This window comes from Pyrus communis, chromosome 13 (assembly GCF_041283825.1).
Source record: "Pyrus communis isolate YQ-2024b chromosome 13, ASM4128382v1, whole genome shotgun sequence".
Lineage (NCBI taxonomy): Eukaryota > Viridiplantae > Streptophyta > Magnoliopsida > Rosales > Rosaceae > Pyrus > Pyrus communis.
In genome coordinates this window covers 20,221,790-20,359,038 of record NC_142577.1, presented here as the reverse complement: position 1 = coordinate 20,359,038, position 137,249 = coordinate 20,221,790, and the positions used below count along the sequence as shown (strand labels likewise).

Sequence of the window (137,249 nt, the reverse complement as noted above, 5' to 3'; positions counted from 1 at the left end):
TTGACTAATTGACCATGTTAGTCGGAAAGGAGTTTGGGGAGTTCAGATTTGGGTGCATAATAGCGAACAATTACCTTGTAAGTTGGAAAGAGGATTTGTGGAATTTAGACTTGAGTGCAGAGTAGCAGACAATTAACATGTGCGACTAGCTAGCTTTGACCATCTCCAACCGATCAAACCAAAGGGCCAAAAATAACCTGAAATGACACGAAAATCGTCTCTAACAAAAGGTTAGGCCAAAGGGCTCGTGGGCCCTACCGGGCCGCAATTGCACAATTGGGCCAATCAGATGGTCCGAACCAGCCAGCCAGCCCAAGGCCGGTTCACAATTCAAGCCCAACGGCTATCTGGTGTTAGCATGACGCCAGGTAGCCGTTGGATTTGAATTTTATATATATTTTTTTACAATTTAAAAAAAAAATTAAAAATTTCTAATTTTTTTTCCTATAACTACCTAAGCCATTAAACAACATTAAAAAAAAACATTTAACAATATAAAACTTAAATGCCTACTCCATGCTTCTTTTGACCCAAAGATGTGCAACAAAATCCTATTGAACACATATCGACACGTGACACTCGAAATCCGAAACATAAAATTATTAAGATTCCATCTCGAAAAATTAGTAAGGTAGTTTAATTTAAATAACCATATTAATTCAATTAAAATAATAAATTATGTTTGACCTATAACCCTTTGGCCTCCTCGGTTGAATATGGTTTTTTGTCACATGACTATATTTGGCCTATGGCCCTTTAGCCTCTCAGTTGGAGATGGTAAGAAACATGGCATGATACTGTTCATTAAAATATTAATTTCTTAGAGGACTATAGAGCTAAAATGAGCCCTCTAAGGCCATCTCCAACCGAAAGCTAGCCAGATGACTCATTTTAGTCTTTTGGCCCTCCAAGATATTAATATTTTAATGAATAGTACAAGGTCATATTTGTCTCCATCTCTAACCGATGACTAAATGGCCATAGGGCTCGTTTTCGCCTTGTCACTAAAAACTGTCTCCAACCGTGGACTAAAGGGTCATAAGGCTAAACATAATTTATTATTTAAATTTAAAAAATACAACAACTTAAATTTAAAAACAACAACTTAAATTTAAAAATTACAACTTATATTTAAAAACTACAAATTAAATTTAAAAGCTACAAATTAAATTCATTAAAAATAAAAAATTGGCCCAAAAATAAAAAATCTCCAACCCAAGGGTCTAAATGGCTAAAGGGTCGAAAATAGCTCAAAAACTGTCTTCAACCGAGGGCTAAGCCAAATGGCTCGTGGGCCCCACTGGACAAAAAAGGGCCAAAAGGCCAACCAGCTGGCCCAAAACAGCCAACCAACCAACCCCCAGACTAGGCTAGAATTTTCATTATTCCTGTCGGTTATATCCAACAATATTGTACTTATTCCTGTCGGTTATATTCGAAAGGAATGGTAGGCCAAAATTTCAAATACAACGGCTAGTTACTGTTGGATTCTTTTTTTTTTTTTTTGGGCCATTTTTTTTTTACAAATTTAATTTGTAGTTTTTAAATTTAAGTTGTAGTTTTTAAATTTAAGTTGTTGTTGTTTTTAAATTTAAATTGTTGTAGTTTTTAAATTTCAATAATAAATTATGTTTGGCCCTATGACCCTCGGTTGGAGACGGTTTTTTGTAACAGGGCCAAAACGAGCCATATAGCCCTTTGGCTCTCGGTTGGAGATGGAAGCAAATATGACCATGTACTGTTCATTAAAATATTAATATCTTTGAGGGCCAGAGAGCTAAAATGAACCCTCTAACCAGCCTTCGTATAGAGATGGCTTAACCTTTCTTCAGTTGGAGATGGCCTTAACTAACGTATGTACATCAAATTTTACACAAGAAAACTTAATCATTGGATGAATCAAGCCCCGGTGCCCCACCTCCAAGTTGGACATTTTCTTTGCTCAAATTTGTGCCCCCACCACCCGCCTTGATTGGCGTATGACAATTCATTAGACAAGCATTCATATTAAAATCCAGCCATCACTTTTTGGATCAACAAATCTTATTGGTATTTAAGGATCAAAACAGCAGAAACAGACAGATTAGATTACCTAAAACACCAATATTATTTTTTCTTTTAATTAGGACAACATATGACTCGTTAATTGCTGTACATCTTAGGGTGTCACATGCACTCTCAAATAAATTTATTTTCAATTATCCGATTTCAATCTAGTTAAAAATTATGTGTCACTTTACTTCTTGGTGTTGTCATTTTTTCACGTGTGAAAATATTTTCGGCTATACTGAGATCACTTATGAGTGTTGTTAGTCTTTGGTGAGTGGTGAGAGTAAACCAAGACACAGAACATTTATGTTTTATATAATCGATGTCGAAGAATTGGATAATTCAATGCAACATCTCAAATACAAAAATAAATTTTCTTAATTAGTCAAGCTACAAACTCTAAATATTACTCGAAATCAATTAAAAATTCTTAACCTATACATATATATTGGACAATTTTGACTACAACCACTGACAATTGAATCATGTATCCCACAACAAATACTTACAACCTAAGAAACTGCATGAACCAATACACATGCAGCTGAAAATGCAAAAGTAGCAACCTTTAGAGTCCAAACTAAATCTGCAGATGCTCCTGAAGAAGCTGGCAATGACCCAAATGGTGAAAGTGCAGGGTAAGGCGGGTCGTCGAGATTCAGAGGGCTCGGGTTGGAGGGAATGGTGGGTTTGGAGGAATCAGTTGGAGTGGTAGGCACCTCAGGACCTGGAGATGGCAAAAGTGGAGCTATTTCTGGAGGTAGTCCTTGCAGATTAGAAGATGGAGGGGAATTGGTGAAGAATGTTGGGGAAGCTGAGATGCTTGAGGCTTTTGAATTGAAGGAAAGAAGAGGTGTGGCCATGAGAGCCATCATGAGGGCTACATTTAACCAAAAAGAGGCCATTTCTAATGATGAAGATATCAATTCTCACAAATTTAGTGGAGTGTGGTTTATATATTTGTGTAGTGAAAGTGCTTTTGGAGTTTAACCAAAGAAAAAAGTGCCTTGGGTGGAAGTTATGATTGGATTTTTTAAAGGATGACTACAAGTTGTCTTAGTACTAGCAATTTATTTATGTTCAATTATAACTAATAAGTCTTAGGTTCAAATTTCGTGGTTGATAAATTCTATACTAATTTATTCTCTCACCCTTTAGGTAAATATATCATTTGTATATAGAGAAAAAGGATAATTCTCACTTTACTCACTCAAGTATCGTGAAACTTGCACTTTGGCAACCCTTAGTTTTTTTCTTCTTAGTTTCATACCTAAACTTTTATTTTCTGACACTTTAATATTTCTGTTAGGTTTTTTGTCAATTTTCCGTTAAATGATGACGTGACATAACTTTGGCTCACCATATTTGCCAAGAAGTGGCAATAGACACATCTGAATTGGATTTACAAGAAATCTCTCAATCCCTTGACAAAAATGGTAGGCCAAAATTATCCACGTCATCACTTAATGAAAACCTAATGAAAAGAAGATTAACTGAAGTATTAAAGTATCAAAAAAATCAAAGTTTAGGTAAGAAACTAGGACGAAAAAAAACTAAGAGTAGCAAGTGCGAATTTCACGATACTTGAGTATAGTAAAGTAAGGATTATCATAGAGAAATAATGACTAGAAATATTACTTTTTATATTTATATACAAAACTATTTGTGAGAAGACTAATTGAACTTAAAACCTCTGGTGCGGGTAAATGCTTTTAACAATGGAGTAGCAAATACCTTGTAGATGATTAGAAGCTTTAGGTGGGACCAATGTGCCACATGGGTAGAGTGAAGTTTCGATGGATTTGAGCAAAACAGGTTGGCATGTGTACGGAAGAGACAAAGATCAAAGATCGGAGATCACTTGACCGGATTTTTTAATTGGAATCAGATGATTTTTTTTCCTTTTTCCCTTTTGACCTGTGACCTTGCTGTCCCCCTGTTTTTCTGAGAATCCGAAACCCTAAGTCCTAATCTACTTGATTACTTCAATGTTTACAAAACCATCACTCACCCTATATTGCATGGTCATCAAGTTGATTAACCTCTTGTTTGGGACTTTTAATGGCATTGGATTCGCCAAGAAGATATGAGTAAATTGTTGATTGTTCTGCATCTTATAAATCGGAGATATTTTGTTATGGAACAATTGATATGATATGTATTATAAGCACAAATGTTATACAACCAGTATCTGGTGAGTTTTTTTACTCCATCTGATCATATTATCATTTACTCCACCAATCATATTATCATTTACTTGACGATTATAAGGCACGAGGATCGTAGGAAAGTCCTAGGGAATGTTTGAAGATAATAATACTTCATGGAAAAGTTGATTGATGTCATAATTTGTTAATCTATATAATCCATCTTAAAACAAGAATTGCAAAAGCGAAACAATTTCCACCCTTGCATTTTATTCATTTGCACCTTTTCACTTGTTTCAAGCTACAAAATTAAATAAATCAACGGTAAATAAGAGACAAAGACAAGCATTGAAAGTTTATAAATTCAGATACAACAAAGAGCTGAACAGTCACTAGATTTCCTTGAGACAGTTTATATTTTTCTCAACATAAGAAATTTTAATGCATAAATCATGGGGCATTATTTGCTCATAATTCAGAGATCTGCAGTCATTATTTGCACCTTTTCTCAACATAAGAGGTCAAGGACACCAATCAAAGGAATTTTCCCCGATGAAATCGGAACGTTGCATGAGCAGTGGATCTAAATTTTGTATGTTGTTGATATCTAATTTGATATGTATTGTTATAAGGGTAATGTTAGGGAGACTAAATTTACAACTAAATGATATATCACTAATAAAAAATAAGTACGTTAATCACCAATAAGAAATGGTACGACTACGCGGATCAGGCACATTTGTGAGCAATTGCTAACCGGTGGTGCATTTGGGCCCAATATACGCGCAACAAAATCTTTGCGTGAAATACAAAGAGCAGTGTCTCAGTGGAATCAAGAAGGATTTAGAACAAGCCTTGTCACAAAGGCAAGGAATGCCCAACCTTCGTGTACATGATTTCACTGATCGCATAAATTTGATGGATTCACACCTAGGTAAATTTGAATGGATTAATCGAACAGCTAAACAATTTCGTACCACAACTAACCAGCATTTATCCGATTAGCATACGAGGTTTTGATCGAATTGCAGTGAAGTAAATTCCAGAAAAAAAAAAAAAAAGAGATATATTCAAAAGAAACAAAATTCCAATGGAGATACAAAGTTTACAAAGATTATATAATGGCAAGCCAACCAGAGCTGGATTGGCCCTAATATAATGCAGAACAAATAAACTCTCCTTCATAACTTGTCAATCCTTTATCAAGCACTCAGGAGAAGCCGATTGATTTGCATAGCACTGCATGCGAAAAGAAGAAATCATTAAACTCGAGAGATTATAATTATGATGATACGAAAGAGGGGAAAGAAACGAGCATGTTACCTCTAGTGCTTTACAGGCAGCGAGGCAGCCGTTGCAACTCCACAGCCACATGGAAAGCAGCGGTGGCTAAAACATGTACATCTGAACCTTTAATCTCAGAAACTATGCCTTCAATTCTTGAGATCTCGGGTATAGATATCGACAGTATCATTGCGCGTAACAAATATTGCCTACAGGAATAACCGAGGGCATGCAGCACCCGCTGCACCAATAAGTGAGATGCGCCCCTACGCCAAGACTCGAGGACTGCAGTAACTTTTGGAAGATTAGTTAGCAGACCAGCAGTGGCTTCCCTTGGAGCTGCCTTGAGCAACAAGACAACGCATTCTGAGGCCAGATCTGCCACATTTCCTCCATATGATCTACTCAACTCTAGTAAGACGCCAACATTGCTGCCGAAGTCCATGATATCTCTAATGCCTTGTTGCTGATCAGCACCACTTGCCTCAGAAGACGCATCACCCAGAAGATCAGGTTCTTTTGAGTAGATGAAGCCTTTTCTACCACTCACTGACCGTAGAAGGAAAGCCCTACATAGGCCAAGGGTTGGTTCCAGAAAATCTTCCATATCCTTTGCATATACAAACTCTAGAAGGTTTCCTATTTTCCTAACTACCTTCAGTTGAGAAAGTAACTTGGTTTCCATCTCAGGTGCCGATGTCAGAGCCAGACATAGCATGACATTGTTCACATTTGCACTTGAAAGATCGCCAAGCAAAAACTCAAAGCATTGTGAGACTATCTTAAGATTTAGTATGTCTGCAATTTTGATGTAATTAAATTCAATAAGCATCACAAGAAGCTTCTGTGCATACAAGGGAATCGGATCTTCATCTTCAATCAAGGAAGGGTAGAGAGGAAGAAAATTCTTATTGGATATGGATTCCAGTTCTTTGGACCTTTGTTGATCTTCAGATTGTTCATTCAGAAAAATTACCATCACGTCAAACAAAATTTTCAAGCACAGAAACCTGGCATCACCATCCTTATTACCCTTATAAAGAACAGCCAAACTGGGGAGAACCTCACGAATAAAAATCTCAGGGCTTTCAAGAATCACATGCGACTCCTCTGAGACAGACTCAAGAATTCGGAGAAGGGTAATCTGAAAGTCATCCCTGCCCTGTTAAATCAATAACAAATTATTTATCAGTATCAATGTTACCATATTACGTTCTCTTTTCATTAATCTGTTACTTTTTCTCGTCATAAGTTGGGACTAAACTACCTTTCACCCCACATAGTAGAAATTTAGCGTAAGTCCAGACTCCACGCTAATGGACTTTTATGCTGTAGCCTTCCACATGCTAAGTTAAAAGCTAATGACATGGTTTTACTAGTGATTTATTAAGAAGAAAAAGGGGCCTGTTAAATAGTGGAAATGATCAGGTTGTCACCTGCCCAGGCATTTACCAACCTATAACAACCTCGGATCACTTGCCGAGACACTGTACCTAAGCACTGGGAAAGTTACATAACATCCCAAGTTCCAGTAACTAACAGTTAGCTGATGTAATCAGCCAGAAGTATTTTAGTACTACTATTTTTTACATCTTAATTATAAATCAGATTAAAAGACAAGCTTAGCAATGACTTAAACACAGACTGGTTAGGCTACTACCAACCTGAAATGGCGTCTCCACGAGTTTCATTAGATTTGCCAACTGCTGCAGGACCTGTTCATTCACCACTTTGCGCTTAAAAGACAAGCTTCGAAGAAGATGGAGAACTACGGGAAACGTATAAACATTGGTCTTTGGAGCAGCTCTACTGTTAAGGGGAGATTGATACCCATGGCGCCTACCTCCCATAATTTTCTGAATATCTCCAGTAATAGTATCCAGTAAACTGGGTATAGCAGACGCCACAACACACACAGATGCCTCTAAACACTGCTGCACATAACGGTCCTTCTCTTTCACCAACCTGTCCACCGCAGAAAGCAACTTGGCATGGCAAAAAAAATGTGGCAGCCACCTCCTACTGCTCTTACAAAGAAGAGCAACAAAAACAAGTGCCTTTCCCTTCAAAACCTCACTTCCCTGATCAATAAGAGACACAAGACTTGGGACAAGATTCTTATCCTCCATCAATGGGAGGAGGTACCTGCCAACATTCGTGAACACATGACTTCCCAGCATGGCCATGTTTAAGAGGTTTAAGCTTATTTGCTGCTCACGCAGACTGCCCTTCACAAGTGCCGATGCTATGTCCTTTAAGGAGAGCTTCTCTATTACTGGTTGAATGCTAGGTGGGTTAAAACGAACCAGACGAACCAAGCATGATCCTGCTGTGAGCCTCATGCTCTCCTGCTTTCCAGCAGCCCTATATAAATAGCACAGGTTATTAATCATGTCCTGGCTAGTCAAACGAGCTGCCCACGGCCCTGCTTGACTGCAAATATTTTCTATTGTCCTCAATGCATATAACTGAGTTAAATCATCCTCTCCTTTTCGTAAAATTGATGACACCAATGAAAGCAATGCATTTGAAACCTGCCCCAAGGAGAATAACTTATCAGTGACAACATTGAGTAGAAGTGAAGGGAAAACATGGGAAAGTACTCAAGGACATCCAGTAATAACAGTTCTCTTGGTAGAACATACTTTTTAGCTCCAATTGATGAGGAAAGAAAAAATGAGGGTTTACTAGAGCATATACAACTCCAGATTTCACTCGGTTAAGAGTAAAAGTACGGGCTATTAAGGTATAACGGTAATCTTTATGTGATCAGGAGCAAAGGAACAAGTTGCAATAGTTACGACACTAACCTGCCACCCAGATGTGGACCGGCTTTCCTTTGATGGAGACTCTGCTGGATTGTTGTCTGCATGCTCACCTTGAGTGGATATATAGAATAGCAACTCTCCCAAAGCAGCCATAGAAAACCTCCTCACCTTTTCCTGCTTGTCTCTAAGGCCATCAGCAAGTGAACCCAAAATTCCTGAATCTGCCAAATCATCTTGAATAAAAGTAGAATGTCTAATCAACAAACCAACCAGTGAAGCAAGTTGGACACGCAAAGCCAAAGCCTTGGACAGCCGGAGCATTTTAACAAGCAAAAGCATGATAGGTCCATTGGTCAAGATATTTGCAGCATCAGCATTATTGCTTAACATCTCAAGGTATCTAATTACATTCTGCTTCTCGCCAATGCTACTGTTCCCATTAAAAATGGCTATAATCTTACTGTTGAGTGCATCCAACTGCTCTTTAGAGATCTTCACAAAGTCAGAGGCTTGCAGTGCCTCAAAGGGAAGAGAAGGAATTACCTCCGAATTTTTGTCAGATTTTCTGCTGGGCATCACAGGTCTGACTGAGAGATCGGATGGATGCCAAAGAACTTGTGAAAGGTTATTCGGAGATTTTGAAGAATCATAGTCAACTGCAGATCCAGAACCTTCTTTAAATCTCTGATTTTTAATTTGAGGACTGGCACTGGGTGGAATTGCAGCCATTTCAATACTCTGGGGAGATGGTTCCTGATCATGAACTCCGGATTCATCTGAGGCAGGTGTACTAACCACAGGCAGGGCATCTGATTGGTTCAAGTTGTTTTCCATCTCTTCCATTTTACCCTGGTGCTGACTTGAAAATTTGTTGTCAGGTGGACAAGCTTGGATATCAGACCCATCGGATTCATCATGTGTGTCATCTTCCGTGTTCTCATTAAAATCAAGTTCCATGTCCGTGTTCTCAATTTTGACTTCAGAATCATTCTCAGTATTAGTAGACACTGGCCTGCGGTAGTTTTCCTTCTCATTTTCCCTCTGCAGGTTCTGTTTTGCAATTCTTGAGAGCCTCAAAAGATTCACACCCCTCGTGGCACCAGAAGGATCCTTTTGTTTTTCACTAACCCCTCTGCCAGAAACCTTTGCTTGAGTTCTGCGGCTTCCAGGTGTACCCTTGACTGGAGTCTCATGACCGTTTGCTCCCAAAATAGAATTCTCATCCTGCTTAAAAGTTCCTTTAACATCCTTTTGGCAAGATTTAGGAGTTCTGATTTGGGAAGATTTATCACTATTGCGCTCTGACAGACATGGCCGAGCATATTGCTCTAGCATATTATCAAAAGCAGGCTGAGGAGGTAGAGGCACTAAAGTTAACTTCGTCCTCCAGAAAGCATGACCACAAAGTTCAGGCCACTGTATTCTTTCTGCTGGATCCTTTATGAGTAAAGAATTTATTAGATTGACAAAAGAACGGCTAGGAGTTCCAGGTAGAGGTGGAGTTGGATCTGATATAATGGATTTTACTAGCTGAGTAAATTCCCTACCCACAAAAGGAGGCCTCCCAGCATAGCACTCATACAGTACACACCCAAGGGCCCAGAAATCAGATGCATATGAATGGACACCCCCTTCTTCAAAAAGCTCAGGAGCCATATAACAAGGTGTCCCGCGTTTCGCTTGTGGCAACTGAACATATACAAGAAGGGAAAGCTACATTAATATTCTCATATTTTCTAATTACATTCAGATTACTTTATCCGAAAAAAAAATAAAATTCACATGTTGTGGCAAGATAACCTACTGAAGAAGAAGGTATTTGTGATATATCACTCAATTTTCTCGCCAATCCAAAATCACAGAGCTGCATTGTGCAAACATAATAGTTCAGATGAAGAGAAAAAAAAACATATAAAAAAATTGAGAGAAATATGCAAGGACAGCAGCCTGCCTTATACCTTTGTACGGCCATTCTCGTCTAACAAGATATTTGATGGTTTCAAGTCACAGTATATGATTCCCTTTGAGTGTAAAAACCTAACCGGAAGTGAACATTTCGAGAACATGAATTAAATGAAGTAAAGAAATAGACACTCGTAACAAGGACATAAAAATGAAGCAATTCAAGGTTCTTACAGCAAAGCTCTAACAAGGTCACACCCAAGGTCATGAATTGACTCTTCAGGTAGCTGCTTATCCTGCATTTCCATACATTATCAGTATCACATTTCTAAAAACACAGAATCATCTCGACATAAACATTAGCACCGGTATAAGACCGACCAAATTAGAAATGATTCCGTCTGTACAATATAATATATCCACAAACTCTACACATAACTTCAATGCGAGGCTCAGATTAAGTGATTAATTACCTGGTTTAATAGTGTCATCAAATTGCCCCCAACGCAATACTCCAAAACCAACCACAAGTGAGCAGAAGTTTCATACCTGCATTTTATAGCGGCACACAAAAAAGGAAATTCGCAAATAAACAATTCAATTCTTAGCTCGAATCAAAGATAAACAGGTATTGATATTTCGCAAGCGATTATCTGACGAAGAATTCTCACCACCAGTAAAACTTGAGGATATTTTGATGATCTAGAGTGTGAAGAATCTTCACCTGCATCAAATGGAAAACTCTATAACCTAAATCGTCTTCGAATTTGAATTATCCAAACTAAATTAAAGCCCATAAATTGCTAAATCCGAATTTTGGTTCATAGTTTGCTTACTAAACTTAATTACTTACTTCTTGGAGAAGCTTGTTCTTCTGTGACTTCTCGACGCTCTTAATCGCGAAGTACTCAATCGTCTTCTTCTTCCTCCCTTTGTACACAGTCTGCAAATCCAACGCCAATCGGATTAATTAAGCAACAAATTGAACTAAAAGTCGCTGAATCGGCGAGTTAGGAGAAATGCAAAAGAACTTGCGAAGCAAATCCTACCGAGCATTTTCCGTGGCCAATGGCTTCGTAGATGTGGTACTGGTTCATCTCTGAGCTTTGCTTCCTAGGGTTTGCAGATTTCAAATTTGAGAGAGAGAGAGAGAGAGAGAGAGAGAGAGAGAGAGAGAGAGAGAGAGAGAGGGATTAGGCTTTTGGATTTGGGACGAAAGGTCAAATGTTTGGCACAAGGGAATGAGCGGGAATGTGGATTCCCATTGAAATATTAAACGAGGAACTTTTAGAGAGAGAAAAACGGCTTTTCGGGTTTTGGGTTTTGAGTTGTATCCAAATACTCAAACAGTATCTTTCCACCCGTTTCAATTTTAAATTTTGAAAGATGGGATGCAGTATTGACTGCCACGTGGCACAAATAAATATTATTTTTTTGTTGGAATATGCATATAATATGTTATGTATGCATGAAATTGTCACGTGTTTCTAGATTTTTAAAGCCTGAAAAAAATTGGCGGGGATTCGAGCAAACCCGCAACCCAGATTCGGCTCAAGTTGAACCATACTCTGTCTAAACCCGGTAGCGACCCGACACCCAGACCCATTTCTGAATTCTGGTCAAAATATTCCAGGTATATTCTGTACTATTTTCGTTAACTATGACGGAGTATTTCATCCTATGACAAGATATTCCATTTCCAGAAATTATTCTGTGTGGTGACAGAATATTGCATCTTCGGTGATCAACTTAGCCACTGACGTATGCCGACCACCCCTTGGTGCATGGCGGCAGCCCATGACAGTATGTGGCGGCAGTCGGTGGTTTTCAAATACCAATTTTGGCAGCTTGATCTTTGTTTTTTTGGTAATCTTCATAGTTTTCGTTTACTTACCAAGTAAGGGTTGCTTATTTTAGCGCGCTGAGCAAGATGTGCGAGAACCTGTATTTTTAAAGTAAGCTTATAAGTTAGTTGTTTAGCTCGTGGGAATTATACTAGAAATTTATGTTTGAATTGTTTTATGAGAAAGGATCCTCTTTGTGAGGATCTCGAGGATCCTCCAATCACATATGTTCATTGTACATCGTGCGGTCAGTTTTTGTCAGATACTATTTATATTCAATTTTAAATAAAAAAATTTACAATGATTTTTTTACCACACGATGTACGATGAACGGATGTGATTGGAGGATCCCTAAGATCCTCACAAAGATGATCCTCCTGGTTGTTTTATTTGCTTGTCATCTGATTGCTTTCTACCTTTTTTTTCAAAAAAAAAAATTATTATTAAGGAGAGGGGGAGGATTCAAAATTAATATAATAATTTATGGGAAGGGCAGTTTCGAACCCGAGACACATGGGTGAAAACCTAACACCCTACCTTAGAATAAGAACAATCTATTCAACATGCCACCTTTGAATAATCTGTATGGATACCTATTTAATTTGGTGTCCAATCCATAATTATGCAAACCAATTCGTTCCATGCAAGTAACTTGAGTTGGCCACGAAGTTGTTCATTTTACACAGTGACTAAGGTTTAGCACCAAGTTGGTGGTGGCAAATGACTATGTCGCCTTTAGAGCAACTACAGCCCTCCGCAAATTAGTTAGGCAACAACCCATTTCTTCCATTCACCGCCCCCCCCCCCCCCAAAAAACCCACTCCACCCCATACACAGAGCCCAGCTTCTCAACCAGCTGAAAATCCACTGACCTAATACCCAACTAATGTGACGCCAGGCTGACGTCAGTGCGACTTTATACTGATTTTTATTTTTTTGGCACCACGCGTGAGTAGGCACGCGTTCCTGACAAGTTTCAAAGGTGGGGCCTGCGCTGGCAGGTGCACTAAGGGGACTCGGTAGACAAGCAACTTGGCACACCTATGGTTGTTGGATTTCCAATGGCTAGTTTTCTTGGACCGTTAGATTTCCAACGGTAAAAAAATTTTGAAAGTCAAACCCAATGGTTAGTGACGTGGCAAAATTTGGAATGTTCAATTTCCAGATTAATGGTTCAAGTTTTTCAACCTAAAAGAAAAAGAAAATGTCAGAATCTTACCATTGGGCATGTGTCCACTTTTAGACTATTGGATTTGAATCTTTTTGAAATCCAACGGTCTATATTAATTAACTTAATAAAAATTTATAAAAAGTGATTAAAAATACAACAAAATAAAACGCAAATTTTTTTTTTGTCACATCCTAGACCAACTCCGTCGTAGCACGATATTGTCCGTTTTGGGCCCCAACCACGCCTTCACGGTTTTGTTTCTAGGAACTCATACGAGAACTTTCCAATGGGTCACCCATCCTGGGAATGCTCTCGCCTAAACTCGCTTAACTTTGGAGTTCCGATGGAATCCGAAGCCAGTGAGTTCCCAAAAGGCCGCGTGCTATATAGAGGTGGGCATGTACATATAAGACACATCACCCCCTCTCCGTTGGTCGATGAAGGATGTTACAATCCACCCCCCTTAGGGGTCCGACATCCTCGTTGGCACACTCGCACCACACGGTAGAGTGGCTCTGGTACCATTCTGTCACATCCCATACTGGCTCTGCTATAGCACGATGTTGTCCGCTTTGGGCCCCTGCCACTCCCTCACGATTTTGTTTCTGGGAACTCACATGAGAACTTCTCAGTGGGTCACCCATCCTGGGAATGCTCTTGCCCGAACTCGCTTAACTTCAGAGTTTCGATGGAATCCGAAGCTAGTGAATTCCCAAAAGGCCTATTGCTATATGGACGTGGGCATGTACATATAAGGCACATCATCCCCTCTCCGTTGGTCGATGTGGGATGTTACATTTTTAATATATAATTACCTAACCATTTTCCACAAAAATTGTACTTTCGGATAACGACATATGGCGTGACAAGATTGGTTAAAAATCATATCCAAAATTAAAAATAAAATTATTTTTAATTATTTTATAAAAAAATTAATAACATATTAATAAGAATTGACTAGGCTATTCAGTTTAGGGGTGGAAATGCACTTGAGTAGTTACTATTCATTGCAGTCAATTAATATTCATTTTGGGTGGATTGAATTGACTCTTGACTAGAGGGTTTTTAGGAGTGGAGTTGCTCTTATGTCCCTATAAATAAGAGCTAAGCTAGCATGCAGTGCATGCTCTGGAGCTCACGTAATACATATATATAAGATAAGAGACATAGAAAGAGACTAGGGTTAGTGAGCTTGTGTGTGGAGATTTTTTGTGGGCTTGTTTTGCCGAGGTTCTAGCTATCGATTAAGGTGAGTGGTTTATGTAATGTGTTTCAAATATTTTTATTTTCTAATAAACGAAAACCACAAACTATTGTGGGGTTTCTTTATTTCCCAAAGTTCATTTATTTTTCTATACAAGCATGTTTGATTTGTTGAACTGCTTTCAGAGTTACTATATAATGTGGTGTGAATTATTTGGAATTGTTCATGGGGCATGTGAACTTTAGTGTTGGGTTATCCAAGGAATAAATGTATGGCACATGGCGACATTAAGGCAGAATGACCTATTTAGGGTTCATATGGTGAGCTATATATTATGAAGGATAACCAACATGTGAAGGGATGATGTGACATGACATGATATATGATGAAGACTTTGATATAATTATATTATGTTGCAGTGTGAGGTTTGATTGACATAGTACATATTCTACTCACTGGACGACAGTGATTGTTACTCACCCATCATCCTTTTATTTTTCAGATGAGTTATTTGACACGATAAGTGCTAGAAGAGCTAAGGTTGTGTTAGATGAGGGATTTAAGAGTCTCATTTATTTTTGAACAATTAAGGCTTTTGGAGTTATTGTATAATAGAAGTTTGTTTGTTTTTTTTTTAATTTTTAGCTCACGTGATGTATTTGGGTTTGAGTTCTTAATCGACCCCCGAATTAAGGGTGTGACAAGACAACTATGACTATTGTAAGTGAGTGGCTTTTTTTTTATTTTTTAAATCTATACTATATATTGTTGTAGCTATCTTGGAAATATTGTGGTTTTTACCGTATACTTGGAAATAATTGTTTTATTCGGTACTTGACTTTCATACTTATACTTAGTACGATTTTTTTGAAATTATACAATTTTTACAAGTAGGATTATTATGTATAGAAGAAAAAGAAGATTTTATTAAACGCTTGTTTTTGCCCACTCACATTTTCTGTTTTGCCCCTGTAAACACGAAAATTTTGTAACGAATGAAACGAGAACACGTGTACAAAGTAGATTTGTATTGATTTGAATTTGTATGTCAATCTCTGTTTACAATTTTCCTCTGATTCAATCCTCAAATTTGATGTAGATGCATAGGTTCTTGATCCAAGGGTTGCGATGACTTGATCTCGGACGAACGATTGAATGATTGCTTCAAGTATTGAGCTTGAAACGATGCTTGGATGGTCTTCACCTCAAAGTTGCGACAATGATGGTGTAGATATGAGATTTCGTTGATTCAAGGGCCTTGACGACTTGATCTTGAATCGAACGTCGTTACAAGTTTTGAGCTTGCAACAAAGTCTTGAAAGAATTGGCACAAGTGCTTGTTAATTCTTCAAGGGAGTGCTTCGCCTTTTGGTCAAAAGAAAGCTTCGACTTTGGTTATGAGTTCTTCGAAGAGAGCTTTGGCAGCGTATTAGTCTTCAAAGATTTGTGTAGAGGTTATTCTGAATGTAGGATTTTCGGCCCTTCAATGTCGAAATTGTCCACCTTTTTTATGTCTTGGGACCTTGTATTTATAGACTTCTTAAAGCTTGCCTTTGGATGGATTTGGCTTTGATTTGTGTCTTGATTCGTCCATGGGAGAATTTAGGCATGTTTTGTGTCTTAATTTCAGCCATTTTCCCTTGCTTGGCCGAAATCTATAGGGCTTGTTGCCTATTTTGTGAGTAATCTTCAATTCTTGCTTGTTTTGTGAAGATGCTTTAGCCTTCTTTCTGGTTTTGAGAGATTTTGGACTCCTTTCCGATTTTAAGAGATATTTTCTCCCTTTTGCCGAATTTTGGGAAGGTTTTGCACTTCCTTTGCTTGATTTGCGCCACATGTCATTGATGACTTGTCTATTTGTGATGAATCATATGCCACGTGAAGCTTTGTGATGCATCATTTGTATGCAATGAAATTTACATGTCTACAGCCCCCTCCAGGATTAAGAGCATCTCAATGAGAATTCTATATGGGGGCTGGAAAAGCGATGGATGTAGCCCATTTTAGAGCTCTATGAATATGTGGGGCTCTAAATGAATTTCTCACAAAGAGGGGCTACATACCTTTCAGGGCTCTATATGGGCCTATATATTTATTCATGTATGACTCGTTTGTATGTGCTTTTAAAATGATTGAAAGTGTCTTTAGAGAAAATATTTTTGGGTTCCAAAAGCACTTAAAATGCTTCCTAGAAGAAGCACCATTTTTGGGACAAATTTCATTTAACCATGGCTCTCGCATGCCACACATATTATAAAAAAGGGCAAGAACAAGAATAATGGACAAAGGGAAGCTTTTTGAACAACCAGAGATCTTCTAAAAAAGCTGTTTCTTACTCACTCCAATGGAACCCCCCGATCCCAAACAACTACAATAAATCTTAGGCAAGAGGTAGATCCACATGCGAATTTTTTATTTTATTTTTTTTAATTTCATAGGGGAATGATGCTTAGAGAAAATGGGCCTAGTAAAGAAAATAAAAAAGCCTACAAGATTGACTCATAATGTGCTTCTTAGAGAAAGCACTTTAAATCCCTTTTTCAGAATTTACTTGCATCTTTACCAAAGAATGGTTTTAAAAACATTTTCATCAAAAACGCTTTCAGTCATTTTAAATGCACATCCAAATGAGCTCATAGTAATTAGATTACGTGGTAATATATATATATATATATATATTTTTTTTTTAACAAAGGATATTATCTATAGTAAGGGGACGTGACATGCTTAGCCTTATAGTGGACTAGCAATAATGTGATTCAAATTCGCCTTTAGCGAACATTGAACCTAAGACCTCTCACTTACAAGTGAAGAGGAATACCACTAGACCGTAGTATTAAGCGGCGGTAATTTTTTATTTTTTATTTTGTTAACTTGTTTAAATTGATTTTTTGATGTGTTATCTTAAATATTATTTATTGTTATAAACTTCTTGTTTAAGTGTGATTGTGTAAATCATATATTAGATTTGATTCTAGTTATTTTTCCCTATTAGGACTTGTATTCCTTGGAGGAGAATGATTTCTTCTCTCTCTTATTACTATAAATAAAGGCACTGCGTATGGAAAAAAACAACATCCTCTACACAACCCTACAAACACATCTTTCTCTATGTCGCTGGCCTATTCCCCTGTCAATTAAACATAGGCTACAATACGTTATCATCATGCTTCTACTGATGCGCCCAGGAATCTGACGTGGAAGCTTTCTGCATCAAACTAGTTCACCAATATCATCATGCAATCAAGTTATTCCAAAACAACGATTTTTATCTCGATATTTTGGCAGCCCTGATAGCATGAACATTCATCATAATGCATGACCCAACTTTACATTTTTCAAATTTTAGATTCTACATAAATTGTGTATGCATTATATCTATAATTGTTGGATTATGTGAATTTGATATTGCCATGAATTGTATCAAATATATGTCCATGCATTAAATTATTTATATGAATATGCATTGAATTAATCTAAAATTGAAAAAAAAAATTATTAAAATATGGATTAAGGTTTCGTTCTAAACCCCTTCACCGTGTAAGTAGTGGCTGGCAAGCCGCTAAGCAGTCAAGCCATTAGCCTCAGGCATACAACCTATGTGGCTAAGTTGAGCCGCAAAACCACGAAGTCGAAGCTATATGCTCCTAGTCTGAAACCTAGAAAAAACCCGACATCTTCCATGGCATCTTCTCCTTCATAGGTGGGCCTGCAACCCCATCCTGACCTTCGGTATTCGTCCCGACGACTTGAAAATCATCTTCGATGGGTTTTTGACCGAGATTCGTTCGAATCTCACCGATTTTTCTTCGAAATTTCGAGTTAATTTTTCTAAGTTTTTTAAACACGTTAAGAGTCTCTATTCTCCGCTTACTTCTATAAGTCACCTCAGGTACATATGTCCGCGAAGCACCAGATCAAATCCCATTTGGGCCTTTGTCTTTGGGCTTGCACCTACAACCCGTTTTCTATGATGCTGAGCCTGCCTGCATGCTAGGCACGTGCCTACCCCAGCCCATTTTTGGGCCTGGACCTCACAACACCAGTTCACTCAGCCCACTCGTGGGCTTTGGTCCAAATTTTTGGACCTCGAGTGTTAATTTCCTTTTTTTTAGGTACTTTTGTGTTTTATGATTTTTCACCTACACTTTAAATTTGGCCCGAAGTCAATATAATTAATTCCATTATAATTATAGACCTGAAATTCTATTTCCATATTTTCTTGTTGCATATTTTTGTATATATATTTGTGTTTGTCTGCAGGAACATATGAACCTGAAGTTCATAATTATTTCGAAACTTGAAGTTCAGGAAACATGCCTTGTTTAAAAACCTGAAGTTTTCCTTAAAAACATCACCCATGAAAACCCAAGGCTTTTTTCATGCGAATTTAAACCAATACATATCTATTAGAACCTGAATGTTCTACTCCAGTGTGAATAGATTGATTTTTTTTTTCTTCATTACACTAATCACATCTTGTCCATTTATTTTGTGATAAGAACATGTCGAATTTGAACAAACTCGACTTTACCGCTTTAGAGGTCTTTGGAAGAAACTACCTCAAGTGGGTCCAAGATGTGAAGCTCTACCTCACTGCAAAGAAAGTCACTAGCATGATCTTCATCTGAAGACATATTCATGACACACTGCAAACCGAGTACCTTGCTGAGGATGATCCACGAGCACTCTAGGTCGCTTTGGCTGATCGCTTTGATCACCAAAATGACATCTTCTTGCCTAAAGCAAGATATGACTGGCAGCATTTGCGCTTCCAAGACTTTAAGTATGTGAATGAATATAATTCTGAAGTTTGTCAAATCCGATCACTTCTCAAGTTCTGTAACGAGACCTTGACTGAAAATGATCTCTTGGAAAATACCTATTTGGCCTTCTCTGCTACTAATATTGTCCTGCATCACAATATATGGCTCAGAAGTTCACTAAGTTTTCGGATTTGATCCCCATTTTACTTCTCGCTAAAAAACAGAATCAGCTGTTGATGAAAAATTATTAAGCTTGACTTGAGGCGAATGCTGTGCCTGAAGCACACTATAGCACAAACAAACACCCAAAATAGGTGTGGTAAGAGCGGCCAGAAGCCACCCCATCAAGGTCAATAAAACCAAGACACATCTAAAGGAGGAAACCAAGCCCAGACTCACTCTAACCTTTGCTCCCAATGCCCTAAACTTCAAGAATAAGGCCAAAGCGCCTGAAACCATGGATGCGAGCATGTGTTATCGTTGTGGTTCAAATGACCATTGGTCCCATGTTTGGCGAGCTCCCCATAAAGTTGGAGCTGAATATCATTTTCGTCGTAAGAAGTTTGAATCAAACTTTATGCAAGTGGATGAACTGGAGAGTACCAAGATGAAGGTTTCTGACTTTCAAAAGGCTATTATTCCTATGGAAGATTATAATCTTAGACATAAACTATTTTTTTAGTTGAAATTTAGACAATAGGGCTGAATTCCACCTAGTGGCCGAATGCCCCTTTTGTTTTTGGGTTAATTTTTTGAACAATTTTCCTTTATATTTGGATTATTTGTTGGTGATTTGTTTTTAGATATTAAAATTTTAATTAATTACCATCCTTGAATACTTAAATTATTTTGAATGGATATTTGTTTTTAAGAACTTTTATGCATATGACCGATTCAAATTAATTTTTATTCTAGGTATGACTAGTGGGAAAGTTAGTTGTTTGGCAGATAGTGCAACCACGCACACCGTTTTACGTGAACACATCTATTTCACTAACTTCATACCTAAGAATACACCTCTGACAACCCTCTCAGGCCTATCCAACCTGATCGAAGGATACAGTAAAACACCTATAATGTTGTCCAATGGTACAATTTTGACCATTGATGAGACACTCTATTTTCCGCGTTCCGAAAGAACGTTGTTGAGTTTCAAGGACATTAGAGATAATAATTACCACGCTGAAACCTATGTAGAAAATAGAGTTGAATTTATGTGCATAACTTTCTACAAATATGGCCAGAAGCGTATTCTAGAGAAGATGAAGCATATCCCAAGTGATCTGTATACTATGACCATACGCCCTATAAAAAGTTACTATGTGGCCAGCCCTACCTCTAGGACTGCACACGAAATTACACTTTGGCATGATCGTTTGGGACACCCTGGATGAATAGCGATGCGCCGTATCCTTAAATCATTATAAGGACATCCACTAACCTGAAGTTTAGGTTTGATTTAAGGAATCGCATGTCAAACCTGCTTCATGAGAAAACTTATTATTAAGCCTTCTTATGACAAGATTCGTTTGAATCCTTTTATTTTTCTACAAAAGGATTCATGAGGATATTTGTGGACCGATTTACCCTCTATGCAGACCATTTAGATATTTTATGGTTTTGGTTGACGTTTCCACAAGTTGGTCACACGTATGCTTGTTGTCCACAAAGAACGCTGCATTCTCCAAACTGTTGGCTCAGGTTATCAAATCTATTCAATTGGATAATGCTGGAGAATTCACATTTAAAACTTTTGATGACTATTGCATGTCGGTTGAGGTTGAAGTTGAACATCCAGTACCCTATGTTCATACCCAGAACGGCCTAGTAGAGGCATTCATTAAGTGCTTACAAATGATTGCTCGATCGTTGGTCATACGTACCAAGCTCCCGATCGCTGCTTAAGGCTATGCAATATTGCACACACCTATGTTGGTCCGCTTAAGGCCTGTTGTAACCTAAACATATAGTGCCATTCAGTTGGTTACCGGATACGAATCCAACATATCGCATCTACGTATTTTTGGTTGTGTGGTTTATGTGTCGATTTCGCCACCCTTACGTACAAAAATGGGGCATCAATGAATGATGGGAATTTATGTCGGATATGATCCTCCTTCGAACATTTGTTACTTAGAACCTTTGATCGGTGATTTATTTATCGCTCGTTTTGAGGATTGTCACTTCTATGAGATAGTCTTCCCGTCGTTAGGGGGAGATAAAAATGTCAATGTTCCTGAAAAACGACGCGAATTATCGTGGATGACTCATACTTTGTCTCATTTAGATTCCCGCACCGTTCAGTCTGAGATTGAAGTGTAGTGCATATTAGATCTTCATAGCATAGCTAAGAGCATGCCAGATTCTTTCATCGATTTAACGCGAGTGACAAGATCACATATTCTAGCTGCAAATGTGCCTGTAAAGATGGATGTACCAAATGTAAGACGAATTTCTCTTCTAGAGGCCCGGGACGCCACTTGGGCCGATCCATATACATTAGCGCCCAACCAATCCTTTGCCCCTACGCAAAAGCGTGTCAGACCTCTTAGTTCAAATGATTCATGCTCCCAGAAGAGGAAACCCACGACACAGGCACCTGAAGAGCCTACCGTGAATCTGACTGTCGCTTACTCATTGTATCAAACTCATAAGGAAATTCTAGATTATGGAAGCATCCTTGGAGAGACGAATCCATCTTCCGAGAATCGTGAGATTTCGGTCCATTATGCTAGTTTGGATGGTGTTTGGTGTAGAAATGAGATGATTGTCGATGATGCAGTAGCATATGTAATAGCTATTGAGATCATGTTAAACGATGACATTAAACCATGTTCCGTTGATGAATGTCAATGTAAAACCGATTGGTTAAACTAGAAACAAGCAATCCAAATCGAACTCGATTCGTTTGTGAAACGTAGAGTGTTTGGACTTATAACTCCTACTTCTCCACATGTGAAGCTCGTTGGCTACAAATGGGTTTTCATTCGGAAGAGTAATGAGAAGAACGAAATTGTGCGTTGCAAAGCTTGTGTTGTTGTGCAAAGCTTTTCACAACACCCCGGGATTGACTATGACGAAACTTATGCACCCATTATGGATGTGATTACTTTTTGCTACCTTATCAGTTTGGTAGTTTCCGAAAAACTGAGTATGCAGCTGATGGACATAGTAATTACATATCTTTATAGGGATCTTGATACGAAAATTTATATGAAAGTTCCCGAAGGACTTACATTGACTAGATCAAATATTTCCAAACCTCGGAACACGTTCTCAATTCGGCTGAGGCGTTCACTTTATGGTTTGAAGCAATTTGGAAGAATATGTTATAACCGTCTAAGTGAGTATTTGAATAGTCAGGGATATGTGAACAACGAACTATGCCCTTGTGTGTTCATTAAGAAGTCACATTCCGGTTTTGCGATAGTTGCAATTTATGTCGACGATATGAACCTCGTCGGAACTCCTAAAGAGCTCGCGAGAACTGCTGTGCACATGAGGTCAGAATTTAAGATGAAAGATCTAGGAAATACTTGATACTGTCTTGGTCTCAAGATAGAGCACCGTTTGGATAGAATCTTAGTAAACAAACTACACATAAAAGGTGTTGTGCCGCTTTAACGAAGATAAAGCAAAGCCTTCGAGTACTTCTATGGTCGTTCGATCACTAGATGCAAAACTAGATCTCTTCCGTCCGAATGAGGATGATGAAGAGATTTTGGAACCTGAAGTTCCTTATCTAAGTGCGATAGGCGCTTTATTGTACTTAGCTCAATGCACTAGACCCAACATCTCATTCGCTATTAATCTTTTGGCAAGATACAGTAATGCACCAACACGCAGACACTGGACTGGTGTTAAAGACATATTTCGCTACCTTAAGGGTACTACAGATCTGGGCTTGTTCTATCCATACAGATCCTCAAGTGATGTCGCACCTCCTTATCTCGAGTTGATTCTCGCTTTGTCGGTTATGCCGACGTATGATACTTATCTGATCCGCACAAGGCACACTCTCAAACGGGTGATGCCTTTACCATTGGAGGCACCACAATCTCTTGGAGGTCAACTGAACAGACCTTAGTTGCCACTTCGTCTAACCATGTTGAAATTCTCACCTTACATGAAACAACTCAAGAATGTTTTTGGTTGAGAGCAATTGTGGGCCATATTCGAAGCTCCTGTGATCTTTACCCCGTTGTTGATGTCCCCATGATGATCTATGAAGACAATGTAACATGCATTGAACAACTCAAGAAGGGTTACATCAAAGGAGACAACACCAAGCGCATTGTGCCGAAGACAACGTTTCAGAAGCTTGTTCAAGGATTTGGTATGCGTAAACTTTATGAATTGTAACATTACTAGTTCTCTTTGAAATTATGTCAAAATCAGGGGGAGTATCTTGAAGTATACTTGCTTGATCTTAATGTACTATTTTTCCCTACGATTAGGAGCATTTTTCCCACTGGGTTTTTACTACTTAACGAGGTTTTGACGAGGCACCCGCCTTAGGTTAATCATATCCCTGATGACATTCCGTAGATGTTTCATTTGACTTTGCATTACTTACACATTTTTCCTTAGACTATGAGTTTTATCCTTACTTGGGTTTTTACCATAGCCATATTGTTTTTCATGAGACTTAGTTCCTTATTCAAGTTCTTACCTTATTGAGAATAGCGTGTTTCTATAATCAGTGTCGACGAGTCGACTTCTTCAACCTCTACATGATGCCAAATCTACTTGAGTATTGACACACTCAAGAGGGAGTGTTATAAACTTCTTGTTTAAGTGTGATTGTATAAATCCTAGATCAGATTTGATTTTAGTTATTTTTCCCCATTAGGACTTGTATTCATTGGAGGAGAAAGATTTATTCTCTCTCTTATTACTATAAATAAAGGCAGTGGGGGAATAACAACATCCTTTACATAACCCTATAAACACATCTCTCTTTATTCCCTCTGTGCTGCCGGCCCCCTTCCCCTGTCAATTAAACATAGGCCACAACATTTATGAAATTTTCAACTTAAAAAATTTTAAATTTAGATAAAATTAGATTTCATACGAACCGATTAGTTCATTATTTTCCAAAATATGTTTTTAATAAAAACAATAATATTTAAAATAAGTAAAATTAAAGAAAAACAAAATAGTAAAACAAAGAAAAAGGCTAATTGCCAAAAGGCCAGTAAAAATATAGGGGACGTTTGTTTGCCCTTACTAAGTGTTACTGGACTAACTATTAGTCTAATCCCGTATTTGTTCCGTAGTGGGATTATGTTTAATGAGATTAAAGAGGACTTGCATGGACAAACTCCTTCAATAGGAGTTCTTAGCAAGACCCCCCAATACCCATGGGATTGCCAAGACCTCGTCTGCTCCGTCTCATCCTCTTTGCTCTCTTGAGCATTGACAACCACCATCACACTACAACTCGCCAACTCTAGTGGGATCACACCAACCCATCACCACTCTCTCCTTCTCTCTTCACCTTGAACCCATAATTTCGAACTGAGGAAGATCCCGCTCTTACTATCGTCCGTCCAGCTCTAGCCGTTTGCTTCGCTGCGCTTCGAACTCGACCTTGGACTTGTCGGCTTCGCATGATTGACGGGATCTTGTGAACCCATCGGTGGGTGAGCCACCCAGTGCACTTGAAGGAATATGGGAGGCCAAAAACGTTGGAGCCTACGACGACGATATAAACATTGGTTGGATTAGGATGACAGCGAAGTGTTCTTCGCCAAGGGCAACGACTTGGGATTCTTGTTTTCATTTGGTTTTGATTTAAATTGGGTTTTGATTTCGACTAGGTTTGATGTGATCTGAAATTGGAATTTGATTTGCTCAGCAATTGTTTAAATGATCTGCAAGCGTGGAATGAATTTTCGGGAGAGAAGAAGAGAACTTAGAAAAAAGAAAAAGAGATTAAATAATAAAATACTAATATATATTAGATTAAATAATTGGAATTGTTATTGACACTCCAAAATTCTCATTCTACACTCCAAACTTTCTATATTTATAAAGAAAAATACAATTGTGAAAAATGTAGAATGAGATTTTTACTGTAGCAAACGCTTCATTAAGTTAGTCCAGTTTAATCTAGTCTAAATCAGTCTAACTTAGTCTCTGAAGTTAGTCAAGTCGGTTCAACAAACGTACCCATAAAATCTTAAAGTTCGTTCCTCGGTTTATTCAAAAAATTATTTTGTAAAAGATCATCGAACGGGCCCTCACTTGTCGGATTCAGCACGGTAGTTTAAACCGTAATCAGATGGAAAGGATCACTTTGGTAACATTGGGAAAAAAGCAGACCAAATCAGCTAAATTGCAAAACGTAGGGACCATTTTGGTATTAAAAGGGCTCTCCGGTAATTTAAACGGAGTTAAATTTCTCACGCAAATCTCTCTCTCAAGCGGTCAAGCCAAATTACATTTCTTAGCGCGAGGGTTTTTACACACTGCTTCTTCTCTCTCGCTCTGACTCTTATTTATGAAGCTCTCCAGCTCGCAGCAGCATCGCCTTCGAATTCTGGGTCGGATCTCCGATTAGGTAAACCCCTTTGGCCTTTCAAGCTGCCGCTTTTCCTAGTATTTTATTTTGCCGTCTACAATTTTGACTGTTCCTGAACTCAATCGCTGAAAAGCTGATTAATCGAATTCGAGGACCCGTCAGTGTCAGTTTTTGTTTTTTGAGACCGAAAATTTACGCCATAAATTTAATTTTCTAGGGTTTTGGGACAGGATTTTCAGCTCAATTTTCATGCAAAAGGTCCAAGGTAGGGTTTTGTGATTTTTTTGGGGTTTTTTGTGTTCTAGTATGTGAAAATTGACTTGGGTTTTTGTTTAAATTGAATTTGGAAAAATGGGTTGAAATTGATAGTATTAATGCTTTCGTCAATTTTAGAAATTATTGTCACCGTTTCTCAAATAGAAAGTGTATGTCGACTCCATTTGATGTTTTAATGATTGGTTTACTTTGCCTAAACAAAATGCACTTATTTTGTCACTGCAATCAATGCTTCTCCCTTTCCCTCTCAGTAGTTGAGGGGGAGAGGTGTTATTGTCTTGTAACACACTAATCATGGGGGCGTATGAGATGTCGACAAGCGGTTGTAATCACTAGGCGGTCTTTGTGATATTTTTCCCCCATTAGGTGCTGAATATGCGGTACATCAAAACTGTAATTCTCAACAATATATATGCATTGCGATTCTGACTCCAAAATTTGAACCAGAGAATTCATTGATTGGTATGCTATGATAGTTATACTGTTCGTTGATTTCACTAATTGCAGGGCAGTTCGAATGAGATGGCATCTTCACATAATGTTGAGTTGGAGGCAGCCAAGTTTCTCCACAAACTCATTCAAGATTCTAAAGATGAGCCTGCCAAACTTGCTACGAAGCTTTATGTGGTTCGTGTAGTTTTCTCTTGACAAATGGTCTTTTTAAATCTTACCCCCACCCACTATTTGCTCCTATTTATTCTGACACGTATGTACATGTATTTATTTGCATTGTGTTTGGGAAATGCAGATACTACAACACATGAAGTCAAGTGGGAAGGAACATTCCATGCCATATCAAGTGATATCAAGGTAAAGGTTAATATTTTACACTCTATTTGATGGTATTTTGTTCATATTGGACTTATCGTAGGGCAATCAGAAATTTTAAGATCATTATCTAGACCTGTGAAAGAATTTCAAAACTGTGCTAGCATTGTTATCATTTATATAGTGAATCCTAATGATAATTTACTTAATTATCTGATAACATCGAGATTGCAGTGTCCAAGAAAATAAGTTGTCTATACCTTTTAATCTGGAGGGCGCGGCTGCATTTTCTTTTATTTGGTTATTTACGCCTCGTATTGAGGATTGTTGGATTATATCCAATAATATTGGTTAGGTAGTTAAATAGTTTACTTAGTTTTGGTAAAAAATAAGATTATTTCAATATTAAACTGCTTTAGTATGGAGATTGTTTTACATTAAGCTATGTTTCTTTCTTTTTTTGTGGTTAGCTTTTCTTATCACTACCTATTGTTTTAAAATTTTTCCAACACTACTATTTTTCGTGGGTTTTATTTTATTTTGTTAAATCAACTATTTGTGTAGAATGTCAACTCATAACCTGAAAATTTTGGTTTCTCACGGTTGATTTGTCAATTGGGTCTTCCTCCATCATCTTCATTTATTTGGGGGCTGTGAGGAGAGGGCGGGGGGGGGGGGGGGGTTCTTATACTTTCTCTTACTTATCTTCCTCGATCCACTTAGGGCCATGGAGACTGTTATTAATCAGCATGGTCTTGATATTGAAGCTTTGAAGTCCTCACGCCTTCCTATGTCTGGTGGAACTCAAACAGGTAATTTTTCAGTCACATTTTGAGGTCAGTGTCGTTTTATTTCAATCAAATTGGCTTGGTCAGTGAGAGGTAATTGAAAGCCACTTTTCTGCAGCTTCTTCTCATGCTGTTGCCGTTGCAAAAGATTCCAAAGCAGGCTTGGCTGAAAATGAGATATCTAATATGGACAAGTTTTCTTTAAGTGGACCGCCTGTTGGCCCTAGCAGTACAGGAAATGATTATTATCAAGGATCCGCAACTCATCGGAGTAGTCAATCTTTTGATCATGAAAGTCCATCTAGTTTGGACTCTAGGTCTGCCAATTCACAGTCACAAGAAAGGCGTGATACAAACAAACAGGTGAATCGAAAGGATGGTAAAAAACCCACCACTAAGAGGAAGAGGGGAGATACATCCATGCCTATGGAACCGCATCCTGAAAACCCTCAACATCTTGATACTGGAAATGCTGCAGTTAATACAAGGAAGGGAAAGACAAACAAGGTCGAACCACCTGCTGGTTTCTCAAGTAAAGGTGGTGAAACTGCTAGTTTTAATATTGGTCTGGGTGGTGGTCAAATGGAACATTTTACATCGTTCTCTGGAAGTATGAGACCACTGCTCAGAGCCAAGCAAGAAGGTCAACCTTCAGAGAAGCAGTTGGATGTGACAAATACTACCAATTCGATGTCTCGGGCTCTAAGTTCAAATCACCCTGAAGAAATGGAAGTTTCCTCTACTCATAATGCTTTAACAAAGCAGCAAGCCACTTCCATACCTCCTATACATGACACTATGGGCATATGGAATCAAAGTAAAGCTGGCTTTCCATTTGAAAAATCTCAAGTTCCCAGATTTTCTTCTAATGTTGCCATTCCAGGTAATATGTCAGCAGAGATTCCAATGCAGCAGTCAACGTCTCCATCACCTGGATCAAGTAAGAATTTGGAAAAGCGTTGATATTATTGTGGAATTAACTTGTTGGAAATCAATGCATCTGAAATTTCAGCTCTCAAAATTGAAAATTTCCAAATAACCAGCATTAAAATGGTACTAAAAAATGGACCCCTTGGACTATGTCCTTAAACAATATCCTCTCCGCGGGATTATTTGAATGTCAAGTATGGTTGAATCATGTTGAAGATGACTTATCTATATTTTGGAAAGATATCTTCTTTTTCTTTTGTACTGAATTAATATACAAACAAATAAATTATTTTTAAATGAGATTACTCATATTAAGGCAGAAACTCTTCTACTATCTCCTGGGTTTTTGAGTAATTAAGGCTCACATGATAATATTGGAACTTCAGGCTCTTTTGGCAAGATTCAAGGAGGCGTGCCAGTTGCATCTGGTTCATACCAAGCAGCAGAACCTGGATTCTCAAGTCCAATCAATTACAGCAGCACATTGGCCTCGACTGGAAAGGTCTCTGAGCATGATGGAGGAAATACTAATATATTAGCGGATGGAAATAAGACATCTCAGGTACTAAATCTGTATCCATTATTCCATTATGTTCTCCACTTTTAGGCAAAACAAGGGCATTGTGTTTAGTTGTGTCCATCTTGCTGAATTAAGTTGTTTCTAGTATTCTTACTTGATATACGAGGAAGACATACTAAAAGAAAACATAGCTAGTACAATATACTTACTATTTGTTTTCTTCTTTCAGATCTTATGGAAACATTTATTTTTTACAATGCGTATATTGCATGTGGTTAGTGTGTGTGTGTGTGTGTTTTTTTTTTTTTTTTTTTCTTTTCATTTTAGCAGTCTGCTTAGCTGGCATTGCCTTGTGTTTAGTTGATACCCGTAGATTATGTGGAAATCTGTTCTGCGCATGAAATTATTTGCTCCTATGATGTTTGAAAGTTTGTGCATATGGCAATTTGCAAGTTTGACACATTTGTTCATAGGCTGGAAGGCAAAATAGTGCAGTAGAAATGAGTATGCTGAGAAGTGCAGCTCTGAGAGATACTGGTAAATCCCCAGTTCACTTGGCTTCTGGATCTCCTGGCATGCCTTTCCAGGAACAGCAGTTGAAGCAGCTCAGAGCACAGTGCCTTGTCTTTTTAGCCTTCAGGTAGATAGTTATATTTTGGATATGATGTTGTGCTGTTTGGTCAAGATGCTATCCAGTTCAAATCTTCGTCTTTGTTGGGTTAACTGTGGTGTTTTGCATGCAGAAATGGTTTGATGCCAAAGAAACTACATCTTGAAATTGCACTCGGTAACATTTTCCCTAAAGAAGGTAACTATTTTCATTTTTTTTCTTTCTAAATCCTCAATTTTTACTGACTTGCAGCCCTAGAGCTTTGTATTTTCAGCCTTGATGTGTTAATTTAAAAAAAATTTCAGGTGGCAATACAGATGGATCTCGTAAAGAGTTCATTGACCATAAAGGAAAAGCGCAGTTTTCAAATGAGCCAAATATCATTTCTGATGCTACTACACCATATGGAAGACTTAGCAATGAGAGGGAAACAGATCAAATGCTGCCCGGTGCCTTGTCCACCGGAAGGTTCCCTGAGACTGACTCTTTGTTCATAGAAACTGAGAACCCGAAAATGGAAGAAAAAAATGGCCCACCTCCAGATCACTTTGTACTTGCAGAAGAAAGAAACCATCTTATTGGTTTACAGAAACCAGAATCTGAAATACAGACCCATGAGACCACAATCTCGCCAGCATGTTTAACCATTGCATCACAGCATCCTGAATCTTCAGGTGCAAGGAGTGGTTCAACTGTCAGTAATCCTTTGGACAATATGGAAAATGGACATTTGCAACTTGGAAGGGTCCCAAATCTTAGCAGCAGCAATGTCATGGGGAACCAGTATACAGGTAATCACCCGGCTTCTTTTTCACTCAGAGATTCTTGGAAACCGATTTCTGGAATTGGAAATGATCATCACACAGCAGGTGCATCAAAGGATGCTCATATCCTACCGAAACATTTATCTCAGGGTGAGAACAATATATTTAAATCAGTCTGTACTTTTTCTTTGTACTGATCTTGCTAGTTCTGGTAATTATGGTGTAGATGGTTTATAGGTATTAGTATTTCAAAAGAAATGCTTTTTGGGTGTATGAAATCTTTTTTGAATCTCTGAAAAAATACCTTTTTCAACTGCAGGACAAGCAAAGAACGGTAACCATACTGATTTGCCACCTTCACCAAAGTACACTATGTCAGAAAAGTGGATTATGGATAAGCAGAAAAAGAAGCTTTTGGATGAACAAACTTGGATTCTAAAACAGCAAAAAGCGAAGCGAAAAATTGCGACATGTTTCCACAAATTAAAGGTCTGTTAGAAAAACATTATGTGGCTTCAAATATTGGTTGTTCTTTCATTACCCCAAATTTTTTTTTTATTCCTGCCTGGTATTTGTTATGGGCTTAAATTGTAGTTAATGAGTATTTTTTTCGGGGAAAAGAAAAAGAGGGCCGGGGGGGGGGGGGGTGAGGGTTGGGGGGGGAGAGAGAGAGTTTGGGATTTGGGAGCGATACCCTAGTCCCCTTTCTGGACTTATGTGAAATACAAAAGGGATCATCTTCACACATTTCAGGTAGAATTATGCTGATGCAGATGTGGGTTATGCCATTTGGCTAGGTCAGTGTACCCTTGCACCCAAGTTCGAGCCCCCCTCTAGTAATAGAGTAGTTTAGAATAATCTAAAAAAGTATTATGCTTATTTGTACTTTAAAACTGATCCAACTGTGTTAGAAGTTTCAGGGAATGATTGATTGAATTCAAGAAAGTGGTTAGTATGGAAAATTGTCTCCAGAATGCTAAGTGTCATGTATGTATGCAATGAAAACAATGGAGCCATCCAGAGAAGTTAAACCATTTATAAAATTTTGTACCTTGTTTCTTTGTGAGAGTAGCATAAAGAAGGTTTTGCGGGTCAGGCTTAAAGGCAAAATTTAAAAGCAATGCTCGCACTAAAATTACTTGATTATAGGTGCATCTCTGCTGGAAGAATAGAAGAATCAAATTCTTTGGGTCAGTTTACTTATTCAGTGAGTTGGCACCTCATAGCTTGTATGATGCATGGATCACATTGTAAGAGACGCATAAAAAAGAGAACATAACCAACCATGTATTGCCGTGTTTGTTTTGTTATGAACTGCATCACAACTGTGTTTACATGACGCTGTACAGAGTTGCACAAGAAACGTTTTGGGCACGTCATAATGTTCACATCACTGAAGGGATAATGTTTTTATTTTATTTTATTTTTTGTTATTTTTCATGTACTTTCATTATTCCTATGTCTCACTCTCAAACAATACATCGGTTATGGAAGGGAATTTACTCAACTACTTATCTTGTTTATCTTGTATTTTTTAAGCTGTTAAAATGATCTCCATATCATGTTTTGACCAAATACTTATCTTATATATACTCAATTCTCATCTATGCGTATGAATATATCTTTGCAAAATGATATATTCAACTCGATGCATGGTGTGATAGATTCATTTATTCTATTCTTAATATTGTATTTGCCTCATGTACTGCATTTTACTACTCGTAGGAAAATGTGAGCTCTTCTGAAGATATATCTGCAAAAACCAAAAGCGTCATAGAACTGAAAAAACTACAACTCTTGGAGCTGCAATGCCGTCTCCGAAGGTTATTGATTATCCTATACAGGCTTCCAAGTGAAGACCAATTACTCCCTCTGTCCCTTTAAAGAATTATCTGCGTTGCCGAAACATAAATTTTAAGTACAACTTGAATGCTTTCTTACCAAATTATTTGGAACTATTTTAATGGTTTTCTATAGATATTTAAGTAACCATTTAATGCTTTCCTACTTCTCAGGTGTTTGCATTCAATTGTTTCTCTTATTTTTAAATCTAAAATTATGAAGTATTTCATATCAAATTCATTTAAATAGATGACCAAGGGTTGTGGAAAAAATGGAAAGAAGTTATTTAATCTTTTACAGTGGGTAAAGTTCTTTTCAATTCCTAAAAGAGAAGCGTGGACCATTATTTTCGGACAGAGGGAGTATAAATTTATCTTTTCAGTCTAATTAGTGCAATTCTTTTTTTCTATATAATTTGTTTTATTTCCCAGACACTTAAAACCATGTTTTGATTTGTTTGGGCAGTGAATTCTTGGGTGATTTCTTCAAACCAATCAATACTGAAATGGATAACTTGAGAAGTTGTAAGAAATATAGACATGGTAGGAGGATAAAACAACTTGAAAAGTTTGAGCAAAAGATGAAGGAAGAGCGACAAAAGAGAATTCGGGAGAGGCAAAAGGAGTTCTTTGGTGAAATTGAGGTTCACAAGTATGTATTATATCTTTGTCCAGTGCGCATCAATATTTATAGCATTCTATGTTTTTGAGGAGCTATAGCAATCATTTATCCATTTCTCAGTTGATTTGGTTTCCAAAGTGTTCTGCGCAGTTTCTGACTTGCTTTCTAATCTGGACTTCAGGGAAAGACTGGACGATGTGTTTAAACTTAAGAGAGAACGCTGGAAGGTTTTCAATAAATATGTGAAGGAGTTCCACAAAAGGAAGGAACGTATCCATCGTGAGAAGATTGATAGGATCCAACGTGAAAAGATAAATTTATTGAAGATCAATGACGTGGAGGGATATCTGCGAATGGTGCAGGTATGTTCTAAGTTTTTACTGACTTCAGCATTGCTTCTTAAGTTTACTCTTTTTACATAACCTTTTTGAAACTCATGCTAGGATGCCAAATCTGACCGTGTTAAGCAACTTCTCAAAGAGACTGAGAAATATCTTCAAAAGCTCGGTTCCAAACTACGAGATGCAAAGGCTTTGGCAAGCCGATTTGAGAATGATGTGGATGAAAGTGGAACTGCAAGTGTAGTGGAGAAGAGTGAGCCTACTTTTGAAAATGAAGATGAAAGTGACCAGGCTAAGGCAAGTTTATTCTCTCTGCACTTCACTTCTTAGTTAAGTCCATGCTCATTTTGTTATTTTATTTTTGTTTTGCAGCATTACATGGAGAGCAATGAGAAGTACTATTTGATGGCTCATAGGTGCTGATATGGCTTCTTTGTCTTGGGTTTATTGTTGATTAAACTTTGTTTGCTGCTTTGGAATCGCTATCCCTCACTACCTAAAATTTACTTAGTGGTGGTTGAACTGAGCTAAGCTCTCATTCCTTTTATTAACCCCTGTTTAAAAAATTTCCTTTATGATCATAACTCTTGGAATTTTTTTTTTTTTAAGAAATAAAGTCTGGCTTTCTTGAGGCTGTCAATTGTACTACTTTCCCCTTTACTTGCTCTGCCAAAGTATCTTACAATCAACATTAATTTTTGCAGTATAAAAGAGACTGTTGCTCAGCAGCCATCTATTCTTACTGGTGGAAAATTGAGAGAGTGAGTTGAATGTGCTTTGTTAGATTCATATATTTGGAAATATATATTTTTGATGGTTGTGGAGGGGTAAAAGTTTGGATTTTTTCCTAAACTGTAAAATGGTGTTATTCAATAACAATTTTATAATTGTTGTATCCATTTTGAAATGATTGAGGAAGTGCTTTTATCATTGCACAGGTGTGAATCTTTTCAATAACAGTATTTTTGATCTTCAGGTATCAAATGAATGGCTTAAGGTGGTTGGTATCACTATACAACAATCATTTGAATGGTATTCTGGCTGATGAAATGGGCCTAGGTAAAACTGTTCAGGTAGGGATTGATTCTCAATCTCCCTAGACTGATGGCTATTTGTTTCCTGTTTACACATCTAAACTCTATAACATGTTTGTTTGTAGGTAATTTCATTAATTTGTTACCTGATGGAAACAAAAAATGATCGAGGACCATTCCTAGTGGTTGTGCCATCTTCAGTTTTACCTGGATGGGATTCAGAAATTAACTTTTGGGCCCCTAGTATTCTTGGAATTGTCTATGCTGGCACCCCTGAGGAGAGACGTAGGCTATTCAAGTAATCACATAAGACCGAGCAGCTACCTCTTTTTATGTTTTACTTTAGGTATACAGTGGCTCAGGAGTTACTTTACATTGCAGGGAAAGGATAGTTCAACAGAAATTTAATGTCCTCCTTACGACATATGAGTATCTGATGAATAAGCATGACAGACCAAAACTAAGCAAAATACACTGGCATTATATAATAATTGATGAAGGTCACCGGATAAAGAATGCTTCCTGCAAGTTAAACGCCGAGCTTAAGCATTATCAGAGCTCTCACAGATTGCTGTTAACTGGAACTCCGTTACAGGTTTCAGGCTTTTTTATCTTGTGCTCTTCTTTTGTTGTTGTTGGCACTTGTTCTGTGATGGTGTAGTGAATGTGTATTGTCTCCTTGGTTTGTGTAATAATGTGATATCCTGATTACCTTTTATTTTTGTGTTTGATTAGAATAATCTCGAGGAGTTGTGGGCGCTACTAAACTTCTTGTTGCCTAATATTTTTAATTCGTCAGACGATTTTTCTCAGTGGTTCAACAAACCATTTGAAAGTGGTGGTGATAACTCAGCTGAACAAGTGAGCTTTGGAATATTGTATTTGAGTCATTGACATTCTCTATGACTCCTGTTGCATGAAAATCTTATAGTTATGCATTTGTTGTTGGCTTATGTTGACAAGGCCTTGCTGTCTGAGGAAGAAAATCTATTGATCATAAACCGTCTTCATCAAGTACTTCGACCATTTGTCCTCCGGAGGCTGAAGCATAAGGTACCCAAAATGTGTTTTTGGCTTATTAATAGCATTTGCCATTTGAAATGTGTTTCTTTGGTACATATTGCCATATTGGGTTCATATGTCCTTGTGTGGATTTAGTATCAATATTATGATGTGTAGACATACAGGCATCCATGTTTGGGGTTCTCCCATGTCTGTGGTTCTCCGGAGTTCTTTGTGTATCCATTTATGTTGGTGCTCTGGGCAAGGAAGCTTTTTTGCCATCATAACTTTTGTAAATGACTTTGTGTCTTTTCCATGAGAATGTCACATTTCAGTCATTTTAAGAACTAAGGGGCTCCTTAGTGCGCAGGACTAGACTGGTTTGAACTATTGTTTTGGGCTGGTCTGACTTGGATTGGACCCAGTTTAGTAATGTCTTATGTTTGTTCAGTGTTGGACTAAGAAACTAGAGAAATTTCTATATATTATGTATTTAGCATATGATTGAGCTGTACTGCTATAGTTCTTAAGATTTAAATGACCATATATGTATCAACTAATGGTAACTTTCCAAATATAATGAAACATCTGAGGTAAGTAAATTAATTAAGATAAATTAAATGTCTTAGTAAATTGAACATAGATAAATAGTGTATAGTTTGTTTCTTCAATGAACTAGTTTTTTTTTTTTTTTCGTTTTAGGGAACAATGAACTCAGTTATATAAGTTCATTTATTTGATTCCAAGCCAACTTTTATCACCTGTATCCAATTTATCCAGAAATTAATAATTCATAGGTCCAAGCCATACATATAAACTGCAGCCAGCTTTGTTCGTTGGCTTCCTTCATTTGATAATAAAGCTTAGGTAAAGTAGTCTGTGAATTTGAAAAATGCTGATTAAATGTTTCCCAACCCTACCAAAATAAGAAGACAGAATAAGTGGGTGCGATCCCTGCGTCTTCTGACTCTTCTCTGAAGTGGACCTGCCCTTTCTAGTCTAACGACCAAACATGTGATAATTTCTTAAATAAGCCAGCCAGCGTCTTTTCTGGGTTACATGTGCTTGTAAAGGATTTAGCTTGTTCTATACTAAGAACGCGGAGATGGGTGTTGAACGAAAAAATCCTTGTTAATTTCCTTATTTTTGTCTAGAAGGAACGTATACACTTAGCCGCTTAATTAGGATATGCAAATGTATGTCGATCATCAATTTAATGTTGCATGATTGATGAGGTCCAATATGGCTTGACTCCTGGATATTTTATTTGGGTGCTTAGTGCCTTTACCGGTTATATTTGATTTTTTATGGTGTTTGTTACATCGAGAAATTTTGGTATAAAATATATTGCTTCTGGGGCCTTGGTGACGTTTTATCGAAGTTTGTGTGTTATCGTTAACAAACCATTCAATTTATTAAACTTGAGTATGGAAAGTCACGATATTAATGTTCTGGAATTTTAAATACTTCAGGTTGAGAATGAACTACCTGAAAAGATTGAGAGACTTGTAAGATGTGAGGCTTCTGCTTATCAGAAGCTTCTAATGAAGAGGGTAGAAGACAATTTGGGTACAATTGGAAATTCTAAGGTATTTTAATTCTCACTTCCATTAGACAGGTGAATTCTAATCCGTATGTTATTATAATATCTGCATATTGGTTGCAGGCGCGGTCAGTGCACAACTCTGTTATGGAGCTTCGCAATATATGTAATCATCCATATCTCAGCCAGCTTCATGCAGAGGAGGTATGTTCTTTAAGTTCTTATTTGCTCTCCTAAAGATATTGAAAGGGACAAGAAGCAGTTGTCGTTGTTACCTTATGCTCTCAAGGCTTTCCCTTGTTCTTCCTGAGTTCCCAATTAAGATAAACTTCTTTATCTTATTGCTTCTTGTAGGTTGATAACTTAATACCAAAGCATTATCTTCCCCCAGTCATAAGGCTTTGTGGGAAGCTTGAGATGCTAGATCGACTACTTCCCAAGCTAAAAGCCACAGATCATAGGGTATGGAAGGCTTTTTCCCGTTTCTAGTGACATGATTTTTTTTGTTTAACTATCATCTCATTCTTTAATATGTATTCATGTCTCTTTGGAATATTCTAGTATTTTGGTTTGATATCGGACTACAACTTAATGAAACTTGTCATTGTGCAGGTTCTTTTCTTTTCGACAATGACTAGGCTACTTGATGTTATGGAGGAATATCTTAACATTAAGCAATATCAGTACCTTAGGTTGGATGGACACACATCTGGGGGTGATCGCGGTGCCCTAATTGATACGTTCAACAAACCGGATTCTCCCTATTTTATATTTCTTCTTAGGTGATTCTTTATGTTTTGTGCAAATTATTATTTTTTGTATGCTTTTACCAGGTGGTTCAATAGTTAATGGAACCTTGGGTTCTAGGAGGTTTTAAGATAACCATCCCCCTCCCCCCATTTCCCACTTTTATTGTTTTACCTGAGAAGTCATAAAGGGAGAGATTTAGGTTACACCTTACATGTGAAGGGGAAGCAAAAAAGGGCATGTTTGGTGGCGTCAAAAGCACTTTCAGATAAGGGTGCCTTTTATTTTGTTTGTCTGAAATGGGCATAGGTTTTTGGGGTTGAGAGGAGCCCTTTAGTACTTTCTCAGGAAGCACTGCTAGGTATATATGGAGGATCCGTTTTTTTTTTTTTTTTTTAATGAAAGTTCGTGCGTGCCTCTAACAGATGCACTTTATACAGAAGCACTCCCAAATAGACTCTAAAAATCCTGCATTAATTTTTTAATGTCACTGAGTTACGCTATTGCTATATTTTTGCTTGAGTCCACTTTTAGGGGTTTGCTAACAAGTAGAAAATAGCAAATGGAAACTTTAAAAGGTTTGATGTGCTGTTCACATGTCTTGATGTTTATCTGCATGTGCTGTTGTCTGTTATAATGGTACTGACATTCGTATGATTTTGATAGCATTCGGGCTGGTGGCGTTGGAGTAAATCTTCAAGCTGCAGATACAGTAATCATATTTGACACTGATTGGAATCCACAGGCAAATCATTGTTCATTAATTTAAATTACGAGTTTTAAACATACAATTCCAAGTCTCAAGTTTTTAGTTTTTTGGTTGGTAAATCTTCAGGTTGATTTGCAAGCACAGGCAAGGGCTCACAGAATCGGCCAGAAGAGGGAAGTCCTTGTTCTTCGGTTTGAAACGGTAGACACTTTCCCCCTTGGTTATGTTTGAAGACAAAGTACATCTATAACTCTTCTGTTTATATCTTGAAATTAAATTGTTGCTACTTTAGAGTTTTATATCTAACAAATTGAATTTTTTCTTTTGCACAAGGTTCAAACCGTTGAAGAACAAGTCAGAGCTGCAGCTGAGCACAAGCTGGGAGTTGCGAATCAGAGCATTACTGCTGGTTTCTTTGACAACAATACAAGGTTAGTTGCCTATATACGTGCTCTGTTGAATACTTCTAAAGCTGTTTCTAAGTATTCCCAAAATTCTTTTACGACAGTGCTGAAGACCGAAGAGAATATTTGGAGTCCCTTTTGCGTGAGTGTAAGAAAGAAGAAGCTGCACCTGTATTAGATGATGATGCCTTGAATGATCTTTTAGCTCGCAGGTAGATAGTTTGATGATTTTGTTGTTTATCTTTCTGCCCCTTCTTTCATGCAACTGTTCATCTAAATAAGGTGGACGAGTTAGATCCATCATTCCTGTTCCAGCTAAAGCATGTCCATCATTTTGGAGAAAAAAATTCCGTGCATGGGTTTCTTGAAAAGATTGAGCCACTGTAGACTATGGTATCTAATTGTTTTCTTTTGACTTTGTTGGCATTTAATGTTTGTCATAAAGCAATCATGAGTGTGCCCCCCTATTTTTTATTTTTCCCCTCCTGGTAGTATTATCTACAAACTGAGAAGCGGTGGAAATTTCGCAATCAAAAGTCATTGTTGGAATTTATTACTGATTAAATTGCAAAACCATTGTTCTCCTGTCTGATTTTGTTTGTCACTGGTTTAACTGTCATTATTACATTCATATGTTTGAAAAGCTACTCCCATTTCAAATGAGGCAAATTTATTTACTTATTTGTTGTTTTTCTTCTGCTTGATTTTTCGTTTGAAGTAGATATCAATGATTTTCCCTCTTCTTGTAGTGAGCCAGAAATTGATGTTTTTGAATCAGTTGACAGAAGAAGGCAAGAAGAAGAGATGGTATCCACTTAATCATTTGCTGTCAATGCTGTCTATCTCTTTGCTTTTACATTGTACAAGTATCCTTGTATATTATCGAAAGCTATCTGCTTCTCTTAAGTGGCAGCTTTATAAAAATTTTAATTTTGCAGGCAACATGGAGAAAGTTGGTATGTGTAAAAAGCATGGATAGTTCGGAGACTCTACCTCCCTTGCCTTCTCGCCTTGTTACAGATGATGACTTGAAGGAGTTCTGTGAAGCAATGAAGGTATATGAGGTTCCAAAAACTGGTGAAAAGTCTAATGATGGGTTAAAGCGGAAGGGTGGATCTCTCGGGGGCCTTGATACTCAACGTTATGGCCGGGGAAAACGGGCAAGAGAGGTTTGTTTGTCATTTAGCATAAATTTTTCCTTTTTATCCTTGTTTTTCTTATACCACAAAACTTGATAGTTCAGTATGAACCCGTTTCTTTGAATGCTATTTAGGTGCGTTCATATGAAGAGCAATGGACAGAAGAGGAATTTGAAAAGTTATGTCAAGCCGAATCACCGGATTCCCCTACAAAACCAAAAGAAGAAGTTACTGAGACAAACATGCCAAAAGATGACAGTGGGTCTGTGGTGCCTGTTTGTGAAACAGAACTTCCTGCTCCACTCCCACCACACATATTGTCACCCTCAGTGGAGCTTTCCCAGATGCAGCAAAGTAAAGAGGTTACCCCACCAGTTAAACGAGGCCGTGGAAGGCCAAAAAGAGCAACATTAAATCAATCACCAGCTGCAATGGTTCTTACAGCACCTTCTGGAACTATTAAAGTGGATATGGGGTTGCAAAGAGGGATGACATCTAGCCCTGCCACAAACTCGGGCCCTGATTCAACACCTACTTCTGCTAATGCACAGAATATTGGTGGAATTGTACAACATACTAGTATTGTGGCCTCACCTAATTCTCAGGCAATTGCTCCTAAACCTTCTGTTACTCCTGATTCTCAGACGGCCACTATTAGCCCTTCTCCATCAACACAATCAAGAGGAAGAGGTCGGAAGGCTCAAAGTGGACCAGAAGTACCCAGGCGTAGGGGAAGGAAACAGGCGCCAATATCACCTGGTGTTGGTGGAGTATCTGGTCTTGATCCAAAACAAAATGAAGCATCACAGAACATATCTGTGAATCCACTAGAAAATCAAGCCCTTGGCATGAGTGGAACTGTTTCTAGTACTTCCGCAGTCCAACAACCTGAGTCTTTTTCTGGTTCTGCTCCTTTACAAGGTCTGAATGGGGCTGATCATCAACTTGGTGATGTTGTAGCTTTGAGTTCTCAGCCAGCCCTTTCTTCTCCATCTGTTGCTTCTTTGTCTCAGTCTTCTCCTTCCCCTTCTGTTCCTGAGCAAATGAAAGGGCACGATCGGAAGGTTCAAGGTGGCGTAGGGGCACCGCGACGTAGGGGAAAGAAACAGGCGCCAATATCACCTGCTGTTACTGATGTGTTAGGTGGTCAAGATTTGAAACCCAATCTGCAACCACAGGATAAACCTGGGGATTCATCTGGAAGCAAAGACATTGCCATGCAAAGTAAGCAAGAGGCTGATGGTTTAGCTGGTCAGGATCTGAACTTAACCGAAGAGTCAGTAAATTTGGCCCAATCCAAGCAGATAACAAGCTCAACAATGATGCATGATACATCTGTCAGATCCCTTGGTAAATACTTTCATTTATGCACACCTGAAAAAAAAATTTCAACTGAAATCATGATTATATTTTCCTCACATGAATTAATTTAACATTTGACAGGTCCTGCTTTGGGAGAAAGTCAAAATGTTGTCGCATGCAATTCTGCTGTTACAGTGAATGAAGGTGCTGCAGCACCAGCTATTCCAACTCCCTTAACTGCACCTCCATGTACTCCTTTAATTGAATCCTTTCCCAATTCAACTGCCGTGGAAAACACCGGTGAGGCGAAATATGATGTTGCTAAGACTGCTCCTAGCTCTCAGTCAATGCCTTCCAATCCTTCTGCTCCTCTAGCTTCTCAATCTCTCACTCCTTGCTCTTCTGAAACAGTACAAGTCAAAAGACAAGGTCGAAAGACTTCAAACAGAGCCGAAGCACCTCGTCGTAGGGGAAGGAAGCAGGCTCCGGTGTTACCATCTGTTTCTGATGGTCCAGCCAGTCAGAATCCAAACTTAAGTTTACAATCACAGAATGCATCTGCTGATACGTACGGGAGTAAGTCTGCTGCACTGAGAGGTAAGCAAGGTACTGATGGACAGGAGTTGACAAATGTTACTCAAGACCAGGCAAGTCAAGCACATTTAGTGGGTCATGATCCAAAGAGAAAAGAGCAGCCAGTCTTTTCAACCCACAATAAGCAGCCTGCAAATTCATCGTCAACGCCTGACGTTCCTCCAGGATTCCCTGATAAGAGTTCTGCTTTGGGCCGTATCCAGACTGCTGATGTAAGTGATGTTGCTCGCGTGATGAAGGAGGTCTTTTCTGGAACACGTTTGTCAAAACCTAAAATTCCCGAGTCATCTGTGAGAGAGGGTAGGGTTGTCCCTTGTGTACCTGTATCAAGCAAGGCTCCTGTGGAATTAGCCAAAAACCAATGTTTGGAGGATAAGGCATCTCCCACTGTGTCAACTTTGGAAACCGCAGCCCATCGACTTGACCTCCCAGCGAATTACGAAAAGCAATCTAGGACTGGTGTTAGTGCAGAAGGGGAGAGGGACAAACCACCTGCTTTGAATGAAACCCATGTTCCCATCACAAATATGGACCAAGACTCAACAGCTGTAGGTTCCACTAAAGAAATGGAAGACTCAAAACAACTCTGTGTTGATGGTTCAACTATGGTGAGTAAAACAGAGACTGTTGTTCAGACATTGTATCGAGATGTTGATGTGCCTGCTTCTAGTATTGGGTCCTCTGGGGGTGAGATGAATTCATCTTTGGTATTTGAAAGTAATATTGAGCATCCTCAGGTGATTGGGAGTGATTCTGGAAAGAAAATTGAATCTTTTTCAGGAGATTCTCATAAATCCTCGTCTGTTGAGCACCCTTCAATCTCCAAGGACACTGATAATGCTAGTCTTCATCTTGTTGTTACACCTCCTGTTCCTGGGGTCCCAGTTGAGTCAAGTGAGGTAGGCCTTCCTGCTGTGGTTGATTCTGAAAACAAAATAGGGAGTTATGCTAATGAGAATCCAACATCTCCTTGTATTACCAAGGATGCTGGCCATCATTCTGAAGACCCTTCACCTATTACTTCAAGTCCAGATCATTTAGTTGTTGCTCCTGGTATTACTGAAATGACTGACATAAATTCAGCAGACAAATCGGAGCATTCTTCAAAAGAGTCCCAAGAATCTTCCCCTCATGATAGAAAAACCATTCTATTCATGTCATCTGAAAATGTTTGTCCTGGAGAAAGTGCACCCTTGTCTGTGGGTTTAGAGGATGTAGTGCCTCCTGTTAGGGCTGAAGATGACCCTGGAAGAAAGAATAAGCCTGCTTCAGAAGGTTGCGCACAAAACTCTCCTCTGAGCCATGGTAATTCCACAATTATTCCGGCAATGCTAAATCTTGATTCTAGTGGGGGTTCTCTTGACAAAGTTGACATGCCTTTTACAGAATCTGAAGTTGTTAATCGTTCTGGTGAAGGTGTTTGTTTAAATTCAGAAATTTCATCCAAGATTGATGTTTCTGAAGCTTCTCATGAATCAAGTGGTGGCGATTTAGGGCGTTATACCACTTTGCATGTAATTCCTTCTGAAAAGGGCATCTTGGAACTTGGAACCGAAATGATTGGGGATGGTAGTATTGATGTTTGCAATATGGAAGTGGACCCTGCTGAGGGTGATCAAATGGATATTTCTCATGCTGGTAGTTGTCCACCTGAAAAAGTATTGGACACGGTTTTACCCTCATCTTCATTGGTAGTGGTGGGAGAAATTCATGAATCATCTGATAGAGCTCAAGTTGGTAGCTATAAGGCACAAGAGAACCCAAAAGTTTCTAGTCCTGCCTTGGTTGTTTCTCAGGATGTTATATTTGTATCAGAAGATAAATCAAAAGTCTTGCCGTCATCTTCTGTAGGGGAAGTGGAAACAGTGGAGGGCTCATCTGTGAGACGCCAAAGTAGCAGCTCACAATCTCTAGTGGAACAGAATCACACTGTCACTGAAATGGATGTTAAATCGCCACAACATATCTCTGAAAAAATTGATCTTTCTTCATCTTTAAACACAGGGGAAGAAAAGATTGAGGGTTCATCTGAGAAGAGGCCAAGTTGCAGCTCAGTACTACTGGAAGACGCAAAAGGTTCTGAAGCTTTAACAGTTGTTCAGATGGATTTCTCTCAGGTTCATGGAACTGTGCAAGAGAATATTGTATCAGAAGGTATGACTGAGGAGGGGACGACTAAGGACATATGTAAGACTGATCAAGTTTGCAGCTCATTACCTATGGAGGAACCAGAAGTTTCTAGAGCCAAAAGAGATGCTCTAAATGATTCATCTCAGATTGATGGGAATCTACCGGAAATGAGTGTGACTGGAAACTTAGATTCTCCTCTATCTTTAGTGACAGAGGAAGGAAATACTGGTATATCTGGAAAGTTTCCAGTCGGCGATCCAGTACCAGTGGAAGAAGAAAAGATTGATGGAACATCTGTGAAACTTTTCGGTGGGAGTTCAGACTTATTAGGAGAACCGAAAGGATCTGATACTGAAATGGATGTTTCTCTGGTTAGTGAGCTCCAGCCCGAAAATTTATCAGAAAGTGATATTCTGTCTTCATCTTCTGTTGTAGTTAAGGAAGGAAAGGTTGAGTGCTTATCTGAGAGTGGTCCAGCCAGATCAATAGTGCTGGGGGATGCATCTGAAGCTTTAGTTTCTGATAAAATGGTTGTCTCTGAGGTTGACACATTTGTGCCCGAAAGGATTCTAGAAGATATACCTTCATCTTCCTTGACAAAAGAGCATGGAGGTACTGAGGGCTCTACCGAGAAGGGTCAAGATGGCAGCAACTCAGTACAACTTGAGGAATCAACCGGAAAGGAAGATGAAATGGATCATCCAAAGGAAACACCCAGATATTCTGGGGATTTGCTTCTAAAAGAAAGTGTTGATTCAGAAGAGGAGGTTCAACGGTTATCCAAGAAGGAAGGTGTAAGAAGCTCAGCGCAGCTGTTGGAATCAATGGTTTCTGAACCTGAAACGGGTGATCATTCCGATGCATCCAAGGTTCGTAGCACTCATTCGGAACTAAGATGAACAATTTTTATCAATTTTTTTTTTTCAAATAAATAGGTCTGTACCTTAATGTTGGAACCTACAAGGGTGAACCTCCTCCCCGTCGCCCAGCGCAAACCTCTCTTATCTCAGAACTTCCTACTAAACAGAATTATAAACTGTAATATCTCGAAGTATATAACAATTACTTATGAAATTCAAATGCACATGAATGTCCAGAGACAATCACAAAGCTGGTTTATTGCTATTAATTTCATTACTAATGTGTAATGTTATGTGTATGACTCAGGTTGGCATGGTACCACTAGAAGATACAATGGCGGAGGATGTTGACCTGCCTGCATCCTCGATAGAGACTGAAGGAAAGGGAATAGATCGTCCATCTGAGGTTCTAGATGGCAGCTCAGTGATGGAGGGTCCAAAAACACCTGTAGCTGACAAGGATAATCAGGTGAATGCTCCTGATGCTTGTGAGAGGGAGCCAGAAGTTGTGTCTGAATCTGTGGACATGCCTCTGGTTACCTCGACTGTGGTGGATGATGGTGTCAAAGGTTCATCAGAAGCAGTTCCCATAGGCAGCTCCAAAGCACCAGAGATGTTGGAATCTGAAGCTAAAATATTTGATAGTGTTGAATGCTTATCTGAGGCAAGGCCCGTAGGCAGCTCTGAATCACCAGAGTCAAAATCTGAAGCTAAAGTTGCTGATACTTCTCAGGTTTCTGAGACAATGCCAGAACTTGCATCTGAAAATGCGGATCAGCCTCCAGTTAACATGGCCGTGGAGGGTGACAATATTGAAGGCTTATCGGAGGCAGGGCCAGTGGGCATCTCGGAACCACCAGAGGAATCAAAATCCGAAGCTAAAGTTGCTGATGCTTCTCAGGTTTCGGAGACAATGCCAGAAGTTGCATCTGAAAACGTGGATCAGCCTCCAGTTAACATGGCCGTGGAGGGTGACAGTATTGAAGGCTTATCGGAGGCAGGGCTAGTGGGCATCTCGGAACCACCAGAGGAATCAAAATCCGAAGCTAAAGTTGCTGATGCTTCTCAGGTTTCGGAGACAATGCCAGAAGTTGCATCTGAAAACGTGGATCAGCCTCCAGTTAACATGGCCGTGGAGGGTGACAGTATTGAAGGCTTATCGGAGGCAGGGCCAGTGGGCATCTCGGAACCACCAGAGGAGTCAAAATCTGAAGCTAAAGTTGGCGATGCTTCTCCCGTTTGTGGGACAATGCCAGAAAATGCATCCGAAGACATGGATATTCAGCCATCGATAGCGGCAGAGGAGGGTGAAAATGTGGAGCTACCAGCTGAGGGACCTGTTGGCGGTAACTCAATGGAACAGCCTTGAAGTTAACTAACTGCCTGACTAGAGAGTTTTAGTACAGCTTGTTGGAGCATAAAAACACCTAAACTAACCATTCAGTAAATTATAGTTTGCTGCCCCTTCTAAAAGGGAATTAGGTTCCTAATTAATATTTATGTAGATAAAGTATTCATATGACTTATTTTGTGGAAAACCCTCTTTCTGGGTTTGCTGCTTTGTCATTGGGTTTCGAACGCGCGCTCTGCTTCTTGGTCATTATGATTCTGTCTGGTAATGTTTTACAAACCGATTTTTGAAGAATTGTATTACAAAAATCTCATTCTACACTCCTCATAAGTGTATTTTTCTTTCATAATATAGAAAGTTTGGAGTGTAGAACGAGATTTTTAGAGTAATAATTCTCAATGTATATAATCTTATTAATTTGTGTAAATATATTATTGGCTGCTTTCATTTTAAATTTCAATTGCCTCATGCATGTGAGGAGGATGAGGGTCGAGTTGTGATGGAGTTATTTGCTGATAAAAAAAACCAGAAAATGCTTAAAATTTATGTGGTCTTTGTACTAAAGACTTTAAGGGCTCCATATTTCATCGCATTATTCCTAATTTCATGTATCAAGGTGGAGATTTTTCAAGAGGCAATGGGACTGGAGGAGAGTCGATTTATGGGAAGCATACCGACCCTGGAATATTGTCCATAGCAAATTCTAGACCTAATACTAATGGTTCGCAGTTCTTATTTGCACTGCAATGACCCCGTGGCTTGACGGAAAGCACGTTGTGTTCGGAAAAATTGTTGATGGATACAGTGTTGTTGAGAAAATGGAGGTGAGTTCGGGGAGTGGGATTACTTCTGAGCTATGATCGAAGATTGCGGCCAGATAAAAATGAGTGTTGATGTTTGAATAGTTGGGTGAAATTTCAAGTAACATGTAGTAAGTTTCAGATAAAACATGGGCGGACAATAGAAGAAAATTAAGTAATTGGTGTAGAAAGTTAAGAAATTGAAGAGATACAGAAATAATTTGATGAGTATCGAAGAAAATTAGAAGAAGAAAATGTGTTTGGAAGGTGAGAATGTGCCAAGAAAATTCAACAAGAGGAGAGAGAAGAATGTAGTACTATTAAGTTTCATAAACACTGTAGTAAGTTTCATAAACAATGTGATAAGTTTCATAAGTAGTGTCCTAAGTTTTCATAAACAGTGTAGTAAGTTTCATAAACAGATTGTGTGAGGATGCGTGGGTCCGTGCATAAGTTTTTTTTTTTTAATATTAAAATTAGGGTAAATTATATTTTCATACCTCAGGTTTGGGGTCTATTTCAATTCCGTACAACATCTTCAAAACATTTCACTTTCATACCTTAAGTACTATTTTATTTCAAAATAATACCTCTGTTACATTTTCCATCCATTGATCCGTTAAATGCTGACGTGGCTGCCAAATGTCTGCCACGTGGCAAATAAAAATAATTTTTAAAAAATTTTCTCAAAAAAAATTTTTTTTGAAACCCATTTCTGCAAGACGAAGAAGAAGAAGAAGAAGAGGGAGGAAGAAAGGAAAAAAAAAATTGTCCATCCCCACCTGGGAACCTTCCCCCCACCCACCCCGACCTGTCTCCCTTCCTCCCTCTTCTTCTTCTTCTTCTTCTTCTTCTTCTTCTTCTTCTTCTTCTTCTTCTTCTTCTTCTTCGTCTTGCATAAATAAAGTTATAGTATGATTTTTTATTAAAATAAACTTAGCCCAAGCCATTTTCACGAAAGTTCTCATTTAAATAAGCAACTTAATAAAATGAATCAGATTAGGGATGGCAATGGAATGGATCGGATTCAGATGTACCATCCTCATATTGGAATCTGTTTATTTTATTTCTTTTAACGTAGAATTCCCAAAAAGTTTTCTTCGTAACCAAGCTTGTCGAATAACAGATTTTCCATTGAATAAAAATTTTCTCCATTATAATATTTATATTTATTTACATTATTAATTAAATAGTGAATTTTAAATTAAAAAAAAAAAGACTAATAGGCTACTGATATAAAGCATGCAATGCATATAATGAATAATATATACATATACATATATATATATATATATATATAATTTTTTTTTAGTGGGGGTTGGGTTAAGCCTCATAATGAGTTAGCAATAATGTGGCCTTTGGCGAGAATCGAACATAAAACCTCTCGTTTACAAATAAAATATAATACTATTTGATCATAATACTAAATAATAATATTATTAGATATTACATAATGTATTATTAATACAACTGATACTATGCATATAATAAATAATATTAAAAAAGAAATTACTAATATTTAAACAACACATCACTAATACAACTGATACAGTGCATATAATAAATAATATTAAATATTTGTGCCAATGATAATGCATATAATTACTAGAACGGACTTCCATATTTAATGACTTGTTTCTCCATATAATAAAATGAAAACGGTTTGGATTCTGGGATGCCCTAAATAACCATAGCCAAATTCGAAATTGAGAAATTTACCTGACGGCTACCCATAACTGTAAAATATTCGATATTTAATCTCCAAAATCAAATTGTTCAGACCGGTTACCTGCAGAGATCAAGTTTGACAGGTTAAATTATCATCCTTGATCCAGATCTACAGTGTTGATTGTGGCTTCATGAAGATATTTCAAGGAATATAATTGAACTCTTCAATGTTTGCTTTTTTTTATTTTATCAAACGATAGATTTGTTAGATTAGATGTTAGACTAGGGAACCGACGGGGTTTGAATCCAGATCAGGTGCAAGAAACCATTATTTCAAACTCATTATCAAAACGCATCTATAAATGATATGTATGAATGCACAACAACCATTATTTCAAACTCATTATCCCAAACCCAATATACCATCTCCCTTTTGCTAGCACTCTTGCATAATTCCTTATTGCCAGTCCCAAATATTACCCTGATTTAATAGGCACTTTGGGGCTGAAATGAGACCTAATACCTGCCAAGAATTAGACTCAACTACACAACAGTCTTCCTCATTACCCATTTTCCTTTCTCCTTCACAAGATTCTCAACTCAAGATAATCAGTTCAGTGTTTGACAAATGAATGAAAAACATGTGTATCAATCCATCCAAGTGGTCTTATACGCAATGCGTTTGTGAATCCAAGTGGTCTTTTATATAATAGCTAGTAGTAGATAAAGAGTTGGAACACCAACTCAAAAATCAGTTCTTTCAATTTGTCTCAACAAAGACCTACCTCATGTATCAAAGGGATGAGGTTGATCATTAACTCAAAGATAAACATCTATTTAACTTGATCCTTACTCCAACCAAATGGGATCATTCAATTACCAATTTTGCAGCATGACAATGGTAACCAATTTTAACATGCGAAATGTTTGGTATGATAATCGGTATGCTATTTTTGGTTTAGTAACCGTACCAAACACAATCTTACTATTATACATCTTTAGTTAGTAGTTTACAAGGAACTTGTAGCTTATACGGTTAAATGCATTCAGGCTCACTTTGATCCAAATCTGCGAGTTTTGGTTAAGGCTTTAAAATCGAAATCGTTCTTGACCTAAAATAATCTATAAGTCCAAAACGATCCAACCCAAGCCGGGCCAGAGCCCAACTTCAAGAGGTGGGCCGGGCCCGGGCATTGATATTCCCTATGCCCTAATTGATGAGTGTCCTTTTTAGTAATTTCGAAAGATGCTAGAATTGTAATTCCATGGTGGATCATTGAAGTTCAATCCCAACGTTTCCCCTTCTTGGAGCGAAATGCAGTTCTTCACGAACACCACAATGGGAAGACCAAGGGGCAAATCGAAAATCTAATGAATAGAAATCCCCCTCACTTTGAAATAAATTACAACTCTAATTACCAATAAACCCAAGAGACTGAACGAGTGGCATTAGAGAAATAAGCCGAAGTATCAGAGGTCTTCTTCTTCCCCACTTCTGAAAGCCCCAGGTCCCTCCGGACTCCTGTCTCCCAAATCCAGCCCTGTGATTTCTCAGCCAAAACAAACGAGTAAGCGCTTCATTTTCAAAACCCCCTTTTTTTTTCGAATTCGTTTTACCATTTAATCACTTTCTGGGGTTTTCCCAAAGTTGTTCAAGCTTCCATCTTTAGCTTGAAGAGCGATGTTTGACTTCTGTTTGTTCGCTGTATTATAGTACGCATACTTTTTGGGGTTTATTTTTACGATTCAAATATGCCAACAAATTACAGTAATTTTTCAAATTTTTCATACTTTTTTTTTATTAGTTTTTGGGTGAAATTAGGGTTATGCCTCCCCATTTTACCAAATTTTACAAGGGTTTTGGTTATTGGACTGTGATGTTATGGGTTTTTTTGGGGTTGGATTGCATGTGGATTAAGGCTTCTATGTTGGACCGGTTGGTATAATGTGTTTGGTTTATAAAGTGAATTGTGCTCTGGGACCAAATGAAAATAAGTTTTTTTTTTTTTTAAAATTTGCAAATGAATTCATTTGTGAATGGAATTTAGTGTTTAGGACAGAGTTCAATGTTTATTATTGTCTAATTTAAACTTACAAGTCGTAATTGCTGCAGGTTAGTTTGGTAGTTTAGTATAAGACCAATCCCTTCCAGTTGGACCAAGTTTTCTCCATTGTGCCGGCTGTAGACAATCGCCCGCTGTACAGATTTGTATTTGTTCGGGTTGAGGTAATACACAATTGTCTCAGTTTGAAAGGATTTTTTGAAAATTCTTACAAATCATGAATTTGAGAATGAACTCTACACAGTTTTAGCTTTCGAAATATGGGGGAAAATGTTTGGAATTGAAATTCTATAAACTCAAGGATTTCATTTGCGTTCCAAAGGTACCGTTGGGGAGAGGACTGTGTGAGATAAGTTGCTATGTCTAGCTCTGGGAAATGGGATATTTTATTGTGTACTTCTTGTTCTTATTTCTTCCTTTGGTTTTAATTCGTATTGTGTTATTATTTTATGGTTTTCCTGAGAAAGCAATTCATTGTATTGTGGTTTTCTATATTTATTTTTTTTATTTTTAACTTTGGTTTCCTGTTTTTCATTAATTATTTTGAATGTGGTTCTGGGCGGTTTATGGAGTTAGTTGAGTTGTTTTCTGATATGTGATGATAATATTTGCGCTGGTTATTTGCTTATTACTCAAATTTTGTTTTGTTTTTCACATCTCATCTTTTTAAGTTCCACCACATAAGTGCTTAGTGATTTACTATTATACTGAAAAATGCATTTTCCATTACCTTCCTTTAGTTTGAATATCAACTTAATAAGTAACACTGGAGGTAAAATGTTGCACACTTGTAGTCGCTTACACCTTGTTTGTTTTTCTCTATGTTGATTAAAGGCTTTTAATTGGTCCTAACTCTTAAGTTGATACAGAATTGGCAGGGTTCAAGTGGATGTGACTTGTGATATTGAAAAGTTCGGAATTCAAACTTGTCTTTATTTCATCAAAGAAGCATGCTTTTGGGGTTATAATGTTTCCTGTTGCTTTATGCACTATTAAATCAGCTTAAGTCAACTCAGGTTCTCCAGATTAGTGATGGATTGCAATAAGGAAGAGGCCATTAGGGCCAAGGTGATTGCTGAGAAGAAGATGCAGAGCAAGGATTTCGTGGGGGCTCGTAAGATTGCTATAAAAGCGCAACAACTCTATCCTGATCTGGAGAATGTGTCTCAGATGCTTATGGTTTGTGATGTGCATTGCTCTGCTGAGAAATTGTTTGGGACTGAGATGGACTGGTATGGTATCCTTCAGATTGATCAAACAGCGGATGAGATAACAATTAAGAAGCAGTACAGGAAGTTTGCTCTCCAACTTCATCCTGATAAAAACAAGTTTTCTGGTGCAGAAGCTGCTTTTAAGCTGATTGGTGAAGCTCAAAGAGTGCTTTTGGACCGTGACAAACGGAGCATGCATGACCTAAAACGCAAGACTTCTGTGAGTAAAACAGGTGTGCCACATCGACCCCCACATAGGGCGAGTTGGAACTCAAATCCTGGAGTTCAAAACTACTCCAGAGGCAACTTTTCAGGTGTTAATCTCCAGAGCCAGCAGCAGCAACAGCCTTTTCCACCGGGGTATTCAGATGCCCGATCGACTTTTTGGACTGCCTGCCCATTTTGTTCAGTTAAGTACCAGTATTATAGAGAAGTTCTTCTTAGATCTCTTCGTTGTCAAGGCTGCGGTAAGCCCTTCGTTGCATATGACACAAATGTGCCAGGTGGCGCACCACCACCACCACCACCACCAACTAACTTAAGTCAGCAGGCATTTCCCCCCAAAAAAGTCAATGTTAACATGTCTGAAGTGAGACTTCAGAGGAATGTTGGAGCTGAAAACTCCAAAGCTAAACCTTTCCAAAAGACAGACCAAAAGTCAAGTAGCTCTTCAGGTGTTCGCTCAGAAAAGGTAAAGCGTAAGAGAGAAAGGAAACGTGTAGTAGAATCCAGTGAAAGCAGTGACTCTGAAGGCAACAGTGATTCTGAAGAAGATATGGTCATTGATGATGCAAGCAGCAGTGATTCTGAAGAAGATATGGTCATTGACGATGCTGTTCTTCAGGCTGGACTGAAATCTGGAATTTATGGAGACCAGCAACCACGGAGATCTTCACGGCATAAGCAGCACATTTCTTATAAGGAAAATCTGAGCGATGGTGAAGACACTCCTCTATCAAAAAGGGAGAAGAGGAATGTCTCATCCTGTGCCACTGAAGAGGAAAATGAAGACGCATCTCAAGTGGAGGAATCTATAATGAATAATAAATCTGATTGTGCCGCTGACACTAAAGTAGATGAAAAGGTGAAACAGAAAGAAGAGTGTTTGACAAATAGAGTTGGGGAAAAGAAGTCTGGGGCTAAAGAAAGGGTGAAAGTATTTGACTCTAAGAAAATTTCTGAGGCACTTGAGAATTCTGCATCACATAAAAGCTCCAATGAAAAACAAGAACCAGACCCCTTGTATTCTTTTCCTGATAATGATTTCAACGACTTTGAGAGGTACCGGAAAGAAGAACTCTTTGAATCTGGGCAGGTGTGGGCTATTTATGATACTCGAAATGGGATGCCAAGATTCTATGCTAGAATCAAGAAAATTCACTCACCTGAGTTCAAGTTGCAGATAACCTGGCTAGAGCCTGACCCCGATGATGATAATGAAATGAAATGGGCCAAAGCTGACTTGCCGTTTTCTTGTGGTAAATTCAGACAAGGTGACTCTGAAATCACAAAAGATCTTCCCATTTTCTCTCATTTGATGACTTGTGGGAAGATTAGAAGTTCTTACATGATATATCCAAGAAAGGGAGAGACTTGGGCCATTTTCAAGAACTGGGACATAAACTTGTACACTGATCCAGAATCTTATCAGAAGCTGAACTTTGAATACGAATTTGTTGATATTTTATCAGACTATTCTGAGGATGTTGGAATATCTGTTGCACTCTTGGACAAGGTGAAAGGTTTTGTGAGTGTTTTGTGTCGAAGGGTTAAGGATGGGAAAGGCACATTTCAAGTTCCACCAGGAGAATTATTGAGGTTTTCCCACAGAGTTCCATCTTATACATTGACTGGTGACGAAGGAGTAGGAATTCCATCAGGATCTGTTGAGCTTGATCCTGCCTCTTTGCCTTTTAATATTGAAGAAGTTCCTATTTCTAGAGATCGGAAACCAGAGGCTAGTACTCATAGTAATGGTTTTTCTAAATCTCCAGATACAAGGGATGAAGACAGTAATGTTCCTGAAGGGTCATCCCCAGAAGGCATCGCTATTCCAGAAGCTGAGTTCTACAACTTTGATGCTGATAAATCTCTGGAAAAGTTTGAGATTGGTCAGATCTGGGCATTGTATAGTGATGAGGATGGCTTGCCAAAATACTATGGCCAGATAAAGAACCTTGATTGTCACCGGTCCAAATTGTATATTGCATGGCTTGCTTCCAACTTACTACCAGACAGGGTGATTCGATGGCATGATGAGGAGATGCCCGTTTGCTGCGGGAGATTTAGGGTTAGAAGGAGTACGCTCCAGGACTATGATTCTACTCTGTCCTTCTCACACCGGGTAACTGCAATTTCTATTGGTAAGAATGATTTTGAAATATATCCTCAGAGAGGTGAGGTTTGGGCGTTGTATAAGAACTGGACAGCTGATCTCTCGTGTTCTGACTTGGATACCTGCGAGTATGACATAGTGGCAGTGTGGTCAGAAAATGATATGCAAAGAGAGGTCTTGATTTTAGAGCGTGTGGATGGTTTCAACTCAGTTTTCAAGACTCGGTTGAAAGGAGGATCAGCTGAAACCATGACCATCCGTGGGGTAGAGCTACTAAGGTTTTCTCACATGATTCCTTCTTTCAAGCTAACAAACCAAAAAGGTGGCAGCCTCAGGGGGTGCTGGGAACTTGATCCTGCTGCATTGCCGCTTTGGTTCTTTAGCCAGACTTGAGTTGGCAATCAGACTAGCCTTTTGCTTCATAGGGCCTCTTCCCAGGATGCTGGTGTGGGAAATGGAACCGTCTGGGAGAAGATTCTGATGTATTCTAGCGTGACCGAGCCTGCCCAGTTCTGATTAACGAACCAACCAGCCGTCTTTTGATTGGTATTACGAGGCAGGAAAATTTTGCAGGCTACTTTGGTCTTTGGTGAGGAAGGAGGAGGTGTCTCTGCCGGTTTTTTGTATTGCGTATTCTGAATATCTTGTTTATAGATCCTTTAGTTTTCATTGAAACTTGAGCTACCAATACTGGAATGTTGGCCAAACAGTTAAGAAAAGAAAAACTGAAATTTTTTCCTGTATCTGGAACCTAGTATTTGAATTTTCTGATGAACAACCACATCTTCCTATATATACGCTTCTGTTAGCTTTTTACTTTGATGTCAAAATATTAAGCTTTGTTTTGTAGTTGTTCATCCAACAGGTTGGCTTCCTAGTTCAAGTAAGTGCTTTGGTCCGACCATGTCCGACAGCTGCCGGGAAGTTAAAAGGCATTGTACAGCATATGTTTGTTGTACTTGGGATTATAGTCCTACAGTAGTAGGTGCTGCATCCAATCACATCCCATATACTTTTGTATGTTACTTCCTTATTATTGAGGAGAAGAAACACTTGCATTCTTGTTTAGGATACGGTCATATCAGCTTCCCGGTTGTATACTGCTGCATGTAAGTTTATCTCTTCACTAAAATTTATTAAACGATGTATTTTGTTATTACATTGGAGGACCAGAACTTAAACAACATATTTTAATTTTAACTCATTACCCTACTAATAAACAGAGAGAAGAAGAAACAAAAATAAAAAGGGGCCGTTCCGAGAATCGAACTCGGGACCTCTTGCACCCAAAGCAAGAATCATACCACTAGACCAAACGGCCGGTCATGTTATTATATCATTATTTATAGTATTAGACCAGAGATTATCAAGTAAGTACATCAACATGCTCTATATTAGGCTGATGATTTTCAGCCGTTCGATCTTTATTTTATCGTTTCCTGTAACTGGTGAAGTGAAGGTTGTTTGCCAACAGGATTCTACAGATCCTTTTGGTAAGGATTTTGGGGATCCGTAAATTATGTCTGTTTATTATACATTGTACGGTCAGTTTTTGTCAGGTACTGTTTGTATTTGATTTTAAATAAAAGTATTTAAAATAATTTTTAACAACATAATTTACGATGTATATGTACAGATATGATTTCCGAATTTTCAAAATCCTCGTAAAAGAGATGCGGGAAGGATCCGGATTCGGTTTTTTGTAGTACTTTTGTTTTCACAGTTTTACTGTACAGGTGTCCGACAAGTAAAAACAAAAGAGAGAAAGTGAAGAAGAAGTTACCAACTTCGGTTCCGGTTAAATCAGACAGTCACAAAGTGTTGTCCTACATTCCTTAATTTTCCCTCCAAAATTTCATTACTCCCCCCCCCACTATTTTCCCTCCACCTCCAAAAACCCTAACCCTAATCTCTCTCTCGCTCCTCTCTTTCCCAATTGGTCGTCTTTCTTTTCTCACTTCCGCATTTCCCACTCCGCCTTCGATCCTCTCCATCAATTTTTCTTCTTGTTTATCGTATTTTTTCCTTCTGAAATTTCAATGCTTTTTTTTTTTTTCTGGGGTTCCCGTGGATTCTGATCTAGTTTCCGATATGAGTTGAAATGGGTTCTCTCTGGAATGGCGACGAAATCATGCCGATGGAGACAAACTCAGTCGCCGATTGCGCAGACACCGAGCCCATTGACACTCAGATTTCAAGCCCTCCATCGTCCGGTAATTTTTTTGTTTGTTAAAGTTTTGTTTTTTATGGTGATTTTAATGTGAATTTATATACAAGGAGTTAAATTTGTTGAATTCATGCTCGCATGGTAAAACTTTCGATTCAAAGATTTCTGTTGTGTTTTTTCTCTCTGAATTTTTTCATGGAAAAGTGTGATTTTGTTACATGTTTGAGCTGAAGTGTGACTTGAAATTGTGCATGCCATTGTGAGCATTTTGATGTGGCTGTGCTTTAGTATGTCTTTCACGCATGTCAGGATGTGAATGCTGTTGTCTTTTCGTTTAGGATTATAATTGTGCTTGAGATTTCTTTTCTTCTTTTTTGTTTTATTGAAAATTAGATGAAAAGGGCAAATCGAGGGATGCGGATGAGTTAGTGCGAGACACCGTGCCTTGTAATGACACTGTTCCAGTTGAAGATGCATTTGAAACCCAAATGGTAGATTTTGGTGGTGAAACCCAATTAATAGATTTCGGTGGCGAAACCCAATTAATGGATTTTGGTTGGGAAACCCAAGTAATGGATTTTGGTGGCGAAACCCAAGTAATGGATTTTGGTGGGGATGCACAGGTGATGGATTTCGGTAGTGATACACAAGCAATGGGTTTTGGTGGTGAAACACAAGTATTGGATGATATCAACTGCTATGCGAACATGGAGGAGACCCAGTTATTAGAGTTTGATGATGTAGTTGTCAGTGACACTGACAGTGAGGAGTCGGATACAACTGAAGTTTTCGATGATAGTAAGGATCTAAGTGATGATGAATCAGTACAGAGAGGTTCTGGTCAATTAGTGAATGAGGAGAATATTCGCCGCACTCCTTGTGAAAATAGTGTAAATGGGTTAATGGAGCAAGCCAATTATTCGGTCGACAATCAACACAATGCAGGTTTGACCTCTTTAATCTAGGCAAGAATACAAATCCTTTCATAACTACTATATTTTAAAAAGTGTCATTCACGGTCTAAATCCTAACTATGCATGATTAAATAATTGATGCCTCATTCTTTTTCTTTATCTGGTATTTCATGAATTACATAATGGTCTCATGGATTGCAAATTAGTACATTTTCCTTATCATTGATTCTTCTTTTGAATGAAATTTTAATTCCTTGGTTTTCAAATGTTTGTTCTATTTCTTCATTTTTAGGAATTCGTGAATTCAAATGAAGCTCTCTTTTTCATATAAATTCTGCATGCACTCATTATGTGCTAATCTTAAAAGTAAGTTGGGGTTTTATCTTTTAGGGCTCCATGTTTCTGCTGCAACACCTGTGGTTGAAGGCTCCCCGGAACTGAGACCAGGTATGATCTATCCCACTTTTTCATGGTTAGACTGCATTTTTGTTAATCAGAAATTGGGTAAAGTTTTATGCATGCAAGATCATGGTTGTGTATTAAGTAACTCCTTCATTGCTTTGTTTGGGATGAACTTGCAAAGACTCGACCCTCGTAGAGTTGCATCTTTTATAAGACTCAAGTTGCATGGAAGGTGTATCATATATATTTTGCTATACTGGTTTTGGTTTAGGGCAATGTCATTTTGTTTGAGCATACTATTGGTTTTTTATTTCAAGGCCAGATGTCTGGGTCTATTGTCTATTGATATGTTTAATTGATTTTCTACTAAAATAAAATAAATTATAAAGGAAACATCATCTGAATTATTGTCTAGCTACTTACATTGGAATTTCTGGTGGATTGTCTTTTTGGTCCTAATTGTAGGAGTATTGGGAAAGTCAGAATTCATGACTGCTCAATCTAATAATATAATGCACTCCTGATATGATCTAATATGTCAATCTGCCATTTTAATCAGGTTCTGTGCATAAGCATTTTACCTCGGTATGTGCAGCATCCTTACAGGCCTCTGATCTAGCAGCTTGCAGTACAATTATGAAGGGCACCAACAATAAGTCTCGTTCTGTTCGAAGTAATAATCAGTCTTTGGATCAACTTTCTGGTAAAGATAATGCAGTATCTCTTCTAGGGGGTTCAACTATAAATGGAGAAGAAGTCAGGCAGGAACATGATTCAAGGAATGAGAAAAAATGCAGGACTGGTGGTTCAACAGCAAGAAAACTTTTTCCTGAGGATTCAGATGCTGAAAACACGGAAATTTCTCATCACAGAGGTAGTGGTGAAGAAGGGGAAGATTTGCTTCAGTTTCCTTGTAATTTGGCAGGGTTAAGCTATGTTGACTCTCAAGAACCAGGAGAATTATCACAAGCTAATGCACTTGATTTTGTGGATAAGTTCCTCCAAAATAATCTTGACGAGTCTAATAAAGAAGTTGGCCATGGAAAGAGCGCTAGGGACACTTCAAAATTTGTCTCAAGTGCAAAGGGGCCACAAATATTGGCCAAGAAAGCCAATGACAAAAGCATAGATAAAGGGATTTTTGATTGGGATGATAACCGTGAGGATGAAGAAGGAGGTGAATTTTTCCGCCGAAGAAAAGCAGACTTCTTTGATGGTGGAAGCCATGGGTGGAGATCTCTTCCCCAACCCCAGAAGTCTAAAGGGAAAAGACAGGAGGAGAAGAAGGACCTCAAAACACAATTACAAGGAAAGAACAAGATAATAGGTGTAGTTCATTCTGATTCAAAACTATTGTTACATAAATCAAAAGTTGACAAGAAGACAGTACATGAAGATGAAATGAAGCATATAAAGAATCTTGTCAGTGAGCTCGACGAACAGTTCAACAATGACTCCCCAAGAGAGCAGCTGGATACTAATGTTAATAAGAACGATGCGCCTGAAATGATGAATGTAGGCTTTGATACTCAAATGGCAGCTGAAGCTATAGAAGCCTTGTGTTATGGTGTAGGGATTTCCAATTGTGATGCTAGTGATGAAAATCAAGGTGCTGGAAAGAGCCCTCCTGAAGGTTCGATGGGAGAAAAATCAAAGAATAGAATTTGTTCAATGAAACCTTCTTCTCGAAAAAGAGGGCGTTTTACTGATGCAGGGGTTGCTTCTCGAGAAACTCGACAAGCCAAGAAAACAAGGGTTGGTGCCAGATTAAGCAAACATTATTCAATTTCACCTCTGGAAATTTCTAAGAATACTAGAAAACAGTGTGAAACAGAGGTGGTGATAACAAAATCAAAGAAGGGGAAGTCCATTGCTAAAAATCATCTTAACATCGACGGGAGCAAAAACATGGAGAAAATACCTCCTGTTGCTATTGACCTAAGAACAGAAGGATCTATAAAAAAGAATTTACAACAGGATATTGGTACTTTTACACCCATTGCACGTCGAACAAGACGGTCTATGGTGGTAAATCAGTTAAAGAAAGCTGACAAAGCATCCAGTGATTGTGGAAAAGAGTCGAGCGCTCAAACAGAGTATATTGCAACTAGAGAGAAAATAATTAGTTTCACAGGTGGTAAGGTGTCTACTGTGTTGAATGCAAAGTTTTCAAAATCGGGTCCCAGTCGATCCGGAGAAGTTGGAAATAATAAACCAAGCCAACATGATGGTTCAGATCTCAAATTTGAAACTATTTGCTATGGCATCAAATTGGATGCTTTAAGCTTCTCCAAAGGAAAAAGATCTAGGAGAAAGTTATCTGGTCAGGTTTGTGGGCCTGATAACTTAAATGTTCCGTCTACCCCATTTGTTCAGCCAGACAAAGTTGGACAGCGTGTCACTAGGCACACAAGATCTAAGGGTGCTGCTCAAAGAATTTGTGTTGATGTAAAATCAACAAGAAGAACCCGATCATGTACACGTGGAGACCAGAATTTGGCTAGAAAGTATGCACATCAAAGTGTAAAAAGTGATCCTGGGAAAGTTCCTCTTCACAAGGATGGGAGAATGATATCAGAGATTATAACTGGTGAAGAGGCAGTTGGAATTCCTGACAGGAGGAGTGATGCAAATCCATCTTCTGCTACTAAAATGAGGGATGAATCCCCACTAGGGAAATGCAAGCCATCGGATTCACGTTGTGCTACTCCAGTTAACAGTAAGGTGCCTGCCATTGCCAATGATGCATCTCCAGTTTGTATGGGTAGTGAATATTTCAAACAGACATGCAAGAAGACCCCTTCAAGGCCAGGTCTTTTGAAAGAAATCCGTGACTTAAGTGCAAATGGGAATACACCAACTTCAGCATCAAAGGATCTAAGGAAGAGAGATAGGACTGATGTTCGAGTATTGTATAGCCACCACTTGGATGACGATGTAATTAAGCATCAGAAAAAGGTATTTTGTGAGTGAGTTTAGTCTTTTTTAAAATATGTAAGTTCTAAACTAATCTTATCTGCAAATCTGTTTTTTGCAGATTTTGGGCCGACTAGGAGTTTCTGTAGCATCCTCTATGACAGATGCCACGCACTTCATAGCAGATCAATTCGTGCGTACAAGGAATATGTTAGAAGCTATTGCTGCTGGAAAACCAGTGGTAACGCATTTATGGCTTGATAGCTGTGGACAAGCTAGTTGTTTCATCGATGAGAAAAACTATATACTAAGGGATACTAAGAAGGAGAAGGAGTTCGGCTTTAGCATGCCAGCTTCGTTGGCACATGCGTGCCAGCATCCACTTCTGGAGGTAAATATTAACCTAATGTTTGTCCCCACAGATAGAGACTTATTATGCATTCCCATTAAGACAAGGTTTTGCAGGGTCGTAAAGTCTTCATCACCCCAAATACGAAGCCTGGTAAAGATATAATTTCAAGTCTGGTCAAAGCAGTCGGTGGCCAGGTATAGTTTTCTTTCTCTTCGCGCACGCATATACAGCAACATGCACATATAAAGTTCATCCTGTTTTTATCTGAACTTTTGATTGCGATTAATTCCAGAAATGATTTTGATTTTGTTCAAAATGCTCATTAGGCTATAGAAAGAATTGGTAGATCTGTTTTGGAGGCTGATAAAATTCCCGATGATCTGGTGGTTGTATCTTGTGAAGAAGATTATGAAATCTGTGTGCCTTTACTCGAAAAAGGTTAGCAGCCATCTCTTTTATTTACCAAGTATTTATAAGAAGACGAGATTATTATTTTTTGTTTTGACACTGCTTTATACTTTCAGGAGCTACAGTTTACAGCTCAGAGTTGCTATTGAATGGGATTGTTACTCAGAAGCTGAAGTTTGAAAGGTTGGTTTTACTTCCCTGGATTTTACCTTTATTATTAGAAAGTAATGTCTCTTGTTCTTGTATGCTCATCGTTGTATTCGATTGGTTTTGTCCTCTTTAAAAAATTGGAAGAAACTGAAGATTATGTGCATTGAGGATTCAAATCTTAGTTTCCTAACACGCTTGCACAAATTATGTGACAGGCATCGCCTCTTTACAGATCAAGTTAAGAAAACCCGTTCCACCATATGGCTGAGGAAAGATGGCAACAAGTTCCTCCCTGTGACGAAAGATAGATAAGGAATTATATTTGTTCCATCTTTTTTCCTCCTTCACAGCCAGGCGTTTTCGTCGTGATGATGTGCATTACTAGTTGAGTTTTCCCTGTAAAAATCTCCATGTTGTATATAACCGTACTACTTGCAAATTTGTGAAAAGGTTTCTTTGTTCTCCCTTTTTAATTGGGTGATGTGGCTGATTACTGGTTACTGCATCTAAAGATGTGCATACTGTAAAAGCATCAAGTTACGGTTTTCAGTCGTACAGATATCGTACTTTCAGGCCTCGTTTGGTGTGTATCAGATTGGATTGGATTATGTTGAAACAAGAAATGGATATCAACTTCCAAGCGTGCCCAAGTTAAGGGTAGAAGATGGATTAGAGATAAAGGAAACTTCTCATTCCAATCCAACGAAGGTGGACGGCATAAGTTTCCTTCATGTCTAATTCATCATCCACCTTTAGCTTGAACAAGGTTTCGAAGTCGACATCCATTTGTTGTATCAACATACCTAGAATGTGGTAGCTTATCCAATACAAACCACCACCGAGGCCTAAACTCAATGCCTCAGAGCCGTCATTCCGGCACTAATTGCTCTACGGTTTCAACACAATGGTTCCCAAACATTTTTGAGCTCTCATTTTATAGAGCTTTGGTTTGGAGCTCATAATGCAAACTTCTAGTGCTTGCTCGAACTTGTAAATGTTACATCCTTCAACCAAGCCTAAGTGGGTAAGAGCGTCTATCCTTGTACTCGAAGTCTTGTGCTCAATTCTCCCGCCCCAAATGGCACGACATTGTTTAGAAAACTAAGTAAAAACTTACAAATATAAACAGAAAAATACAAAAACTTGTACATTCAACTTGGCCAGAGTATATAAGATTACAATTTACTAACACAAAATGCAATTGCTTGTTAATTACAGGAATCAGTCATACAGGGTTAGAGCTTTGAGTTTGTGCAACTTGAACTCTCCAAGTGTAATATTGGATATACAATGAGTTGAGGCTCATCGCTATCCCGAAACCCAATACCGCAGCGAGCAATACCGAGTAAATGGCAGTCAGACGAAGCTGAAAGAAATAACAAAAAAGCTTTTACTTAACAAGGCAAAGAGTGAATAATCAAAGCACTCAAGTCTGGCGTTAGGCAGTTTGGTGCACCATAGAAAAAACCGCAGTAAGCAACGCAAACACACACAAAAACCATGGAGCATGTTTACGACAGGGTTTGGATCACAAATAATCGAAAGCATCACTCACTGTGCTGTAGAACAGGTGGACAATTAGAGCGACAAGCGCAAACTCAAGAGCTGCATATGTCCATATATACTCCCTGATTGCTGCACATTAAACAAGCAAGTGGTTACAGTTATAAACTTATAAAGAGAAGAGAAGCAGAAATCTCAAAGGCTCCACTATACCAAGGATGATGGCGAATATAGATGCCAAGAGGCCCAATGTAAATGCAAATGGTGCTGCAATTACAATCGCTTGATTTTTCAAGTCACGAATCTACACATTGGCAAAGAGTAGAATTAGCATCGTTATGCCAACGATCAGTCACAATTTGAACCAGCTCTGTCCTGCCTTTCAATGCGTACTTTCTGGGACCCTGTATGTGCTCAGATAGTTTGTAGACCATACAAATGAACAGGTAATATTTCACGGCACCTGAAGCCGCATAATTTAGGTGTTCTTACTTCTTACACAATGTCTTGCATAGCGCTCGGTATGGTATAAATACGTACAATTCAATTGGATTATTTTGAATTTCATTGGGGGATATCGAACTCATCAGGAGACATGAACAAGTTAGTATAGCAGAAATCAAATTCTTAGTTCCTAATTTTTTTTCAATAGAAGAATGGCATACCAGTAGCTGCTCAAGGAAGAAGAAATAGCATATGGTGCTAATTAAAACCAGTATCACAAAGTCCTGCCAGGCACTGCATAAAATATGACTTTTATTAGCTACAAAAGAGTAAAAAGGAAGCACGATATCTATCATAAGTTGGATTCTACAAATAATGTGGACGGGTGACATGATAAAAAAGAAAACTGTACGGTAGCACTGTCGCCTGCCTATTCATAAATCAATGACGTGGGTATGATGGCTGACATTTGTCTCTATGAGATAAGAAATTATGATTTCGATCCAAACGACTTAGATCCTCTTCTGACATTACATGTTGAGAAATCTATTTGGACGTTCGTGACTGTTCAATCGTGAATGAATGGAAATGGATGCATCATAAATAGGTTTCTACCTGTTTTTTCTTTACCTTTAATAGTCATGATATCATGAATCTATATATATCATCCCTCTATCAAAGTCCTCAACAGAAGGATCTCAATAATGCATTATCATACCTTATCGTTTCTGGATGCAAACCCTGTTGGTTGTTCTGCTGTCTGCTACCCCTTTGAGCAGTGCTCTGAACCCGAAGCAATGTTACAGGTAAATTCTGAACCTCTTGACCACATACATCACATTTCTTGTTTCCTTTTGTGCTAAACCACTTAATGGCGCACTCTTCATGTAGAAGTCTGAGAGCACCTTTGCAAAAGCATTCCATTTTGAGCGTATTTTGTTCATCACATACATCAAGACATATCCTGCACACTGCTTCTTCTTCAGGAATTTCTTCATCATTGGCCTCCACCGGAACTGGAGTTATTTTATCTGAGTTGCCGAAAATAAATTTAGAAGGGATTATGTATAGTGAATCATCTTTGAGAGAGAGAGAGAGAGAGACGTAAGCCAAAAAGTAGTTGAAATATAGTGAGTAAATTCATTCATTGTTACAAATATGTAAGTTGCATATGCAGCATGAACAGAAAACCAGAATTATAGATTCACCGCATACCATCACTAGGATCCGTTTGAGTCTGCCCATTTCTAGTTGCAAAAGATACGGATCTTACAATGACTTTATTTCGTCCAGGCATAGAAAGGGACCTCGAAACTGTTGTAGTTTCTTTCTGCACGAAATTAATCACAACCATCTCAATTTTTTTCAGATGGATGATTTCCGGATTTACAAGCCATTTCTATGGAAGCTTAAGCATTAGCAGCGGAAAAAAAAAAATTAAAAGAAGCACAAAGATTGGTTAATTGCGAAGTTGACCTGAATGATCATATAAAACGATTAAGAGGTATCTTGAGTGTCTGAACTCTGAACTGGAAATGTAAATCAGATTCCACTTCCGGAACAATGAATGTACGTACAGACACCATTCTTGGAAACAGCATTTAAGAGAGGAAAAGAAAAAGATATCTACAATGTCTGTAGGTAAATCGTCGATCACAATTTTTGTTTGGAAGATTATGATCTTCTATTGCACACCAGTTTTATACCTCCAAGTGTAAAGAAGTTCATGTGGAATTTCAAAATCTAGGGAAAACTCTAGAATGCATGACCACTTACATGTTGCTTGTGCGCTTCACTATACATCCTTGCGGAGATAGGTGTAGCAACCGAGGGGGACAAATTTGACGCCGGCGTAACAGGAAGAGAGGTACATCTTTTCCAAGAAAATGGCGATACGGAATTGGCCATTGTAGGACTTTCAGGAGCTCTACTGGGGCCTGAATTAAGGAGGCAGCTTTTCTCACCATCCGGTTGGTTACCTTTTTTCTTGAAGCTTAAACCCCGGAAGAGGCCGCCTGATAGCGAGCTACCCTTAGAGGAACCTTGAGACTGTAGTAAACCCTTTCCGCTACGGCTACTGCCAAAACCTGCAGGCCTTGGGGGTATCTGAAGTGATATATCCGGGCGCCTCCCGGCAGGTTCTGGTTCGGTACCTTCTTCCTTTACTGTCTTCAGATTTTGGAGACCACCCTACATCATAACATCTAACACTGCTTCTCATTTGGTCTATAAGCTTTCATAAGATTTCTTATATCAATAAATAAAATTTAAATACAAAGACACTTTTTTACACAAAAACAACCCAAATGGTTGCAAAGATGAAGGGATTTTCTGGTATAATCCGGGGTTTTTAACCGTTATTTAAATCAGTCCAGATCTGCAATAATTAGAAAAGGTAACAGAAAAGCAGTTTGCAGAACACAATCAAGATCTGCAAAATACTAATAAAGGAGGGCAAAAGAGAATGTAACAGTTAGGTATCTGAAATCCAAAAAATCACCAAAGGTCCCAACTCTAATTTAATAAAGTAGCACACCTAATAAATATTCTTAGAAAAAGTGGGAGGAAATGAACAGACAAAAAAAGACACCCACTTGATATCTTGAGCTAAAAAATGAAAATCCAAGTTCAAATCTCGCATTTTGTCCACAAAAAAGTTTAAATCTTGCAAGAAGAAAGCATAAGTTGCATCAAAAGGTACAGAAACAGTAAAAGCAAACATGGAAACATAATAAAACAGTAAAAAGGTGGGGAAGTTGAGATACAAACCTGAGGAGGAGGAGGGGGAGGAGGAGGAGGAGGAGGAGGAGAAGATTCTACAGCTCCATTGGAGACTGATTGAGCTGCTTGCATTGCTATTTTTTAGGCCCCTCCCCAAGAAAAAAAACCCAGAAACGAAAAGAGTGGCAAATCTGACAGAGTGAGGAATGAAAGATTTGTTAAGGAATTGGAGAGTGGAAAGTTTTTATTTTAGTTTATTGTATAGGTGAGAAAAAAAAACATGGAATTATTGGGAGGGAGGGAGGGAGGGACTGGGAGGACTCTGGTCTGGTCCGGTCGCGTATGATGTAGGAAGGATGACAAGTTTTGTTTGAGAGTCTTTCGTCTCGTTGCCGCATTCACTTCCCCCACTCGCGCCCTTGTTGGTTAACTTCCTTACTCGCTGCTTCATAAAAACATTAATGTGGTTCAAAAAATAATTTAAATATGTCCAAAATTAAATATAAATCAGGAAATTATTTCAACGCCTCTATGAAGCTCAATTTTCTATTAAGCACAAGTCAATCTTTAATAAGGAAGTATGCAGTGTAGAAAGATCAGGTAGGAATAGGATTCCTCTACTTATTGACATAGGCTTGGCTATTATAATCTCTGTGGACTTCTCACCGAAGATGAGGAAGTTCCATACATTTTAAGGGAAGACGCGCTGAGTCACACTGATTGTTCTTTTTTTTTTTTTTTTTTTTTTTTGAACAAATGACGATATTATCTATACTAAAAGGGAGGGGATGAGTTTAGCCTCACAATGGGTTACTAATAATGTGGTTCAAATTCGTCTTTGGCGAGAATCGAACCTAAAACCTCTCACTTACAAGTGAAGAGGAATACCACTAAATCATAGTATTAAGTAGCAGCCACACTGATTTTATCCCCTAGGTTGAATGAGAATAATAAGATTGTTTCAATTTCATAGTTGGTTGCATTATTAAGGGACTTTTTTTGTTTTTTTTAATTAGTTATGTTTGTTGTGATACTATACTTTTGTCTTGTATTTGAAATAATTTATTAGAAACTAAACAATCATTTTATTTTCAAAGTATGAAAAAAAAAAAAATATATATATATATAGGAATCATTCAACAAGAGGGATCTCCATTTTTCAAAAAAAATAATAAAAATAGGGACATCCTCTTGACCGTTAGATTTGGCTTTAATGAAATTGTGTGGTTGAGATTGTGTGGCCTGTGATTTAATCTCAACCACACAATTTCATTAAAGCCAATTCAACAGTCAAGAAGGTGTCCCCATTTTTTTTTTTTTTTTTTGAAAAATGGGGATCCCTCTTGTTAAGGGATTCCTATATATATTTGTGAATAGTACTTGCTCTTGTCTTTGCCATTGACCTTTTCAAAATAGTAGAGTTACATAAGGGCAAGCACTATTTAGAGTGAACAAGGACAGCTTATATACCCTTGCCTCTACCTTTCACCAACTGATGGAGATGTTCTTAAGAATTTCACATACATACATACACACACACACACACACACACACACACACACACACACACACACACGTATATTGTGATATCCATATAATTATACAATTCTAAAATTTTACAGATCAGTACTCAACTATGTTAGTTAAGCTCAAAGTGGCTAAAGCAATTTGGAAATGATTTTCCCTTACCCACTCATGTTTGTATTTTACCTTTAAGTTGAGTAAATCAAATGAACTCAAGACACGTGATATAAGAAAGGCATGCAACACCTCATTTTTATACCCCTTTTTGTTTCACCAAGTGAGAGGATACAATGTATTTTTTCTCGTCACCTTCCAAGTGGTGAACATTACTATTATTTCAGAGTTGTGATATATTTTTGCTCACTACATTACTTATTACTATTTGATGAGTTTAATTTAAAGATTTATATACATTCACTATATAAATCTTAAAATTCAAATACATCAAACAAACAGTAATAAATAAAATGATGACTAACAATCATTTGAGAGTTGTGAACGAAAATATTCCTGGAAAGTATAGGGGAAATCAATCTACTTGTATTCACGAGATGATGACAAACAACCTACTTGTAGTTGTGTGTGGCCCTTCCCATTGAATATTTAGCATCGTCATCATCAAAGACAAACCAGAAAGAGAAAGGTGAAGCATAAAGGAAAGCATCCTTTCGGGGAAGCTGCGAGCCTACGAACCTCTGTCGTCCGCGACTTATAATTAGTACGGTATCAGATTCTTTTTCTTTTCATAAAGGCATTTCTGTTCGTCAAAATTTCGTATCAAACTTTATATTTACGCGTACATTGAATAATAGTTTATCTTTTGTTATAGTTTCGTATTGAACTTCATATGTGTGCTACATTGAATAATGGTTTACCTTTCGAAGATGGAGAGATTTGAGAGAGATGATGTCAAATTCAAATGCTCTCTGTAGATATTGGTTTTTTTTTTATGTTAAGCATTAATAAGTGGTGATGAACAATAAGAAAATATCGCAAGTGTTGCAACAAATAATATAGATTATGTGGTTTTGAGGTCAATCCAAATAAATTATGATTTGGCTAGTGTAAGTTTTACTGTAAGCAATATCACTACTCTAATCATATCACACTTCATACTTGTACATTGACTAATAGTTGAGAAAAATTATTGCTATTTGAAAATGAAGAAATTTGAGATTTGTGAGAGACGACGTCAAATTCGAATGCTCTTTATGGATTTTGGTTTCTTATGTTATACATTAATAATGATGACCAATAAGAAAATATCAAAAATGTTGCAACAAATAATACAGGTTACGCGATTTGGTTGTGTTTAGGCGGTTTCGAGGTTAATCCGTTGAAACTTTGATTTGGTTAGTTTAAGTTTTATTGCAAGCGATAGAACTACTCTAATTTATTCCATGATTTAGGATTGGGAGGCATGTTGTAAAGTTTTCATTAAAACTTTAAAGCATTCTTTTTTAATCTACGACACTCACCGGTAAGACTCCGATTTCTTATTATTTTATTTTACTTTTACGAAAGTTGTGCAATCTTTAGGAGGTTTCAACTTTCAACACGAAATAATTCTAAGGACCAATTGAGAACTATTTTGTGTTCAGTTCTTATTATTTTGAAAACTAAAAACTGAAATCTTGTTTGATAATTATTTTTAACTTTCAGTTTTTAAGAAAATGAAAAACTCAAGGCCAAATTTTGAAAACTTGAAGAATGTAGTTTTAAGTTTTCCAGTGTTCATTTTAAAAAGGGTTTTTTTTTTATCATAAATGGTTTATGAAATTGACCAAACTCATCATTTTGATCTCTCACTTTCAAAATCAATCAATGTCGTCCTTCACATTCACTACCTTACATCAATTTGGTCATTTCGTTAATGATTCCGTTAGTTCGTATGTGAGACCCACAAATCCAATGAAATTGTGACACATGGATTACACAAAATAAAGGTTTTTATCGCAAATGGTCTCTAATATTGACCCAACTCCTCATTTTGGTCCATGAGTTTCAAAAATCAATAAATTTGGTCACTGACTTTCACTACCACACATCAATTTATTCCCTCTGTTAATGTGGTCTCACTAATCCAATTATATGGCTCAACTATAAGAAACTATTTTTTTAAGAGTGAACCAAAGGAAAAGTATTCCAAGCTGGCATTTTTCTCGCAACCCACAACCTCAATTGGAAAAAAAAAATTAATCTAAATTCGATAAAATCGAATCCAAATTTGATAGGATTTAGGATTATAACCAACTAGAGAGGATAAAGAGTGAGTTCAGGAGGCCAAGTACTCAATGGTGTCATGGTGCCTTCCTTTTCTTTTGAGCATACCCTGATGAAGACGATGATGACTTTTTTTTTTTCCTTTCAGTTTTGGTTTTTAGTTTCTTATTTTACTTCTAGTTTTAAATCTTAAAAAAATAAATAAAAAAAATAAAAAAAGTTTCTTATAGTTAATCCATGTGGCCATATGTTTGGATTAGTGGGACAACAAATATTGACAAAACTTTAATGGAATGATTAAATTGATGTGCGGTATTGGAAGTTAGTGACCAAATTTCTCAATTTTTGAAACTTAGGGACCAAATTGAGGAGTTAAATCAATGTCAGGGACTATTTGCGATAAAAATCCTTATTTTGTATAATCCACGTGTCACCATTTTATTGGATTATGGGTCCTACATACAAACTAATATAATAGTTGACGGAATCTTAACGAAATGACTAAATTGATGTGCGGTAGTGAATGTCAGGGACGACATTGATTGATTTTGAAAGTGAGAGACCAAAATGATGAGTTTGATAAATCTCAGAGACCATTTGTGATAAAAGCTCTTTTAAAAACTAAAAACTTAAAAAACTTATTGAACAAAATATGAGTTTTCAGTTTTCAAAAAATCGAAAATTAAAAATAAAAAACGAAATAGATATCCAATGTTCTCTAAACTTTTCACAAAAGAAAACAAATATCGGTGGGTTTTAGTTTGGTTCGACATAAAAACCTGCAGCCCAAAACGCAGGCCCATCTCCGAAGTTGTCCAGTCCAAACTCGAATGGACGGAGAAACTCGCCACTTTCGCGGCCGGAGAAGGTCTCAGCCTCCCAGAGCTCCGTCTACTGTTCAGACTTCAGCCATGTAATATCTAGCTCTCGTTCTTACCTTGTAATTCTTTAAGCGAAAGCATGCCCTGATTATAATATGTATTATATATACATAGTGGTTGTTGAAATTAAAGTTTTGATTTCTTGTTTATGTGTAGTGGAAAATGAAGTTGTGGATTGGTATTTGAAGATCGCATTCGGGTTGGCTCTGATTGGAGTTTTTCATGATCGAGGCCGGCTTCTGTGTGAGAACTCTCCATTTCATCTTTACCCTTGTCTTTCTTTCTTCTGATTATGTACCTGTTGTTTTTTATGACACAAACACAGTTGATGGAGAAATATTGCAAATAATTGTTCAAAAATTGTACTTTGTTGTTTTGTAAATTAGATTATAATTTGTCAGATAAGAAAAGAGAGTTGCAGTAGGAAATTGTGAAAAGGGCTCAGACAGCATTTCATGTGGACTTTCACTGTTGGATACAAACATATCATTTGTGTTGGTTGAACTCAACTTCGATGAGACTTCACATTCACTCAGATTTTATCGATTTGTGAACCATTTGGATTGGAATTTGTGTGCAAACGTAACCAATTACCGGTTGTGCTGGTTACTCCCCAAGTGGTTTCGAGGATTGAAAGATTTAGAATTTGATCATTGGGAACAATTGTCTCGACTAAATATTTCCTTTGATCTGTCTTGCTCCGCATTTGAACCGTTGTTGGGGGTGCCCTTTGAGTTTTACAATGGTTGGGCCATCTAAGTTGTTCCTTTGCTCCCACCGCCCTCTAACTTCGGGTCTCCACTACGCTAAGTTGTTCCTTTTTGTTTTCTGCAAAAAGCCTCCAATCTGTAGTGGCCCCTCTTTACAGGAGACTAGTTACTTTGATATGTTGACATTTTATCTAAAACTGCTCTTTCGCTTGTTTGGAAATCTGCAATTAGTTTGCTTAATGGAGTTTCTCATTACTGTTTCAATTTTAGGAGAGTTTATTTGCTGATTTGCTGCGTGCTTTCTGGCTTTACATATGGACATCTTGATCTTGTTGAATAGTTATGTATCACATTATCAGAAACAGCGCATGCTGCGTTTCTCTTATGACTTTATAATTTGTTCTTGCATAATCTAATTCTTAGTTACCCTCTTTTCAAACATGCAGATGACAAAGTAACTGTTCTGGAGTCAGAAAAACGGGCTTGGGAGAACTCGCCAGAGGCCCAAGCTATCAGGGATCAATCCTTGGAGAAACCGTGATGCAGAAGTAAGCAAGGAATCCTAAGTAGGATGGCTGCATGTTCACAAGGTTTGTTTCAGCACATCATAGTTGGGATCTAAAGTACTCTGTACATTGCAATCCATTTTCTTGGTGGAACTTACAACTACAAGAGCTAATATTTTTATAGCTGTTATACAATTCGACATTCAGAGTTTCTAGCAGACTCTAATTCACTGTCTTGTTTTCTTTGTTTTCCCATTCTCTCGCAACTTCTGGCTGGCTCATGATTCTAAACCATTTTTATCGGGGGTGTTATCTGCCTTGTTTTGTTTCAAATAATCCATTAGAGTTACATATCACAGATATTATTCTATGTTCTTTTCCATGATTGACTGATTTTGCTAATATATCTGTTTACAAAATTTGGATGATAGTTTGATAGTATTAGAATCTGTTTATTGACTCGGCTTGAACTATGCATGGAAAGTATCACGACAAAACATCTGATTTATGAGAATTTTAACTCTCCAAACTGCACCTACAGTTTACTTGCTAGTTACACTATCTAACTGCTGAAGATTTTCTGTAAACAAGTTCGGTTTATTAAAAACTAAACAGTTTTTTTTGTGTGGCTCTGCAGGAAGAAGATAACAGTACTAGCAGGAGATCAATCTGAGAAATACTGTAAAAGATGACATTGTTTCTTTTAGTTGAACAACGTGAGAGGTGACCTTCATCATCCTGAAAATTATTTCATTCCTTCGATTTATATGACTTGTATCGTTCTTGTCCCGGGGAACATGATCAACAGTTTTGAAAGATTATGAATGTAGCCATTTTGGTTGGTTCTCGTACGCATCTATACTTACGAATGAATACGCTTGAGAAAATTTATGTTACTCTTGCCTTGTCTCTTCGCATTCTATGTGCCATGGCTACAAAACTAAAACCTTGCTGCCAAAATATATTAATCAAGTATCCCGTTGCATAGCAAATTCAGGGTGTTCCAGTAGACCAAAACTTGTCCCTTCCGTTCCGGTTGTATCCTACCAGTCTATCTTTCTTGTAACGACCCATCCCCAAATATTACGGTTTTTATAATTTTAAAACATGATTTTACGAAAATGCCCTTTGAGGAAAAAATGTTGACTTTTGTTGACTGCCTTGTCATGTCACATAAGATTCATTTCTTTGGCTATCCTTGTAGTACTTAGTGTTATGGATGCGTGGACGTAAGAGGAATCGAATTTGGAGCTAGAATGGAGATTTTATGAAATTCGAAACGATAAGGGTATTTTGGTAATTTTACATCCCTCGAGGTATTTTCGCGTTTTGCCTTTTCTTACTTTGTTTGGTGTGCCTGTGGGGCCCACACCCCACTTTTCCTTCTTCCCCGTGTCCTCCCTCCCTGATTCTCTCTCTCTCTCTCTCTCTTTTTCTCTATCTCTCCTTGATCCTCTTCGGGAAGCTCTCTCCCCTCTCCAAGCAACACCCACACGCATGCAGACCACCAACCTTCTCTCTCCATTCTTCTTCATCCTTCTTGAACTCTCTTGCATCTCTCGTTCCTCTTCTCCCTCTATAAGTGTAGAGACTGAGACCACCACCATTACCACCGTTGTCGACAAATCTGGTGAGTTCCACCACCTCTGATTAGGTGAGCCTCGGGAATACTGTAAATCTTATACATTCTTCTTCGTGGTTCGATTTTCAGCATGTTCGTGTGCTTTGGATTGGTTTTGTGACATAAAATAGCTCGGGGAAACAAATTCCTAGATTTCGGCGAAGTCCGAAGGTTTCAGACCTTTTTTCAGTCAAGTCTGGCCATGGCGAGAGACCACGACGGTATAATCTTACTCCTTATCTCCCTAGCTTCAATTTGACTATTTATACGCTGTAAATGGTTGAGTTTTGACCTTGATAGGAGCTCGGGAAAATTTCCCCAGTTTCCGGCCTTTTTCTACGTTTGGCTTTGGCGGTGCAACCCGTGAGCCCAATTGGGTAAAACCCGACCCGCAACCCAAACCAGGCCCAATCCAAAACCGGCCCAAACCTTTGGCCCATGTAACCCAAGCCCTTGGCCCAACCCAAAGACTTAACCAAGCCCATATCCAACCCTACCCAGACCCAAGCCCTGTTTTCATAGTTGGCACATGGGTGTGCGTGGCGGGTTTTCATGGTTGGCGTGGATGAATTTTTCAATGACCCATCTCGGCGTGTGCAGTGGCGCGTGGCCTTCAGGGCCGACGCCCCGTGGTGGCGCGTGGGGGAACCCGAGGTCCCTCCTTAGGTTTTTTAACGTGCCAAATTTGAATCTGCTGTCCGTTTTCCCAAATTCTATCGTTTTAGTAGAGTTTTATTAAATGGCCTCTATTTGTGTTTAGGTGCATTGGTAGGAAGTGACACCGTCCTCTCTAGTTCGAGTGGCTCTTGAGCAACAAAATATCTATAAGTAGACCCCTTCTTAACTTGCGTGTTTTTTTTAATAAAATAATAGGCTTGCATTCACAAAAAACATGATTTCATGATTTTACGTTTTATGCATTATTTATGATTTATCGAATTTACGTTTTACGAAAGGTTATGAATCATTGGATTTTCGTATATAAAATTCTACGAATTTACGAATATGTTTTATTATGGATTTATGAGATGAGGCTTTGAGCTTTTGAGCTCCGGTGATTTGATATGAGATTTTAAGATACATTTTCAGTGCTTATCTAGTGGGTTATCATACATCACATACACACAACGAAGTATGTAGACATATATGGCCATAGGACACAGTTGATGAGATTTATGACATATTCCCAACTTCAGTTGCCCGGGGCTAGTGTCGGTGTGTTATGTGTGTGTGTGTGTGTGTGTATGTATATTTCTTATCTGGCGTAGCCCAGAGTTGTACAGCTTCACCTTTGGGTGATGGACCCCTATTTTTTTCTCTGGTGTAACCCAGAGTCGTACAACTTCACATTCGGGTGATGGACCCCTATTTCCTTCACTAGAGTAAGCCGATGTCGTACAGCTTCACCTTTGGTGATGGTTATGCCTTCGGGCCACTATGATACCCCTATTTGAGTGCATCATTGATGAGATTTACGGATTTGCCTTCGGGTGGCAATATCAACGTTATGGAGCATTGTTTTACACGTACATGTTTTATGAATGTTTTCATTGCATGCTAGAGTTTTCAAAAAACCTACTATGTAATACTATATATGTGTTTTCAAAACAGGGGGTTAGTATGTTCAGAAAGAAAATGGTTTTCTTATTATTAGTATTAGTATTATAAACACCCATTGTTTTGCGCCCCCTTCAGGGCACTTCCACATAGGTATCTTCAAGTTTTCTCAAAGTAGAACCCACTCCTTTGTTCGTATCATTTTATATTAATTCTTTCACATTATTTTTAATTAGTTGTATGCTCTGAATACGTTCCTGCAATTGCATACTTCATTATATTCAAATTTACATATTTTATTTACGCCGTTCCTTCTTTCTAACTTGCATGCATGTTGAAATAGCTTTGTTACCCTTGGGTGTCGGTCAGCACGTGCCTACCCTAATATATAGAGATATTGGGGTCGGGGCATGTCATTTCTCCTCGAGTGACTTAATTCCGAAGCATTGAAATTAGAAGAATGAGTGGCTAAAATTGTCTAATACTCTCTTATCCGTGTTCTCTTGCTAACCACAAAATTAAAATTTAAAAAGCCACACTTTTTGGGGAACAAAGGATTTGAAGCCATACATGCTCTCTTGTGGCTGCAAGCAACAACACATCCTCAACTAAGACCAATATCTCAAAAATCACAAATTTGAAACACTCCAATACTTGTCCGTAAAACCCACATTAAAGGTTGGTGAAAACGATTATGAGGGATTCAGTTCAAGATTTCAAGTGTCTTTGCTAGTGCGTTTTCAATAATTACAGTACTGCTTTTGTGCTAATGATGATTAGCATTTGAGGAAAGTAGATTCTAATCACAAAATGAACCGTCAAATTTGGGAATTTAAAACCCACTTAGAATGATAATCAAGTACACGAGTGCTTCATTCCCTTGTTCTATTAGTGCTTTGCTTGTGTTGGTTAACCATTTAAGAGATACATTATACTGTTGTTACCCTAGCTAGCAGTGGATTGCACCGACTAGACGGATCAATTCCATACTAATCAACACTGATAATTTTTCAGAACTTGCATATTGGCATTACATGTGTGAGGTTCTAGCACAAAAGGGATCAGTATAATTAGTTACTGAAAGTCATACATTATATATATATATATATATTATAATTTATCGGACTTTTGATGTGAAATTCTTTCATTTCTTGATATACTTAGTAGTGAAATCATTCATTATACTGTAAAGCGTATAAAACTGTATTAATTTCCCGAACGTGAAATTTGTACTGTGTCTAGATTCTTGTGTGAAAGATGAATAGCAAGATACTTTGAAAAGATGGAGTGGATGGATGACATAAAACCCACCACGAAATTGGAATGACAAGCAAGAATTAACCTACCACATTTTGACCCAATAGGAGTGACGAGTGTGTTTTGTCACTATCGCATCAACAAACAGGAAAAGGAGAACGTTTTAAACCACGGCCCTAGCTATAAAAAGAAAACTAATCAAGATCAAAACCCACCTAATTAAACCACCACAAAGTTAACTAATTTCAATAAAATAGTAGTGGTGAAGACTATGGCTTGCAAAGAGGGTAATTTTGTTGATGTGTCTTGTTTCTTTTTGTTTGAAGGAAGTGCAGATTCAGAGGCAGCAGATCATCAGACTACTGCTCCTCTCAGAGCTAACAACACTAACACAGCACTCGTACTACTTGAAGATGATGAGGATGCAGAGTCATGTAGCTCTCATACAATTGGTGTTTGCGTTCATAATTACTCTAAGGATCGCGTAGAAGATCAGCGTCCGCCACAGAGTTGGGGTCGTAGCATGGTGTGGCTCCAGTACTCAGATGGAGAAGCCAAAGGATATGAGGAAGAAGAAGTGGAATCGAAGCTGGTTGGTGTACTTGGCAACATAGATGAAATGGAGGATAGCCTCTTTTGGGAAACTTGCATGGCAGTAGGGTACCCATGAATTTAAGTGTTGCTTTTTTAAATAGAGAAAATGTCACGGGATACGTTTATACTACTTATTTTGATGCATGTCATATGTGTGCGCGTTAGTATTACAGTCTAATGTATTTTTTTTCATTTGTATGTGAGAGGTTTTAGGTTCGACTCCTATGGATGACGAGTTTGATACCTAATTGTAGTTAGGTCATTGTGTGACTTAGTTCAAATTTCCTCACCAATATTGTTGTATCAGAAAGGAAACAAAAAAGACAAAGATCAATGTGTACATATTTTGTGTTGTGGGTAGAGTGAGAGTCTGGATTCTTGCTCTGACCTAGAAGGTGCGAGAAAGATTAATATTGGAAATGATAAATTTTTGCAGTATTGATAATAAAAGTCACATGCATACTCTATTTTTGTTGCGAGTTCATGCATTTGTGATAATATGCTTCTTAGATCAAGGGGCTTGGTTTTTTAGACTATAGTACGGTTAGTCATTTAAACGTGTATGATTACATAATAATACTTATTAACATTCATTTAAATTTGGTGTGACTAACCATAGCAAAATCAATTGTCACAATGTAATATTTATGTGTATTCATTTTCACCTCACTGGCCTAGCTTTTTGTTTAAGTTGTTTGAGCACGACTTTAATGATGGCATATTGATATATAAACTAGAAAGTTGATTAACATTAACATTAAATTAATGTTATGAATATTATTGGACTATGGACTTCATTTATCCGAAAAAAAATTTAGTATCCGAAATAGGGGCACATACTTAATATGTCATTATATAAGTGGAGGAATAAAAAAGAAAACTTCCCTTCACTTGTATAATAACACATGACATACGTCTTGTATTTTGAACATACTAAGAAATGTCTCATTTATCTACACAAAGATCATAATTAAGGATCCACACGGCGAGATTAACAAGAGATTAATTGGAAGCCATTCTCAATCTCATGAATATCCAAAACAAATCTTTGATTTGAAGCTATCCCCAGATCGAAGAGAACATGCTGTATTATGCTTGGAATGAAAGAGATCTTCACTAGTATTTGTAATTCATATTTCCCAGATTTTAGCTGATCCTTCTTCATATGCAAGTGTGAACAAAGTCCACGAGCAGACGTACATGGCTCGAAAACGAGCTGTCCTAAAAATTTTAATGGTTATGTGTGCTTTATGGCCGTAAAGCTTCATATATATACACAGACACACACATACATATCAGAAACTAATTACAAAACGTCGAATTGTCATTTGCTTTGCTTTCTTTTTACTCTCCATGAAATGTGCACAGATCTCTTTCCAACAAAATTGAAACTCCACAATTGCCAGCCATTACATATTTCTTATTTCTCTTAAGTAAAAACAACAGCAGACAACTTTGATAATTGATCGTGGGACGTGCAAAATCATGCATTATATTAACAGAAAGTATATACCTTGAGCTACCAAGAAACATTGAATTTCTGTCTACTTTCTAGATATTTGCACGCATTTTATGTATATCCCTTAGTGGCGCCAACACTTACCATGACTGAGTTGACAGCATCTAATTTGTTTATATACTTTGACAGACTTTGTAATAATAACCCTCCGCGGATGATACCAATCTTCTCAGTCGGACCTTCTTATTGTTGAGAGTTGTTCCACATCAGTGAGGGATAAGGTTTGCTATGTGTTTATATAATCTTGGGCTATTCCCCATATTGCCAATTAGTTTTATAACCCCAATTTCATCATGGTATCAGAGCAAGGTTGTGCATGTGTGAAGCTCAACGACCACACGCGCTCCACGTCACCTAGTTGTTGTCCACGTGTAGGCTTGAAAATCCACCACACGTGTTGGGGCGTGTTAAGAGTTGTCTCATCGGTGAGGGACAAGGTTTGCTATGTGTTTATATGATCTTGGGCTACTCCCTATATTGTCAATTGGTTTTATGGTAAAATCTTAACTTTCATCACTTATTCTATATTTTCGCTCATTTTCATCTTGTAATCTTACATGATGATCAATGCAGTCTACTTTCTAGTTCACCATTTAAGATCAACCCTGCAAAAAATTAATAAATTTAAAATTTTTTTAACCGTTCGAATAATGTTGTTTAAATTTCAGTGTTTAACTGAATAACCTAGTTCATGTATTATTCTTGTATAACCGTAATATGACTAATGGATTTGAATTTGGTTGGTTTTTAACAGGAGTTGATCTTTGAATGACGACTTAAAAAGTAAACAATTCGAATCATTCATTCAGGCTGTAAAATGAAAAAGAATGATGAGAAAGTGGAACGAGAAACAAAATTAAATAAGAAGATTCCACTCTAACCCTAATATCCCAATTTATAGATGGAAAGTTACGTCTACATTCTTTCCCCTAGCTATTATTCCTCTTTTTGCTTTCCATTGGTCAATGGCGGCCATTATTCAACGCATAACAAGTGCGATGATTAGCTAGCGGCTGCATCCTGCATGTATGTTGCAATTAACAAGTAGTTGACTAAACCAATCTTATACTTCAATCATCAAAATGTATCATGAAGAACATTATAATGTTATACCATTTGAATACCGAGATCACTTAAATAAGTATTTGATTGATTAATTTATTGCTCAAGGAACCAAGAATCTACTTCGAAACTAGGTTTTCCACGGCTATATATACTCCTAGAGTCCTGGTGCTTTTCATATTGCACCTTCAAAAAACAAACTCATACTCCAAAGTTGGGTTTTTGGATACATATCTTTGATAATGAAGCCTAGCATAAATGTGGTGTTAGTTTCTCTTCTTCTGCTCATTGACGTTATTAGCGTTTGTCATGGCGGTGGTGGTGGCCGTGACGGTGGGCTGAGTCCGGTGTTCTATGACAAGAGTTGCCCTCAAATTGAAAGAATAGTGAGGAACATCACATGGAGCATGGTTGCAGAAAATTCTACCATGGCACCGAAGCTTCTAAGGATGCACTATCATGACTGTTTTGTTAGGGTACGTATGTATGAGCACAAATTCCTTTCAATTGCAGTTTATCAACCACATGTGCATGGATCAATATTTAAAAAAGCCTTAAGACACACCTTAATTACCTTAATTAGAATATATATGTACACACACATACACGTTATGCGTCTTTGAGAATATGTTATCCTAATATTATAGAATTGATTTTGGGGGTTGGATACTCTAACTCTATCATTTAGAACGTGGATCGGACTTATTGTCTTGCTATGTATTAAAACCTCATAATGTGTTAACGTTTATATAGTGGCGATGAATTGTTCTTAATTAATTTGAAATTAATTAGCTTGCTTAATTTTCTCTAGTGTACGTTGTAGGGATGTGATGCATCATTATTGCTAGATTCAATCAGCGGCAACCCGGCGGAGAAGGAAGCAATACAAAACAGTAATATTAGAGGTTATGAGGTTATTGATGAAATAAAAACCAGATTAGAAGAAAAGTGTCCCGGCATCGTCTCATGTGCTGATATTCTTGCCTTGGTAGCCAGAGATGCTGTCTCTTATCAAGTACGTGCCATGCACTCAAATCAGTTTTATTATTAAATAGTTAATATAATCATTGATATGGTATATCGTTATTGATGGTAATACTACGTGACATATATTTAATTAGTATTGATCATTGTGTAGTTTGGAAGGCCCATGTGGCAGGTTTTAACCGGGAGAAAAGATGGAAGAGTCTCCCTTTCGTCAGAGGCTTCAATAAACTTACCCTCCGCAGGTGCAAACTTCACCACACTCAACCAGCAATTTATTGGTTTGGGGCTGAACACCATAGATCTTGTGGCTTTATCAGGTATGTATCAAGTTTTCTCTTCTCCGTGGATAATCAAATAGTCGCGTCATGTGATAAGTATTCAGACAGCCAATCTAAATCACACATTCAAATGATAATCTATATAATCAACAGTTCGATTTAACTGATTAAATCTCATCTAATAAGAAAACATTTTTCAATGTGAAATTCACTATGTTAATATATTGTGACATTAATTTTAAACTTTTGCAGGAGCACATACAATTGGAGTGGCACATTGCGCGGTATTTCAAAGGAGACTGAACGTAACCGGAAAGGGTGACATAGACCCTACACTTGATCCAGAATACGCAGAGTTCTTGAGAACACAATGCACCAACCCGGGCGTCGCGGTGGCCCTGGACGCCAACAGCTCAGCTTCCTTTGACAGCCATTACTTTGCGGGGTTGAGGCAAAACAAAGGCCTCTTGAGATCAGATGCTGCGCTGCTCACTGACCGGCGTTCGTCTCACATTGTAAGACGTTTTGAGAAGTTCCCTGTTTTCATGACCTACTTTGGGAATTCAATGAAGAAAATGGGTTCCATTGGAGTCATAACGCGAGAAGAGGATGGTGGAGAGATTAGAAAGAATTGCAGGGTTGTTAATGCTAATTAACTTTTAACTAATAAGATTTTCATCATTTGGAATATATATTAAATTCCAATTTCTGTAATGTCATAGTTGCTGTAATTTTTTTATATTCTCCAATGGAATAAATAATTAAGCAGGGCTTTGTTTGCAACAGCTAAAAGCTATACTGCAAATTTTATGAAATCACTTGTTTTTTTTTTGAAAAAATTTGAAATAGGTCCAATTTTATAGGTCACCTTTTGAAATATGTTCAATTTTTAGTGACTTTTGACTTTTGAAATAGGTCCAATTTTTAATTACTTTGAACCCATATCAAAAGACCCTTTTTTTTAATAGGATAATTTACACTAACTTCTTTTAAATTATGAGTAGAGATAAGATTTGAATTCGAGATGTAGTGAGTTAAACAAGAATGATTTAGCCAATAGGACAATCCACCACTTGCAACTCTCTTTTATTTTTGTCAAGTTTGTTTATGATCTCATTAGGCCATAAATTTATTATCAACTAACCCTTAATTTAGTAGTATTATTTTTCATAATGTTAAAACTATGCCCTAAATTCGAATCTCCCTATATATTTTGGTATTTTAATGGATCAAAAGGATTTAAAAAACAAAAAGACTATAACATGGCTTGGCCCTAAAGAAACAAAGGCAGTCCCAAATTCAAATTAATTAAAACCAAAGTAAGAGTGCTTCTAAGAAAATGTAATTATCATTTCGAGCATTTAGATGAAAAATTTAGAGGATGTTTGATAGTCAGTTTTTTTTTTTTTTTTTCATTTTTTTTAAATTAAAAACTAAAAATTAAAAGCTATAAACTAAAACTGAAAGCATAAGGAAAAAAACCTTAAAACTGAAACGATTACCAAATGGGGCGAGTAAATTGAAAAGAAAAAAACAATTATATCCATCTCATTTTATACTTCCTATTGGTGGAATCCTATAGTTTAGCAACATTCAATCTCAACGTCGTTGAAAATTTTTATTGAGTTCAAATCTCATGTACGTGCATTGTCGTTGAAATAAAATGTTGGGTAAATATATAATATCTTAACTTACATTCTTAAAGTAAAATGCTTAAACTAAGTTGGTAAGATTTATGTTTTGAAGTGACAAAGAGAGATTCAGCAGTTGGAAACGTTAGAACATCATTGAGAAAATCATCGTGAAAAAAATGGGAAGTGTTATTGGTACTCTAAAAATCTCATTCTACACTCCTCGCAAGTATATTTTTCTTTCTAAATATAGAAAGTTTGGAATGTAGAATGAGATTTTTAAAATGTTAATAACAATTTCCAAAAAAAAATAAGGTACAATAAATAATAAGTTTTAATTCGTTTTCCGACCAAGGAAAGGGGCATGTAGGTAATTTGACACTCGATGTAATGGCCGCTTTTACCTAACACATGCATATATTTACTGAAATACCCTTTTCTCTCCTTATATTTACCAAACACATGCAGTTAACTTGCATGTTTTGCCTTCTCGTCGTCAACAGTGTCAATGGGAAAGAGTAAGAAGTAAAATGACCAGGAATTCGAAGTAAGATTCTACGTTTTAACCCGGACTTACCTTTTACCTTTACATCTAAGACTCCAAATTGCAAAATCAAATTTCGTCTTCATTTATTCACATGATGTATCGGTACAATTTAAAGTTTCAATATACTGTAACGCTTGCAAAAGAACCGTCGTCAAAACCCTTCGCAAACTCAAAGGTTAACTTCTTTTACAGGTTTATATCTCCTTATTAATCACAGACAATTATTCTGTTCCCATATCAATTACATATAAATTATTTTTTTTGGGTTAATTTAATTGTCAGGGGTGGAGAAATTTACAACAGAAATGAAGAAACACAAAGTTGTGGTGACTGGGAAAAAAATCGACCCACAAAAGGTGTTGAAGAAACTGAGGACAAAGGCGGGCAAACGAGTGGAGATTGTGGTTGACAAGGAAGAACAACCAAAAGATGCGTCGGCTGAGGGAAATCTTACAAAACCAAATGTTTGTCCACCATTTTTTGATTGCTTTAAAGAGAGTGAAATTCTTTTTATGCTCAGTGATGAGAACCCAAATGCTTGTTGCATTATGTGGTAGGGACGAGGAAGTAACAAAATTTGTGTTGAAAAAGATGCCAATTGCGCCCATCTTTTACGTAAATAATTATGGAATTAACAAAACAGACTTGCAGTGATCTGGGCGAGCGCATGCAATAGACAGTAGTTTGTTATTTTTTTGGGTATTTATTATTATTTATTCCATATTCATTAAAAGGTGAAAATAATGCAATATTGTTCATGTTGGTGGCATTTATTTTGGGTTCTTCTCAAATAATCACCTCAAAACTCCATTTTATAGTAAAAGTTACTTAAAACAGTTTTGAAGAAGAAAAATCTTTGAATTCAACTGTTTATTTCCTTGACTGTCATTTCATAATTGATGAGAGATTTTCTTTTTCTTTCCATGGTTTGATTAAGCAATTGGGAAACTAATTAAGTATTTGTTTTATATATTTTATTTTCATGACCAGTAGGCCGAAGTGGCCTGACTTTTCAGAATAAGGGAATGTTTTGGAGATATCACACAAATGAGATATAATTGGAGGACTGAGAGATGTGGGTGTATCACTTGGGAATGTATTTATATGCGTCAACAGATTGTTGTTATTTCGTTTTCCTTCGGCAAGAGATGACATGACATTTCATGACACATACTTTGGATAATGTGATTTCAAATCAATCACCACTAAATCATTTCCTGCCTACACGTATATGGAATGTTGGGTCTTGGCCAAACCCTCTTAGAAACACCACAACCCCAACTGCTCGCTCGCTCTCTCTCTCTCTCTCTCTCTCTCTCTCTCTCTCTCTCTCTCTCTCTCTCTCTCTCTCTCTCTCTCTCTCTCTCTCTCTCTCTAAAACGTGTCAACAATCCCTTAAAAATGCGTTATTGAATTAAAATATTATTGTGATGTTAAACTCGTTCCATATAAATTGATTTCATCACTTACGGTCTCCTTTGGCCATGATTACAATATGGAATGCATAATGCAATGTATGTGAAGCTTCCACCAGCGACCCACCTCTGGTTTTAACATATCCTATTGGGATAATTCACACTTCTGAACAATGTTTGTCCTACTTCATCAAAATTTCAGCACAAAATTAAATATGAGAATATGAATTAAAATTCCCCACTCTTATTCCACTTCTTTTATTCCCACTATCTTGAATAGTATGTATTTTTCTCGACACGAGCAATAATTTACACTAAATTAATCTAAATTAGAAAAAAAAATTATTCAAACTTGAGTGCAAAGGACGATGAGGTAACTAAAGTTAAAAATTCAAAATTGACACCATGCAAAAGACTTAGAAGAGTTTTCTTCCAGTTAGAAATCAGTTCTTGCATTTATAGGACATGTTAAAAGCTCAGGTACCTCAACTAGTTGGAGCTACTCATTGATGAACTGGATTATTTAGGTTTCCTTCCGCTACCTAATGCTACTCCTTGCTCAGATATGGACTTTTTATACAGATGGAAATAGAGAGGATTACAGTTTCGGTTTTGTATACAGCGAAAAAATGGCGCTGCTTTGTAATTTATGTCTTCATGACACTATCTCCAGGGCCTTTCTTGTTTGTCCAAGCATATTGAATACTGTTGCTGCAATGTGAGAAGGGGTGAGTCCAGCCTCGGCCAATTGATCAGCATGGGAACCGTGGTCAATGTACCGGTCAGGAAGAACAATCGGTCTCCACTATAAGTTATAGACATCAATGTGAGTTTTTCAGGAATTTGAGGAGTATAATGTTAATGCAAGTCATTGAGACATCATACTAAGTATGTCATAACAAACGACACATTCATACCTTGAGTTTTCCATCAAGAAGGCCATCGAGGGCCAGGAAATGAGCAACGTGAGAACCAAACCCTCCGATGGATCCTTCTTCAATGGTAATCAAAAACTCATGTGACTTTGCAAGGCTTCGAATGAGAGCTCGGTCCAGTGGTTTGCAAAATCGTGCATCAGCAACTGTTAGGCGCAAACCATGGGATTCCACCAAAGAAGAGGCAGCCAAACAGCTCTGTACTGCTGCTCCGTAACCCAAAAGTGCAACTCTTTCCCCTTCGATCAATATTCTTCCTTTTCCTACCTGTAGGCAAATTGCCAAACATTCAATCATTTTTAAGTATTTGAGACTTATGGTTACCATATATATATATATATAGTAGAGACTGCTGAAAGTCACCTCAAGAGGAGTGCCTTTATTCCCTAGTGGCAGCTCAACACCAACCCCATTTCCTCTTGGGTATCGGAAACAACTTGGTCGGTCATCTATGGCAGCAGCAGTGGCTACCATATGGAAAAGCTCGGCCTCATCAGAAGGAGCCATCACTACCATGTTAGGCAGGCATGCCATGAAAGTGACATCAAAAGACCCGGAATGCGTAGGACCATCAGCTCCAACCAGTCCAGCTCTGTCCATAGCGAATCTAACTGGAAGCTTTTGCAAATCTACGTCATGTACTACCTGTGGCATGAATGTGGAAATGAAATCTTTGAGTTTGTATACTTTTCAGTAGTATTCTGACTATCCAAGAATAGAACCGTACCAGTTTTTGAAGGAAGATAAAAATGATGAAGTTAAAGATGAAAGAAGCTAATAGCTTGCCTGGTCATAAGCTCTCTGCAAGAAAGATGAGTAAATTGCACAGAAAGGTTTTAGGCCTTCACAGGCCAGACCTGCAGCAAAAGTAACCGCATGCTGTTCTGCTATTCCAACATCAAAGCATCTTGTTGGAAAACGGCGAAGGAAGAGATTCAACCCTGTTCCACCTCCCATTGCAGCATGGATCGCAACAATATCTGTGTCCGCTTCAGCTTCAGCAATCAAAGCCTCTGCAAAGTATGTTGTGTAAGATTGTGTACTAGCACTGGCTTTGAATTGCTTTCCGGTTGCAGGATCAAACTTGGCCACTCCTACAATATCAAAAGAAAAACTACTTTATTCATCTTTCATTGACTTTATCCAGATTAAGCATATGCAGACGACATGAATGAGATCTTTTTAACTGCATTATAGACGTTCAGTTTTCCTTCTGTAGCATCATCAGCAAATAAATTGTTTCCATACAATAATGGATTTAATTTCAGAAAATAATTCAATGAATAATAATGCACTCGTGTGCTCAACTGCCTCTTCGGAAAGAAATGTATATTACCATGGTACTTGTCTGCCGCTTTTTCTGCATACGGATATCCCCGGCCTTTCTCAGTGATAAGGTGGATCAGGACAGGACCCGTTGTTTTGGTAATTTTAACCTCTTTGAGAATGGAAATAAGATCATCTATGTTGTGACCATCAACTGGACCTATATAATATAGTCCAAGCTCTTCAAATAGTGATGAACCAGTACCACTGATCATTCCTCGAGCATACTCATCAACTTTTGCTGCCAGATTATGCACAGAGCCACCAATTTGTTTGGTAACTCCCTGCAACAATCTCAAATCAAAGTTGAACCCTAATCAGACTTGGCGCATTTTGGAATGCAAGTGTTTTCTTTATGCTTAATTATGTTTAGACTTCAGTATTACTTACCTTGGCAACCTCTCTTAATTCTCTGAGTGGCCTGTTTGATTGCAATCTACTGAGAGCACTACTCAAAGCTCCTACTGGCGGGATGGGTCCGTCGAGACTAGCAGTAGGTAAAGAAACCTGTTTATTGTCATTAAGGATAATAATCATGTCAGAATCAAGGTACCCCGCATTGTTCATGGCTTCATATGCTTGTCCTGCTGTCATGGCACCATCACCTATTACAGCAACTACATGATTGTTTCCTCCCCTTAGATCCCTCCCTACTGCCATCCCTGCATTTTCAATAACATCCCAGATTATAAAAACCAAAAACAGGAATGGACCTTGCGACCTAAAACTGTAATCCGGACTCAAGAAATTAAATAGAAGTCAGTAAAAGGAATCTGATTTTTCCAGCGTGAGGATAATAACATTTTTCCATAGCATTAGATGCATGATGCAAGTATATCAATTCGTAAATAGTTACATGAGAGTATATCTTAAACTCAATTGCTAACCAAAAAGGAACACTATCAAGTTCAATACACTTGAGTGGTCAATGTTGAGCAGAGAAGGAAATTACCCAAGCCTGCAGAGATAGTGGTAGAACTGTGACCAGTGCCAAAGCAATCGTACTCGCTCTCAAAGCGCTTAGTGAAGCCGGCCAACCCATCTGTCTGTCTCATGGTGTGCATCTTATCTCTCCTTCCAGTCAAGATTTTGTGTGGGTAAGACTAGACAAATCAAAAAACAAAATTCACAATCAAACATGGAAAAAGTTGAAGTTATCACATCAAAGCTTTTTCGAAATCAGAAAAAGAGAGCAACCCAAGAAAGAAGGTGAGGTTGAAACCTGATGGCCAACATCCCACAAGATTCTGTCCTGAGGAGCATTGAAGACATAGTGAAGAGCCACAGTGAGCTCCACAACACCAAGGCTTGAACCCAGGTGTCCTCCAGTTTTGGAAACATTGAAGATCACATCAGACCTCAGCTCATCTGCTAGTTGCTTAAGCTCCTGAATTCAACGGTTAATTACCACAAACAAACAAGAAAAATTAAAACCAATGCAAATATATATTAAAAAAAAGGTTTTTTTAGTCAAAAGAGATTTGCATAACACATAATTATAATTCTTAAGATTTAAAATCAATGGAAGTGATCCTGAGTTTGTCCACCATTCATTACTTTGATCCTTCCATTAAAAAAACTCTATTAAGTTGAGGGTATAACATATAACTTTGATTCTTGAGATTTGCATAACACATAATTTTGGTTCCTAAGATTTGCATTACACATAACTTTGGTCCGTGAGATTGTCAATTATCCTTCATTTTGGTCATTCCGTTAAAAAGCTCAATGACCACTTATCGGAATTTTTTTAATGGAATGATCAAAATAATGGACGGTGGACAATCTTAGGAATCACTTCTATTGATTTTAAATCTCAGAAATCAAAGTTATGTGTTATAAAAATCTAAAAGATGATCTTGACTAAAAAAACCCAAAAAAAGAAAACTAAATTAGGACAAAAACGTTATGTACCTTGACAGAAAGATTTTTCATGTGAATTGGATAGTTGATGGTGTCCAAGAGAGGAGTGGGAGGTCTCTGTGAGTGATACTCCCCTCTCTCTGACAGTGATGCACAAATCCCACTTGGCCTTTTTCTCATCACCTGCTCCAAATGATAACAAAAAACAACTCATTTTTGTTATTTTCTGAATGATGAGATTGACATTTTAAACAAAACCATTTCTCCAAAACTCAAATCATCCATGAAATGAGTGCCTTTTCTGAGATTCACAGGAAAGATGCAAACTTTTTCTGACCTGATTGAGCTTCTGCTGAGATGGGCATGGCAGAGATGTTCCCACAGAGAAGAGGGATTTCTGAACATCTGCAGGTACTGCTGATTTGCTGATATCTGCAGGAAACGAGAATGTGCAGAGAGCCATTGCATGTAGAATAACAAGAAATGGAGCTCAAGAACTTCAAATTTGTAATCAGAGGGGAAAAGAAGAAGAACCCAGAAAAGGGTCTTGAGAAATGAAAATCTCTGGGGCTCCCAGAGTCTTTCCCACTGAAACGGTGATAGTGTCAGTGGGAGTTACAGAATAACATATGAAGAGAGAGAGAGAGAGAGAGAGAGAGAGAGTGGATGGTTGGAAATTAAGAGCCTTTTTTCAAAGACCAAAAATGGTGAGTTTGTAACTGTCATTACTTCCATTCCATAGCTTTGATGCTTCTGGGTGACTGTTTTGCGTCTGCATTCGTTGGACCACGTCATCAGAAATCTCATGAAGGATAGAGTGGATGATAGGTATGAATAGAGAAATTTTTAGTTTTAACGGGACACAAGTGGTACATCACGTGTTTTAATAGGAGTAGTGGGAAATTTTATTTTTTAAATTATTAACTTTTTAGCATACATATCTTACCATTTGTATAATGACACGTAATGTATTACTCCGTATACCGGTCACACTAAAAAATCTCTCGTATGAATACACCAAATTATTTTTCAAATTGTGTTGAATTACTGACGTGGCTATCCCAGGATTTGCCACAACAGCATTTTTAATTAGTTAACAAATTTTGTAGCGTGTTGAGTTGGACATCAACCATGCACCAATGCAAAAAAGCCATGTACTGAAAATGAAATGAAATGATATTGAATTGTTGAGTTGTTTAGTCATACTAAAGAGTTGAAATAAAATGCTGATAACTAAAACATTTATTATATTAGAGCATTATATACACAATTTTCCCTAGAAAAACAATATTATCTACATTAGAGGAGGGAGAGCGGGTTAAGTCTTACAAACGTATGGTAAGAATCGAACCTAAGACTTCTCATTTACAAATAAAGAGAAATATCACTAGACCGTATCAGTAGTCCCTTTTTATGTTGTTAGAACCAAATTGATCATAACAGAATTGTCATTTTCCATGTTCATGGTTAAAACCAAACAAATCATTACAAAGCTGCCTTTTTCTTTTCATCGTGGTTAAAATTAAATGGATCATGGCAAAATTGTCTTTTCCTTGATTTTTGTAGTTAAAACCAAACGGATTACGACATAGACGTCTTTGTCTTAATTTTTGCAGTTAAAACCAAACGGATTATGACATAGCCATCATTTTCTTAGTTTCTACGATCAAAACTAAACGAATCACGACATAGCCTTATTTCCTTGATTTTTGCGCTTAAAACCAAACATATCACAACAAAGTCGTCTTTTCCTTAATTTATGCAGTTAAAACCATATGAATCACGACATAACCACCTTTTCTTTGAATTTTGCAATTAAAACTTAACTGATCATTGGCAGAGCAGCATGTTTTCGTATTTTGCAATTAAAACCAAATTGATCACAACAGAACTGCCGTCATAGCCGGCACCCTGTTTTCTTATTTTACTCTTATGTTTGTTTCTTTGCATTTTGGTCTCATGGATGCTGGAAGATTTATATTTTGGTCCTACGGCATCCCCCAACAAGATTTCAAATTTGAACTCAATGCTTCCACAGTTGCTTCATACATTTTGCAATGTGTTGTTGCCTTGGTTGGTTAATAGACAAGAATCTTTGTCGGTTGCTTAATTCTCAAGCAATGTAGGGTTTGGTCTTATCATTAGGGGTGTGCTACCCACACACCCTTTGTTAATTTATGTCCGTTGATCTTCTTCAATTCATCCGATCTGATGGCTGAAAGCTAAAAATGTGTGGGAGAAGTAAAAAAAGATGTGTGGATATCACACCCCTATCATTAAACTGTGGGTTTAACATTTAGTTGGTGGTATGAAGAATTATCGTATTTTTGTTGCTTCTCGTTTTATTGTTGACTTATTCAATCATGTGACTACAAACAAGAGAGAAGATGTAAGGGAATAAAACGAGAGTGCAGAGATCATTTTTCTTTTCCAATTATTGGATTCAAAGGAATAGTTTCACATAACAAAATCTGAGGAGCGGGATACAAATACGAGATCGCAAGTACAAGAATAAATAATCTTAAGCACATGTCGTTAGAATAACAAATGAGAAATGATTGTTGTACTTTCAAAAGTTTTATGTAATTACTTTTTAAACATCAAACAACTTGCTATTCTTCCACCTACCACCAAGAAACCAGTACATTGAGACCATCAACATATCAACCAAGTCAATTGAAGTCAACACAGGAACCTGATGCATGTATAAAAGAAAATACTCAAAGCCATAACTTGTTTTTGGCTTCTGTGCTGAGGCAAGTGCGGCCCTCTTTGCCCGAGCTTGTCTTGCACCCTACTCGACCGGCTTCTTCTTGACATGGAAAAAACCGGCGCCAGCCGCTGAGATGAGTAGGTAGCCTTTCACGACAATTTGACTTGGAGCCGGCGGATCATCTCTTTTTTTAAGTGTGCTTTTGCACAACAATTTTGGTCGGCATGTTTAACGTGGTTTCGTGTTTCTTCTTGGTTTCATGATATTCATGGTTTTGGTACCCCACATTTTCCATTACCACCAAGAAATCAGTACACTGACCATCAACATCTAAGCCCACACAACCTGAAATGTACATTTGCCTCTTCAGATGGGACATAAAACCTAATCAAACTTTGGCGGATGAATCTCCAATTCCAACTCTGGTGACTAGGGTGGATTCTCAGGTACAACCAGGAATGTTAACCCCAATCGGTATCTCTCTCATCACGTGTACATGCCAGATTTTCTCGGTGACTACAACCCAGAAAACAACTCAAAAGCAAACAGCTAGGAACGTAAGACAGAAAAGCAAACATCATATGGTCGAGACACAGAACCAAAGAAGACATAACAATGCTATGATAGAATGATGGTCTTCCAAAAAAGAAACCACAACACATTAACTCTTAATAAAGCTCTTCAATATTTCAATCACCCATGTTTTCGAACAGCATGAGAATAGTAGATTAGCAATCAAAATTTGAGCTTATTATACTTCAGCTAGAGAGAGAGTGTGTGAACTTTCATCAAGATACAACAAAAAACACAAATAATTAAATCAAGTTTTTACCTTTAAACAGAGTGCCTACAAGTACTATAGGAAAAAGATGGACAACAGTGAATAAATCCACATTGCACTGGCAACTTGCTCATTTCATTTTTGCCTCGGTAAATAGAACATGACGATTTACCCGAGGGTCGAATTTCCGGAACTCAAGCTTCTCTTGGACCCTACTCGGCTTCTTCTTGACATAGAAAAAACCAGTCCCAGCTGCTGAGATAAGTCGGATGAACAAGGTAGCCTTCTTCTTCTTTTCACCCATTCCTTAATTCAAACAGCAGAAAGACAAAGCCAATCAAAAGTGAGAGAAAACACAAGTTTCACTACACAAACAAAAAAATGTTCAAACTAAAGTTGTGCATCTGCAGTCAAAAACAAAATTCCTACATGGGTTCAATATCGCCCCCCAACAAAAAGGAAAAAATAGTCAAGAGGAACAACAACTATCTGTAATCCAAATCAATTAAAGTAGTTCTCGGAACAGAAAATCCCATCAAATCGCATGGGGAGAGGTGTAAAATAGCATCCCAGAAAGGAACCGCTTGGGGAAAGTCATAAACATAGGCATAACATCAACAAAGGCCTTTGCACAAACAAGTTTACAGCTTTACATGGCTGAGAATCTGAGATTCATTCTCCCAAGCCCACAGAAAAACAAAGGTTGAATTTCTCTAAACGTAATCACTTGAGTTCATAAATCTGAATAATATCTGAGAGGGAGGTGATTTGTACACACAATTTTTAGCTCCTCTCACCCCCCCCCCCCTCCCCTCCCTTCTCTCTTTCTTCTCTTCTTCTCTCTCCACCCACTTTTCATTTCTAACCATCAGACTGAATAAATCCAACAAAAATGATGAAATGATTAAACATAGGTGTGTGAGAAGCTAAAAGGGTGTGCGTTTTTCATTTCCCTACTTGTTACCACGTCACTGCCCCTCAATTGATATGATATTTACCTCTAGACAAACACTCATAAACACAACTACCCTAGAACCATAACAATACCTTTATCCAACCGCCTTTCAAATGGCTGCAACCCAACTCAAATTACCCAAATCCAGAGAAACCCCAGTTGAATTCTGAGCAGAAACTGATTCAGATTGGGAAAAAATTAACTGGGATTTGGGAATCCAAGTGGGTTTTGAACAGGGTCAGATTGGTTTGGTTCTGGGTCTGATTCAACCTTCCATCAAATCACAGAAAACAACATAACTCCTACAACCATTCTCATTTCAAAACAAAAAACGAGTAAACAGAAAATCAAAACAAAAACCAAAATCAAAAGAAGAGGAAAAGCAGAAATGATTGAAGGAATTTCGGACTTACTGTTCAACTTTTGTAAGCTGCAATCGCCTGAGAGGTACAAAGCCGAAATGGATTCTGAAATTGGAGAGCGCGAAGCCGCGGTGAATTCAAGGGCAAGGGTTTAGGGCTGTTGAAAGACTAAAATGCCCTTTTAATCTTTTCTTCTTTTCTTTTTGGCCCTCCAATGTCACCTGGTGTTTGTGGACTTCTCCGGATTAACATTTTTTAGCTTCAAACTTTGGATCTTTTTTCATCGGAATCGATCGGAGGAGGAGCTGGAGATGGCGAGCGCGGTGGACGCAGCGGGAGATCCAATCCCAACGTCGGCGGTGCTGACGGCGGCGGCGAAGCATATTCAGTTCAGCTGCCAGGCCGAGAACGTGGCTTTCCTCAAGTGCAAGAAGAAGGACCCGAACCCCGACAAGTGTCTCGACAAAGGTCGTCAGGTCACCCGATGCGTCCTCACCCTGTAAGCCAATCTCAAATCCGCTTCCTACTTTTTTCAATTTTCTGAGTTTATTATGAATTCTTACTTGTTTGTGTGTGAACACTTTTGAATCGAAACGTTTCGGTGTTGTGATTTTTTTGTGAATTGAGGCTTGGTTTGCTCGATTGAGCTCAATGTGGTTCATGGGTTATGCAATATGCTCAAATTTTTGGGAGACAGAGAACTGATTCAACAACAACAGCAAAGCCTTTTCCCACTAAGTGAGGTCAGCTATATGAATCATAAAACATCATTACGCTCGGTTAGACAGGGAATTGATTAATCGAAAATAAAACTAAAGGACACTAAACAGATAATAAGCCGTATATAAACTGCGGTTTAATATAGAATTGGGAGAAAGTAATGCCAAAATTTGTAAGGTCTAGCTGGATATACTTTGTATTTGAACACTTTTCTGTGCTTAATTGTTCACCCTCGGTGTTAGAGTCGGTTAATCCCGATGCTTAATTGAGTTTGGACTTGTATCATATGCCATAAATTTTGAAATCATTAGCTTCATATCAGTTGTGGGGAGCAGATTTCAGGAACTTCCTTTCAAACCTTGTTGATTCGACTTGATTCACCCGATGGTTGCAATGTGACCGTTAGTCCGTGTTCCCTCAAGTTAATATAGGAAGACCGTTTGGTAACCTTTTTCGTTTCTAGTTTTGATACGTATTTCCTTGTTAGATAGAGAGGGGAAATATACGGGAGAAAGGGGGAGCGAAGAAGGGGAAAAAAAAGGGTGATGAGAAGCAGTTGGAAGAAATGTGTACAGAACGGCACATAAAATGGGAAACTAGAAACGATTTTGAGCTGCTTTTGTTTTCATACAGTATCTTTCGTTTTCCCCTTACTCCCGTCACCCTTATGTACCAGGAAATACTGTATATTTTCCTCTCTTGCAACTTGCATCTATTACAAAGTATAACCCACATAGTATGTTGAACTTGGGTTTTATGACAGTATAGTGTTCTTTTGTTCAATTGCTTTCCTGTTTTTCTTTTATATTCTGAACTCTATATCTTCATTTTTTTTTTCCCGCTTAAACGTTTCTTCGTTGTTCCGTGGTGGTGATGTTTGTATGCATCCGTCCTCATTCTCTTACAAGTTACATGACATATAAGCATTTTTCATGTCTTATCAAGTAGCCTAAAAACACTAGAGTATTTCCCCAAAGAGGAAAAAATAGAAAATCCTGCCGGTCTTTACTTGTATAGAGACACTCTCAGACCATTAGTTAGCATATGTTGTGTGGACACTCCCTAACAGCGTTTGAATTGGATCAGTTTTCAAGTATAACCACTCCCTTTACGTTCTCTTGCCGCAACTTTTTGATATCTGCATTTCCTTCGTTATATGTTCACTATTTTCATATTTGGAATTGGTTGTGATTTGATCATCCTGTTAGTTTCATGATGTCTATGCAAACTTGCGCGCCGTCACATGCATACACGAGCGGTATGCCTTGTTACGCATCTAAATACGAGACATTTCTCCCTGCAGGCTGAAAGATCTTCATCAGAGCTGCACAAAGGAGATGGATGCTTACGTCGGGTGCATGTATTACAATACAAATGAGTTTGATTTATGTCGCACAGAGCAGGAGGAATTCGAGAAAAAGTGTCCGTTGGCATGAGAATTCTACTCCTAGTTTCTGGAGCTCCACTTATTTTCTTAATTGTTATGTCCAAATTTTGCTTGGGAAATGCTTCCTTTCCTTGCAGGAAAATTTACACCCCTTTAAAGCTTGATTGATTTCTCTTGTATAGCACTTGGTACTGTAATGGAATAATTGGTTTAATCATGAAAAAACCAATCCTTGTTTGGTTTCCTTTAAATTTAGTATTACGAAAAACCAAAGAAAAATATACCCTCTTCTTTCTTCGTCGACGTGGGATTTATAAATCAAAGAAGAATCAATGGGGCGGAAACAAGGAGACTAGAGGAGTAACTAAAGTGAGAAACGCCAGCAAAATTACCAATTAGAAAACTTAGATCCACCCGACTAACATACAGATAGAATAAATCCATACGACAAAAACCGATATGGTCCAAAACTCATATTTACCAAAATATTCATCTTCCAGAATACTAAGCGTATCACTCTAGCTAACTATGCTCAGAGTACACTTTGAAGCAGCAACCAACGTACCCGACAGGCATCAGCGAGGACTGCAAAGCCAAAAAACATAATAACAATATACAGATTATCACCACAGTAGTTACGTCTAGCCAATGTAATTAAATAGATAGGATATAAATATGACTGTACAGCAATACTTGTAGAAATTATCACCACTTTTACCTATTTGGTTAGCCAATTTAAGCATAAAGGGTCATACCCGCACATAACTTTAGGGAATCTCAATCACCAACTACATTGAGACCAGACTATTAGTATCCTTCCTAGGAGGGACTTAGAACGTAAACCCTTTTTCAACTGGTCTTACAAACATATACAGAACTTTTGTTAGCACATTCAGCATTAAAAGAAAGGTAAAGCGGATAAGCTTTCATCCTTGCCTAATGACTAGAACCAAGCCCAAAGTAATTAACAGCCACACTCAAATTATACAACTAAACCCAACCAAAAAATAACGGACAATGACTTGGAAGTAGATATTGTTTTCAAAATAAAGTTGAAATTGAAGATGCAAAATGCACTAAACTCCACTTCCATAAGGGTATCTCTCACACATTATATGAAGCTATATTCCGCAAAATTAAGACCATACTAAACTCCACTTCCATAAGGGTATCTCTCACACATTATATGAAGCTATATTCCGCAAAATTAAGACCATACTAAACTCCATTTCCATAAGGGTACCTCTCGCACATAATATGAAACTATACTCCGCAAATTTAAGACCATACTCAGTGGCCTCAACCAAGCTTATTATGATTACACTAGAAATTCTTTACATGAGTACAAAGTGGAAGAGGCACCTACCTGTAGGATTGCGAACGAGACCTTGACGGACTGCGACTGCTACCCCTAGGACTCCTTGATCTGCTGGATGCATACTCTCTCACATCACGAGGACTCCGACCATTCTCCCTCGGACTTGGGGACCTCCTGTAGTCTCTTCCATCCCGTGGTGAGGGAGATCGTGAAATTGATCTAGACTGTACTGGCGAGCGATAATCATCCCTAGCCCGACGGTCCCTTCAAATGGAAAAAACACTTTATTATGTTTTGAAAAAAAAAAATTGCAGATGCAGCAAGAGAATAAAATATGAAATATTCCAAATGAATAAGAGATATCTACTAAAACCATCTTTCATTTTCCACAAGTGAAAAACTTCCCCATTAATAATCTACTACAAGTGCACAAAAAAAAGTAATGTGGGCACAGATCAACAATTCAGAACCAATTATCTGTTTCAAGATAACAGAACAACTACTTACATCCTCTTCAAAATCTAACCGATCAAGATATGACCTTTACCTGAACCTTTACAGGGTTCTGAACAAAAAATATGACACTTGGTCCAAACACTCAGAGTTAGGCTAGTACTGGTTGATCAGCATCTGAAAACTTCATAGCCCACTTTGCCCCAACTTTTCTAAAACCAGATAATATCTTTTCCTTCAACATGTCACCATACTCTACTGGTAAAAACTTTGAGTGGCTTCATTTCTTTGCAGATGATTTCTTTCTTTGGCCAACTATAAGCTTTATATTCTTTCTTTACTGGATGGTATATGCAAAACAAGATATCAAACTTAACAAATTTTCTTCAAAAACTTAATTAAACAGCTAATATAAGAAGGAAAAGTAAATATATACTAGTAAAGATTCCAATATCTCTAGCACCCTGTTTAGCTTGTCAGTTCAGTCGGTCGTAGAAAGGTCTCACAAACCGAAGTCATAACAATAGAAACCCAATGCCATTTGCAGATGAAAGTTGATGGTGGATATAGATGGTACTTATGGAGAGCATAGGTGGAAGGTAAAGAAGTTGCCCATCACTTGTATGATCTCTTTTCTCATTAAACTTTACTAATCCAGAAGTCTTTAAATATCCACCATAGTCTATGGAGAGCATTGGTGGAGGGTAAAGAAGTTGCCCATCACTTGTATGATCTCTTTTCTCATTAAACTTTACTAGTCCAGAAGTCTTTAAACTATATCTGTATAACAAGGCCACCAGAAAATATTACACAATTCACTAAACACATGATTCATGCAAAAGACACGATCTCCATACCTAAAGAAGATTTCATTCTGCAATTTCACCAGAAACACAGGTATGTGAACATAAAAGTTGGATTCAGAGATTTTCCAATGAAAATGTGATCACCCTCTATTGTACTCATCCATGAAAACACGAATTCAAAAACTATAACCATTGATCAATTTTGGAAAAAATTATATCGCCACATGAAACTGTCGCTGATGAATCTACCACACCTTTGAAAGGAGTAACCACCCAACCACGCAGACTACGGTGTAATAGAAAACAAAACAGTGTTAATGAATAAAAGATACGTCTAGAGATAATATACAGACCTTGAATCACGCCTAACAGGTGATGGTGATGGCGAGTAAGCTGTGACCAAAAAAGTTTGACGATAGTTAGAAGAAAAATAGGAGCAAAATTATTTCACAAAGGACTTGAAATAAAATCATGCATGTCGATCAAAAAATGCCAAGTAAAAGTTTAACACTGACAACGATATTGCCGTCTTGGGGACCTCGGTGGAGTTCTCCTTCTGGAGCTTCCTCCATGTCGACTACTGCAGATAAATATATAATAAAATAAAAAATGCATTATAAAATAAAATAAAAATTGTATTCATGAAGTGAATATGTAATTATATTTGGGGAGGCATAATAAACTATGGGGTAGTATTGGAGCCAAATACAATGTACCTTACGCGAGTAGTTGTGCGCATTTCTTGCGGAGTTTTTCTATTCTCCTCAGCAAACACAATTCTTATCTCACGCCCACCAATAACTGTATGATTCAGTTGTTGCTTTGCTTCTGCTGCATCCTCACCATAACGGTACTTCACAAACCCAAAACCCCGTGGCTCCCTATGGATGGAAAGTATAAATGCTGAGTAAAAATAACTTACATTTGTGTTATCCAGAAAACCCAGAATTATATCAACTTTCACAGGAGTATCTATTCCAGCGTGCAAGTTTTAGACCACTGAACCACGGCAGAAGAAGAACCACATTACGTACAATAATTCACTCCATAACAATCAAGAATGGCATACCCTGTGTAGTAATTCTTAGGAAGATACACGTCCTTTACGGGGCCAAATCGCTCAAATGGGATCCTAAGATCTTCTGGCCTGCATATAACAGGTAAACAATGAATAAGCCTGGATGTTTAGTAATGAAAAAAAAAAAAAAAAAAACATGCATCCGTAATTTTGGTTAATGAACTTGTTGTAATTAACTCAACTAGCTGAAGGATTAAGTCTATAACCATGTAAAATATAGTTATTCTTCGATAATATACTAGTATTACCATTAACAAGAGATTAACACACAATCCCATATTTAGAAAAGTAAAGCACAAAAAATTACTAAAAAAATACCAATCATTCACAATTACAACCCAATTTTAGTCACGCATTTGAAGAATAAACTACATAAACATAAAAACGCCACAACATTAAAAATCCTGATTGATATAAATACAAATATATATATACATATCTATGCATCCACAGAGATGGGAGAGAGATACATATACATATATACCTAGCGTCGAGAGGGAGATTGCGAACGAGCAAACCGGAAGGGGCAGGAGAACTACGGTCTCTGTGAGACCTACTGTCACGGTGTCGATCACGCGGCTCGTCGTCGTATCGCTTGCGTCCGCGAGGCGGAGTCCGACTGCGCCGACGAGGGCTGTAGCTTCTGCTTCGGCTTCTGTACCTGGCCATTGTTGCAGCTAGGACTTGAACCCTGAGCGCGCAAAACCCTAACCCTAGGTCCCCTGTCTGATGGTGAAGAAGAACCGAAAGGAACGAGCGCTTGCTGCTTGTGTGGGGTGTTTTGGGTTTCGGATTTGGAAGGAGGAATTTAGTGCGGTGCAGATACCGATCTAATGATGCGCGCTATTCAACTAACTCGGTTCAGTGTGTTGCCCAAATAGTATTAACCTGGCCCACCTAGCTACCAAGGCCCAACCCAATCGATTTTGTTATATTTCTTTATTTACAAAAAACTCCTAAGAGCAACGGAGTATAATTCTCTCATCTTCTAATCTTTCTTCTCTTTCATTCCCTTTAATTTAAAAGGTTTCGATTACGCCATGTTTACATTTTGTTTTGAATTTTTTATGTTAAGAAAAAGACAAAAAAAAGAGTGTAGAAGGAGATGGTAATGGTAGGGAAGAGAATCCTACTACAATTACAACTCCACTCCAAGCAATTACTGCCCATGCTATTCAGCCAAGGCAATTATTGGCTTAAGTGCATTTTCACCCCTAAACAGAATTATCCAAGTTATTGTTATTAAAATATTACTATTTTTATTATAAAATAGTAAAAGTTAATTTTATCTTTAATTTTGGATATAATTTTTAATCAATCTCATCATGCCATGTTTCATTATACGAAAGTACAATTTTTATGGATAGACTTTTTTGAGTACATTTATAGGAAAAATTATAATTCTTTTTAATATTTTTCTAAGTTGTTTCATAATTTTTATCTAACTTAATTAATATGGACCGTTAGATTACATTGTATGGTTTTTCCAAAGACCCATATTTTGACATGTAATCCCAACAATAATATTTTTTTTTTTCTGATTTTTCCTTCTTTTTTTAATTTATAAGCCCAAAAAATCTGGACCGTTGATCGAGATATCTAACTGACCAGAATTCACCACGTGTACTCACCATTAGATTTGAATTCAAATTTTATTAACCTTTGGAAATACAATGGCACAAAGTGAGCCATATAGCCCCCATTTCTGAAGCGCTTAGTGCGCCTGCAGCGCGAGCTTCAACCGTGTTTTCTTGTTTGCTCACTTGTAAATTCTTGCGCACGTAATTCATGAGCTTAGCGCAAAAAATTTAACGTGATTGATGTCAGCCTGACATCAAACGTAGTCACAAGGTTGGGCTATTCTAGCCCATGTCCTTGGTCGAGCCCGCTATAGCCCAGCTAATCGGGCAGCAGGAGTGGAGTAGTTTTGGGGAGCTTAGGGGATTGGATACCCCAAGCAATTTGCTTGGGGTGGAACTACTCTAAGAGGCTAAGACTCGAGCAAATGCAGTATGAACTCGTCATTCATACGATTCAAATTTGAGACCTCATACTTACAGGGAAAATGCCAGTAAATCAGAGTGCTAATGAATACTGGGGTACAACTTTCATCTCTTCACATAACTTGAGATCTCCTGCTTTGAAATTTTTTCCATCATCACATGTTTATTTACTATTAGTGAGACATGTCATTTTTATCCTTGACAAATTATTTGTTAACCAACCATAAGTCGGCCTCATGCTGAATTATGTGTTCCTTTCCCAATTTCTACAAATATCATGACGAATTGAGTATGTTTACCTCATACTTAGAACAATTTAATTTTCTAAAGGTGTAAATAAGCCTGTCCTAATTTAATTCAATCCATTCCAATATTAAACACAAAACGAAGCCTTAAACAATATCTTTCATTTTACGCCAATTAATACTACGATCTAGTGGTATTTCTCTTCACTTGTAAGTGAGAGGTCTTAGGTTCGATTATCGCCAAAGGCAAATTTGAACAAAATTATTTATAACCCATTGTGAGGCTAAGTCCACTCCCTTCCCTTAATGTAGATAATTTTGTTGTTCAAAAAAAAAAAAAAATCTTTCATTTTACACGCATCACATTTTCTATATTCCTATGGTTCTACCATTAACACTTGACAGTCAAAACCCAATTAATGACAAAACATAATAATGTTTTTTTCGATATTTGTATAATTATTTCACATTTTCAATACGGGTGGTTCTATCTACACTTCTCTCATAATTTTCGTTTGTCAATTCAAATGAATTGAAAAGAATAAAATGACAAAAGTTAATAGGAGTATGTGAAGATAAAAAAGAATGTGTGGATAACATCATCCTATCGATATTTCTAAGCCAATGTCCCTTTGTTTCAGTTGCACACTTTTTTTCTTCTTTTTGCACACATATTATTATCTTTTCACTCATTATTCTTTACTTTATTTGATGAAAAGCTAAACATAAGCATAAATGTACTTGAGAGAAATGGAGGTGTGGAATCATTTTCCTATCATTTTTTGTGTTTTATTTTCTATTTATGGTTGTATGAATATTCAAATAATTTTATTTTCTGTGGACAATATTCAAATTATTTAAAAGTTGAACCCGTAGCTTAATTTGAGCCCTAATTATACCAATTGAGTGTAATAAGAGAATATGCCATATACTCAAAACTCTGTTTAGTGGTTGCAAAACCACCAGCATACGTGTAATGCCATATATCAAAATCATTGATTTTACCTTCTTAGTACTACGGCGTAGTGGTATTCATCTTCACTAGTAAGTGAGAGGTTTTTAGTTCAATTCTCGCCAAAGGCGAATTTGAACAACATCATTGCTAGCTCATTGTGAGGCTAAGCCCACCTACTTCCATTTAGTATAAATAATATCGTTTGTTTCAAAAAAAAAAAATCATTGACTTTATCCCACACAATAATTCACATTGCACAAAATCTCGTTGATCTTGAAACATAAAAACTACCATGTATCCAAATTCTTCCAATAAAACATCAAGGGCCAATTAGTAACCAATTTATTTATTTATATGATGAATCATCCATCATCTTCGTATCATTAGATGATTTGAGAGGAAGTGAATCTAAATAAGGTCCCGCCACTTAGTACTAATGAGTAATGATGTTTCTTCATTTTTTTTTCCTTAATTTCGGTAACAAAAAATTCAGGAGGAGGGGAGGCTACACCATCATAAGCGTGGACATATCACAAGCCTCTCTGAGGACTTACAGAATAGGTCTTAGCTTATTTGATGTTTCTCTTTGAGGACTTACAGAGAAAATTTATAACAAAAATCAATCTACAAATTCATTAGCGGACATGTAAAAGAAGTCATGAAACAAAACAAAATGATGAATAATTTAGGAGAAACTATAAACACTAATCCAAATTGCAACAACAAATGATATTCAAGTGATCATATATTGGCTAAAATTTGGAACACTTTGGAGGTGGGGGCTATGTGCAATTGCGTAAGTTGCTCCTCCTCAAAGTTGGAACTGTGTTTAAAATGGTTTTTAATTTTCATGTTATGTACATTTTTCTTGCACGTATATTTACATCTACGACATCATCCTTCTCCACTCTTAATTTTTTTTATACACGTATATCATATTTATATCTAACAAACTAAAACTAAAAGTGGAATTATTATCCAACAAATCCTAAATTGAAATATTTAAAGTGCCTCTCATGACCCAAAATTTGATTGGAATTTGGAAAGTGTGTGTACATGTATTTTCCGTTAAATTAAATTTGATAAATGCAAGGTCATTGATTGTAGTGACATAAAGTCTTTAACCAAGGACTAGGATTCTCTCCGAATCCTTTATGTGCATACTCTTGAAATCAATTCATCATGGTCGTTCACCATATATCAAAGGGTTACGATCAGGTCGATCTCTCATTTTCTTCTTCCTCTTTTTATCCACCTTCACAGACCTTGAACTCCCCCAACAACCCACCACTGCATACTCCAACCCTTCCCCTCTCAATTTCTCTCTCTCACAACACCTACCGCCTCTCGCTCCTGTATTCCCATCGTCGTGACATAATCACCCCATCCTTTATGACCTCTTCTGCCTTGTCTAGCAAAGAGAAGCTGTTGGCGTGAAGGTGACGAGATGACGCCGCACAAGCGAGGACGACGGAGTTGGGGGGGGGGGGGGTGGTGGTGGAAGAGTAATTGTAGGTGTTAAATAGTTTTGAGCTTTTTAACCAAAATAATCATTGAGATTGACATAATGTCATAATTCCTCATTTTGGTCCATGATAATGAAAATCGATAGAAGTGGTTATTGAGTCTGTCTACCGTAACTCATTTTGGTCATTCCGTTAAATACTTGTCAATATTCTAGTTAAATTGTCATGTGAACACCTTTTTAAGGGTCTTTTTTGTCAAACCAATCCCTCCACTTAACAAGGATATTAACAATTTTTTTGCGGAATGATCAACATGATTTACAGTGGACAAACTCAATGATCACTTCTACCAATTTTCATTTAGAAACAAAAGTATGTCAATCTCAGAGACCATTTTGGATAAAAAAACCAATAATTTTGGTAATGGATTGGTGAGAGAAGGGAGAAGAGGGAGAAGAGAGAGAAGGCAAAGAACAAGAGTTTGGACGGGATCGTAACCGTTCGATCTGTGGTGAATGACCAAGATCAATTGATCATGAAGATCCGCACTTAAAGGATCTAGAGATGATCCTGGTCCTTTAATAGGCATCACGCTCATGTATTTACTCCTCAAAACTCATTTTTTTTACAAAGTATTTTATCTTAAAAAATTTCTCTCATTTTATTATTTATTTTTTTCTATATAATTCCTGGTGATAAGGGGCAGAAGGAGAGCATCATTTTGCAACCTTTTGTTGTTTTATGCTTAAGAGCAATCTATTATTGTATAGACAATTCAAGTAGGTAAAATTGTATTATACAAGACTGATATGGTATGTTGTTTATTCTTATAAAACGAGATGTGAGGTTTAATTTGCCTATTTATGTTGAAACAGGCAACATTCTACTTATTTTAAAAAAGTAGATAAAATGTACTTCCTCAATTACCAACCGCGTTTAAGCAAATTTTTTAACTGCATAACTCGTCAAAACAAGATTGCCTACTCATCATAAAACAATTAGTAGTTGCTCTTCATAGTTTGTCCTGATGATTTTGCAACACAGAATATGCTCTCTGATTTTTATGATTATATTCGTGGGGCCGCGTTAGCTGTCAAGCTCCTCTTATCTACTATTGCTTTTGAATTTGTTGTTCGACAGATGCACATGTCCTCACCATTTCACTGCCAGATTTGGCAGCCAGTCAACCTCAAACCATCCGACTTCACCAACCCACTCTCTTTGAAGATTACGCGCCACGCACATCGCCAATCTCACCGTGCACTTCGCGCGTAAATGGCAAGCGCGCCTAAATCAACGTCCCTTGCCGGACGGAATAAACCCAAAGTGTCGTCATAATTTGCCACGCTCGTCCAAAACGAGCACGCCACGGCCACGCTACCCTTTCTATTATCTTCAACCCGGAAAAAGGGGAAAGTAAAAAATGGTTTGCGCAATCCGGGCGGAACACGACAGGCTCTCCACTCTTAAACAACGCCACATGCTTTATCTTGTTTTTTTATTGTCTCATGATATTTTTAATGTCATTAAAAATTGCATCGGTTCCTATTAAGCGGGAGGTCCATTCTATTGGATGAGCGTCCTCTTCATATTTTCTTTGTGAGATCCTAGAAATCCTCACATCATAACTGTTCATCGTATATTATACGATCAATTTTTATCAAGTGTTATTTGTGTTTAATTTTAAATAAAAAAATTCAAATAATTTATAACCTCACAATGTACAATAAATAACTAAGATGTGATGATTCCTAAGATTCCCACTATTTGGATCCGAATGGGATCCAAATCCCATTTTATTCCCCCCTGTTATGTAGTTATAATGTTCATCAAAACTAACCAAAAGGGCTTCAAAATTTTGTATTTTAACAAAAAACCATATACAAACTTTATTTAATGATAAGGACAAAAAATAAAAAATAATCCAACCCAACCGCGCGTAAGCACGCACCAACCAATTCAAATATCAAATCAAGCCTTTGCTGTAACTGTGAGCAGATAGAACTGATAAGAAGACTAACGTGCATTGCAAAATAAGTAGTGGGAGTAGTACAATGAATGATGAAATGGAATGGATGGATGAAATAAATTATTTTTAAAACATTTCATTGGAAAGGAAAAGTGAGAGTGAAGCTTCAATGACTCTTTTTTCTTTTAGAGATGGAGAGAGAGAAATCTGTTTATGTACATAAAGAAAGAAAAGAAAAGTAGTAATTTTAAACAGAAAATCAATGGTGCAAAAGCAGCACCCAAATTACTTTTTAAATATTTCAACGGGAAGGAAGAGAGAGAGTGTGTAAGGAAGAGAGATTGTGAGGGTAGAGCCAACCAAATCCTTTCAAACTGACATCAACAAACTCCAAAAAATTTTAAAAAGAGAGAAATTTGAGATAAAAAAATATATTGCTGACATCAATACATGACAGTAATTTGTAAGGAAATAGTTTTAAAAATAGTGATAATGCTAGTGTTCGATTTTAAGAAATAGTCAATGTTTAGTTTACGAAATAGTTAGCTTTTTGTTTAAGAAATAGTCAATGTTTAGTTTACGAAATAGTGACAGTACTAGTTTATGAAACAGTGATAATGTAACATCCCACATCGCCTAGGGGAGTGATCCTTAAATGTATATTCCCATCCCTACCTAGCACGAGGCCTTTTGGGAGCTCACTGGTTTCGAGTTCCGTAGGAACTCCGAAGTTAAGCGAGAAGGGGGCTAGAGCAATCCCATGATGGGTGACCCACTGGGAAGTTGCTTGTGAGTTCCCAAAAACAAAACTGTGAGGGAATGGTAAGCCCAAAGCGGACAATATCGTGCTACGGTGGTGGAGCGGGTCCGGGAAGTGATCCGTCCTGGGGCGAGATGTGACAAATTGGTATCAGAGCCAATCCCTAGCCGGAAATGTGCCGACGAGGACGTCGGGCCCCCAAGGGGGGTGGATTGTGACATCCCACATCGCCCAGGGGAGTGATCCTTAAATGTATATTCCCATCCCTACCTAGCACGAGGCATTTTGGAAGCTCACTGGCTTCGGATTCCGTAGGAACTCAGAAGTTAAGCGAGAAGGGGGCTAGAGCAATCCCATGATGGGTGACCCACTGGGAAGTTGCTCGTGAGTTCCCAAAAACAAAACCGTGAGGGAATGGTAAGCCCAAAGCAGACAATATCGTGCTGCGGTGGTGGAGCGGGCCCGAAAAGTGATCCGCCCCAGGCGAGGATGTGACATATCAACACCAGTTTTTGAACACAAATATTCGTATTAAGTTGTTAAAAGTATATTTTTTTTTATCCAAAGTGGTTAGAGGTGGTTGAGATGTGATATTTGTTGATCTTGAGCATGAGAAAGCTTTTGGGCATTTACATTTACAAGTTTACCTCCTTGAAGGTCGAACCATTTCAATTTTTATTCGTAAAGGTAATCTAAGTTTTAGAAAATATCTTTATTTGAAAATTAAAAGTCGATTCAATATATAAATTATTTACTGTCACAACATTTTATGCATAGCATACACATTAAACTCGCGAACAATTTTATATAACTCTAGCATTTAGTTTATTTCTAAACAAGTATCAACAACAACAGTCTAGTAAAAGTACTATATTCTTGATTCATCGTATAATGTTTTATGCTTGAATATTACTAATAGAATACGCGTCATAATTTAAATCAATAGATATTAGCATTGCTAGTGAATTTGAGTTTTTTTTTTTTTTTTGATAAAATTTTTTTATTTCCAACTTTCAAAAGGTGCTTAGAAGAAAATGTACAATTTTTATTTAACGGTCAAAGGCTCAATGAGCGGTGAAAATTAATTTATAAAAAATTGAACCGTAAAAATTATTTAAAAAGTTGAACTACTTAAATATTTTGACTATCGCGGAAATATGATAACAATCATTTGTAATAAAAACCCAAAAAGTTGCCACTTTACTTAGAGCGCCGTTGGGAGGAGGAGAATCTTGACGTCTAAGGTAGGAGACGTTAGGTCAGCTGCCGCTGCCAGGTTTAGGTAATTTTGACCCATAAACGATGGAAAGGCCACCCTCTTTCTCTCCAACGCAACCGCGACGGCACCGTTTAGACCAACCACCTAGGGTTTCACACATGGAAATTCAACCGCCGCTGCCCTCCGACGACACCTCCACAGTCTGGGATTGGGGAGATCTCTTGGATTTCACCGTTGACGACGACTTGTCCATCTCGTGGGGCTCCGCCGAGAATCCGGACCCCGAGGTCGGCCCGGCCCCGGAAAGACCGCCGGAGGATCCGAATCTCAATTCGAGTCGGATAAGGAAGCGGGACCCGAGACTGGCTTGCTCCAACTTCTTGGCGGGTCATATCCCCTGTGCGTGCCCCGAGGTCGACGCGAGGATGATGGAGCTGGAAGAGGAGGAAGCCGGGCACGGGAAGAAGCGGGTTAAGACTGGTCGGGCCCCGACCGGGACGGCGCGGTGTCAGGTCCCGTCTTGCGGGGTCGATATCAAGGAGCTGAAGGGGTATCATCGGAGGCACAGAGTGTGCCTTGCGTGTGCAAATGCGATCACTGTTGTTATCGACGGTGAGACCAAGCGTTATTGTCAGCAGTGTGGCAAGTAAGCTTAGTTTTTTACTTCATTTTTAGGGTTCTCGATTCTGTTGTTATGGAAGTTTCGGTTTTGTAGCTTCGAACTGTTTCACTGAGTAATATTTCGGATAAATTGGTTTTTCTAGCTCAATTTGGGGGTAGTGATTGTAATCAAACTTAATCGCTAAGTGCTAATGACGAGAACAATATCCACAAATCGTTTTGGCTTCAAATTGACTGTTAATTTGAAGGCTTTACCTAAGTTGGGGCAGAAGGGTTTCGCTGGACTTGTTTAACTCCGAAAAATGTGGAGTAGGGAATGTTTAGAAGCAATGCTGACAGTATCAACCCTGCTACTGTTAGACTACCCTGAAGTCTCTCTGTGTTCGTGAGCGAACACAGAAGAGATAAATAGTTACTCAAGGCTTAGATTGATATAAATTAGTGCCGCTAAGCAAATTTGGTAACGATAAAGCACATGATTTATCTTACCGGGAAATCATTTGAATTTGTTGGATAGAATTTGTCTGTGGAAGTGTTTAGGTGTAGGGAATCGGAGAAATTTTCTTAGGAACGAGACAAGTATCACTCTATCAAAAAGGATATGCCTTCTAAGCTTTCTTCTGCAATGCTGGAAATATTGGGGAACTTTCAGTGAAATTAAAAGCTTGACAAAATAAATAAGAAAAGCAGTTACGAGGATGGTACAATATAATGTTGGGGGAACAAATTTAACGCAACAGACACAGGTGGTTTACTTTGCACGGATGACACCATATTCATTTGTTGGTTCAGAGGTACTGAACTAAGATAATAATATCAAGGTGTTAGCTTCTTTTGGCTAAGGCTTTTTTATGTATAAAGATGGATGCTGAGAAAAGTGAGGTAACCCCTATTAGCAAATTAGCACATTCTTTTATGCATACTGCTTGGTGTTTTTGAGAAGTGTGGCAGGTTAAGTGAAGAAATACTTTATACCATATAGAAGATCAGCTGGTCTGAGATGAGAGAGTTGTATTGAGGAACTGCATGCATTATTCTTGTTATAATGTGCTGGGATTATTTTGATATTGGTTTGCCCATTCTTTGGCAGGTTCCATGTCTTACCAGACTTTGATGAAGGTAAGCGGAGTTGTCGAAGAAAATTAGAGCGTCATAATAACAGACGGCGAAGGAAACCTAGTGATTATAAAGGAGCAAGTGGAAAGGAATCACAAAAGGAAAATCAAACTGAAGAGACCAATTTTGACGGTGGAGCAACAGAAGGTATTTAATGTTTGTTTTTTATGCAAACAGCTTGTAAAAGAGTAGTAAAGCTGCAACGCTGCTTTGGAAGAATTTACTAGTCTAATTGTATGTATAATGTACAGACAGTCTACAGTTAAGTAGTCAGCTGAATGAGAAGGAAGAATTGCTGGAGTCTGAAGGTGGGCGAACTCTTATCCTCTGTTCAGTGCCTGAATCCCAGAATGTCCATAGTGACAGTGTTGTATCAGTTATGGCTTCTGGTGAAACCCAAAAGGATGCAAGAAAACATGATTCTAACAACTCTCTTTCTCCGCCTAATTGCGACAACAAAAGCTACTCATCTATGGTAGGTTTTGCTGAATGTCGTAGCTTTTGCATGGCTGACATTGATTTTAATATGAGGAGCTCTGTTTGAGGCATACTGATTTGATACATTCTTGTAGTGTCCGACAGGTCGTATATCATTCAAGCTCTATGATTGGAATCCAGCAGAATTTCCTAGAAGACTCCGGCACCAAGTACTATTAAAAGATTGTCATTATAGTTTAGTATATACAGGGAGATTTTTTTTCAATGGAAAAAACAACAGGAATCGATTAACAAGTGGGCATATGTTTTTGCAGATCTTCCAATGGTTGGCCAATATGCCGGTTGAGTTGGAGGGATATATCCGCCCCGGATGTACTATCTTGACTGTTTTTATTGCAATGCCCAAGTTTATGTGGATGAAGGTAATGATGTTGACAATCTTATTTGTAAGATTGAGTTTGGCATAGCCTTTCTCTTACCTTCACTCTACAAATTTTGTTCAACCACTTTGGTTTTGACGATTTTTTTTTCAGTTGCTTGAAGATCCTATATCATACATACATGAGTTTGTTGCTGTACCTGGGAAAATGCTATCCGGGAGAGGCAATATACTTATTTATCTAAACGACATGATTTTCCGTATTGTAAAAGGTAATCTGATGCTTCATATGGTGTTATGTTTCTATTAGTTTATTTCGTTTTAGGGAAAGTAATTGGTCTTTACTAGTATTTTGAATTACTAACGTGCTTCTTTTTATTTTGATATGCACAGATGGGACTTCTGTAATAAAGAAAAAAGTGGAGGTGCGAGCCCCAAGGCTTCATTACGTTCATCCTACATTTTTTGAGGCTGGCAAACCCATGGAGTTTGTTGCCTGTGGAAGTAATTTATTACAACCCAAATTTCGGTAGGGCTTCCAATCAAGGTTTTCCATCCATTTTAGTAGTTTATTGTGTTGTACTTTTGATTCACTCCTTTCAGCTCTGTTGTGTATCTTGTCTCAAATTCTCAATCATGTATTATTACGATCAGCTTGCTTTTTATTCACACACCGTTTCCTATAAACGGTAATTTATTTGAATAGTTAATACACTTGATGGGCACTCTCAACACTCTACATAGACTTGTCACCATTTGATAGCACATAATTGCTACTCTTCTCTGTTTCTCCTAAACTTTAAAACTCATGGTGATCTTGAGATGTCTATCAAGTATGGAAAATATTTATAGTTGTCTGATGGCATAATCTTCAAATCGTGAAGCTTAATACCAAAAAAAAAAATTATGGTTTATTGAAAGCTTTGCATTTTGGTGTATCTTTTATACTATTCTGTTAACTGTTCCATGCATGTAGAGAGCAAATTGTTGTCACATAAGCTTCTTAATAAAGATCTTTACGGTTACAGGTTTCTGGTATCCTTCTCCGGAAAGTATCTGGCCTATAATTATTCTCCTCCATCTTCTCATAGTCAGATTGAAGGGGACACTGCTAGTAATTTGGACCATCAATTGTGCAAGATACAGGTCCCTCAAACTGACGCAGATTGTTTTGGTCCTGCATTTATTGAGGTAAATATTCTGGTTTCTTTTCTCTTTCTTACTTTCTTTTACACCACGTTCAACTATCAGTTGGGACGTTCAATCTATCTATATGGTTGTTGGTCATATGTAAATATTTCTGATATATATTTAAGCCTCATTGTGGTTATATCTTATCTAATTATATTTCCACTCCAGTGATCATAATGGCATTATGACCAGGGATTTATAAAATTGTTATGTGGATGGTTTCTTTAGCTGGTCATGCATTCGAGAGCGCTTGTGCTTCGAACTGGCATCTCGTATGGTATATGGCAGAATTACGTAGGTTGCTGATAACATTAGCCATAAGCTCTAACTCTGGACCAGAATCTGCTATATCTGTACTGTACCAGATTCATGTAGACAAAAACAAAACTTTAACATTCATATAGAATAGAGATATAACCATGGTTGACCATAGCATTTTAAAGCATGATACTTGGTTTTGAAATTAGCACGAATTTTTCTTGTTTCCTAATTTATTACTGATGGAATCTATGTTGCAGATTGAGAATGAATCTGGCTTATCCAACTTTATCCCGGTACTCATTGGGGACAAAGAGATTTGTGCAGAAATGAAGACTATTCAGAATAGATATGAAGAATCTTTCTCTTCGCAAGGATTACACTGTTCTTTCAGTGGTTCTCTTTCAAACTCCTGTGAAGCATCTTCACTGAGGCACACAGCATTTTCTGAAGTTATTTTAGATATAGCATGGTTATTAAAACAGCCCTCGTCAGAAAACTTTCAACAGATCATGACTGCTTCACAGATTCAAAGATTCAACTATCTATTTAACTTTCTGATATCCATCAAATCAACAACCATATTGGATAAAGTTCTACAAAATCTGGAGATTCTGATGGCTAAAATGGAGTTGAACAGTGCAACAAATGGCAGCACTGACGCAGATATGAGGCTATTACAGAATTACATGAATTATACCCGTGATCTTCTTTGTAAAAAATTCGAAAGCTCTGGAAGGTTGGTGAAAAAAGAGGATCTCGTCTCACAAAGTCAAACCTGCTTTCAGAATGATGGAAAATTGGTTGCTCCATTCCACTGCCAGGTGAGGGCTTCAGTTTTCAGATTTATATTTTCTGATATCAGTTAATCCCTTATTTAAGTTAGCTTTTTGCTTTACATTTTCCTCATTTTAAATTTCGCATTTATTCTCACCTGGGGCTACATATCTCTTGTACTCGTGAAGGAATTATTTGATTGTACAGCTTGCCTAGGTTCTGGTTGAGCTTACAATCCTTGTTTTTCTTTTTTCCTCCATTTTTACAATTGAGATAACAGTTTTACATTTTCCATCTATGATCTTATGACTATTTTGAATAATTCACATTTGAATTTGTATCTGTAAAATGTTTTCGAACTTATAGCTGGTAAGAGATCTTCATTGGGAGTATGGTTGTTTTGTTGAGGATGATTGATGGCTGTATATGTTTAAAATTTCTTTACTTTGTCCTGTTGTAGTTTAGCATTATTTATTTCATAAACTGATACGGGTTTGGTTACATGAATTGTTATGTAAAGCAGGATACGGAGATAACTGTAGATGGTAGGATGGGTGTGATTGTGGGTTCAACTTCTGACGAGAGAAGTGAAACTGTTCCGCTTTTAAGTAAAAAGGCAGTTGGTAAAGCTAACCTCACCAAGGAATTGCCTAGTGTGGCTAAGAGTTACACTTCTGGGGAGGTCTTAAGGTCTCGCTCTGGTGGGATGTTCTTGAGATTTCGCCCTACGCTTCTCGTAATATCTGCTACAGCTATCTGTGTTGGATTTTGTGCAGTCCTCATCCATCCTCACGAGGTTGGCGAGTTTGCAGTAACGATTCGCAGATGTTTATTTGACAAATTTTAGATGTTTAGGCATTTTTTTCTTCGCCCTTTGATGTATTTCGCAGCCCCTAAATCTTGTGTACATATTATCTCCACTGTACACAACTTTCTAACACTAGATTAAGACAAGCCGCTAAAAAGTTATATTGTCACCGTTGTACTTCTTGCTGGAATCGGAAATTCCGGATGCGCTTTTGGGCGATGTTTGCCCACGGCGTTTGAGATGGTTATAATTCTGTTCGAAAATGAAGCTTTTGCTCGTAATTTTGCTGTAATGTCTAAAGACAGGTTGCATGTTGGGCGTTAATGACAAAACCTGGTTTCCAATCGGTTTGCTTCCAAATTGTAAATTTGTGAATATCTGAAATCAAGGGTCTTCTGCCTTTTGAATTCTAGTTTTAGCAGTCTTTGTAAGAGGAAGTTGTAGCAATAGTCTTTCAAGTTTAACTCAATTGGAGTAACGGTCCTTTAACTAAAAATCTGTGACCATTGGTTTCTTAATTCATCAAAACGAGCAACTATGTTCTGTTTTGTCAATTCCATTAGAAAATTCGTCAAAATGAGTCATGTGCGACGCACGTGAGGTTGAATCAATGGGCAAAAATGAAAAACCAAATAAGAAAAATTGTAGTAGTGGTCTCTCAACTTTAATCAAATTGGAGAAATGGTTCCTCAACTTTAACCAAATTGGAGTAATGGTTCCTAAACTTAACCAAATTGTAGCAGCGGTCCTTCCAACGTGACTCATTTGGATGGAATACTAATGGAGTTAACGAAAATGACCATAGCTGCACATTTTGATGAGTTAAGGGACCAATGATCATGTATTTTTAGTTGAGGGACCATTGCTTTTCATTTGGGTTAAAGTTGAGTAGCTATCTAGTATCTCTACAATTTTCTTGTCTTTGTAAAGAAAAGTGTACTCATTCCAAAGAAAAGAGTGACACCATATTATATGGGGTGCATTTTTGCTTGTACTTTAATTCATCTGACGACGATAAATAAGATAATGAGCGTTACTTTCATTTGAGGTTGTTGAGCAAAAATATCTCCTATTATATGAAGACCCTCAACTAAATTGAAACTTCTCATTGGTTGACTACAATATTTACATGCATTTAATACAATCATAATTTGATGGTCAGGTATAATGCAAGTTAATATATGTGTTTATTACAATCATCATTTGACGGTCAAATGATATTTATATTAAATTCATGTAAGTATTGTATCCAAATCCTAAGTATAGATTTTCAGCATATAGTCTATTTAAAATCTAGACTATAATTTCAGGATATAGTATGTGGCATGTTTCAATGTTCTAGTATAATTGGAGATCGAAAACAAAAACTGTGAATGGATGAGTGTTTATACTTTAAGGCATGATATTAATAATTAACATGTGTTAAAATGAGTAGAAAGTTGCAAAGAGTTTGCATGTTAGTTGGTTTAGAGTATTCATTCACACCTTCATTCTCTTCGTATAAAATTAAAAATGGTTTTATAGAGCAGAATTTATTCTTATCAAATAGAAAAAGACCAGCCTCAAATACCCATTTACAAACTTCTAAAAAGAATTTTATTAAAAAAATAAGAGTAGAAAATTATTCCGTATTAACTTTATAAAATCCATAAATTAACGTAATCTTCAAACACTTTAGAGATTTTGAGAGTCATAAATGTAACATAATTACATATTCCAAAGGGCCCAACAAATGCAACATAATTTCTTCACATAAGTGTATTGTGTGTGACGATACGGTGGCTACTTCCAAATCACGAGGTGACATGGGATGTTTTTACTCCTCTCTCGCCATAAATCCTCCAAATACATAATCACTAACGCAAAGAGACTTTGAATTATTTTGAAGGTTGTAGAAGATAAAGAAAGATCTCAGAAGCAAAGAGACATTGAATTTCGAAAGTGACCCACCACTCCCATCATATGATATATATTGCCTATTGATGTAACTCACCACCACATTATAATACAGAGTTTTGTTATACAATAATAAATAAATATGGACCATATCACAAATTAGATCATCCACTACTCAATCAAAACGTGGGGAAAATTGTATTTTGTATCACGTTAGTTACTATTTGATGTAAAAAATGGTGTATATATATGTCACATAACATAGGACAATCTGTAGTATAAATATATAGCATCCCCCGCACTACTCATACCCGTATTATGATGTACATTGTCCCTGTAACTTGCAAAACATAAAACTTGCATAAATAATGAAGCGATTTTAAAAACAATAAATTACAAAATTTATAACAAATGTGTGTCAAACTATGAGTGGTTAGTTTGTAAGGAGCTTAATATTTTCCACGAACAAAAATTGGACCATTCAATAAACATATTATATGAGCTTGGAAGTTAGGAATGTATACGATATTATCTACACGAAAGATGAAAAGTAGACTAAACCTTACAAGTTGAAAGTCTAAACTCACACAAATTATACTTAATCATGCTCTTTAAAGAAAGAGGTCTTCATTTTTTCAATAAAAAATAGAGATTAATTATGGGATCCGTTCCACATGAAACTTCAATGATTCGAATCTTGCAAAACATCTATTCAATCCGAAATTATTTGTCGATTTAATTGTTAAAATGAAATTTTAATATTTTTTAAAACATAATGTTCGTTAATTACTTTGAACTCAATTAAAGCTTAAAATATTTTCAATTTGGCTAATATTTTACTAAAATGATCGAGAAAGTACAACTTAAAAAATACACAATTATGATCAATGAATTTCAATGTGAAATGGACCAAGAGCTAATCCTATTTTTTTTTTTTAAACATAGACATCCTTTTCCTTAAAAAAAATGAATACTTAATTATTACTACGAGTGATCGGTCAAATTATGTGCACCGTTTATTTTATTTATTAAATAAAATCATCTCTCTTACTTGCCAGCTCCTTCTTTGGCAACAAAACACGACACACACACAGTGCCTTGCCGCCCACTGTCCCGTTTGATTTTTGTCATCGACCTCAAACTGCATAAGGTCCACGTAAGCATGCACAATCATTTATCCTTAATTAATCATAGAATAATACTACGTAAACTAAATTTGTAAATTAAATAATGTATCACCAATAAGAATATGTACATTTATCAACATTTAATAAATCAATCATCAACTTCCATATCTTTTAAGTTTTTAAAATTTTATCTGTAAATTTTATCTCTCCTCTCCTTGAATAACATAAGTTTGATCACATGCATAGTCCTGCTTAAAATTCCTTAATTATCGCTAACACCAGACTTACGTTTTAATCTGCTCCACTTGTTCAAAGAATTTTTTTAAGCGTGCCAAAACGGTTCGGTTCCAAAGGATTTGGATCTCAGATCTAGGAATCCTTACATTTTAGTCATTTATCGTATGTTGTGCGGTCAGAAATTATTTAACTTTTTTATTTAAAATTAAACACAAATAATACCTGATAAAAATTGACAATATAATATACAATGAACAATTAAAATGTGAGAATCCCTAAAATCTTTACAAAATGAATCTGGAAAGGATCATCTTCCAGTCCCAAATATCATACAATATATAAATTTTTTAAACTTTTCAACTAATTATGATAGTAGACTTAACAAACCAGTTCTTAGTCCTCTGAAAAATCTCTGGATCATCTGCTACAACCTTCTAGCGTTGCTCTTTTCCTATTCATCGTGATCAATTGGTAGCAGCCAAGCTTATAAATATCTAGATGCACTTTATAATTGTTTATTATATTTAATTACAAAAAATCTCGAGATGCATGCAGTTTGACATGTGTATAAATACATCACAACAAAACCAATGTTCTGCATCCCAATCCCACCAGGATTCTGGAGGCCTACAGGAGCAAAACTCCTCCAATTTGCTCCTGTTTTTCTTCTTCTTTGTTTTTTTTCAGTTAAAATTTAAAATTTTTAATTAGAGTAGTGAATTAAAACATGGCAATTGGGGAGTGCAGAGATGTTGAGAGTGGGGAAGGTAATAATCTTGGGGATTTAGATTTAAACCAGCCTTTGGTGATTGAGAAAGACAAAATCTTTGCTCATGAAGATGGTGATCAAGGGAGTGACAAAAGTGGATCAATTGGGATGGTTTTGGTCAGCACTTTTGTTGCTGTTTGTGGCTCTTTTGAATTTGGATCGTGCGTAAGTACTATTCTTAAAAAACTACCTATAAACATTCTAGTTCTTTATGAGTTTTTGTTTGACAAGACGATGTTCTAAACTACTTTAATTTAATTTATGGAAAGAGTTTTTGTTTGACAAGACGATGTTCTAAACTACTTTAATTTAATTTATGGGGAATGAAACTCGAAGTTGGGTGTATGCACGCTGTCCTGACCAATTGGCCTAACCGGTCCCTGCTTTGAATTTGGCCTTCTGTTTTCTTGGTCTTTTTGCTTTTGCAATGAGACTTCCTGCAGTTTTGCTGGTTTTAGAAAGCTGCCCGGTTTACTCATGCGTAATTATTGTTGTTTGTGTTTCTTCTGATAATTAGAGGGCAAAAATACAAAATAATCCAAAAAAAAAAAAAAAAAAAAGAAAAAAAAAGAAAAAAAAAGAGAGGTTTGTTTAGCTTAAGTTATTGTTTTGGCAGGTGGGATATTCAGCACCCACTCAATCTGCTATCAGGGAAGATCTTAATCTCTCTCTTGCTCAGGTAATTTGCCTTCTTCTTGCTCCTCAAGAAATGCATTTTTTTTAAAGTGAAGTGAATTGGTTACTAATGATTTGAAGTCATATGGCAGTTCTCCATGTTTGGATCAATTTTAACAATTGGTGGAATGCTGGGTGCTGTAACAAGTGGCCGGACCGCAGATTTTCTCGGCCGAAAAGGGGTATGGTGAATGTTAATTTCTGATGTAAAAGTTGAAAGTTTGGAAGCTCTGGTAATTAATTTTGTACTAACTGAGTTTCTTGAAAATTATGTGAAAGTAGGCAATGAGGATGTCAGCTAGTTTCTGCATCACAGGATGGCTAGCAATCTACTTCTCTAAGGTATATGTCTGCACCATTTGTAATTCTTCAATTTATATAACTTAGTTCATTCATATTTATCAGGTTTTTGTTATAAATCTTGTGCAGGGAGCTTTGTCACTTGATATAGGAAGGTTTTTTACTGGATTTGGAATTGGCGTTTTCTCTTATGTGGTATGCATATTTCCATAAAACTCGAGTTCTCGTGTTTGGAATGTATGAGCAAGGATGTTTGATCTGGTGATTGTTTTCTTATTGGAACCATTTATTGATGATTATTTCGAAGTTTTAACAAAATTCAGCAATCTGGATGGACAGGTACCGATATTCATAGCAGAAATCGCGCCCAAAAATCTCCGCGGAGGGCTTACAACGCTAAATCAGGTGCGAGGGTTTAGAGATTTCCGTGCGCATAATTTCCTCCCTACTTGAAAAGCATATCATCTTTTAACATAATGTTATCTTTGTCTCTCTACTTGTTCTGCAGCTCATGATTGTAACTGGATCATCAGTTTCGTTCGTGATAGGAACAATAATAAGTTGGGAAACACTAGCTCTGACCGGTGAGTTCTTATTTGATAGGATATCTGTTGTTCTTAATTACAATAGGTGGTTTACGTAAGTGCTTTTGAAAGGAACTGATAGCTGTGTTTTGATCTGAAGGAATTATTCCTTGCATTTTCCTGCTTGTCGGTCTATGTTTTGTTCCGGAGTCCCCTAGATGGCTGGTGAGGTTTCGATCGAAAATGATGCTTCGGGCTTTTTGTTATCATGTTTTCACCGTTATAAAGGAAGAATAAATAAGAACAACAAAGATGTTTAAGGCTGAAGGCATTGTTTTCAGGCAAAGATTGGCCGTGAGAAGGAATTTCAAGTTGCGCTGCAGAGACTCCGCGGAAAGGATGCAGATATATCTGATGAAATGGATGAAATTCAAGTACTTGTTTTGAACCATAAAAAGCATTGGTCATCTTTTATATCTATCAAAATTAACATTTCTAACAAAACAACCGTCTGTATCTTGACAGGAATATATTGCTACCCTACAAAGTCTTCCAAAAGCCAAAATGTTGGATTTGTTTCAGAGCAAATATATTCGGGCTGTGATTGTATGCGTCCCTCTTTACTGTCGATTTTCATTATTTCCTTTAGTTCCATTAAGCAAATGTCATCCAATTTTTTTTTACTGAAATCCTGAACATGGTTTTGGTTCTAGATTGGGGTTGGATTAATGGTATTTCAACAATTTGGAGGCATTAACGGAATAGGATTCTATGCAAGTCAAACCTTCGAAGAAGCTGGTATATATACATATATATTCAACCAGGGCCTTCCTATACCTCGTTTCATTTCGCTAATCTTTCTCGTAAAACTTATCTCCTTCTGTAATGTCAATTGCAGGAATTTCAAGCAAAATCGGAACCATAGCTTATGCGTGCGTTCAGGCAATCATTTTCTCCTATCTTCAGTTAAATCTCAAGTGTTTGAGTTTGTTCATCCAAGCTCATCTCATGTAAAATTCATTGACAGGTACCGATCACTGTAGTGGGAGCAGCTTTAATTGATAAGTCAGGAAGAAGGCCTCTTATAATGGTAGCAATTGATCTAGAAAACCTGATTACTTACGAATGTTCTTTACGTATGTATATACAAAACTCTGATGATTTTTGTTTTGGTATGAAGGTTTCTGCAACCGGGACATTCCTAGGCTGTTTCCTTGCAGGAACTTCTTTCTTTCTGAAGGTACTAAAAGTTCAAAAACTATATCCTGCAACAAAATTGTTCTGCGCCTGAATCCCGTTACATCGTGGTCTAATGTTGTTGTACAATTCATCTTTCAATATCAGGGAAATGGATTGTTGCTCAATTGGGTACCAATAATAGCTGTGTCCGGCGTGCTGGTAACTTAACCATTACTACACTGCATACTTAAAAAGTATCATGTAACTATGTTATTCCAGCTTTTCAATGTACTAATTTGTTTGCTCTTTGTCCCTTTGAAATCAGATTTACATTGCGTCCTTCTCGCTTGGAATGGGAGCAGTGCCTTGGGTGATCATGTCTGAGGTAATGTTGAAAAATTAACCTGTCAGTTCCTCAATGCGACCGATAATATGATATGTGCTTAAGCACGCTGAACCGAATGTGATTCCCTTTGCAGGTTTTCCCAATCCATGTGAAGGGAGCAGCCGGAAGCTTGGTGGTGCTCGTGAACTGGTTGGGAGCATGGGCAGTTTCCTATACTTACAACTTTCTTATGAGCTGGAGTTCCTCAAGTAAGTAAACAACTTCTGCACCAAACACACCACGTACATTATACCGCTTGGTTAGCGCGTGCCAAAAAATTGTGTTCCCTGATCCCGACCCTATATACTTGATTTGTCGTACAGGAACTTACTACATTTACGCCGGATTCTCTTTGTTGACCATCATATTTGTGGCCAAGTTAGTCCCGGAGACCAAAGGCAAAACACTAGAAGAAATCCAGGCTTGCATCAATTCAGATAAAGGAGGACAAGATGTCGTTAACCGATAGCATTTAGGAGTAGAGTTGTTAGAAATTTGTATCTTGTGTTTGGCTCATAGTGTCTACTCCATTTCGATTTTGCATTCTGCGTCGAATTCTTTGGCTTTCAGCTCAAAATGGAAGAGACCTTGTAACAAAATGCGCTTTTGTGTTATGCCTGTATAATGTCTACTCCAAGTCTTTCTTTTGTTAGTTTTCCTGTCTTTTGATTCTCCTTTGATTGGTTAACTACCGCTTGAAGATTGATTGGTTGATCAATTCCACTCGTTAAATGGTGCGGCTTCGTTCAAGCCGAACCAAATCGAAAATTAGTTTCGTCCTCAAACTAAAAGACTAATCGATGGTTAATCGTTTTTTATACGAAATATTATGCGTTGATCGTATATCTGAAAAGAGAGAATTTAAATATTTTAATTTTATTTTAATTAATATCGAGCTATTTTGTAATAAAATCTTGTACTTGTCGAACTAATTAAGTTGAAATAATATTAGAGTTAAGGACTGGGTCAATACTCTCACGTGATGGGTGGGTCCTCTTGACCCTGGCGATGATGGTGGGTCCCTTGACTCCGCATGTAGGGTGAGTCATCTTGGCTATACGTGGTTGTCAATATGTAAATCTCCCACGTGTGATTCACTAATTGAGTCCCGTGTGAAGGGGCGTGTTGAAATATCTTTTATTGACCGTATCAAAAAAGTTTTTTTTCTTTTAGTATATTGATATTTTTACACTAATGAGAGACGGAGTTCGACTAAAACACACAATGAACAACTTAATTTAATATTAAATTTGTCATTTATGTGTTGGGTGAGAAATCCGATGGTCCACAAATATTCACAGTAGGTAACGGTTCCACTCTTCGAGTTGATCATTCCCTCCCTATTTGAATGGTTACGGTTAAATCACGTCAACATCTTATATTGAATTTTTTTTTATAAAGGTAAAAAAAAAATATGTGAGAGGAAAGTGAACGAGAATTGGGGAGAGAGAATCTACTCCGCTCATCATCATTTGTTTCACCATGACCACGCCCTGCATTTAAACACGTATAGCTCCACCTTAACGACCTCTCCTTCCACACAAAATCCATTCGTGGCGGTGATCGTTCCACTCTCGGGCTCAGTTGAAAATCGCACGTCCTTTCTCCTCTCCTCCAATTCGTAGAGATCGAAACTCGATTGGCCACGTAAGTCACCGTAGCTCTGGTTATCCTTCAACGGTGAAATTTGTAATCCTTTGCCTACAAATGTTGAATGGGAACTCAAAGTTCGAATCTTTTGTTTGAATATTGTTTGGGTTTTGATGAATTTGAATTGGGTTTTACTGGGTTTGGTTTAATTTTCTGGTTAATTTGAGCTGTGTTTTTACTGTGCGTGAACTGTGAACCGTGAGTAAGATGGTTCAGGTTTGAAGTTTAGGGACTTTTAAGGTCTGAGCGCTGAATTATACACTTTTACTGTGCAGGTTTAACCATGATCAGAACTAAATTACGTTGATAATTTGTTATAAAGGTCCATTGAGTAGTTGGTATTGGGTTAAAATTAGAAAACAAAATGAGTTACAGAGCGAGGTTTGGTAAAGATAATAGCGCCTGTGATAGCGGAAATCCTGCTGAAGGTTCCGGTTCAAGTAAAGGACCTGATGAAGTATCCAATGATTTTGATCATGAAATTGCTCAACTCACTAAGCATCGATCAAGACCCCACCGACTTTTGAGCGGGGATGTGGCTGGGAAGTTGAGGTTACCTGTTTCAACGATGAAAATGCTGGCCGGTCGTGAAAGTAATTATTCAGGGCGGGGAAGATTCTCGTTGGCAGATTGTTGCCATGTTTTGAGCCGGTATCTGCCCATAAATGGTCCTTGGGGGGTGGACCAGTCCGGAAGTCCTGCTTATGTTTCTCAATTTTCGAATGATGGTTTGTTTTTTGTTGCTGGATTTCAGGTATTGTAATTTATTAGCTTGATGTTATAATTCATTTTTCTTCTTGTGATTTTGAGTTGTTCTACTTAAAAATCAATTTCCCAGTACTCATGCACACAACTGCAGTTTTGCAATCCTAATTTTCTTCTTCTTTTAATGAAACAGGGAGGCCATATTAGAATATATAATGTTGAAAAGGGATGGAAGGTTCAGAAGGATATCCTGACCAAAAGCTTGAGATGGACTATTACCGATACATCTCTATCACCGGACCAACGTTATCTTGTGAGTTTATGATGTTTGGTTTGTTGAATAAGAAGGAGCTTGTCTATATAACTACGACTTTACAATCTGAACTTATTCTTCCTTTATGATATATGCGTAAGTGTAAATACTGCATGGTCCTTTCTGAACCCATGTTTGTTTTAATGCCTGTTTTTGCCGGTGGAATTACAGGTTTATGCTAGCATGACACCGGTTGTCAATATTGTGAATGTGGGATCTTCTACGACGGAGTCACTTGCAAATGTTACGGTATGTGAAACTAGTGGTCCTTATAGTGCTACTAGCTTTGAATTTCATATGAATCGCTTACTAGTTTAATTGGTTCATCTACAGATTTGGTAATCAACAATGTTCCTGGGGATTCTTTTTTAACTAACCGATGATTTTTTTCAGCATAATCTTGTATGAATCTTTGTTGTCATCTTGTTAAATAGGTTACCAAATCAACAATGTTCCTGGGGAATCTTTTTTATCTAACCGATAATGTTTTTCAGCATAATCTTGTATGAATCTTTATTATCATCTTGTAAAGTAGATATCTTTATCAATGTTACCAGATCACAAGATCTGTAAGATGTTTATCTGAAATCAGCTAGGGGTACTTGTCTTGGATGATCTGTTAAAGGTGATGGTATCTGAATTGTGGTATATGCTACCATCTATTGAATCTCGAAGTGGAGATCTTCTGGTAAAGGAAAAAAAAGTAATCCAATTTGACGATGTTTACATTTCCAAATTATTGTTTTTCCTGAATAATCTATTATGGCATATTGATGACTTCAGATGTTACAGCTCATTACAACATGAATTTGTACTTTTTGGAGGGTACAATTTTTTTAATCAATTGATTATTCATGTTTAATAGTCGGTTTCTTTTCTATGATGATTTTGTGCTACAAAGAGTCACTTTCTAGTTCTTACTAGTCTTTTTTTTTTTAGCATAAAAAACTTTCTTTTAATTCAGGAAATTCATGAAGGTCTGGATTTTTCTATGGAAGGCGATGAGGAGGAATTTGAAATTTTCTCAGTTAAATTTTCAACTGATGGGCGAGAGCTTGTTGCTGCAAGTAGTGATGCTTCAATATATGTTTATGATCTCCAAGCAAATAAAGTTAGCCTCCGAATACCAGCTCACCAGGTAAAGGATCTAACAATATAATATACTCGAATTACTTCTTGATGGTGGTTTTGAAGAAGTTTTTCATTTACTTTTATTTTTAAAGACACACAGTCTCCCATACTAGTTCCTTCCTCTGGAGACTCTGGATGGCACTTAAAAACATCATTTGATTATTTTGTTCATCTTTTGTTGCAGTCTGATGTAAACACTGTGTGCTTTGCCGATGAGACCGGCCATCTCATATATTCTGGCAGTGACGACAACCTCTGTAAGGTAGGGTTCATCTCTGGTCTTTATATGGTATAAGATGTAGAAACCGTGATTGCTTCATTGTATGGTACTCTTTTTTTCATTTTTTTTGAACTCTGGCTTTCCTTATTGTAGTCTTTGAACTGTCACTCTTAAATGCTGTTACGTTTTCACAACATGTTCTTTGCTAGAGTTGCTCAAATCTTGAGATTCAATATCCCAGCCTCAAATCCTAAATTTGGTGCATAAGTGTTGTTTAACTAATGGAACGCTTTTCCTTTTTATGTTGTCATTATCTCTCTCATGGGTGTGGGGTTACGTGCTTAATATGTTCTTTACTATTGATCTATGAAGTCCCCATGAAGTTTAGGCGTTTCTATTTTCTCGCACAGGTGTGGGACAGACGCTGCTTAATGACGAACGGACAAGCATCTGGGGTCCTGATGGGACATCTAGAAGGCGTTACATTTATTGATAGCCGGGGAGACGGGCGTTACTTAATATCAAACGGGAAGGACCAGACAACCAAACTCTGGGATATAAGAAAGATGTCCTCTAGAGCTATCTAGTACGTCTGTATTACTTGTTTCCCTTTTCTGCTCATTTTAAGTTATTGGATTTCTGTTTGGTGCGGTAGAAATATGAAATTTACTGCTGTCAGCATGAGATAAGTCGACTTAATTTTAGTATATTGTCCTCCAATTGTTTTGACTCTATTCTATAGTGTGGAAAATAGTTTTGTTGTATTTGGGCTAAGAATAATGTGGTTAAATTGATGTTTAATGCTTCAAGTCTATTTGGTCTAAAAGACCGGGGAACATATAGTAGCAGAACGGAGGGCTATTTGTGAATAGTACTATAGTTAATGTTGGAATATTTCTTGTTTTTGGTGAACCATTTATCATATTGTTTTGTCATATTAAAGCAGCTTTGTGAGATCAAGCGAGTACAACAGCTTCTATTACTAGAGCGTGCTGGGATATCTCATATTTTTGTTGAACCATTCTATTTGTACCATATTAAAGCACGCAGTTCATGGGTCTTAAGTTAATTTGAACCCGTCTGCTTGTGCTTGTCTGTGCACGGAATCACATTCTTGTTGAATAACTTTGTTATTTAGATACTGTGGCTCAGGGCCTAAAGTCTAGAGTCTATAGACCCTTTCTTAGTTAAACGTAATATTTTTGTGGCCTCTGATTTTCAACTTTCCAATGAGCAGCCCTAGGCTTACAGATTGTGACTGGGATTACAGATGGATGAAGTACCCAGCTCATGCAAGAACTCTGAAACATCCAAATGATCAGTCATTGGCTACATATAGAGGCCATGCAGTCCTGCGCACTTTAATTCGCTGTTACTTTTCTCCAGCATATAGGTAATTTTTATTTCTTTATTCTAATCCTGTATGTGGAATTTGTCTTAAAAACATTGTGCGAATTCAAAGATGCTGGAGTACGTGTATTTTCCGCAATCTTATTGGCTATTGTTTTGGTTCTAAGGCTTCTGGTTTCATCTGATGATATCATATAATCAGTTGGCTGTGTTGACACACAGTTGTTTAGGAGTGATGTTTCTAACTTTCTATTCTGCTCATTGCAGTACTGGACAAAAGTACATCTACACTGGTTCAAGTGATCATTCCGTCTATATATATGATCTGGTAAGTAACTGGCCCTTTATGTTTCTCATCACCAAGATCATGTTCTTCTCGTGTCCTTCTGTTAAGGAAAATGTAATGGGAATTCACCTGCCATCTGTTTTCATGTTCATTTCTAGGTATAGAATTTCATGTGCATTTCTACGAACCGTAAAAAGGATGTTGATACATAATTGGTTCGTTTTCAGACTAGTTAGAAAAAAAAAAAGATGATTTGAAAAGTAAATGATGGTACGAGAGTTCCAACTTTAGTCTGTAGGCTTGTTATTACTACAAAGGCCGGTAAAACAGGCCATCCTGCTCACTTCAAACTTCTATATCTTGAGAACGTGATATTCCATCTCTAGTAATTTGTTTGTTTCTATAAAGGTAACCGGAGCTCAAGTTGCAAAACTAGATCATCATGAAGGACCTGTAAGAGACTGTAGTTGGCATCCTCTGTATCCCATATTGGTCAGCTCTTCTTGGGACGGGACCCTCGCCCGATGGGAATTTCCTGGTGATGACCAAGTTCGCACCCTCGTGAGGCCGAAAAGACGCCGGAGGAGAGGCATCTATTGAACAAGGCTCATTGTTTTGCGCTTCACAAGATGATTTGGTATTAAATTGGTTCATGATTTTCATACCTTCGCTGAAGTTATACTGCATTTTTTAAAACAACTTTTGCAGTTATTACAGAGAAATTATAAAGTTTAAATTGGTTCCTGGCAGCTTTGTAATAGCTGTCCACATGTAAAATATGTAATTTTATGTATTTAAAATCGAATTATTGTATAAAGTTTCACTATTGTTCAAATAATGCATTTCAAATATTCATTCCAATTGTTGGTCTTTATAATCGATGAGGCATGTTGTAATTCATTAACATATCTGAAAATGTAATCTTCTTACAGTAAACAACTTAACAACATAGACGTTCCCCTCCAAACTTTTGCAAAGCAGATAGACTTATTGGCCTGAGGTCGTTCTTTTTTTTTTTTTTATCTTGTAAGAGCATCTGCATGAACGAGGATCCTCTCCAGATCCTCTTTGTGGGGATCCTCAAATCGTGTTTGTTCATCGTATATTGTGCGGTTATTTTTTGTCAAGTACTATTCATATTTAATTTTAAATAAAAGTATTTAAAATGTTTTCTGATCATACAATGTACGATGAATGGACATACTTTGAGGATCTTTGAGATTCTCACAAAGAGGATCTGGAGAGAATCCTCATTCCATCTGCATGGAGAGATACAAATTTATGATGTAAAAACCACAACTACATTCTGTCTATCTTTTAAGGTAATGATAATGATGTTTTTGAGAGCAATCCAAGCGTGGAATAACTTAACTTAGTGTTTTTTTATTTCTTAAAAAGAATATCAGCTGGTGGCTTCGTGATTGCATTCTACTATTGCATTTCACTGTTTTGGGGGCCAAGGAAACTTATAGAGACATTCCAACCTTCCTGGCCATTATCGTGTGATTCACACGCGAGAGAAATTAAACTTAGAACATAATGTCTGAAATACGAATTTAAAATTCGTCCCCAACCATTTAGCGACTTAGTAGTGATCAACTTAACCTTGTGTTAGTGCCTAATAAATGGTACTATACTCGGAAACTCCCACCTCCTTACGCACGCACCACCAAACAACAAAATCTATTTTCCTCACCAAAACTGACATAGCCAAAGCACCCAAGCAATCGAGAACACGAAAAGCAGACGAAAATGGCATCGCCCGCCGCAAGGATCACCTTCCGCATAGTAGTCGTGGCTCTGGTCGTTCTCGTCCTCTTCTACGTCGGCCGCCCTCTCTACTGGAAAATCTCTGCCACCATCCACGAGATCCGCCAAAACAAACAGACCGTTAAGCAAGGTAGCATTCATCTCACTTCCTAATTTTTTAAAATTTTTTTTCGTTTCCGGGTGCGACTTTTTTCTGAATTTTGTGATTTGGGGGCCGAATTCTGTTCAGGTATATCGCAGATTGTTCTGGAAGCTCAGAAATCGGTCGGTTGGTACCACGACGAGTCGGATTCGGGTGCCCGCTACGATAGGGCCGCGAAGAATGTCGGGTTGGCCACGACCCGGAGGCTGCTGCTCCCCCAGGTTTCGTGAAATCCCTTGATTTTTCCAAAATTTACTGCTTTGTAAGACTGAGGTTTCGGTGGGTCTGTTCAAATCTGGTCACATTTCAAATGAATCGTTTAAATTATGTTGAATTAATGTGTTTAGGGAGTGAAATACTTCTTCCTGACACTACTAAATGTTAGAAAAGTTTGCACAACTGCAATGCTGGATTATGTATCGGTTTCGAAATATATATAGAATTTTACTGAGTATGATTATATATATAGTATTTTGGGTTTGTTTAGTGCATTGGATTAGTGATTGCCTCTTATTTTGAATTTTGTTACACTTTTAATCTTAACTTAATATGCAAACCCAAAAAGGCGATGAATTGGATTATTTGGACACTCTGGCTTGATTGCTTGTACATAGCATTCATCAAAGATTCCTCTGCAAAAACAATTTCCTCCATTCTGCAAATTGTTATGTTACTTTCAGCTGATTTTGTGTTGTATTTGTTGAGGATATGCGTGTTGTCTTAGTCTTCAATGCTCAAGAACTATTGGTAATTACTAATTTGGTTATGATCCAACAGATGATAATTCATTCGGATTTGGATAATTAGTTGTTTGATTTTGGTTCAATAGTGAATGAGCTTGAATTTTGTGTTCGTTGATGTTAGGATTCTAAGAACATTTAGGTTTCCCTGATTGTTTTGGGGATGTGTGACCTGACTTCCTAAATCAAGTGAGTTTGGACCTCAAGGACCTCAACAAACACTATGCATTGGCACATATAACTATACATTTCCTCAAAGTTTAGTGAGAAGGTCTAAGATGTTTGAGTGTTCTTGTTTCGGCTACCATAAGTCTTGGAAGTCTAGTGAGAAGGTCCAATAGTGAATGAGCTTGAATTTTGTGTTCGTTGATGTTAGGATTCTAAGAACATTTAGGTTTCCCTGATTGTTTTGGGGATGTGTGGCCTGACTTCCTTAATCAAGTGAGTTTGTGGACGTCAAGGACCTCAACAAACACTATGTATTGGTACATATAACTATACATATCCTCAAAGTTTATTGAGAAGGTCTAAGATGTTCGAGTGTTCTTGTTTAGTCTACTATAAGTCTTGGACCATATTTACTTGTTTAGTGATGTAAATCATCAGTAAATGTTGAGTATACCTCAAAACTTCCTTGGTTTGGATGAGGCACCTTTTGTGAATGATTTCATTAATGGTTTGTTTGCTAAACTGCGCTTTGAAGCTTCACTTCCTGCAGTAGGTGTCCTGGTGTTCAATCTCTCATAGGGGTCGCATGTGTAAAACAGAGAGGGTAAGTGAGAATCTTGTACCTACACTGATATTCGATGTTAGAACTTGGACGGCATATTTTTGCAAGATTTTCTGTACATAGATTGGTTAAGAAACTCTGAGTAAGCCAGTAAGAGCTTCCTGTTGTAGGTTTATTTTCTTTAGCTAGCTGTTCTAACTTTTTGGGCCACTACAGTATGTTGTATTACAATTTCTGTAGGTTGCGGCCCAACCGAAGCTCTAGTTCTTCCAACTTCCTTTCAAATTCAACAATCAAACTGGCTCCCTAAGAATGGAATGGATGACTTAATTTTGTTCCTCTTTTGGGGCACGGTGTGAGTAGTCTTAGAACTTTGCTAAGGTCAGTCGCCCAAGCACATTATGATCATCGATCAAATTTGGGTTCCACAGTAATCTGCAGTCAGGAGTTGTGGCATGTGACCGTCAGCATGATATAGCATGGCATGAAGCAGGAGCCACGAGATGATCAAAGACTAATAAAAACGGGCCATAAGAGAGATTTGGAGTAATGGGACTTTGAATGTCCTTAGTACATCACCTGGAGCACTTTTTCGTTTTCTGTCAAAAGCAGGCGAGAGTGCTTTTGGTTGTCATAAAGCAATTTTAGCATTTCTGTTTGCAATTCCTACATGATACTCGAAGAATGTTAAATTTTATCTAGAGGCATCTTCGCTCCGCGAACCCGGCTGCTATTGAAGCATAATCATCTTCTACTTCAATCACCAGCAACCCAACCCTTTTAAGTTCTAATCCATCAAAATTATCTTCTCTTTCGTTATTATTCAAAATCAACCTGTTATACATCCTGTGGTGGAGATTAAGACATCAATGTGAGCATCACTCTTGCAACCTAGACGATCTTCTTAAGTGAAATTGATTCATCTTCCATGGATTAAACTTTTAATTTTTAGATTCAGGTTGTAAACTACGTGCGTGTGCTTGATCGAATGCTCTTAACAGAATTTATGTTCACAATTGTATTCACAAATTATTAAACATCAAGGAGGTAAAGAATATATATCCAAAATTGTTTTTTTTTTTTTTGTTTGTTTGTTTGCGAGTAACATGACTGACATGTATCTTTTGGATCTTGCACCTTGTACAAATTATACATGCCCATGTTAACACAATATATACTTTGTAAAGGTGGTTGACAATTCTGCGCAGATCTTATGCATCTTCAAAACGTCCAAGTTTTCCGATTCACATTCATACACACATGCATGCACCATACTTGTTCTGTAGAATTTTCAAACCTGATTCTTTACATAAAACGGGGAAATTAGCAGGAATAATCAATTTTTAGTAACGACAACATTGTTGACTCAATGATGACATAACAACCACGAAACGATGATACAACAACAACATAATAAACACTAATTATTTTTACAACCAAATGTAAGAGATTAACCTTTCCTGCTAATTGTCCTTAAAAAGTTGAAAACAGAAGTATAAAAAAAATGAATGGTGATGGAGAAACCCATAACCCATGCATTGACTTTGAGTTTTCTTAATTTTGTATAAATTTCCAACTATCTAGGGTTTAGGTGTATACATTATCTTAGCTCGCAGTTTTAGCTCCAAAACATGAGCTTTTGGCTCAAATGATCTCATTTAGAACCTGACTGCTGAATTGATCAAAATTATACTTGAGCAACACATCAATACAAATTTGACAATATAACGATTAGAAACTGATAACATACTAAAAATTGATCATTTCAATAATTAGAATTTAAAAAAGAGCTTTAGATTAAAATGATCCACTTTTAACGTTTGACTGTTAAACGATGATCCGTTTTTAGCATGTTGTTGGTATATAATCCATCTATCGCCGATACTTGATTCAACCATTTAAGCAATCAAACGTATAAAATTGATCATTTTAGCTAATTACCTAAAATGATCATTTTGATCAATTGCGGACAAAATATTGCAAAGTGGATCATATTTCCCCGTGCAGATGGAGCCATCATTGTCCCCCATTTTCTATGATGAGCAGTATTTTATTTCATTTTCAACATTAATGGAATCGATTAATTTGCGATCATCCGGAAGACTAGACGTGGATTGGCTAATTTTAATAATGTTTAATAGGAATCTATTAGTAGAAATTTAAGTGACACCCTTATGCTTAAGCTTATGGAGCATGCGTTATATGAACACCAGCAACAGTTGTTGCTTTTATATGTGGCCTTGACTTTGTATTCTCACTTTAATTAAGCTACCCTTGAAAAATAATTAGAGTATAAATATATTCTTAATTGTATTGGGATCCTACAAGTTGACCTCCACAATTTTCCAAATGTAATAATTTCTAGATTAAAGTTTGATATGTTGGAAGCTAAGATCTTTAGAGGATCCTAATCTTTATCTTGCAGCGGTATTCACTAACTTAATAGTGCAGTTGACTTATGTTTAAGCCTTAGAGGATTGTTATTCGAATCCGCACTAGAGTGTATAGATATTATTACTTTTCGTCACTGTGATAAAGTATCATCTGCAACATATACTGATTATTCCCACATTAACTTGCCTTTCTAAAAGTCTAAATAGAATTCATCAAAGAAATATCATTCGATCTATAATTTTTAACAATATTCACATGAAAATAATTATGACATACCCTATTATTTAAAACCCTATGGATCAAATGGATGATAATTGGAAGTCAACTCCATCATGGGTCACGTATTGTCTTTGTTCCCTACATACATATGATATAAGATGACTTTAAATTTACAATCATAACCATCATCCATGATATATATATATATATATATATGTACCACTCACTTGTCAGGAGAAGAGGCTCGACCTACGGCCACCTTAAAATGATATTATATCCAACTTAACCATTAAAATTGTGTATGGGGTTTATCTTTAAAGGTTTTGGCAGAAATTAAAGGGATGTCTTGCTTGATATATCAATGATGGCAGCTTGATTCATGCTTCCTATACTACCTTTAAATGTAATTGGGTGGTCGAGGCGTATGATGACATACAATCTTTCCAAAATCGCTCAAATTGCCATGCACCCTACCACCCCGCAATGAATATTGGAATGTAAAAACCCCTCCTCCATTGTTAAGGCCCATCTCTCAATTGAGATAGAATAATACACACACACACACACACACACACGCATGCAAAGTAATATAATATAATTGATGCAAAGTAATACAATATAATAATGCGATATTGAAATTATAACTTTTTACTTATTCAAAATGAACTTACAGAAACCTTGACTAAAAGATTTTATTGAAGAGTTGCAAGAAAATAAACCGAAATAAATCATGGTAATTGTACTAATTTATCTGAACTTGAGAAAATAAATCTTGAAATTAAAAAACGTTATGTCTAAGGCTTTAGAGCCTTGTATTTATAGGCTGGAGCTTGAGTTAGTGAAAGAGTGACTGTTGGAGCACGCGTGAATAGAGGCTTGTCCGAATAATTGACTTTTACCGTTAATTTTGGATGTGTAATAATTCTGCAAACGACAGCACTGTAGATAAATAGTAACTTATCAGAACACTATTTGACATTTTTTGTCCTAGATGAATAGCGACCGTGAATAATTGTCTTCAAAATTCCTTGTCTTCATTAAGATCATATGGATCTTTAGCATCTTGATAATATGCCCATCTTAACTTCTGAACAGGAGAACCGACCTTTTGACTGGAAGCTGAGGCTTGCGAAGAAGTTTGTTGTTCTTCCTTGTCTTCTTTGCCCCATTTAGCAAACTTGGAGTATTAACTGTCAGGCTATTTCTTTGGTTTTTACCTTGATTTTCCATCGATTGTGATGGAAGAAGTAGAGGCTTTTGAAGTAGCAAACCTTTGTTGGAGAGGTGTAACTATAGGGAATGCATTGTTAACTTGTTCAGTTATCCTGTAATGTTTTAAGTTATCCCACCATTTGACTGTGATTCGGCGGAACACATCACTTCTCTTCCCAATTGGCATTATAGTACAATTTGAGAATCTAGGGGACCTTATATTTTGCAACAAAAACTAAAAGATTGGCAAAATTTGTTTCCTCTTTCTTGACTTTGTAAACTGAAAAAAATAAAAAATAAAAAATTTAGGGTCTGTTTGGTACTCTACTTGAATCCAACTTTTTAAACTCAAAAACAATTTTCAAGTTTTAGAGCTTACAAACTTGTTTGGTATGATTATTTTTAAAAACTGAACTCAAGACTAATTCAAAAATATAAAAGCATAAAAAGTGAGTTTTTAGAGTTTTTAAATTTAAACTCACTCATTTCTTTTCTCTTTCATCCCCTCTCACTCCAAATTTATCTCTCTCTCTCTCTCTCTCTCTCTTTTCTTCTTTCTCTCCTTTTTTTTTTACCTTTTTCATCTCTCTTCCAATCCGTTCTCTTCATTCTCTATGTTCTTTCTCTCACTCTTCTTCTTCTCTATCTCATCTGATCCTCTCTCTTCTTTCTCTTTCCTTCAATCATCTCTTACTTTCTTTCATCCTCTCTCCTCTTTCTCCCTCTCCTACGATCTCCTCTTTTTAGATATTTTTGTCTAGTTTAAGTCGTAACATTTAAAAATTTTAAATTCCAAACTAATCAAGTTTTTGAGTCTTACAGAAAATTGTTTTCAAGAAATATTTTGAGAAATGATAAAAAATTTCAAATAGGATACCAAACAGACCCTTAATAGTTTTTTGAAACATTCACAAAATAGATCAATGGATGGTCCATGCCATGCTTATATCCCACCAATATTTGAACAAAGTTGGGAATTGGCTTCGGAACTTACTGAGTGACTAAAATATTTTGTTTGGTGTAGGAAGATATTATGCCATGCATCAATAAAATCATAAATTCATAATAATTGCATCGAATATTTGACTCAAGTGGATGACCTCCCCATTGGGAATGGTAAGAACTTTATTGGCATTGTTTTTGTTTTCGATGGGTTTAATGACCATGGACTCAGTTTCAAATAGAATAGCTCTATAAAACTTAAGTGACTTTTTTGGGCTTGGAAACAAGTTTGGTCTCTTAATATAGAGCCGGTCTCTGAGTTCTTAAGAAACACTTCTTGAAAATATTGAAAACAAGTCTGGACTCCATTGGAGCCGACTTCTGAGTTTCAATCCAAACCTCCATTGGGGTCAACCTCTGAGTTTCAATTGCCGATGTGTGGATCTTCACTTGTGAACCACTAAATGGGGTTTCCACGTGAAGGAGCGTGTTGGCTTAGAATTTTAAATATGATTACCCTACTTTAACTAATAATGAGTTTTTTTGTGACAAAACCCCACACGTGACAGACTGAGCAAGTGACATTATTAAGTTGGGGACAATATCAGTGTAGTTAGAGTGGGCCCCCCTCAATATAAGAATTCTTACAGTAATTAGGTTGAATGCTACTAGCATTAGACCCTAAACTAGTAAATCAATTGCCAATGTGTGAATCTTCACGTGTGAACCACTAAATGGGGTTGGCTATCCCACATCGGTAAGGGGAAGTCACAAATAAGGACTTTAAATATGATTACCTCACTCTAACTAATACCTTTTGTGACAAGATCCCACACCTAACGGATTGGGCAAGTGGTAATTATAAAGTTGGGAACAATATCGATGTAGTTAGAGTGCCCTCCCCCAGGCCTATCAACCTAAGCTAGTAAATCTATTGGCAATTTGTAGTGACCGACTTTGGTGAGGAACGTGAACTATCTGTGATGAAAATTGACTAATATTTCAACTAAAGACATGGATGAGGGAGTTTTATAGGTTACTGTTGTTGTGCTGGCTTTTTGTTCGCCATGATTTTCTTGTAAGAATTCCCTGGTGAGAAATAAAGGTATACAATTCTCACTGCCTTTCAGGTATAGATTGCCATCTTGTAAAAAATTGTTTTGATGCAATGTTTTGGACGTCTTTTTTTCTAAAACGAACAATTTGCTCAGGTTGATCTGTAGATATTTTCTATTTGAGGATGCCACCATAACCAATTTAAGAGGGCATCAGTTTCAACAATTTAAAAAAAGTTGAACGAAGGAATGCCAAGACAAGGTAATGTTTTAACATATTGTTTGATGTTCTTAACAATTTCAGTATGATTAGAAGACCAAGGAGGAGGATTACTTTGGAGTCTATCAAACAAGGGTTTACATTGTTTTCTTAGATTTTGATAGAAGTCTACAATATAATTAAGAGAACCTAAGAATATATGAAGTTGGCTTTTGTCAAGAATTCCATCTGGAAAGTGGTCTACAAATTGGATGACTCAATCAATTGGGCTGATTTGGGATTGGTGGATATTAAATCGAAGGATTTTGACTGGTTTGAAACAACTTAATCTTAATGGCAGAGACTACCAGTCCATTATTTTTTACAATTTTTAAGAATTTATTCAAATGTTTCTAATATTGCTCAATTGATTGGGAAAATATAAGAACATCATCAATGTAAACTATGAAAATTTTACTCAGTGGGTTGAATATTTCATTTATTATATTTTGGAATTCGCTTGGTGCATTTTTTGATCCAAAAAGCATTACATTCCACTCGTAATGTTCAAACGGGGTAACAAAAGCAGTTTTGTATCTGTCTTTTTTTTTTAGGGTAAATTACATTTTACCCTTTCAGGTTTTTGTGCAATTACAACCTTATATAATATCTTTAAAACATTTCAATCTCATACATTTAGTATTATTTTTTTTCAATTCCATACAACCGTTAAAAAATCTGTTAAGTTAACTATTAAGTGATGATGCGGCAAATATGGGGTCCCCATTTGTGTTGATGTGGCTGCCAAATTTATGCCACGTGGCTAAACACTTAATAAAAAATTAAAAAAAATAATAATTAAAGAAAAGTTAAAAAAAAAAAAAAAAAAAAACCCCCAAAATCCCCTTCCTCTTCCCCACCCGAGCTCACCCCCTTCTCCCATCCCCCATCACCACCCCTTCCCCCATTAATTCTACACCTTCATCTAACCCAAAATTCAAAATTCCCCTACCTGAGCCATCCTTCCATCAACCCACCGTTCTGTTTCCCGCACGTGGCCCCCTCTCTCTCTTCCGTCCCATCTATTTCCCCTTCCCCATTTTCTCTCCCTCAGAAAATCTGAACCTAAAAAACCCTAGAGATTTTCAGAGCAAAAAAAAGAAAAAAGAAAAAACAAAAGGACTTGAAGCTTGAATCGGCATTGAAAGAGGAGGAGGTTGAGCTGGATTTGGGGCTGTCGATCGGCGGCAGCTTCCGAAAATCGGAGAACTCAAAGTTGGCCAAAGGGTTCGATGTAGATCTGAGAAAGGATGAGCACCAAATACCACCATCCCAATTGAATGTGCCATATCCGTCGCCGTTAGAGTCGTCGGAGCCAAAGAGCGCGCTTCTGGATTCGCATACGAAATGAGAGATGCAGACGTTGAGAAGGCAGGAAGCGAAGAGGAAGCGGGAGCAGAAGAAAGGCTGGGGATAGAGCGATCTCATGTCACATCCCGGCCCGGGTGAGACCACTTCCTGGGCCCGCTCCACCACCGTAGCACGATATTGTCCGCTTTGGGCCCCGACCACGCCCTCACGGTTTTGTTTCTGGGAACTCACACGAGAACTTCCCGATGGGTCACCTATCCTGGGAATGCTCTCGCGCGCTACTCGCTTAACTTCGGAGTTCCTACGGAACCCGAAGCCAGTGAGCTCCCAAAAGGCCTCGTGCTAGGTAGGGATGGGAATATACATATAAGGATCACTCCCTTGGGCAATGTGGGATGTCACAATCCACCCCCCTTAGGGGCCTGACGTCCTCGTCGGCACACGCGGCCAGGGTTAGGCTCTGATACCAAATTGTCACATCCCGGCCCGGGTGGGACCACTTCCCGGGCCCGCTCCACCACCGT

The 137,249-nt window shown here is 37.4% G+C and overlaps 16 protein-coding genes, 1 non-coding gene and 1 pseudogene across 34 annotated transcripts; 11 read left to right on the top strand and 7 right to left on the bottom strand.

Moving 5' to 3' along the window:
- Positions 1-2,409: 2,409 nt before the first annotated feature.
- LOC137736173 (uncharacterized) lies at positions 2,410-2,996 on the bottom strand. Its single transcript, XM_068475498.2, has one exon. The coding sequence runs from the start codon at positions 2,952-2,954 to the stop codon at positions 2,562-2,564; it is 393 nt and encodes a 130-aa protein (XP_068331599.1). The 5' UTR covers positions 2,955-2,996; the 3' UTR covers positions 2,410-2,561.
- Positions 2,997-5,244: 2,248 nt separating this feature from the next.
- On the bottom strand, positions 5,245-11,397 carry LOC137738195 (serine/threonine-protein kinase RUNKEL). The gene is made up of 11 exons (XM_068477826.2): positions 11,200-11,397; positions 11,004-11,093; positions 10,822-10,874; positions 10,624-10,699; positions 10,385-10,446; positions 10,207-10,285; positions 10,053-10,112; positions 8,291-9,937; positions 7,145-8,014; positions 5,520-6,642; positions 5,245-5,435 (listed from the first exon to the last, which is right to left on the bottom strand). The coding sequence occupies exons 1-10, from the start codon at positions 11,245-11,247 to the stop codon at positions 5,530-5,532; spliced, it is 4,098 nt and encodes a 1,365-aa protein (XP_068333927.2). The 5' UTR covers positions 11,248-11,397; the 3' UTR covers positions 5,245-5,435; positions 5,520-5,529.
- A 14,138-nt stretch (positions 11,398-25,535) lies between these two features.
- LOC137736916 (uncharacterized) lies at positions 25,536-46,167 on the top strand. Of its 2 annotated transcripts, none has more exons than XM_088683093.1 (34): positions 25,536-25,700; positions 26,445-26,564; positions 26,686-26,747; positions 27,429-27,517; positions 27,612-28,433; positions 28,810-28,985; positions 29,417-29,583; positions 29,687-29,751; positions 29,859-30,344; positions 30,637-30,806; positions 32,043-32,140; positions 32,625-32,810; positions 32,962-33,142; positions 33,224-33,418; positions 33,494-33,537; positions 33,826-33,882; positions 34,098-34,194; positions 34,281-34,453; positions 34,537-34,750; positions 34,891-35,016; positions 35,119-35,208; positions 36,630-36,746; positions 36,824-36,904; positions 37,055-37,162; positions 37,313-37,482; positions 38,114-38,192; positions 38,283-38,357; positions 38,490-38,587; positions 38,665-38,772; positions 39,310-39,367; positions 39,499-39,729; positions 39,834-41,049; positions 41,143-44,594; positions 44,893-46,167. In XM_088683093.1, the coding sequence occupies exons 2-34, from the start codon at positions 26,460-26,462 to the stop codon at positions 45,952-45,954; spliced, it is 10,458 nt and encodes a 3,485-aa protein (XP_088539219.1). In that variant the 5' UTR covers positions 25,536-25,700; positions 26,445-26,459; the 3' UTR covers positions 45,955-46,167. The 2 variants fall into 2 exon arrangements, with proteins under 2 accessions (XP_088539219.1, XP_088539218.1); XM_088683092.1 differs by having other exon boundaries at positions 29,859-30,467.
- Positions 46,168-49,661: 3,494 nt separating this feature from the next.
- LOC137736172 (uncharacterized) lies at positions 49,662-54,829 on the top strand. 4 transcript variants are annotated; one of them, XM_088682328.1, is made up of 4 exons: positions 49,662-49,972; positions 50,518-50,631; positions 51,337-51,699; positions 51,810-54,829. In XM_088682328.1, exons 3-4 carry the CDS (start codon positions 51,627-51,629, stop codon positions 54,404-54,406), a joined length of 2,670 nt encoding a protein of 889 aa, XP_088538454.1. In that variant the 5' UTR covers positions 49,662-49,972; positions 50,518-50,631; positions 51,337-51,626; the 3' UTR covers positions 54,407-54,829. The 4 variants fall into 4 exon arrangements, with proteins under 4 accessions (XP_088538454.1, XP_088538452.1, XP_068331597.2 ...); XM_088682326.1 differs by having other exon boundaries at positions 51,337-54,829; XM_088682327.1 differs by having other exon boundaries at positions 49,712-49,972; positions 51,484-54,829.
- A 433-nt stretch (positions 54,830-55,262) lies between these two features.
- On the bottom strand, positions 55,263-55,334 carry TRNAP-UGG (transfer RNA proline (anticodon UGG)). Its single transcript has one exon. It is a non-coding gene; the product is annotated as a tRNA-Pro (tRNA).
- Positions 55,335-55,819: 485 nt separating this feature from the next.
- On the top strand, positions 55,820-61,795 carry LOC137737610 (uncharacterized). Of its 3 annotated transcripts, none has more exons than XM_068477146.2 (9): positions 55,820-56,226; positions 56,574-57,125; positions 57,485-57,541; positions 58,092-60,454; positions 60,534-60,803; positions 60,878-60,958; positions 61,091-61,202; positions 61,289-61,355; positions 61,538-61,795. In XM_068477146.2, exons 1-9 carry the CDS (start codon positions 56,115-56,117, stop codon positions 61,632-61,634), a joined length of 3,711 nt encoding a protein of 1,236 aa, XP_068333247.2. In that variant the 5' UTR covers positions 55,820-56,114; the 3' UTR covers positions 61,635-61,795. The 3 variants fall into 3 exon arrangements, with proteins under 3 accessions (XP_068333247.2, XP_088538451.1, XP_088538450.1); XM_088682325.1 differs by having other exon boundaries at positions 55,842-56,226; positions 58,119-60,454; XM_088682324.1 differs by having other exon boundaries at positions 55,842-56,226; positions 58,056-60,454.
- A 649-nt stretch (positions 61,796-62,444) lies between these two features.
- LOC137735893 (RING/U-box superfamily protein) lies at positions 62,445-66,441 on the bottom strand. Of its 3 annotated transcripts, none has more exons than XM_068475246.2 (8): positions 66,039-66,441; positions 65,046-65,459; positions 64,485-64,599; positions 63,988-64,300; positions 63,491-63,563; positions 63,039-63,129; positions 62,878-62,957; positions 62,445-62,688 (listed from the first exon to the last, which is right to left on the bottom strand). In XM_068475246.2, exons 1-8 carry the CDS (start codon positions 66,120-66,122, stop codon positions 62,548-62,550), a joined length of 1,311 nt encoding a protein of 436 aa, XP_068331347.2. In that variant the 5' UTR covers positions 66,123-66,441; the 3' UTR covers positions 62,445-62,547. The 3 variants fall into 3 exon arrangements, with proteins under 3 accessions (XP_068331347.2, XP_088538457.1, XP_088538456.1); XM_088682331.1 differs by having other exon boundaries at positions 65,046-65,473; positions 66,039-66,328; XM_088682330.1 differs by lacking the exon at positions 63,039-63,129.
- A 4,218-nt stretch (positions 66,442-70,659) lies between these two features.
- On the top strand, positions 70,660-71,913 carry LOC137735892 (uncharacterized; annotated as a pseudogene). The gene is made up of 2 exons (XR_011068742.2): positions 70,660-70,859; positions 71,775-71,913. The product of XR_011068742.2 is annotated as an uncharacterized LOC137735892 (transcript).
- Positions 71,914-79,643: 7,730 nt separating this feature from the next.
- On the top strand, positions 79,644-81,532 carry LOC137735891 (peroxidase 24-like). The gene is made up of 4 exons (XM_068475245.2): positions 79,644-79,920; positions 80,268-80,459; positions 80,583-80,748; positions 80,962-81,532. Exons 1-4 carry the CDS (start codon positions 79,687-79,689, stop codon positions 81,363-81,365), a joined length of 996 nt encoding a protein of 331 aa, XP_068331346.2. The 5' UTR covers positions 79,644-79,686; the 3' UTR covers positions 81,366-81,532.
- A 1,316-nt stretch (positions 81,533-82,848) lies between these two features.
- On the top strand, positions 82,849-83,540 carry LOC137736171 (heavy metal-associated isoprenylated plant protein 19). The gene is given in 3 exon segments (XM_088682538.1): positions 82,849-82,889; positions 82,983-83,062; positions 83,170-83,540. Coding segments are annotated over 3 exon segments (396 nt in total). The 3' UTR covers positions 83,445-83,540.
- A 1,175-nt stretch (positions 83,541-84,715) lies between these two features.
- Positions 84,716-89,245, bottom strand: LOC137735890 (1-deoxy-D-xylulose-5-phosphate synthase 1, chloroplastic). The gene is made up of 10 exons (XM_068475243.2): positions 88,764-89,245; positions 88,478-88,609; positions 87,786-87,950; positions 87,516-87,666; positions 86,954-87,225; positions 86,574-86,847; positions 86,024-86,331; positions 85,601-85,882; positions 85,220-85,504; positions 84,716-85,107 (listed from the first exon to the last, which is right to left on the bottom strand). Exons 1-10 carry the CDS (start codon positions 88,887-88,889, stop codon positions 84,958-84,960), a joined length of 2,145 nt encoding a protein of 714 aa, XP_068331344.2. The 5' UTR covers positions 88,890-89,245; the 3' UTR covers positions 84,716-84,957.
- A 2,622-nt stretch (positions 89,246-91,867) lies between these two features.
- On the bottom strand, positions 91,868-93,429 carry LOC137736731 (uncharacterized). Of its 2 annotated transcripts, none has more exons than XM_068475973.2 (2): positions 93,289-93,429; positions 91,868-92,226 (listed from the first exon to the last, which is right to left on the bottom strand). In XM_068475973.2, the coding sequence occupies exon 2, from the start codon at positions 92,222-92,224 to the stop codon at positions 92,051-92,053; it is 174 nt and encodes a 57-aa protein (XP_068332074.1). In that variant the 5' UTR covers positions 92,225-92,226; positions 93,289-93,429; the 3' UTR covers positions 91,868-92,050. The 2 variants fall into 2 exon arrangements, with proteins under 2 accessions (XP_068332074.1, XP_068332075.1); XM_068475974.2 differs by lacking the exon at positions 93,289-93,429 and adding an exon at positions 92,968-93,107.
- Positions 93,430-93,546: 117 nt separating this feature from the next.
- Positions 93,547-95,595, top strand: LOC137736730 (NADH dehydrogenase [ubiquinone] 1 alpha subcomplex subunit 8-B). Its single transcript, XM_068475972.2, has 2 exons — positions 93,547-93,736; positions 95,261-95,595. The coding sequence occupies exons 1-2, from the start codon at positions 93,549-93,551 to the stop codon at positions 95,391-95,393; spliced, it is 321 nt and encodes a 106-aa protein (XP_068332073.1). The 5' UTR covers positions 93,547-93,548; the 3' UTR covers positions 95,394-95,595.
- A 114-nt stretch (positions 95,596-95,709) lies between these two features.
- LOC137736729 (serine/arginine-rich SC35-like splicing factor SCL28) lies at positions 95,710-99,857 on the bottom strand. 7 transcript variants are annotated; one of them, XR_015954766.1, is made up of 9 exons: positions 99,484-99,842; positions 98,991-99,068; positions 98,638-98,802; positions 98,437-98,501; positions 98,275-98,314; positions 97,552-97,895; positions 97,210-97,455; positions 96,711-96,926; positions 95,710-95,929 (listed from the first exon to the last, which is right to left on the bottom strand). XR_015954766.1 is itself a non-coding variant. In XM_068475969.2 (7 exons), exons 1-7 carry the CDS (start codon positions 99,666-99,668, stop codon positions 95,920-95,922), a joined length of 759 nt encoding a protein of 252 aa, XP_068332070.2. In that variant the 5' UTR covers positions 99,669-99,842; the 3' UTR covers positions 95,710-95,919. The 7 variants fall into 7 exon arrangements, 3 of the variants coding, with proteins under 3 accessions (XP_068332070.2, XP_068332071.2, XP_088538632.1); XR_015954765.1 differs by having other exon boundaries at positions 97,210-97,895; positions 99,484-99,857; XR_015954768.1 differs by having other exon boundaries at positions 97,210-97,895; positions 98,437-98,498.
- A 7,682-nt stretch (positions 99,858-107,539) lies between these two features.
- Positions 107,540-113,548, top strand: LOC137738007 (squamosa promoter-binding-like protein 7). Of its 2 annotated transcripts, none has more exons than XM_068477606.2 (10): positions 107,540-108,262; positions 109,328-109,500; positions 109,605-109,828; positions 109,926-110,000; positions 110,106-110,213; positions 110,325-110,442; positions 110,564-110,699; positions 111,199-111,361; positions 111,880-112,443; positions 112,920-113,548. In XM_068477606.2, exons 1-10 carry the CDS (start codon positions 107,700-107,702, stop codon positions 113,241-113,243), a joined length of 2,448 nt encoding a protein of 815 aa, XP_068333707.2. In that variant the 5' UTR covers positions 107,540-107,699; the 3' UTR covers positions 113,244-113,548. The 2 variants fall into 2 exon arrangements, with proteins under 2 accessions (XP_068333707.2, XP_068333706.2); XM_068477605.2 differs by having other exon boundaries at positions 112,917-113,548.
- Positions 113,549-116,822: 3,274 nt separating this feature from the next.
- LOC137737116 (Major facilitator superfamily protein) lies at positions 116,823-120,948 on the top strand. Its single transcript, XM_068476497.2, has 18 exons — positions 116,823-117,398; positions 117,850-117,912; positions 118,001-118,090; positions 118,191-118,250; positions 118,338-118,403; positions 118,548-118,613; positions 118,717-118,792; positions 118,893-118,957; positions 119,074-119,166; positions 119,258-119,338; positions 119,446-119,530; positions 119,631-119,674; positions 119,760-119,822; positions 119,913-119,972; positions 120,077-120,130; positions 120,237-120,296; positions 120,391-120,505; positions 120,620-120,948. Exons 1-18 carry the CDS (start codon positions 117,192-117,194, stop codon positions 120,763-120,765), a joined length of 1,494 nt encoding a protein of 497 aa, XP_068332598.2. The 5' UTR covers positions 116,823-117,191; the 3' UTR covers positions 120,766-120,948.
- Positions 120,949-121,718: 770 nt separating this feature from the next.
- On the top strand, positions 121,719-126,812 carry LOC137737111 (LEC14B homolog). Its single transcript, XM_068476490.2, has 10 exons — positions 121,719-121,943; positions 122,222-122,700; positions 122,845-122,964; positions 123,136-123,213; positions 123,929-124,102; positions 124,280-124,357; positions 124,726-124,901; positions 125,553-125,708; positions 125,933-125,993; positions 126,360-126,812. The coding sequence occupies exons 2-10, from the start codon at positions 122,311-122,313 to the stop codon at positions 126,549-126,551; spliced, it is 1,425 nt and encodes a 474-aa protein (XP_068332591.2). The 5' UTR covers positions 121,719-121,943; positions 122,222-122,310; the 3' UTR covers positions 126,552-126,812.
- Positions 126,813-127,596: 784 nt separating this feature from the next.
- Positions 127,597-128,343, top strand: LOC137738043 (uncharacterized). Its single transcript, XM_068477647.2, has 2 exons — positions 127,597-127,851; positions 127,951-128,343. The coding sequence occupies exons 1-2, from the start codon at positions 127,704-127,706 to the stop codon at positions 128,091-128,093; spliced, it is 291 nt and encodes a 96-aa protein (XP_068333748.2). The 5' UTR covers positions 127,597-127,703; the 3' UTR covers positions 128,094-128,343.
- Positions 128,344-137,249: the final 8,906 nt, after the last annotated feature.

Excerpts from the sequence above, each read along its gene's own strand:
- LOC137735890 (XM_068475243.2), bottom strand. The coding sequence starts at position 88,889 with ATGGCTCTCTGCACATTCTCGTTTCCTGCAGATATCAGCAAATCAGCA. Across the intron at positions 88,610-88,763 it reads CTCAGCAGAAGCTCAATCAG|GTGATGAGAAAAAGGCCAAG; the intron begins GTCAGAAAAAGT and ends CATTTGGAGCAG. Across the intron at positions 85,505-85,600 it reads ATAAAGGCACTCCTCTTGAG|GTAGGAAAAGGAAGAATATT; the intron begins GTGACTTTCAGC and ends ATTTGCCTACAG.
- LOC137735891 (XM_068475245.2), top strand. The coding sequence starts at position 79,687 with ATGAAGCCTAGCATAAATGTGGTGTTAGTTTCTCTTCTTCTGCTCATT. Across the intron at positions 80,460-80,582 it reads GAGATGCTGTCTCTTATCAA|TTTGGAAGGCCCATGTGGCA; the intron begins GTACGTGCCATG and ends ATCATTGTGTAG. Across the intron at positions 80,749-80,961 it reads AGATCTTGTGGCTTTATCAG|GAGCACATACAATTGGAGTG; the intron begins GTATGTATCAAG and ends AAACTTTTGCAG.
- LOC137738007 (XM_068477605.2), top strand. The coding sequence starts at position 107,700 with ATGGAAAGGCCACCCTCTTTCTCTCCAACGCAACCGCGACGGCACCGT. Across the intron at positions 110,443-110,563 it reads GATTTTCCGTATTGTAAAAG|ATGGGACTTCTGTAATAAAG; the intron begins GTAATCTGATGC and ends TGATATGCACAG. Across the intron at positions 111,362-111,879 it reads TTGGTCCTGCATTTATTGAG|ATTGAGAATGAATCTGGCTT; the intron begins GTAAATATTCTG and ends TCTATGTTGCAG.
- LOC137738043 (XM_068477647.2), top strand. The coding sequence starts at position 127,704 with ATGGCATCGCCCGCCGCAAGGATCACCTTCCGCATAGTAGTCGTGGCT. Across the intron at positions 127,852-127,950 it reads CAAACAGACCGTTAAGCAAG|GTATATCGCAGATTGTTCTG; the intron begins GTAGCATTCATC and ends AATTCTGTTCAG.
- LOC137736730 (XM_068475972.2), top strand. The coding sequence starts at position 93,549 with ATGGCGAGCGCGGTGGACGCAGCGGGAGATCCAATCCCAACGTCGGCG. Across the intron at positions 93,737-95,260 it reads ACCCGATGCGTCCTCACCCT|GCTGAAAGATCTTCATCAGA; the intron begins GTAAGCCAATCT and ends TTCTCCCTGCAG.
- LOC137737111 (XM_068476490.2), top strand. The coding sequence starts at position 122,311 with ATGAGTTACAGAGCGAGGTTTGGTAAAGATAATAGCGCCTGTGATAGC. Across the intron at positions 123,214-123,928 it reads AGTCACTTGCAAATGTTACG|GAAATTCATGAAGGTCTGGA; the intron begins GTATGTGAAACT and ends CTTTTAATTCAG. Across the intron at positions 125,994-126,359 it reads CCGTCTATATATATGATCTG|GTAACCGGAGCTCAAGTTGC; the intron begins GTAAGTAACTGG and ends GTTTCTATAAAG.
- LOC137736916 (XM_088683092.1), top strand. The coding sequence starts at position 26,460 with ATGGCATCTTCACATAATGTTGAGTTGGAGGCAGCCAAGTTTCTCCAC. Across the intron at positions 34,454-34,536 it reads GAGAGACGTAGGCTATTCAA|GGAAAGGATAGTTCAACAGA; the intron begins GTAATCACATAA and ends TTTACATTGCAG. Across the intron at positions 38,588-38,664 it reads TTCTTTGACAACAATACAAG|TGCTGAAGACCGAAGAGAAT; the intron begins GTTAGTTGCCTA and ends CTTTTACGACAG.
- LOC137736729 (XM_068475969.2), bottom strand. The coding sequence starts at position 99,668 with ATGGCCAGGTACAGAAGCCGAAGCAGAAGCTACAGCCCTCGTCGGCGC. Across the intron at positions 98,803-98,990 it reads CCTAAGAATTACTACACAGG|GGAGCCACGGGGTTTTGGGT; the intron begins GTATGCCATTCT and ends TTCCATCCATAG. Across the intron at positions 98,502-98,637 it reads CGCACAACTACTCGCGTAAG|TAGTCGACATGGAGGAAGCT; the intron begins GTACATTGTATT and ends ATTTATCTGCAG.
- LOC137738195 (XM_068477826.2), bottom strand. The coding sequence starts at position 11,247 with ATGAACCAGTACCACATCTACGAAGCCATTGGCCACGGAAAATGCTCG. Across the intron at positions 9,938-10,052 it reads CACAAATACCTTCTTCTTCA|TTGCCACAAGCGAAACGCGG; the intron begins GTAGGTTATCTT and ends GTATATGTTCAG. Across the intron at positions 8,015-8,290 it reads GGTCCACATCTGGGTGGCAG|GTTTCAAATGCATTGCTTTC; the intron begins GTTAGTGTCGTA and ends TCCTTGGGGCAG.
- LOC137737116 (XM_068476497.2), top strand. The coding sequence starts at position 117,192 with ATGGCAATTGGGGAGTGCAGAGATGTTGAGAGTGGGGAAGGTAATAAT. Across the intron at positions 118,614-118,716 it reads GGCTTACAACGCTAAATCAG|CTCATGATTGTAACTGGATC; the intron begins GTGCGAGGGTTT and ends CTTGTTCTGCAG. Across the intron at positions 119,675-119,759 it reads TAGCTTATGCGTGCGTTCAG|GTACCGATCACTGTAGTGGG; the intron begins GCAATCATTTTC and ends ATTCATTGACAG.
- LOC137737610 (XM_088682324.1), top strand. The coding sequence starts at position 56,115 with ATGGGTTCTCTCTGGAATGGCGACGAAATCATGCCGATGGAGACAAAC. Across the intron at positions 61,203-61,288 it reads TGTGCCTTTACTCGAAAAAG|GAGCTACAGTTTACAGCTCA; the intron begins GTTAGCAGCCAT and ends TTATACTTTCAG. Across the intron at positions 61,356-61,537 it reads CAGAAGCTGAAGTTTGAAAG|GCATCGCCTCTTTACAGATC; the intron begins GTTGGTTTTACT and ends ATTATGTGACAG.
- LOC137736173 (XM_068475498.2), bottom strand. The coding sequence starts at position 2,954 with ATGGCCTCTTTTTGGTTAAATGTAGCCCTCATGATGGCTCTCATGGCC.
- LOC137736172 (XM_068475496.2), top strand. The coding sequence starts at position 51,500 with ATGGATTGCAATAAGGAAGAGGCCATTAGGGCCAAGGTGATTGCTGAG.
- LOC137735893 (XM_068475246.2), bottom strand. The coding sequence starts at position 66,122 with ATGCAAGCAGCTCAATCAGTCTCCAATGGAGCTGTAGAATCTTCTCCT. Across the intron at positions 65,460-66,038 it reads CTCCCCCTCCTCCTCCTCAG|GGTGGTCTCCAAAATCTGAA; the intron begins GTTTGTATCTCA and ends GTTATGATGTAG. Across the intron at positions 63,564-63,987 it reads TTGCATCCAGAAACGATAAG|TGCCTGGCAGGACTTTGTGA; the intron begins GTATGATAATGC and ends TATTTTATGCAG.
- LOC137736731 (XM_068475973.2), bottom strand. The coding sequence starts at position 92,224 with ATGGGTGAAAAGAAGAAGAAGGCTACCTTGTTCATCCGACTTATCTCA.